Source organism: Pseudorasbora parva, chromosome 9 (genome assembly GCF_024679245.1).
Source record: "Pseudorasbora parva isolate DD20220531a chromosome 9, ASM2467924v1, whole genome shotgun sequence".
Classification (NCBI taxonomy): Eukaryota; Metazoa; Chordata; class Actinopteri; order Cypriniformes; family Gobionidae; genus Pseudorasbora; species Pseudorasbora parva.
The window spans coordinates 31,098,681-31,219,144 of NC_090180.1; the positions used below are offsets into that span (position 1 = coordinate 31,098,681).

A 120,464-nucleotide genomic window follows, 5' to 3' on the forward strand; every position below is an offset into this window, starting at 1 on the left:
CTATAATAGTGTGCAAATAATAGTAAAATAGCACTAGAATGATGTTGTTGCATTAACTATTATATATATTAAATATTCAACAACCTGTCCTTAGGAATGAGTGACAGATAATCAGTCATTGATCCCTTGATCCAGCCATCATCAGTTCTTGTTCAACTTTACATATGAAATAAAAAATAAAACTACATTGCATTGCTGCCATTTCCCCAGATGCAGCCAGTGTAGAGAACAAACTGGAGGGAAAAACAATGCATGGCTCGTAAAAATCGTTCCAAATCAAACGAAGAATGGAAAAAATAAGGTTTGAAAGGTTAAAGAGGAGCTTTTCTTTTTTATGTATAGGGCTAATCGGCTCTGCTGATGGTTCTTCTTTGTGCTAAAATTACCACCCCATTCCACTAAGTGAGGTTGATTTGCACAACAACCAGACTTGAACTCTTACTGAATTGATCCTGATTCATTAGTTTAAGATGCAGTTATGCCTTAAAGCGATGACATTTCCTTCATTCTAGACAGGAGGAGATTCCCCAGATCTGAATCCCATCACACGTATAACATTGAACTTGTAAATTGTTGTGGGTGAAGCCAAAATTTTGATACATGATGCCTGTATAACATTTAAGAACAACACAATGATTATAGTCTTATATAATATAAACCAGACTAGAGCTGACGTGTGGAACATACAGAAAAAATCTTAAAATTGATGTAAACTACAACAGATTTTACTCTTATTTAGAGAAATAAGTATTCTCAGTGGCAGCTGTTAATGTACAAATAAATGCATTTCCTCCTCCTTCCTCCTCAATGATGAAACCAAATAAATTCACAATTATAATTATACATGATTTGTCTCTGTTCTTCAAGCAGTGTCTGGTATTTTTCTGCTGAAATGCTGCTATTCTGAGACTCTTTCTGTGAAGAGACATTAACAGACATGCTAATTTCAGAGTCTAAGTTCAGCTACAGCAAGTCCAGAGTCTCCATTCCAGAGACAAAAGTGGATTGATCAAGTTCTGAGCCTGTGGCTCTGAGAGACAATTTTGCTACAAGGAGAGCAATCCTTCACTTCAAGGTACCTACATTTGTGTGTTTCAGATTTTAAGACCCTTTTGGTGCTCCAAGAGATCAGCATCCCACAGAGCTTTGTGTTTAAGGCTGTTTAAACTAATTCTGGATCCTTTCCCCACAGCGCAAGCAGTGGGAGATGGCATCGCCATCAGACCTGTGCTGCATTTCCGAAAAGCATCGTAAGCTTAAGTTGATCATAGAACAATTGTCACCAATGGTCTCTACGATCAACTTAGGCTTACGATGCTTTTGGGAAACCCAGCCATGGACTTTGGATCCTAGACTGTAAAAAATGTACTGTAGAATTTACAGGAATTTACTGGCAAAAAAGTTGCCAATACAATCCTGTAAAAATGTAATTTATTGCTGTAATATTGATTACAGTATAATACTGCAAATCAGTTTACAGATAATTAGTGTATGTGAAATACAGTAATTTTTAGTGTTTTTTACAGTAAAATTTTACAGTATTTACCTGGCAACTACAGTTGCCAATAAAATCCTGTAAATATGTTTTACAGCATTTTTTTTGTAATTTCACAAAAGTACAGTATTTACCTGGCAACTAAAGTTGCCAATAAAATCCTGTAAATACCCCCATAATCCAATATGATGTTTGTAATAGTTTAACATTAAAAAATAATGAAAATAATAATTTTGACAGTAAACTGTAAATTACTGATTTAAATGCAGAATAAACACTATCTGAATACATTTACCAATGAAAAAACAAAACAAGTCAAGGGTGTTACAAGTAAGTATTAATTAAAACTAGCAGCAAGGCAGTTTATTTATTAAAACTGGCATTGCAAGGCAACAATTTCAGTCTTCCGAAACTGTTAAAATCTTACTATAAAAATTACATAGTATTACAAAATAACCACAAAGAACTTTAAAAAAATCCATTTTAAGACATATTTTGAGTAGAATATTAACTTTCAATAAAAATGAAAGTCAACCAAAAAGTTTTTATCCTATGTAAATAGGAAATTATATTGACATTCTGTTGTTTGAGCTTATCTTCTTTTAAACTAAGAATATTTCATCAAAAGACAACTTAATATATACATACTTAAAGTTCATTAACCTTCATGAGCAACACATGAGGGTTGACTTGTTCCTCTCTGAGTCCTTTCCACTTGTTTTGCCTCTGTGCTTGTTGTCTTGCCTCCAGGCAGTGAGTGATGTGATTCCAACAAAACATCTGCACAAAAAATATCAGAAAAAACTTTCAAAATTTTTTCAAAAAAGGAATAAAACTAGCTCAATAAAATAAACGCAAAATGCCACAAATGCAATACATCAGCATTTGTTGCACTACTAATGTATGAAGTACTGTTAAATGGTTAGCCCAAAATTGAAAATGTTGTCATTTACTCACCCTCATGTCGTTCCAAAACCATAAGCCTTTTGATCATCTTCAGAACACAAATGAAGATATTTTTTGATGAAATCTGAGAGCTAATGTCCCTCCACTGACAGTCTACACAACTACCACTTTCAAGGTCCAGAAAGTTAGTTAAGACATCAGTAAAGTAATCCATAACTCCAGTGGTTTAGCCTGAATTTTATTAAGCATGCGAGTGCTTTGTTTGTGCAAAAATAAAATATTATACACAATATTATTTTCCAACGCATGTTCACGAGAGCACCTCAACGCATGCGTGTTGTGTTGACACGAGAGTGGACGTAATTTTTGTTCTGAAGATGAACAAAAGTCTTACGGGTTTGGATAGACATGAGGGAGAGTAATTAATGACAGAATCTAAATTTTTTGGGGGATCTAACTGTTTATCGTACAGCACACACATTTAAATGTACCAGTAATCAAACCAAGCAACCTTTTTTAGAAATAAAAGTAGTCAAGTAAAGCATGTTACCTTTGAAAAAGATTCAAGTGTGCAAAAGATGCCTGCTCCCGGGACACCAGACTGAAGTTGAAATAAATCCAGCCACAAAGCTGAGGAAGTCACATGTGAAGTCACAACCACCTGTAAGGCTTGAAAAACCCAGTAGATGCCGAAATGTCTAATCGCTCTGAGAAAACAAAGAAAATTAGCACCTGAACTCATTCATACAGTTAGCGTCTCTGTCCGAGACAACATGAACCATCTATGAATGACTCTAATTTACATGCCTTTCCTTTCACATGAAACTTCCCCCAGACTCCTGCTCCCCCAAACTTGAGATCACCTGAAATGCACCAGAAATCTCTTTGTTACAATGGCAATCCTCACGATAGAGTATTATATGTGTTTGATATCATTTGAAATGTCTCAGTGCGACTGGTACAAATATCTCAACTCCACAGAAGTAAACTAGAACATCATAAATGTTTTAAGAGTTTAAAGATATCTTTCCTTTGTGTATGGTGGGTGTGGCTTTCAGCCATTTGGCCTTTCTTTCATACAAGTCTATAGGACTTGATCAATGCAAATTCCTATTGTGAACTGGTGTTTCCATTTGAAAGAGTTTCAAATGGTTCTGGGTATGCATCTGGTTCTGAGTATTTAAGAAAATGTTGCAAAGAGCTCAGGGCTTGATTCTGTAGTCAGGTCAGCCTGTAATGCTGGACGTTTCAAAATAGCCAGCATTATGTAATTTTCAGAAGTCAGGTATTTCATTCTTTACTTCAGAGTATTTAATGTTATATGGATTGGGCTACAATTGAATTGGTTATGTAATTGGCATTATACATTTACCTGACTGTTAATAATTTGTTACACTTTGATTGATTCTGACTTGCTCTGGAATTATTCAGGTTATGAACGGACATAATTTCAACAAAGGGTTAAACGGAATAATTAAATGTGTACGTAAACTATTAAATATAAATGACCAAATAACCAAATGGCATTCTAACCTAAATTCTAAATTATGATTAAATGGAGTCAGATAACGAGGAATTGGAATAAAATCCCTTTTCCCCGCCGAAAAGACGAACGAGCAGCGACCTTCACCCGCCGATCGTTAGCCTCCATTGGGACGATTTGGGCGGCCTTACACACCTGACCCTTGAATAGCCATCATCTGCGGGGTTCACCTGAAATTAATAAATAAAAGCAATAATGTAACCTACAATATAACAGTAGTATTTCAATATAAAATGTAATCTAAAATACAATAGCTTATCAAATGATTTACAATAGAATTAATAATAATTTACAATTGCCTACCTTGTTTGTGTTCAGAAACTTGTAATGTCAAACTTTTCTCCACATCATCTGCTGTTCTTTGCACCTAAAACAAATAAAAAGATAGTGTGAATTTTTTAATGCATTTCTATTATGAGATTAAAATACACTCCGAAAAATGCATAATGTTTATTATTATACAGTTTAGTTACAGTGATACATAGCATAGAGTAGAAGCAGAATGTTATTGCTATGGTGCAGACACAATTTCTCATTTACATGTAGGTTTTAATTTAAGATCGATATGGGAAAGTTAACACAAGGGAACAACCAAGTAGAAATTTCACATATTTTGCTGTTCAACAGTTATTTCAAAAGAAAGATACTATGACAGTCGTTTGCATTGGGTTTTACTTTAAAATGTAGTTAAACACTACTTTAAATGTTCTCAATACGAATATTAAACTGGCGAAATGAGAAAATGCATTATTTAATCATGCTTTGATCGCATTTTCTTACGTTTTTCGTCAGCTGAAGCCTACTGCACGTCATTTTGTCTCCTCTCATTTAAAATGATATGAGAACGAATGCTCTCTCGACAGGAAGTTCACTTAACTAAATACATAGCGAAATGAAACCATAAACTGTAGCCTATTCAGCCATGTTAAATAATATTATATAATGTCTATTAATGTCGTTTTTCGTCGATGCTTTTACCTTGTTTGTGTTCATCTTCGTCTCACCATGGGGTAGGCTACCGAGTCAAAAAGCCTCGCCTGAAAGAAAAATCTTAAACTTAAGCGACGTTACGTTTCTAACCAAACGTTATGTATGGGGAAACATATTGAGGTTGACAACTTCTACATGTCGTGTTAGCACGATATTGTGATATGATATTGCTTATTCATTAAATTAAATAAATATAAAAGAGTATACTTCTAGAACTTACCAGGAATTATGAATAATGCCTCTAATCTTCAATGGTTGCGCGCTGATCCAGTCAACATGGATTTCAAATTTGAACGATGCCCGCGCTATTCCATAATGCCACAGCACAGTAAGTTATTGTGAAAACGCTTAAGCTACAGTCACAACACCTCCTTCTTGTAAATGAATTACAGTTGACATGGAAATATACAGTTAAACACTGTAAAACAATTATTTACCCATAATGCATTGCGAACTACAGCTGCATCTTGTAAAATGCTTAAACAGTAATATTCTGTAAAATTTTGCTGTAAAAACTACAGCAATGTGTATGCAAAGAATTGTATGGCACTGACAAAGGTCTGAATCCGAAATGCAGTGGTGGAATTTAACGAAGTACAAATACTTTGTTACTTTACTTAAGTACATTTTTCACGTATCTGTACTTTACTTAAGTAGAATCAATAGTGCATACTTTTTACTTTTACTTCGTTACATTTTGCAGCATATATTTTACTTTCTACTCCACTACATTTCTACAATGATTCGTAACATTTTCTTTACATTTTCTGATCAGTTTCAGGGCTCGAGATTAAGGCTTGTTCGGATAATTAATGGATTATAATAGACTAATGTATGAACTGACGGTCACACTGTTGACAATCGTGCAGCCTCTCCTGAAGAAATGGAAACAAATCAACGCCGCTCTGAACTCAGTAACAAACTGCAGTAAATATTCAAAATGTGAAGGTTTTTATATTTTATAACATGTAATACAGTTAAAAAAAACATCACATGACACGACCAAGAGTGCTGTTTTCCTGAATACCATCACGACTGAAAATGTGACACTGGTTTCACGACAGTCACATAAACAATTAATTAAAATTAGTCACTTACATTTTAGATACAATATAAACTGCTTTGGTTCTATTACAGTAGCGAAAATATTTCCAAGATCAGATCATATTCCACATCAGAACCACAATGCATCTCACAGCAATAGTGTGTTAATGAACGATTCAGCATTTGAATGAATCGGTTAAATCAAAGATTCAATGAACTGTTCGTAAACGACTGCCTCATTCATGAACGAATCAGCCGTTTGAACGAACCGACTCAATGACTCACTCATTAAGACCTGCCACATTTGTATTAAAAAATATATATTTAAAACAATCTCATAACATTATTTAATGCAGTTGTAATTTGTCAGTGTAAATTATTTGATTTAGCAACCCTATAGCGTTATTCTAATTTAATTAATGATCAAATTAAGAATATAAAAGGAAAGCTGAAGCATCCTATATTTAAGATTAATCCTCATAAATATGAAGATTTAAATACATCAAAGCTGATGAAAATGTTACTGCTGAATATTGATATTTAACTCTGCAGATCGCCCTGATATTGTGAGTCAGAATGTAAACTGGGCAACAGATGATACGCACAATGGCCCTCATTTATCAATCTTGCGTAGAAACGGGTGTATATGTTGGCGTAAGATTATGCTTACACTCCTCTCACCGCCTGATTTATGAAACTGTGCGCACCTCTGCAATTCAGGTGTACGCAATACTTGCCCTTGATAAATCCCACGACTGAAAACGATCGTCATTAGAATAACACGCCCCTATATATTCAAGTCTCCGCCTCCCGCACGCCCTCATTTTACGCCATGGACAAACAGAAGACGGCAAAGAAACGAAACTTCTCCGACGTGGAGATCGGGCGTGCTCAATCATCTCTTTAGTCCACTAGTCAGGGCACTGATTAGGACATAAGTCAATGGGCTGACTCCCTGATCAGTGCTCTGACTACTGAACTATTGAGATGATTGAGACGCGCCCATCGAGACCATCACCAGGGAAGTGGGAAAAAAAAAACCGAAATTGTTTTATTTGGGAGTTTAAAGAGTGGGATTAAAGGCGCTCACAAAAACAAAATATGGACCCAAATTACGAGTAGCTACTGTTAGTGTGGGGGTTGAGACACGCACTCCAGCAGTTTAAATAGCTGTTTGGATGATAAATTACCATCACAATGCATTATTTTACAGCACGTTTTGAAACAATTAGCATTTAATTTCGTATCACGGCACATGTATTGGGGTGTACGACAGTGATGATGTATTGTGGAGTAAGATTCATTCACATTAATAATTACATGACAATTTGTAAGATTCTTCTTATTATTATTATGATTATTATTCTTAATGACGCTTGTTATTTAGAAGAAGAATGTCGTTTTTATTGATTTTATTATTATTTAAAAGAAGAAGGCCATTTTTATTATTTTGTCAGTCAAAAGTCCCAGTCCGTGCGCAGCTGCTGAGCCAGGCGCGGGCCTGAAACGTCAGATAAAGCGCACAGGCTCGCGACTGGAGGAATACATATGCCTACAGATCAAACGCTTTGGTAAAGTCACACAAATTAAACATTGACGTTCATGTTGCACAAAAATAAACACTAAATGTTGTTGTTGTGGTTTTTAACAGTGGGTCATAATATAGCATATCTTGTCAGTGCGTTTTGTGGTGTTAGGAATTGTTTTTCTGCGCATTTTCCCACTAACTCAAACGTGCGTACACCACCTCATGAGCTGGCGTAGGATTTGAGCGTGCCGTACGCCAACGTCCATATTGATAAATCTCAAAGTCAACGTGGGTTTGGGTGTACGCAAGGTGTACGCTGGAAATTTGGTGTACGCACTTTTGATAAATGAGGGCCAATTAGCCTACATTAACCCAAAAGTAACTTAATTAAAACGCCACAGGCCATACTGTTTTCTTCTTTTTAATTATTAGAATAGAGACATTAAGAGAATAAATTGTTATACAAGTACTTTTACTACTTAAAGTACATTTAAAATCAAGTACTTTTTTTTTTACTTTTACTTAAGTAGAATTTTCATTGTAGTACTTTAACTAAAGTAAATATGGCTCTGGTTATTTTTACTTTTACTTAAGTACTGAGATTCAGTACTTCATCCACCACTGCCGAAATGTTTAGCACTTGCTATCGCGCATATTTCACACTTACAGTGTGACCACATAAGTTGTGAACTTTGGCTTTACATCGAATGCGATCTACTTCTACGCACATCCTGATTCTGCCGAGTTAGACGAGTTCCTGGGACAACAAGGGAGGTGCTTAAGGTAAAATGGATCAACCAATCAGATTACTCATGTGACGTCACATCATCTGCCAGCTTGCGCGCCACTTTTTGAATTTATCCCTTTGACATCGCCTTCATTTCACCGAGGTAAGAGCATTTTATTTACTCTGTATATGCATTATTAATTTCAATTTCATGATGGATTAATTTGCAACGTGAACATTTGCTAAACTGCTCAAATAAGGTGCAAATCACGGAACCCCTCTCCCATCGGTCAGGCACTCGGATCCGGTCACTCTGTGGTGTTTCCCCCGCGATCGCGCATCCGATCCGGTCACTCTCTGTGGTGTTTCCCCCGCGATCGCGCATCGGATCCGGTCACTCTGTGTGGTGTTTCCCCCGCGATCGCGCATCCGATCCGGTCACTCTGTGGTGTTTCCCCCGCGATCGCGCATCCGATCCGGTCACTCTGTGGTGTTTCCCCCGCGATCGCGCATCCGATCCGGTCACTCTGTGGTGTTTCCCCCGCGATCGCGCATCCGATCCGGTCACTCTGTGGTGTTTACCCCGCGATCGCGCATTGGATCTTTTCCGATTATTTATATCACCTTTTTTATGTATTCGTTTAACAGACCTTATACTGACCCTTTTGTAAAAGAGAAGCTTAACACTTTCGCGGATGGATTATTATTATATTAATAATAATAGCCTAATAATAATAATGAAATATATCGTGTGGACCCAGGGACATCATATTCTTATGTTGATCCAGGGACTTCATTCATTATAGCTCATCTAATATAAGACAAACATTAATTAATCACTGTATTTAAATAATAATAATAACCTAATAATAATACAAATAATAGCCTAATAATAATAATAATAATAATAATAATAATAATAATAATGAAATATATCGTGTGGACCCAGGGACATCATATTCTTATGTTGATCCAGGGACTTCATTCATTATAGCTCATCTAAAATAAGACAAACATTAATTAATCACTGTATTTAAATAATAATAATAATAATAGCATAATAATAATAATAACCTAATAATAATAGCATAATAATAATAATAACCTAATAATAATAATAATAATAGTAATAATAATAACCTAATAATAATAATAATAGCCTAATAATAATAATAATAACCTAATAATAATACAAATAATAGCCTAATAATAATAATAATAATATTAATAATAATAATGAAATATATCGTGTGGACCCTGGGACATCATATTCTTATGTTGATCCAGGGACTTCATTCATTATAGCTCATCTAATATAAGACAAACATTAATTAATCACTGTATTTAAATAATAATAATAACCTAATAATAATACAAATAATAGCCTAATAATAATAATAATAATAATAATGAAATATATCGTGTGGACCCAGGGACATCATATTCTTATGTTGATCCAGGGACTTCATTCATTATAGCTCATCTAAAATAAGACAAACATTAATTCATCACTGTATTTAAATAATAATAATAATAATAATAATAATAATAATAATAATAATAATAATAATAATAATAATAATAGCATAATAATAATAATAACCTAATAATAATAGCATAATAATAATAATAATAATAACCTATTAATAATAATAGTAATAATAATAACCTAATAATAATAATAATAATAGCCTAATAATAATAATAATAATAATAACCTAATAATAATACAAATAATAGCCTAATAATAATAATAATAATAATAATAATATTAATAATAATAATGAAATATATCGTGTGGACCCAGGGACATCATATTCTTATGTTGATCCAGGGACTTCATTCATTATAGCTCATCTAATATAAGACAAACATTAATTCATCACTGTATTTAAATAATAATAATAACCTAATAATAATACAAATAATAGCCTAATAATAATAATAATAATAATAACCTAATAATAATACAAATAATAGCCTAATAATAATAATAATAATGAAATATATCGTGTGGACCCAGGGACATCATAATCTTATGTTGATCCAGGGACTTCATTCATTATAGCTCATCTAATACAAGACAAACATTAATTAATCACTGTATTTAAATAATAATAATAATAATAATGAAATATATCGTGTTGACCCAGGGACATCATATTCTTATGTTGATCCAGGGACTTCATTCATTATAGCTCATCTAATATAAGACAAACATTAATTAATCACTGTATTTAAATAATAATAATAATAATAATAACCTAATAATCATAATAATAATAATAATAATAATAGCCTAATAATAATAATAATAATCATAATAATAATAATAATAATAATAATAATAATAATAATAATAATAATGAAATATATCGTGTGGACCCAGGGACATCATATTCTTATGTTGATCCAGGGACTTCATTCATTATAGCTCATCTAATATAAGACAAACATTAATTAATCACTGTATTTAAATAATAATAATAATAATAATAACCTAATAATCATAATAATAATAATAATAGCCTAATAATAATAATAACCTAATAATAATAATAACAACAACAACCTAATAATAATAATATTAATAATAATAATAATGAAATATATCGTGTGGACCCAGGGACATCATATTCTTATGTTGATCCAGGGACTTCATTCATTATAGCTCATCTAATATAAGACAAACATTAATTCATCACTGTATTTAAATAATAATAATAATAATAATAACCTAATAATCATAATAATAATAATAATAATAATAGTAATGAAATATATCGTGTGGACCCAGGGACATCATATTCTTATGTTGATCCAGGGACTTCATTCATTATAGCTCATCTAATATAAGACAAACATTAATTAATCACTGTATTTAAATAATAATAATAATAATAATACAAATAATAGCCTAATAATAATAATAATAATAATGAAATATATCGTGTGGACCCAGGGACATCATATTCTTATGTTGATCCAGGGACTTCATTCATTATAGCTCATCTAATATAAGACAAACATTAATTAATCACTGTATTTAAATAATAATAATAATAATAACCTAATAATCATAATAATAATAATAATAGCCTAATAATAATAATAATAATAATGAAATATATCGTGTTGACCCATGGGCATCATATTCTTATGTTGATCCAGGGACTTCATTCATTATAGCTCATCTAACCAGAGGTGGTAAAAGTACTCAAAAGTTATACTCGAGTGAAAGTATACATACCTAAATAAAAAAATACTCCAGTAAAAGTAGAAAGTCCTCGATTCAAACATCACTTGAGTAAAAGTACAAAAGTATCCGATTTAAAACGTACTCAAGTACCGAAAGTAAAAAGTACATATTCAAATTAACTGTAAATATCAATAAGCAGATACAATCTTTTCAGACTGATATGCAATGCTTTAATTGAACAAATGATAAGATTAGATACTGCAATTAAGAATTTGTTAGATTTGCAATTAATAGGACACAATGAAGCACCTTAAGGCAGTATAGGGGTTAAACTTAACATAGACATGTTCCATAACATTAGCTCCATAAAACAGATGAGGACCAAGATACTATTAACTAATTCAAAATTCATCCAAAAGCCATAACCACAATGACATATTACGTAACAATTAGTTAATAGTCATGTGCCTCAACAAGTAAAGTCATAATATAATTTTGCCAATTGTTATGATTAATGATTAATTAAACAGACAACTGAGAGTCGGAATGCATGCTTTGAATACATGAATTTACATTATTAGTTCATGTAATATGTTATTAGGGAATTAATGATGTCATATTTAATTAATAGCAATTCATATATTACTTAATCTATTAATCATAGAGAATGTTCATTAGTTGCTGATGCAGTAATCATTAATAAATGGTTTAGTTCTTCATTAGTAATACATTAACTGATTATCTGTGCATTAGTTAGGCATGAATTATAATAGTGCACCTGTATTGAAAAATGTTACCAATGTTTTCATAGTAAATTGTGTGCCGCAAAAAAAAAAAAGGTGGGGAAACCCTGAGCTAACGTTAGTGTGGCAAACCTGACTTGTCAGCTTTTCCAAGTCTATACCCGACTGGGTCATCCATGACCGACCTGACCGGTTTGGAAATCAAGTGTAATAAATACTTAATACTTGGAGCGGGCATGGGGAAATGTATTGGAGTAAAAAGTAAACTTTGCCTTTAATATTGTAGTGGAGTAAGAGTAAAAGTAGATGCAAATAAAATATACTCAAGTAAAGTACAGATCCCCGAAAAAAATACTTAAGTAAAGTATCAAAGTATTTTTACTTAATTACTTACCACCCCTGCATCTAATATAAGACAAACATTAATTAATCAAATTGCCAAGAAAGTTTCTTCCACATCTGGATTTTATTTTTATTTTTTACAAATTGCTTACAAATCTGTCCATTTATATTTACAGAAATACACTCTGCAGTCTCCAGACCTTACTGAGGGAAAAACTGGGGGAGGAGCCACCTTTTAGTCTGCTGACCCATACATTTGGACCACAAGTTGTAGATGTTGTCATCTAATGTTTAATCAGTCAGTTTAAGTAGATGTACACTGAGCCAGTGAGCACAATATCAAATTAATGTTAAATTGTTACAAACATTGTCATCTTAGTTAATTAAGTGATGTTACAGTTAATTGATTTAAATATACAACATATCACTGTTAGAGAACACATTCAGACAGCAGAGTAATGTTAAACGTTCAATTTACAATTAAAGATGTAATTCTTTTTTTTTTTTTTTCAGATTTGTTTTGAAACAATACATGTAAATATATACAGTAAATAAATAAATAATACAAAAATAAGACAATCTTTAGACCAGGGGTTTGTTCTGATGGAACTTCATAAAGGTATGCATGGGATATAAGATTAATGCAACCTTTTTCCACCAATCTGCAAGCTGACTTAAGTATTTCTCCTGACTTCAAAGAGGCCTTTTTCATTCTTCCAACTGCCTGCAAATCATGAATGACCAGGAAGTATCCAACTGTCTTCTTGATGAGAATGCTGATAAGATCATCTAGTCTGCGGTTCCTCATGCCACCCAAAAATTGATATTTGAGGTGATGGGAAAATCTAATTGGACAAGCAAAGAAAAACAACACAATACATGTTTAATATGATAGTGTCTAATTTTTTATATAAATACGTTCCAAATGCATTATGATTCTATTACATTAATTTTCATTAACTGAAGTTGCATAAGTTTAATTTCAAATATTACCTTTAAAGAAGATTGTTTGTATCGGAGTCAGCATGGTTATAGCACCATACAAAGTCAGACCATGTGTGTCCTATTTCCAGCCAGTGATACTTGAAGTATGAGCAAAGAGCTGGGAAATCTTCAAACCTCTTGAGGAATTGCTCAGCAGTTGATTTAAAATCTTGATGCTATTTTAACAGAAATGGAAAAATATACATATTAATATTTTATATAAAATAGTTATATAAATAGTTAAAGTACAATTAAGGAAGCAAAATTGAATAGTTAATTTTACGTCCCTGGATTAACATAAGAATGTGATGTCCCTAAAGGTCAACACAATATTTTTCATTATTATTATTATTATTAGGCAATTCATATTATTAGGCTATATTATTATAGTTATTATTTAAATGAACTATAATAAATGAAGTCCCTGGATCAGCATAAGAATATGATGTCCCTGGGTCAACACAATATATTTCATTATTATTATTAAGATTATTATTGTTATTATTAGGTTATTATTATTATTTAAATACAGTGATTAATTAATGTTTGTCTTATATTAGATGAGCTATAATGAATGAAGTCCCTGGATCAACATAAGAATATGATGTCCCTGGGTCAACACGATATATTTCATTATTATTATTATTAGGTTATTATTATTATTATTATTATTTAAATACAGTGATTAATTAATGTTTGTCTTATATTAGATGAGCTATAATGAATGAAGTCCCTGGATCAACATAAGAATATGATGTCCCTGGGTCAACACGATATATTTCATTATTATTATTATTATTAGGTTTTTATTATTATTATTATTATTATTATTATTATTATTATTATTATTATTATTTAAATACAGTGATTAATTAATGTTTGTCTTATATTAGATGATCTATAATGAATGAAGTCCCTGGATCAACATAAGATTATGATGTCCCTGGGTCAACACAATATGTTTCATTATTATTATTAATATTATTATTATTATTATTTAAATACAGTGATTAATTAATGTTTGTCTTAAATTAGATGAGCTATAATGAATGAAGTCCCTGGATCAACATAAGATTATGATGTCCCTGGGTCCACACGATATATTTCATTATTATTATTAATTAATAATAATAATGAAATATATCATTATTATTAAAATATAAAGATAATAAAATATTAATATATTAATATTATTATTATCATTATTAGATTATTATTATTATTAGGCTGTTATTTGTATTATTATTAGGTTATTATTATTATTATTAGATTATTATTATTATTATTTAAATACAGTGATTAATTAATGTTTGTCTTATTTTAGATGAGCTATAATGAATGAAGTCCCTGGATCAACATAAGAATATGATGTCCCTGGGTCCACACGATATATTTCATTATTATTATTAATATTATTATTATTAGGTTATTATTATTATTATTATTATTAGGCTATTATTATTATTATTAGGTTATTATTATTATTATTATTATTTAAATACAGTGATTAATTAATGTTTGTCTTATATTAGATGAGCTATAATGAATGAAGTCCCTGGATCAACATAAGAATATGATGTCCCTGGGTCAACACGATATATTTCATTATTATTATTAATATTATTATTATTAGGTTGTTATTATTATTATTATTATTATTATTATTATGTTATTATTATTATTATTATTATTATTATTAGGCTATTATTATTATTAAGATTATTAGGTTATTATTATTATTATTATTAGATTATTATTATTATTAGGTTATTATTATTATTATTATTATGCTATTATTATGCTATTATTAGGGGCCAAGCACCGAAGGTGCGGAGGCACCTATTGAAATCGTTAGTGTTCCTATTATTATTATTCTGCTTCTTCCGCCATAGGAGTCTCTGGCAGCCCATAGAACCGTATGGTAAAAAGTTGTGAAATTTGGCACACTCATAGAGGCCAGTCTGAGCTGTCACTATAGCAAATTTGGTGCCTCTAACTCAATCCCTCTAGCGCCACCACCTGTCCAAAGTTTCACTCATATTTATGCTTATAACTTTTGACCCCTAAGGGCTAGAAACAAAATTCTTTTTTCATCGGATTCCTTGGCTCAAGCCGATTCGATTTCACCCTATGATGTCATTTTCCGGTATGCAAATTTTCCCGCCATTTTGAATTTTCTGAAAAACCTACTTTTTCGAACTCCTCCTAGGCCGTTGCTCCGATTTTCACGAAAATTGAAACAGATCATCTTCAGAGCATGTTGACAAAAAGTTATGGAATTCAAGTTGATTCGTCCAATCGTTTTCAATAAACGCACAAACAAATTTTACGTGGAGGTTGCAAAAACACACTAAAGGCTATATCTCCACAACGCTTTATCGTATTCAAACCAAACTTGGTACATGTCATCACAAGCATGACCTGAAGCAACATGCAGCGTTTCGGCGCAGCGCCACCTACTGGTCCGGAGATACGAAAAATGCATATTTTGGCTTATAACTTCTGAACCGTTTATCCAAAAATCATAAAATTGGTCTCATTAGATTCAGGGCGTCATGCCGAGTCGACTGATATCCAATTTTACCATGTCGGCCATTTTGGATGTCGGCCATTTTGAATTATGTGCAAAAATGCTGTATTTTATGAACGCATGAACGGATTGTTACGAAACTTGGTATGGGTCATCACCACGATGCCCTGAAGTAGCCTGAGAAGTTTCGAAACAGCGCCACCTAGTGGAGAATTTTTTTTTTCAAACGCTTATAACTTTGGGTGTGGTTGACATATTTTGATGGGAGTGTGTTTTTTGGTCTCCTGAATCCTTGCCGACTCCAACGATACCAGACTTGCCAGGTTTCGGCATATGGTTTGCGCAGAGTTGTAATTTAGTGCTTAAAAAACATTTGCTGATATCTTCGAAACCGCTAGTCCGATCGAGACAAAACCAGCCTCAGAAGTTCGGAAACATAGGTCGATAGCTATACGCTAATGCCCAAATCTCAAAATATTGATAGTAAGGGGTAGTAAAATCCAATCAAAGTCAGGTGTCAGTCCTTTTTTACGTGTTTTTTCATATAAATGTCTATAACTCCAAAACAAAATGAGATATTTTCACCAAACTTGACACACATATGTATGGGCTCACTATGAGGACACATAAAAAAATTGGTGGGATTGTGCCTCTTGGTGGCGCTATAATAAAACAAAACATGAAATTCCCATTGACTTCAATGCAGTATTATGGTTTAAAATGCTAATGCTATAATTTAAGAATGCATTAGCGTATCGTTACAAAACTCGGTATGTGTCTTCCGCTCCATGTCCTGAAGATACTCAAAAAGTTTCGGGGTAGCGCCACCTTGTGGTCAAAAGTTGTAATAAAATGTACAGAAATGCGAATAACTTTTGATTAAATTAACCCATTGTAATGAAACTGGTCATAATACAGTCAATGGCTCATGCCGAGAACATGGATACCAATTGTGCCATATTTTGCAAACCTATCTGTCCTCCGTCTTGTTATTTGTTAAAAACCTACTTTTTCAAACTCATCCTAGACCGTTTGTCCGATTTTCACCAAAATTGAACCGTATCGTCTTCAGACCATGCTGACAAATAGTTATGGATTTCATGTTGATAGACAAAACAGTTTTCATATACCACTGCAACAGAGTTGAGCCATGATGCAAAAATGACTCTTGAGGCTGTATCTCTGCAATGCTTTGACATATTGACACCAAACTTTGCATGTGTCATTGTCATCTCAATCTGACTAAACCACATCAGTTTCGTAACAGTGACACCTATTGGTCGAAAGTGATAAACCATTAAACCATTATTATTGACTGTATTTAAAATTTGACTGCTATTTTGCCTAAAATCAACTTAATAGGTCCTTAATGGCTCATTGTTGCAGTTGGCTTGAGACTTCCAGCCATGCTGGCATGTCTTGTCTTCTTCTTTGCGCTTGGCCCCGATAATGGCTGCTTGCAGCTATATTTATTATTATTATTATTATTATTTAAATACAGTGATTAATTAATGTTTGTCTTATATTAGATGAGCTATAATGAATGAAGTCCCTGGATCAACATAAGAATATGATGTCCCTGGGTCCACACGATATATTTCATTATTATTAGGGGCCAAGCACCGAAGGTGCGGAGGCACCTATTGAAATCGTTAGTGTTCCTATTATTATTATTCTGCTTCTTCTTCTTCTTCTTCTTCTTCTTCTTCTTCCGCCATAGGAGTCTCTGGCAGCCCATAGAACCGTATGGTAAAAAGTTGTGAAATTTGGCACACTCATAGAGGCCAGTCTGAGCTGTCACTATAGCAAATTTGGTGCCTCTAACTCAATACCTCTAGCGCCACCACCTGTCCAAAGTTTCACTCATATTTATGCTTATAACTTTTGACCCCTAAGGGCTAGAAACAAAATTCTTTTTTCATCGGATTCCTTGGCTCAAGCCGATTCGATTTCACCCTATGATGTCATTTTCCGGTATGCAAATTTTCCCGCCATTTTGAATTTTCTGAAAAACCTACTTTTTCGAACTCCTCCTAGGCCGTTGCTCCGATTTTCACGAAAATTGAAACAGATCATCTTCAGAGCATGTTGACAAAAAGTTATGGAATTCAAGTTGATTCGTCCAATCGTTTTCAATAAACGCACAAACAAATTTTACGTGGAGGTTGCAAAAAAACACTAAAGGCTATATCTCCGCAACGCTTTATCGTATTCAAACCAACCTTGGTACATGTCATCACAAGCATGACTTGAAGCAACATGCAGCGTTTCGGCGCAGCGCCACCTACCTGTCCGGAGATACGAAAAATGCCTATTTTGGCTTATAACTTCTGAACCGTTTATCCAAAAATCATAAAATTGGTCTCATTAGATTCAGGGCGTCATGCCGAGTCGACTGATATCCAATTTTACCATGTCGGCCATTTTGGATGTCGGCCATTTTGAATTATGTGCAAAAATGCTGTATTTTATGAACGCATGAACAGATTGTTATGAAACTTGGTATGGGTCATCACCACGATGCCCTGAAGTAGCCTGAGAAGTTTCGAAACAGCGCCACCTAGTGGAGAATTTTTTTTTTCAAACGCTTATAACTTTGGGTGTGGTTGACATATTTTGATGGGAGTGTGTTTTTTGGTCTCCTGAATCCTTGCCGACTCCAACGATACCAGACTTGCCAGGTTTCGGCATATGGTTTGCGCAGAGTTGTAATTTAGTGCTTAAAAAACATTTGCTGATATCTTCGAAACCGCTAGTCCGATCGAGACGAAACCAGCCTCAGAAGTTCGGAAACATAGGTCGATAGCTATACGCTAATGCCCAAATCTCAAAATATTGATAGTAAGGGGTAGTAAAATCCAATCAAAGTCAGGTGTCAGTCATTTTTTACGTGTTTTTTCATATAAATGTCTATAACTCCAAAACAAAATGAAATATTTTCACCAAACTTGACACACATATGTATGGGCTCACTACGAGGACACATAAAAAAATTGGTGGGATTGTGCCTCTTGGTGGCGCTATAATAAAACAAAACATGAAATTCCCATTGACTTCAATAAAGTATTACGGTTTAAAATGCTAATGCTATAATTTAAGAATGCACTAGTGTATCATTACAAAACTCGGTATGTGTCTTCCGCTCTATGTCCCGAAGATATTCAAAAAGTTTCGGGGCAGCGCCACCTTGTGGTCAAAAGTTGTAATAAAATGTACAAAAATGCTAATAACTTTTGATTAAATTAGCCTATTGTAATGAGACTGGTCATAATACATTCATTGGCTCATGCCGAGAAGATAGATACCAATTTTGCCATATTTTGCAAACATATCTGTGCTCCATCTTGTTATTTGTTAAAAATCTACTTTTTCAAACTCATCCTAGACCGTTTGTCCGATTTTCACCAAAATTGATCCGTATTGTCTTCAGACCATGCTGACAAATACTTATGGATTTCGGATTGATAGACAAAACAGTTTTCATATACCACTGCAACAGAGTTGAGCCATGATGCAAAAATTACTCTTGAGGCTGTATCTCTGCAATGCTTTGACATATTGACACCAAACTTTGCATGTGTCATTGTCATCTCAATCTGACTAAACCACATCAGTTTCGTAACAGTGACACCTATTGGTCGAAAGTGATAAACCATTAAACCATTATTATTGACTGTATTTAAAATTTGACTGCTATTTTGCCTAAAATCAACTTAATAGGTCCTTAATGGCTCATTGTTGCAGTTGGCTTGAGACTTCCAGCCATGCTGGCATGTCTTGTCTTCTTCTTTGCGCTTGGCCCCGATAATGGCTGCTTGCAGCTATATTTATTAATATTATTATTATTAGGCTATTATTTGTATTATTATTAGGTTATTATTATTATTATTATTAGGCTATTATTATTATTATTATTATTATTATTATTATTATTATTATTAGGTTATTATTATTATTATTATTATTATTATGCTATTATTATTAGGTTATTATTATTATTATGCTATTATTATTATTATTATTATTTAAATACAGTGATGAATTAATGTTTGTCTTATATTAGATGAGCTATAATGAATGAAGTCCCTGGATCAACATAAGAATATGATGTCCCTGGGTCCACACGATATATTTCATTATTATTATTATTATTATTATTAGGCTATTATTTGTATTATTATTAGGTTATTATTATTATTTAAATACAGTGATTAATTAATGTTTGGCTTATATTAGATGAGCTATAATGAATGAAGTCCCTGGATCAACATAAGAATATGATGTCCCTGGGTCCACACGATATATTTCATTATTATTATTAATATTATTATTATTATTATTATGCTATTATTTGTATTATTATTAGGTTATTATTATTATTATTATTATTAGGCTATTATTATTATTATTATTATTAGGTTATTATTATTACTATTATTATTATTATTAGGTTATTATTATTATTATTATTATGCTATTATTATTATTATTATTATTATTATTATTATTATTATTATTATTTAAATACAGTGATGAATTAATGTTTGTCTTATTTTAGATGAGCTATAATGAATGAAGTCCCTGGATCAACATAAGAATATGATGTCCCTGGGTCCACACGATATATTTCATTATTATTATTATTAGGCTATTATTTGTATTATTATTAGGTTATTATTATTATTTAAATACAGTGATTAATTAATGTTTGTCTTATATTAGATGAGCTATAATGAATGAAGTCCCTGGATCAACATAAGAATATGATGTCCCTGGGTCCACACGATATATTTCATTATTATTATTAATATTATTATTATTATTATTAGGCTATTATTTGTATTATTATTAGGTTATTATTATTATTATTAGGCTATTATTATTATTATTAGGTTATTATTATTACTATTATTATTATTATTAGGTTATTATTATTATTATGCTATTATTATTAGGTTATTATTATTATTATGCTATTATTATTAGGGGCCAAGCACCGAAGGTGCGGAGGCACCTATTGAAATCGTTAGTGTTCCTATTATTATTATTCTGCTTCTTCCGCCATAGGAGTCTCTGGCAGCCCATAGAACCGTATGGTAAAAAGTTGTGAAATTTGGCACACTCATAGAGGCCAGTCTGAGCTGTCACTATAGCAAATTTGGTGCCTCTAACTCAATCCCTCTAGCGCCACCACCTGTCCAAAGTTTCACTCATATTTATGCTTATAACTTTTGACCCCTAAGGGCTAGAAACAAAATTCTTTTTTCATCGGATTCCTTGGCTCAAGCCGATTCGATTTCACCCTATGATGTCATTTTCCGGTATGCAAATTTTCCCGCCATTTTGAATTTTCTGAAAAACCTACTTTTTCGAACTCCTCCTAGGCCGTTGCTCCGATTTTCACGAAAATTGAAACAGATCATCTTCAGAGCATGTTGACAAAAAGTTATGGAATTCAAGTTGATTCGTCCAATCGTTTTCAATAAACGCACAAACAAATTTTACGTGGAGGTTGCAAAAACACACTAAAGGCTATATCTCCGCAACGCTTTATCGTATTCAAACCAACCTTGGTACATGTCATCACAAGCATGACTTGAAGCAACATGCAGCGTTTCGGCGCAGCGCCACCTACCTGTCCGGAGATACGAAAAATGCCTATTTTGGCTTATAACTTCTGAACCGTTTATCCAAAAATCATAAAATTGGTCTCATTAGATTCAGGGCGTCATGCCGAGTCGACTGATATCCAATTTTACCATGTCGGCCATTTTGGATGTCGGCCATTTTGAATTATGTGCAAAAATGCTGTATTTTATGAACGCATGAACAGATTGTTATGAAACTTGGTATGGGTCATCACCACGATGCCCTGAAGTAGCCTGAGAAGTTTCGAAACAGCGCCACCTAGTGGAGAATTTTTTTTTTCAAACGCTTATAACTTTGGGTGTGGTTGACATATTTTGATGGGAGTGTGTTTTTTGGTCTCCTGAATCCTTGCCGACTCCAACGATACCAGACTTGCCAGGTTTCGGCATATGGTTTGCGCAGAGTTGTAATTTAGTGCTTAAAAAACATTTGCTGATATCTTCGAAACCGCTAGTCCGATCGAGACGAAACCAGCCTCAGAAGTTCGGAAACATAGGTCGATAGCTATACGCTAATGCCCAAATCTCAAAATATTGATAGTAAGGGGTAGTAAAATCCAATCAAAGTCAGGTGTCAGTCATTTTTTACGTGTTTTTTCATATAAATGTCTATAACTCCAAAACAAAATGAAATATTTTCACCAAACTTGACACACATATGTATGGGCTCACTACGAGGACACATAAAAAAATTGGTGGGATTGTGCCTCTTGGTGGCGCTATAATAAAACAAAACATGAAATTCCCATTGACTTCAATGCAGTATTACGGTTTAAAATGCTAATGCTATAATTTAAGAATGCACTAGTGTATCGTTACAAAACTCGGTATGTGTCTTCCGCTCTATGTCCCGAAGATATTCAAAAAGTTTCGGGGCAGCGCCACCTTGTGTTCAAAAGTTGTAATAAAATGTACAAAAATGCTAATAACTTTTGATTAAATTAGCCTATTGTAATGAGACTGGTCATAATACATTCATTGGCTCATGCCGAGAAGATAGATACCAATTTTGCCATATTTTGCAAACATATCTGTGCTCCATCTTGTTATTTGTTAAAAATCTACTTTTTCAAACTCATCCTAGACCGTTTGTCCGATTTTCACCAAAATTGATCCGTATCGTCTTCAGACCATGCTGACAAATACTTATGGATTTCGGATTGATAGACAAAACAGTTTTCATATACCACTGCAACAGAGTTGAGCCATGATGCAAAAATTACTCTTGAGGCTGTATCTCTGCAATGCTTTGACATATTGACACCAAACTTTGCATGTGTCATTGTCATCTCAATCTGACTAAACCACATCAGTTTCGTAACAGTGACACCTATTGGTCGAAAGTGATAAACCATTAAACCATTATTATTGACTGTATTTAAAATTTGACTGCTATTTTGCCTAAAATCAACTTAATAGGTCCTTAATGGCTCATTGTTGCAGTTGGCTTGAGACTTCCAGCCATGCTGGCATGTCTTGTCTTCTTCTTTGCGCTTGGCCCCGATAATGGCTGCTTGCAGCTATATTTATTATTATTATTATTTAAATACAGTGATTAATTAATGTTTGTCTTATTTTAGATGAGCTATAATGAATGAAGTCCCTGGATCAACATAAGAATATGATGTCCCTGGGTCCACACGATATATTTCATTATTATTATTATTATTAGGGGCCAAGCACCGAAGGTGCGGAGGCACCTATTGAAATCGTTAGTGTTCCTATTATTAGGGGCCAAGCACCGAAGGTGCGGAGGCACCTATTGAAATCGTTAGTGTTCCTATTATTATTCTGCTTCTTCTTCTTCTTCTTCCGCCATAGGAGTCTCTGGCAGCCCATAGAACCGTATGGTAAAAAGTTGTGAAATTTGGCACACTCATAGAGGCCAGTCTGAGCTGTCACTATAGCAAATTTGGTGCCTCTAACTCAATCCCTCTAGCGCCACCACCTGTCCAAAGTTTCACTCATATTTATGCTTATAACTTTTGACCCCTAAGGGCTAGAAACAAAAATCTTTTTTCATCGGATTCCTTGGCTCAAGCCGATTCGATTTCACCCTATGATGTCATTTTCCGGTATGCAAATTTTCCCGCCATTTTGAATTTTCTGAAAAACCTACTTTTTCGAACTCCTCCTAGGCCGTTGCTCCGATTTTCACGAAAATTGAAACAGATCATCTTCAGAGCATGTTGACAAAAAGTTATGGAATTCAAGTTGATTCGTCCAATCGTTTTCAATAAACGCACAAACAAATTTTACGTGGAGGTTGCAAAAACACACTAAAGGCTATATCTCCGCAACGCTTTATCGTATTCAAACCAACCTTGGTACATGTCATCACAAGCATGACTTGAAGCAACATGCAGCGTTTCGGCGCAGCGCCACCTACCTGTCCGGAGATACGAAAAATGCCTATTTTGGCTTATAACTTCTGAACCGTTTATCCAAAAATCATAAAATTGGTCTCATTAGATTCAGGGCGTCATGCCGAGTCGACTGATATCCAATTTTACCATGTCGGCCATTTTGGATGTCGGCCATTTTGAATTATGTGCAAAAATGCTGTATTTTATGAACGCATGAACAGATTGTTATGAAACTTGGTATGGGTCATCACCACGATGCCCTGAAGTAGCCTGAGAAGTTTCGAAACAGCGCCACCTAGTGGAGAATTTTTTTTTTCAAACGCTTATAACTTTGGGTGTGGTTGACATATTTTGATGGGAGTGTGTTTTTTGGTCTCCTGAATCCTTGCCGACTCCAACGATACCAGACTTGCCAGGTTTCGGCATATGGTTTGCGCAGAGTTGTAATTTAGTGCTTAAAAAACATTTGCTGATATCTTCGAAACCGCTAGTCCGATCGAGACGAAACCAGCCTCAGAAGTTCGGAAACATAGGTCGATAGCTATACGCTAATGCCCAAATCTCAAAATATTGATAGTAAGGGGTAGTAAAATCCAATCAAAGTCAGGTGTCAGTCATTTTTTACGTGTTTTTTCATATAAATGTCTATAACTCCAAAACAAAATGAAATATTTTCACCAAACTTGACACACATATGTATGGGCTCACTACGAGGACACATAAAAAAATTGGTGGGATTGTGCCTCTTGGTGGCGCTATAATAAAACAAAACATGAAATTCCCATTGACTTCAATGCAGTATTACGGTTTAAAATGCTAATGCTATAATTTAAGAATGCACTAGTGTATCATTACAAAACTCGGTATGTGTCTTCCGCTCTATGTCCCGAAGATATTCAAAAAGTTTCGGGGCAGCGCCACCTTGTGGTCAAAAGTTGTAATAAAATGTACAAAAATGCTAATAACTTTTGATTAAATTAGCCTATTGTAATGAGACTGGTCATAATACATTCATTGGCTCATGCCGAGAAGATAGATACCAATTTTGCCATATTTTGCAAACATATCTGTGCTCCATCTTGTTATTTGTTAAAAATCTACTTTTTCAAACTCATCCTAGACCGTTTGTCCGATTTTCACCAAAATTGATCCGTATCGTCTTCAGACCATGCTGACAAATAGTTATGGATTTCGGATTGATAGACAAAACAGTTTTCATATACCACTGCAACAGAGTTGAGCCATGATGCAAAAATGACTCTTGAGGCTGTATCTCTGCAATGCTTTGACATATTGACACCAAACTTTGCATGTGTCATTGTCATCTCAATCTGACTAAACCACATCAGTTTCGTAACAGTGACACCTATTGGTCGAAAGTGATAAACCATTAAACCATTATTATTGACTGGATTTAAAATTTGACTGCTATTTTGCCTAAAATCAACTTAATAGGTCCTTAATGGCTCATTGTTGCAGTTGGCTTGAGACTTCCAGCCATGCTGGCATGTCTTGTCTTCTTCTTTGCGCTTGGCCCCGATAATGGCTGCTTGTTATTAGGGGCCAAGCACCGAAGGTGCGGAGGCACCTATTGAAATTGTTAGTGTTCCTATTATTATTCTGCTTCTTCTTCTTCTTCTTTTTCCGCCATAGGAGTCTCTGGCAGCCCATAGAACCGTATGGTAAAAAGTTGTGAAATTTGGCACACTCATAGAGGCCAGTCTGAGCTGTCACTATAGCAAATTTGGTGCCTCTAACTCAATCCCTCTAGCGCCACCACCTGTCCAAAGTTTCACTCATATTTATGCTTATAACTTTTGACCCCTAAGGGCTAGAAACAAAATTCTTTTTTCATCGGATTCCTTGGCTCAAGCCGATTCGATTTCACCCTATGATGTCATTTTCCGGTATGCAAATTTTCCCGCCATTTTGAATTTTCTGAAAAACCTACTTTTTCGAACTCCTCCTAGGCCGTTGCTCCGATTTTCACGAAAATTGAAACAGATCATCTTCAGAGCATGTTGACAAAAAGTTATGGAATTCAAGTTGATTCGTCCAATCGTTTTCAATAAACGCACAAACAAATTTTACGTGGAGGTTGCAAAAACACACTAAAGGCTATATCTCCGCAACGCTTTATCGTATTCAAACCAACCTTGGTACATGTCATCACAAGCATGACTTGAAGCAACATGCAGCGTTTCGGCGCAGCGCCACCTACCTGTCCGGAGATACGAAAAATGCCTATTTTGGCTTATAACTTCTGAACCGTTTATCCAAAAATCATAAAATTGGTCTCATTAGATTCAGGGCGTCATGCCGAGTCGACTGATATCCAATTTTACCATGTCGGCCATTTTGGATGTCGGCCATTTTGAATTATGTGCAAAAATGCTGTATTTTATGAACGCATGAACGGATTGTTATGAAACTTGGTATGGGTCATCACCACGATGCCCTGAAGTAGCCTGAGAAGTTTCGAAACAGCGCCACCTAGTGGAGAAATTTTTTTTTCAAACGCTTATAACTTTGGGTGTGGTTGACATATTTTGATGGGAGTGTGTTTTTTGGTCTCCTGAATCCTTGCCGACTCCAACGATACCAGACTTGCCAGGTTTCGGCATATGGTTTGCGCAGAGTTGTAATTTAGTGCTTAAAAAACATTTGCTGATATCTTCGAAACCGCTAGTCCGATCGAGACGAAACCAGCCTCAGAAGTTCGGAAACATAGGTCGATAGCTATACGCTAATGCCCAAATCTCAAAATATTGATAGTAAGGGGTAGTAAAATCCAATCAAAGTCAGGTGTCAGTCATTTTTTACGTGTTTTTTCATATAAATGTCTATAACTCCAAAACAAAATGAAATATTTTCACCAAACTTGACACACATATGTATGGGCTCACTACGAGGACACATAAAAAAATTGGTGGGATTGTGCCTCTTGGTGGCGCTATAATAAAACAAAACATGAAATTCCCATTGACTTCAATGCAGTATTACGGTTTAAAATGCTAATGCTATAATTTAAGAATGCACTAGTGTATCGTTACAAAACTCGGTATGTGTCTTCCGCTCTATGTCCCGAAGATATTCAAAAAGTTTCGGGGCAGCGCCACCTTGTGGTCAAAAGTTGTAATAAAATGTACAAAAATGCTAATAACTTTTGATTAAATTAGCCTATTGTAATGAGACTGGTCATAATACATTCATTGGCTCATGCCGAGAAGATAGATACCAATTTTGCCATATTTTGCAAACATATCTGTGCTCCATCTTGTTATTTGTTAAAAATCTACTTTTTCAAACTCATCCTAGACCGTTTGTCCGATTTTCACCAAAATTGATCCGTATCGTCTTCAGACCATGCTGACAAATACTTATGGATTTCGGATTGATAGACAAAACAGTTTTCATATACCACTGCAACAGAGTTGAGCCATGATGCAAAAATTACTCTTGAGGCTGTATCTCTGCAATGCTTTGACATATTGACACCAAACTTTGCATGTGTCATTGTCATCTCAATCTGACTAAACCACATCAGTTTCGTAACAGTGACACCTATTGGTCGAAAGTGATAAACCATTAAACCATTATTATTGACTGTATTTAAAATTTGACTGCTATTTTGCCTAAAATCAACTTAATAGGTCCTTAATGGCTCATTGTTGCAGTTGGCTTGAGACTTCCAGCCATGCTGGCATGTCTTGTCTTCTTCTTTGCGCTTGGCCCCGATAATGGCTGCTTGCAGCTATATTTCTGCTTCTTCTTCTTCTTCTTCTTCCGCCATAGGAGTCTCTGGCAGCCCATAGAACCGTATGGTAAAAAGTTGTGAAATTTGGCACACTCATAGAGGCCAGTCTGAGCTGTCACTATAGCAAATTTGGTGCCTCTAACTCAATCCCTCTAGCGCCACCACCTGTCCAAAGTTTCACTCATATTTATGCTTATAACTTTTGACCCCTAAGGGCTAGAAACAAAATTCTTTTTTCATCGGATTCCTTGGCTCAAGCCGATTCGATTTCACCCTATGATGTCATTTTCCGGTATGCAAATTTTCCCGCCATTTTGAATTTTCTGAAAAACCTACTTTTTCGAACTCCTCCTAGGCCGTTGCTCCGATTTTCACGAAAATTGAAACAGATCATCTTCAGAGCATGTTGACAAAAAGTTATGGAATTCAAGTTGATTCGTCCAATCGTTTTCAATAAACGCACAAACAAATTTTACGTGGAGGTTGCAAAAACACACTAAAGGCTATATCTCCGCAACGCTTTATCGTATTCAAACCAACCTTGGTACATGTCATCACAAGCATGACTTGAAGCAACATGCAGCGTTTCGGCGCAGCGCCACCTACCTGTCCGGAGATACGAAAAATGCCTATTTTGGCTTATAACTTCTGAACCGTTTATCCAAAAATCATAAAATTGGTCTCATTAGATTCAGGGCGTCATGCCGAGTCGACTGATATCCAATTTTACCATGTCGGCCATTTTGGATGTCGGCCATTTTGAATTATGTGCAAAAATGCTGTATTTTATGAACGCATGAACAGATTGTTATGAAACTTGGTATGGGTCATCACCACGATGCCCTGAAGTAGCCTGAGAAGTTTCGAAACAGCGCCACCTAGTGGAGAATTTTTTTTTTCAAACGCTTATAACTTTGGGTGTGGTTGACATATTTTGATGGGAGTGTGTTTTTTGGTCTCCTGAATCCTTGCCGACTCCAACGATACCAGACTTGCCAGGTTTCGGCATATGGTTTGCGCAGAGTTGTAATTTAGTGCTTAAAAAACATTTGCTGATATCTTCGAAACCGCTAGTCCGATCGAGACGAAACCAGCCTCAGAAGTTCGGAAACATAGGTCGATAGCTATACGCTAATGCCCAAATCTCAAAATATTGATAGTAAGGGGTAGTAAAATCCAATCAAAGTCAGGTGTCAGTCATTTTTTACGTGTTTTTTCATATAAATGTCTATAACTCCAAAACAAAATGAAATATTTTCACCAAACTTGACACACATATGTATGGGCTCACTACGAGGACACATAAAAAAATTGGTGGGATTGTGCCTCTTGGTGGCGCTATAATAAAACAAAACATGAAATTCCCATTGACTTCAATGCAGTATTACGGTTTAAAATGCTAATGCTATAATTTAAGAATGCACTAGTGTATCATTACAAAACTCGGTATGTGTCTTCCGCTCTATGTCCCGAAGATATTCAAAAAGTTTCGGGGCAGCGCCACCTTGTGGTCAAAAGTTGTAATAAAATGTACAAAAATGCTAATAACTTTTGATTAAATTAGCCTATTGTAATGAGACTGGTCATAATACATTCATTGGCTCATGCCGAGAAGATAGATACCAATTTTGCCATATTTTGCAAACATATCTGTGCTCCATCTTGTTATTTGTTAAAAATCTACTTTTTCAAACTCATCCTAGACCGTTTGTCCGATTTTCACCAAAATTGATCCGTATCGTCTTCAGACCATGCTGACAAATACTTATGGATTTCGGATTGATAGACAAAACAGTTTTCATATACCACTGCAACAGAGTTGAGCCATGATGCAAAAATTACTCTTGAGGCTGTATCTCTGCAATGCTTTGACATATTGACACCAAACTTTGCATGTGTCATTGTCATCTCAATCTGACTAAACCACATCAGTTTCGTAACAGTGACACCTATTGGTCGAAAGTGATAAACCATTAAACCATTATTATTGACTGTATTTAAAATTTGACTGCTATTTTGCCTAAAATCAACTTAATAGGTCCTTAATGGCTCATTGTTGCAGTTGGCTTGAGACTTCCAACCATGCTGGCATGTCTTGTCTTCTTCTTTGCGCTTGGCCCCGATAATGGCTGCTTGCAGCTATATTTATTATTATTATTATTAGGCTATTATTTGTATTATTATTAGGTTATTATTATTATTTAAATACAGTGATTAATTAATGTTTGTCTTATATTAGATGAGCTATAATGAATGAAGTCCCTGGATCAACATAAGAATATGATGTCCCTGGGTCCACACGATATATTTCATTATTATTATTAGGCTATTATTATTAATATAATAATAATCCATCCGCGAAAGTGTTAAGCTTCTCTTTTACAAAAGGGTCAGTATAAGGTCTGTTAAACGAATACATAAAAAAGGTGATATAAATAATCGGAAAAGATCCAATGCGCGATCGCGGGGTAAACACCACAGAGTGACCGGATCGGATGCGCGATCGCGGGGGAAACACCACAGAGTGACCGGATCGGATGCGCGATCGCGGGGGAAACACCACAGAGTGACCGGATCGGATGCGCGATCGCGGGGGAAACACCACAGAGAGTGACCGGATCGGATGCGCGATCGCGGGGGAAACACCACAGAGTGACCGGATCGGATGCGCGATCGCGGGGGAAACACCACAGAGTGACCGGATCGGATGCGCGATCGCGGGGGAAACACCACACAGAGTGACCGGATCCGATGCGCGATCGCGGGGGAAACACCACACAGAGTGACCGGATCGGATGCGCGATCGCGGGGGAAACACCACAGAGTGACCGGATCGGATGCGCGATCGCGGGGGAAACACCACAGAGTGACCGGATCGGATGCGCGATCGCGGGGGAAACACCACACAGAGTGACCGGATCCGATGCGCGATCGCGGGGGAAACACCACACAGAGTGACCGGATCGGATGCGCGATCGCGGGGGAAACACCACAGAGTGACCGGATCGGATGCGCGATCGCGGGGGAAACACCACACAGAGTGACCGGATCCAATGCGCGATCGCGGGGTAAACACCACAGAGTGACCGGATCGGATGCGCGATCGCGGGGGAAACATCACAGAGTGACCGGATCCGATGCGCGATCGCGGGGGAAACACCACAGAGTGACCGGATCGGATGCGCGATCGCGGGGGAAACACCACAGAGTGACCGGATCCGATGCGCGATCGCGGGGGAAACACCACAGAGAGTGACCGGATCGGATGCGCGATCGCGGGGGAAACACCACAGAGTGACCGGATCCGATGCGCGATCGCGGGGGAAACACCACAGAGAGTGACCGGATCGGATGCGCGATCGCGGGGGAAACACCACAGAGTGACCGGATCCGAGTGCCTGACCGATGGGAGAGGGGTTCCGTGATTTGCACCTTATTTGAGCAGTTTAGCAAATGTTCACGTTGCAAATTAATCCATCATGAAATTGAAATTAATAATGCATATACAGAGTAAATAAAATGCTCTTACCTCGGTGAAATGAAGGCGATGTCAAAGGGATAAATTCAAAAAGTGGCGCGCAAGCTGGCAGATGATGTGACGTCACATGAGTAATCTGATTGGTTGATCCATTTTACCTTAAGCACCTCCCTTGTTGTCCCAGGAACTCGTCTAACTCGGCAGAATCAGGATGTGCCTACTTCTACAGCGCGGGTACCGGCAACTCAGTGATTAGGCTACCGGGGCTCCGCCCTAAAAACGCCCTGATTGGCTGTGAGTGCTAAATCAACCTGATCCCAATTATTAAGAGCTTCAATAATGCTAGTAAGTATCAGTACAGATGATTGAGAGTCAAGCTGTAGATCAGTGTGAATTTGTAAAGAAGTACTGCAGTTTCTGGAAGAGACACTCAATTTCTGTCTAGACTTGGATGATTTCTCCTCATGGCTGTGAAGGAGATTTGTGTTTGGAAAGGGCTCATTTTAGCCCTTTTCCTCTTTGCTGTTGATGGGCAGATTTTACAACCGTGAGTATCATGTGCTTTAAGTGGCTCAAATAGAATTGTCTGATTTGTGACTGGTTGCACAGTGCTATTGGGGTCAGTTAACCATTTTACTGACTTGTGAACACTTTAGAAAATGCAATTTAGGGCCGTTAGCCCTTGCTGGAGTCATTAATAACATCACTATTCTGATTTGTGAATTTTCACATTGGACTTTGTGTCAGTTAACCCTTGAGTCACTAAGTTAACTATTCTGTTGATGACCAAGGTTGGATTTACTGACCCAAACTGAGCTATGAAAGTTAGAAGAGGGAAATTAGGCACCCAGGCTGTCCGTTAGCTGTTGTTGATAAAGTAAAGAGTCAAAAGCGCAACTACGCAGACCCTGATCACATACTGATTTGATGCAAAACTTTCCATAAAATCTTAACCTCTGAACTTTTGTAGAAGTATGACAAGTCAAACTGGTTAATGTCTAATGGCTTAAAGTGTTTTCTGTTCTTGGTTCCCTTTAGTGATTCTGCTTATCCGGTAACAGCACGATTAGTCAATCATCACTTAATTATCTCACTGAAATTCATTGAAACACAGGAATTCATTGAAAGCACTCTCTTTATTCTGCACTGTTATGAATGCCCTAGCAACTGTGAACATTTTACTTTAGTTTTAGGATTAGTTATTTTTAAAAGCAACTGTTGTTGATTCTGGTATTACTGGTGTAAAACCATCTCTTACATTTTTGTAAACAATTTTTAAAGAAACATTAAACATTTTTTCAATGCACTGCTTCAACTAACATTTTTGTCAGAACCTCTTAAGTTGCATGTACCCCCCCCCCCCCCCCCCATAATTGGCCATTATGAACAGACATGGCAACCCTGTGGCATCCACTTTATGTGACTGTTCCACCTACATGTTCTGACCTGAGTCCCTTTGCTCTCTGAATCTAAACTTCATGATGTTTCCACAGGTTATTCATGGTGACATTCCCTGCAGTGATTGAGTCTGGATCTGAGGCCAAATTATGCATAACCCTTCTAAAACCCCAAGAGAGCCTCACAATGACAGTTTCTCTGCTTGATGACACCAGTACGATTCAACTTCTGCAGAAGGTTTCTTCTAAGCCATTTCACAGCTGCTTTAGTTTCCAGGTCTGTTATCTTGAGACATGTGGCTTTTTCTTGTCTGGTTTGTTGTTAACTGCATTTCTCCATAGGCTCCTCGAGTAGATGGAGAATCTGTGCAGAAGCTGAAGGTGGAAGTTCAAGGAAGGATCTTCAGAGCAACCGAAGAGAGGAAAGTCATGTTCAGACGTTATCTTCCTTTGACCTTCATCCAAACAGACAAACCCATCTACAATCCAGGACAAACAGGTGAGCAGTGCATGACCCTTGGTTGAATATTAGAGTTCTGATCATCTTAAAGTGCATGACGCAATGAGCATTTGCTGCTGTCTTTTGCAGTGAATTTCAGAGTTGTCACCATGGATCCCAGATTTGTGCCTTTTGATCAGATGGTAAGACCTGAACATGAACAAATTGTGCAAATAAAAAATAACATGCAATAAATTAGCAGTTTTTCACTCTTCAATGACTGCTGCATCAATGTTTGCTTTTTAAATGCCTATTATGTCTTTGTCATTGCAGTACAATCTGGTGGTGCTGGAGGTAAGAATTTGTTCCATTGCAAGTCTTTGAATGGTGCCAGTTAAGCTTTTTGCATGTCTGCTTTTACTTGTCTTAATAGGACAATAATAATAACCAAATTGGTCAGTGGACAAACGTTTCCTCACCACAGTGGATCTTGCAGCTTTCTCATGAGTTAAATCCAGAGGCTCAGATAGGGATGTACACACTAAAGGCTTTTATTGGTGAACGGATGATCTCCCAAGTTTTTGAGGTGAAAAAATATGGTAAGTTGTGTGTGTGTGTGTATATATAAAGTGCTGCAGTTCAATTAATATAATTTCTTAATCTAAGGAGTCTTGTTTCTGGTTTAGTTTTGCCCAGGTTTGATGTGACGTTAAATACACCACAAATGTACAGCGTTGGAGATGTGGGACTGAAGGTTGAGGCTTGTGCCAAGTGAGTGAGGTCTGCATTCTCTTGTCTTGTGGTTGGTCAGTTTTTGACCTTTGTTCCCTGTGACTCATTTCCCAGATACACATATGGCCAACCTGTACCTGGTCAAGCATTTGTGGAAGTGTGCCGTGATCCATATCCATATGTTGTGGTTCCTAATGTGATCCGTCAGTGTCTGAATAAAACGTCAAAGGTGTGACTCCTGCCTTTACAGTGGAGGGTGTCTCCTGCTTGTTGTTGAACTAAATTTGACTCTTTCCAGATCAATGCCACGGGCTGTGCCTCCCTTACTGTTGATGTGTCAGAGTTTTTCAACACCAAATTTGAATTTAATATGCAAGACACATTTCTTGTAAATGTGAATGTCACTGAGGAGGGAACAGGTGAGCTATTGGCTTATCTGATCCAACAGCATGTGTATAAAGTTGATGTGGTTATGTGATGGTTCTTTTTCCCCCTAGATGTAATGATGTCAAAATCTGCAACAGTGTCCATTACATTTGAAGTTGGCAATGTCACGTTTGTTGACCTCCCAGATTATTTTGAACCTGGATTAACAATTAATGGAAAGGTAATTTTTCACCTGGTTGCAGAAGCCTTTACATTGGTTCCCTTTCCTAACCTTGATCGTTCCTAACAGATATCAGTGTCTCGTTTTGATGGTACTCCCATTATGAACAAAGCCGTGTATCTCCTGGACGGTGACAGCTGGCCCAATAAACTGCTGTTCAATCTGACCACAAACCAGAATGGACTGGCCACGTACTCCCTCAACACTGCTGATCTTCCTAAAGCTGATCTCAATCTGGTGGTAGGAGGTGCTCCTTATATTTTGTGACCTGAAGATTTATCTTGCAAGAAACTGATTCTGCTCATTGTTCCCCAGGCAAGTGTGACTCCAGAAGTTGTTTATAGTTACAAATCACCATACTTCACTACAGATAGGAGGGTTGTTCAGCTTCTCCGACCCACTTCTGACATTCCATCATCTAGTGAACTGACTATAGTGGCTCTCAAGCAGCCGCTCAAATGTGGTGCTGTGTTTCCAGTAACCGTGAAGTATTCTTTTGTTGGGGAGATTGGGGACAACAATGCGGACATTATCTATATGGTGAGTAAACCTCTGTTATTTGTTAACTGCTTTTGTCTGTCCAGTGCACTTATGCACCATTTGTCTTGTCAGGTCTTGTCCAGAGGAGTGATCATCCTCCATGGATTTCAGAGAGTAAGCATGAAGGCTTCTGATACAGTCACCAGTGGCTCTGTGTCTTTCCAACTGTTTGTCACTGCTGCTATTGCTCCAGCTGTGCAGATAATGGTCTACTGTGTTCTACCCAGTGAGACTGTAGTTAGTGCTAGTGTGTCTTTTGAGACAGAAATGTGTCTCCAAAACAAGGTATGATGTGCACTGGCTTCAAGTGGGGAATGGTGACATGCCCTACAGTGTGTTGGTCCTTGTTTCAGGTGTCTCTGCAGTTCTCTCCTGATACAGCCGTTCCTGCTGAGGGAAATGTTCTGACTGTCTCTGCTCAAGCAGGATCTCTGTGTGGCATCAGTGCTGTAGATCAGAGTGTCCGGATCATGGAGCCAGGAAGACGTCTGAGTGCTGAAACGGTATCCATGTGCTGCTGATTTTATATCTTGTTGGTTTTGATTGACGTTTAGGTCTCTTTAGAATTTGAGTATTGCTGATGGTTCAATTTGACAAGCCTATCCTTTTGTGCCTGATTGGATTATATAGCAGTTTGTTTACTTCTCTAACGGAGTTCAGCTGGTAGTTAATGTGCGAGTAAACCTCACTCTTTTGATCTCGAGTCCTCGGTGTGACTGCTAGAGATTACAGCCTTTAACCTCCTTGTTAGTGTCCGACTAATACCAGACCAAAGTTCGAGTCTCGCTTGGAGGGGGCTGTTCGAACAGGAGGGGTTACACATCATAAACGCTGTAACGAACAATACACTTGGTTACATTTTCCAGAAACAAGTGATGTATAAACAGTTTCCTTGTCCCAGGTGTTTGACTTGCTCCCGGTGCGATTGCTATCAGGTTATCCATACAGCATTGAGGATGAACCAAAACCCTGTGTTTCTCGACCCAATTGGCGTCGAGATTCTAAATATAAAGCTTACAAAACCTTTAAGGTACAAAACGACTCATGACCATTTAGCCACTAAATAATACAGCACCATTGACTTTAATAATGTTTGTCTTGTTATTCTGACAGAGCCTGGGAATAAAGGTTGCAACAAATCTTGCTTTACAAGCCCGTCCATGCCGTCGTTATCCCAGCTTCCCTGATAGTAGGTCTATGCAGACAGGCTGTTTCCATAAATTTATTCTGCATGTGGTGAACTGGCCTTGACTTAAAAGAGGAATTAGAAATGCACATTTTGTGTATGTGACCAGTCACAGAAACTAGGGGGCAAGTCAGCAGCTCTACTTTCAAGCAAAATGTCTTGGTTTTTTTTGTAGAATTTGTTGAAATTACACAGCCTCTTAATGTTTGAAATGGCAGTATTGGTATATTTAAGTTTACATTGAGGTTGAAATCACCTTTTGTCTGTGTATTTCTATACTGGCTTTTGGTATTTCCCCACCGTCCAAGGGACGCGTGGCTAAATATTCATGCAGCGCTCTGGCTGGCTGTAGAGACGATTTGAACGACAATGAAAGCGGCATAAAACTGAATATCCCTAATCTACAACTGGGCAAAGAGGAAGAATGTATCGGACTGGTGTTAGACGAGTTGCACCATAAGATATCAGAGGTTATATCGATAGTAACATTTGATGGGGATAGAAGGAGAAATGGGTCAAATCTGTAATCGTGGCTATAGTGTTAGGGGTAAGGCACATGAGAAATCAATCAGAGGTTCGAACCCACCTTTTGCCACACTCTCTACTCCCTTTTCCCATCACATTGAAAATAATTGCCTATCTGATATAAGAATTCAAAAAATATTAGAATAGTGAAAAAGCATCTAACATATTTAATGTTTCTCGTTTAGTGTGGCAAAAGGTAGATTCAACCCTATGATTGCTTTGTGTGAACTTAATTACATGCACCTTACCCCTACACTATAGCCATGGTTATGGATCTTACCCATTTCTGTCTTTATCCCATCACACAGATCCACAGTACATCCACAAAGACACCAGCAAACAGTGTGCCCAAACAACTTATTTCATACACATGAGCTCTGTATGGGGTGAGTTTCCATAAACACCCAAGTTTGTTTTGTGTTCATTCTAAGAACACATGCACGTTCTCATGTTTAGACCTCCCCTACCTATTATTATTAACTGTCGTTTTAATTGTAGTCATCTATCGTACGCATTGTATCACTAGCCAAAACCCATTACAATAATGGGCTTTTAGATGGTAATGTTAGCATCTGCTGTCCTTTATTATTAATAGTATGCAGTCCTTTTGTTGTGTATGTCATTACTAGCAACCATGCAGCTTTACAGGGGGAGCTCTAAAAGGGGTATGGCTTATCTAAAGGAGCCCTATTGTGACTCCCAGCAGGTGAGAACTTCTCAATCTTTAGCAGCTGGTTTCTCATTTAAACAATTCTAAATGCCTACATTCAAATGGCCACAACTTCTCCAAACATTATCAGGTTTTCCTTTTACACATCATTGGAAAGCTTGGAGACTACACTTTCAGAATCTGTTAAACTCAATGCCCGACTTGTGTCCTTACTTTCGTGATTGGTCACATTAGCCAGGAGGGTGATTATGAACCACATATTTATTTTGCAGACATTGACAGTTCCGTGTAAAATCGCTTCTCTTTCAGTGGAGCATTTTCCTGGTCCTGTAGACATGATGGAAGAAATGACTTTTCCAACAGAAAGAATGGCGACAACACTTCCCCGTTTAGAGGCGCCATCACTTCCTGCTCCTGAAGTGACCGTCAGGACTTACTTTCCAGAAACCTGGCTCTGGCAGCTTGCTCAAGTGGGGTAAGTAGAGCATCTTGTTTACTCCTAAAGCTATTAGTCCAGTTTTTTTAGTACTTTTTCATTTGCTGTCCTTTAGAGCCACTGGATCCACACAAGTTCCCCTCACGATTCCAGACACCATCACCACATGGGAGACTGAGGCATTCTGCCTGTCCTCCAAGGGTTTTGGTCTGGCACCTCCTGCGCTGCTGACAGTCTTCCAGCCCTTCTTCCTGGAGCTTTCTCTGCCATACTCCATCATCCGTGGGGAGTCTTTTGATCTGAAGGCCACAGTCTTCAGCTATCTGTCCAAATGCATAATGGTCGGTTTTTAGTTTTTTTTCGTTTTGTGTAAAATGTCAGGCCAAACTCAGTACTGTAGGGCTACTGTCCTGCAGAGTTTAGCTCCAACTTGCGTCAGCGCTCATTTGAACGGAGCGTAACTTTCAACTCTGCAGACATAAATATCTAAATGGTGAAAAGGGCATTTAATTGCAAGGTAGAGTGTATCAGCAGCTTAAGACATTAAATTATAAGTGTATAAAACAAGAACACTACTTAAATGCAAATGAGACTGTATGTGCCTGTCTTCAATGTTATTGAAGCATTTTAACAAATAACTTTCAAGTTAGACATGTCCTGGCTGAACCATCAGTCAGTACTAAGTTCTTATCCTTTCTTAGATGAGGTTATTCCACTTTTAACTGATGCATTGCTTGAAGTTAGGATCTAGAATTGTTTGTAGTTCATGAACTCTTTGAATGGGGTTTCTTTTCTTGAGTCTAGTGGCCCTGCTTCTGAGGTGGCTTTTGTGCCTCACCATACATTTGACCATCTGGTCTCAACCTTTAGACATGCCTGAATGAAATATCTTACACAGATTTCAATCAAGCAGTATTCTGAAATGTGAACAGATGTATACAATGAAAGTCGCTTGCTTTGTACCAATCACTCATTTGATAGTTACTTGGCCTCAGGCTGTATGTTACCCACCTCAATTATGGTCATATATTGTCAATTTGGGTCTGGAGTGAGTTTGTGTGGAATGATTTGCATGAATAGTGTTGAATGTTAATTTGTGTTGGCTTTGCCCCCAAATCCTACAAATGGATCTTTATAGAGAATGTCGGGTTTTTTTGGGCAGGTTACAGTGACTCCAGCTTTGTCCACAAACTACACTCTTAAACCATATGCTGATCCATATTCATCCTGTCTTTGTGCCAATGGGAGAAAGACCTTCAAATGGGTTCTCTCAGCTTCTGTTCTCGGTCAGTTTTGGACTGTCTGTTTCTGAATTTGAAGTGTATGTTGTGTTGCTCACTACTTGTCTGTCACCCATAGGAACTGTAAATGTGACTGTCAATGCTTCAGCTGAGCCATCCCGGACTCGATGTGGCACTGAAGCAGTGACTGTGCCGACAAGAGGGCGCGTTGATGTTGTCACTCGAAATCTACTTGTCCTGGTAAGTGTTAAAGAGCTTCTGGAGTTTTATCACAGAGCTCATTCTGCTTTACTGATGTGGTTTATTGCTTTAATAGCCTGAAGGAGTTGAAAGGACAAACACCCGGAGTTGGTTACTGTGTCCAAAGGGTTTGTTTGCACTCAATGATTCACAAACACTTTCCCTGTACAGCCAAACATAAGCCTAGTGCTCAATGCTGATCCTTTCTGTTTGGTCTCCAGGAAATGTTCTTTCTGAAGATGTGACTCTGACACTTCCAACAAATGTGGTTCAGGGATCAGCCAGGTGCTCTGTTTCAGTCCTTGGTAAAGTGTTTTTTTATTGAATAGCAACTGACAGGGGATGTTTAGTAGAATAACGTTGTTTCTGATGTGTGCTTTGTTTCTCCTATTGCAGGTGATATAATGGGTCGTGCCCTGAAGAATCTAGATGGGTTGATAAAGATGCCATATGGCTGTGGAGAACAGAATATGGTTGTTCTTGCTCCCAATATTTACATCCTGCTGTACCTGAAGGTCACGGGGCAACTCACCGCAGCCATTAGAGAGACCGCCTTGGGCTACCTTCAGAGTGGTAAATAGTCCTGCTCTTCTCATTGAAGTGTCAGACTGTCTAACTCTTGTCCTGATCAATTTACATGTGTCTTGACCTACTCAGGATACCAACGAGAACTAAACTACAGACACACTGATGGTTCATTCAGCACCTTTGGTTATGATGAATCCAATACGTGGTGAGTTTCATGCTGTTGTAATGCTGTGTATAATCTGTCCCCAGCGGTTTATAAATTCAGTTTGTGATACCACATGTGATCTCCGTGGCCAGGTTGACCGCCTTTGTCCTGAGGTCCTTTGGTCTAGCAAGGCAATTTATCTTCATAGATCCAAATGTCCTGCAGAGTGCAAAGGATTGGTTGATCAGCACGCAGGGTTCAGATGGCTGTTTCGTGCAGAAGGGAACTTTGCACAACAATCTCATGAAGGTATTGCATGTTTCTTAATATGCTCAAACTAGAACTGCACAATTATTAAAAGATTGATCTCTATTCAAAGACCCATGTGATGTCATTTGACAATTTCTGCTGTCTATGGCTGTTTCACGTCATAAACGTGAGCTTAAGCAGCGCATATATTTTCACAGCTCATGTTAATAAATGACAGTTTGGCTGTCATGCTCCTGCTGTGAATGCTCTCATTCATTGATAAGGGCAACAAAAAACAGACTGCTTGCGTTCTGGTTTAAAACCAGTTTCAATTCAGAGAAGCTGACATGTATAGATAAGCAGTTTCAGTCTTTTCAACCACAATTTATTTGACCGTGTACTGGGCTAAACAGAATCACGTTTTTTCTCTAATTCTGAATTGTGCAGCTCTAACCAATGAACTTGGTTTGAGACCATTCTTCTAAATCAAATTAGCTTTTTTTTTTTTTTTTTTTTTTTTTTTTTTTAAAGGGTGGAGTTGGTGATGGCGTGACCATGACTGCCTACATTGTTGCATCGCTGCTTGAACTAGGCGTCCCTGTCACAGTAAAACATCTCCAGTAGCTCAATGAGCTCCTTGCAAATTATCATCCTGTTGTGGTTGTTGTCTAATATCTGTTTTGCTTTCAGGATCCCGTCCTTACCAAATCTCTGTCCTGCTTGAGGCCTGTTGTTGGGAGCCTGGGAAACACTTATGCCACAGCTCTACTGGCCTACACCTTCAGTCTCGCGGGGGATGGAGAGACAACCACTCGATCACAGCTTTTAACTGCCTTGAACAACCGTGCCATTTCTGAAGGTGAAATGTACCAGCTTGTTTGAGTGGTTTAGTTTCTTTTGTCATCAACTTTTTTCCCTTCTCTTCCTAAGGCACTAAGCTCCACTGGTCTCAGACCACATCTGGTGATACTCTGGCAGTGGAGATCAGTGCGTATGTGCTGCTAGCGGTTCTCACTGAACGGCCTCTTACGACGGCTACTCTGGGCTATGCTAACCGCATTGTCAACTGGCTGGTGACCCAGCAGAATCCTTATGGAGGCTTCTCCTCCACCCAGGTGCCTCTGACTACCAAACATGAGTGCAATATTTGAGTGTAGTTTTTAATCTGGTGCTTGTTTTCAGGACACAGTGGTTGCTCTTCATGCCTTGTCTGTGTACGCTGCTCAAGTGTTCAGCGTGGATGGCTCCAGCACTGTTACCGTACAGTCATCAGTGGTAAGCGGAGACTCTTCTAGCTTCACCGTGAATCGGGACAACAGGCTGCTGTATCAGGAGAAGCCGCTGAAGAATGTTCCTGGCAAATATAGTGTCAAAGCATCAGGATCCACTTGTGTGTCTGTACAGGTCTGTATCTTCAGCTTTTACGGTTTCTGTTGCACCTCAATCTTAATCTGCTTTACTTGTACTATAGGTTGCATGTTTCTACAACATCCCAACACCCATTAAAGATACCAAAACACTGAGTGTTGAAGTGACTGTGACTGGAGACTGCCAACCATTTGGGGCCAATCTCATGTTGAACTTCACCGTAAAGTAAGAACAGCTTTGACTTTGTCCTGAAACCAGCTCTTGGTTTTTCCTCTTTGAAAAGGATACTGTTCTTGATCTTGTTGACTAAACCTCTTTTTCTCACATCACACTCAGATACAATGGTGTAAAAGCAAGCACTAACATGGTTATCGTGGACATTAAGCTCCTGTCAGGCTTCACAGCAGATGTGTCACCGGTTCGTGTATTTAAGGTTTAGTCCCAAGATGCTTGAAGTGCCTTCAGATGTAATGGTGTCTGTAAATCATGGTCTCTTCCCCTCAGCTTGGTTCTCCACCCCAATCGTTTGCCCCGCTAGTGGAGCGAGTTGATGCTGATGATGATCATGTCCTAGTGTATCTGAAAGGGGTGAGACTGTACACTGGGTATCTTCACTAGCTGCAAGCTTGTTTGTGTTGCTGTTTATCACTTCTGTCTCGCAGGTTCCGAAAGGAGTCCCCATGAGTTACACTCTTCAGCTGAAACGGGTCCTTCCAGTGAATAATCTCAAGCCAGCTGTCATCAATGTTTATGACTACTATCAGACGAGTACGCGTTCATCCCTAATCATGCTTTGCTCTGAATTCACTGACCATGATAGAGCTCATTTGATGTTCCTCTTTCAGGTGATGCTTTTGAGACGACCTACACGTCTCCCTGTCCATGATTTCAGTACTGACTGCAAGAAATATGACTTGAATAAAACTATACTTTTATACAGTCAGGCCTATTTCTGTTTTGTCTTTTTAGGTTCTTTTTTTATGCCTTTGAAACTGGGATCTGATTTGCTTGCAGGTGACACTAATGATTTTCAAATTTAAAAAGGTTTCCAACAGTGCTGTTTTATGAAGGCATTCAGTTCTATGCACAATCCAGTGTAGCCACTTGTTTTAACAAGGTGATAAATATGGGAATGTCTCAAGTAAGGGATAATGTACAACCAGCTGGTTGTTGCAGAATAAATCCAGGCAGCTAGTGCCAGTTCATAGCTGGTTTGACTTGAGAGCTTTCTAAGAACCATTTGCTTTTCCACATTCTAAGAGCCACAACAGAGCCAGGTCTTATGTCATACCAGAGTACTGCACGGGTTCATTCCAGACCCAGTAATATTTGGCCTGTTACCTTATCCATGCCGGCAATAAATCATATACTAAAATTATTCAATATTTTTATTTATTTAATCTTGCACCTTTTTAACATCACAACAGCATTATGAATGGGCTAAATAAACTGGCTAAAGGGCTTTTTATAGACTTGTTGTCAACAAAATTATACACTTTACTTCATCCATTGCTGCTCCTGCAACGCTTACTCCATCTGGGCTACAAGAGGCATCAACAAAAGTCGCCCTGGTGCAGTGGTTACATGATGGGTCAAATGGCATATCGTTGTTGCGAGTCTGTGTAATGGTAATTAGGACACAGAAATTGTAATACAGTATGTTCAGTGGGAAGAAAGAGGACCGACCTTTTTTTTTTTTTTTTTTTTTTTTTTTTCTGAGAAACTGAACATTTAAACAACTAACCAATCAAAACAACAGTAACACGGGCAGCCCCTCATGGACAACTGCCACGTAGGCCTACACACATACAACACAGCTCAACGTCAAATCCAGGTCTGGTGATCTCTTCCTTTATTGGTGTCGCTTGTTCTTCTATGCGTCTGAGCTCCCTCATGAGAGGACTTGAAATTGGTGTGGCTTGCGCTGCCGTGCAAAAGCAAAAGGCCGTAACTTCGTTTTTGGTCGAAAATGAGTTATTGACATTTTTGGGACATTCAAGACCTCCTTTATCATTTGGATATATATTGTTAGTCAATTGTTGTTTTTTCGAGAAAATTATGGATTGTCTTAACAGTAACTTCCAAAAGCCCAGGAGAAACCAAGGCAGAACACCGTAATAGCAGTTTCCGCTCTTTGCCTTTGCTTTAGAACACTCAAACTGAGTTACGGTACTCTGCCTTTGTTTAGCCATGCGTCTAAATTAAGTTATGGTACCGACATGCATTTATGGTGTCCCGCCTTTGTTTTACTGTCTATTAAAGTTTGCCGCGTTTAATTTACAGTGTAGCCTGTGTACTGTCATACATGTTTTCATAATGCAGAATATTCACTCAGCGCGCCTGTCAGGCAGTTTGGGGCTGCCCACTGCAGGAGTGTGTGCACTCGAATGCTGTGACAGCGTGCGATCACGCATACAATCAGTAGTAACAGTTCGCAATCAATAACCTACCTTTTCTTGTAAACCCGATAAAATCCATGGCAATGAACGTCATCGGAGATGTTTAATCCACATGCATTCTCAGAATTATTCCTACTTGTCGTTCACATCAATCTAAAAGTTGTCCTTTTAGGCTAGGCGATTTTCATTCAAAGATGTAAAAGTACAGTATTGTTCAAAATAATAGCAGTACAATGTGACTAACCAGAATAATCAAGGTTTTTAGTATATTTTTTATTGCTACGTGGCAAACAAGTTACCAGTAGGTTCAGTAGATTGTCAGAAAACAAACAAGACCCAGCATTCATGATATGCACGCTCTTAAGGCTGTGCAATTGGGCAATTAGTTGAAAGGGGTGTGTTCAAAAAAATAGCAGTGTCTACCTTTGACTGTACAAACTCAAAACTATTTTGTACAAACATTTTTTTTTCTGGGATTTAGCAATCCTGTGAATCACTAAACTAATATTTAGTTGTATGACCACAGTTTTTTAAAACTGCTTGACATCTGTGTGGCATGGAGTCAACCAACTTGTGGCACCTCTCAGCTGTTATTCCACTCCATGATTCTTTAACAACATTCCACAATTCATTCACATTTCTTGGTTTTGCTTCAGAAACAGCATTTTTGATATCACCCCACAAGTTCTCAATTGGATTAAGGTCTGGAGATTGGGCTGGCCACTCCATAACATTAATTTTGTTGGTTTGGAACCAAGACTTTGCCCGTTTACTAGTGTGTTTTGGGTCATTGTCTTGTTGAAACAACCGTTTCAAGGGCATGTCCTCTTTAGCATAGGGCAACGTGACCTCTTGAAGTATTTTAACATATGCAAACTGATCCATGATCCCTGGTATGCGATAAATAGGCCCAACACCATAGTAGGAGAAACATGCCCATATCATGATGCTTGCACCTCGATGCTTCACTGTCTTCACTGTGTACTGTGGCTTGAATTCAGAGTTTGGGGGTCGTCTCACAAACTGCCTGTGGCCCTTGGACCCAAAAAGAACAATTTTACTCTCATCAGTCCACAAAATGTTCCTCCATTTCTCTTTAGGCCAGTTGATGTGTTCTTTGGCAAATTGTAACCTCTTCTGCACATGCCTTTTTTTTAACAGAGGGACTTTGCGGGGATTCTTGAAAATAGATTAGCTTCACACAGACGTCTTCTAACTGTCACAGTACTTACAGGTAACTCCAGACTGTCTTTGATCATCCTGGAGGTGATCATTGGCTGAGCCTTTGCCATTCTGGTTATTCTTCTATCCATTTTGATGGTTGTCTTCCGTTTTCTTCCACGTCTCTCTGGTTTTGCTCTCCATTTTAAGGCATTGGAGATCATTTTAGCTGAACAGCCTATCATTTTTTGCACCTCTTTATAGGTTTTCCCCTCTCTAATCAACTTTTTAATCAAAGTACGCTGTTCTTCTGAACAATGTCTTGAACGACCCATTTTCCTCAGCTTTCAAATGCATGTTCAACAAGTGTTGGCTTCATCCTTAAATAGGGGCCACCTGATTCACACCAGTTTCTTCACAAAATTGATGACCTCAGTGATTGAATCCCACACTGCTATTTTTTTGAACACACCCCTTTCAACTAATTCAACCAGGGGCGTAGCCATCTTTTCAGAAGTGAGGGGGACAGAAATGTCGTAATACCTTTTTTTTTTTTTTTTTTTTTTTGGACCAATATAATTTATCGCATCTCTTGCTTTTATTTGGGCAAGATATCAAATACACTGCTGAACAATAACCAATAATTAATATCTATAATATTATTCTCCTATTCTCCTATTTTTTTGTGCCAATTTTATGATTGGTTTATATACTACAAACACTTCTGCATTAAGACTCCATAGATTTTATGCAATGTAAAAAGATATATATATATATATATATATATATATATATATATATATATTCTGATGTAACTCAGCTGTTCTCTATGTGAATATATAGTAAAATGTAATTTATTCCTGTGATCAAAGCTGAATTTATCCTCATTACTCCAGTCTTCAGTGATCCTTCACTAATCATTCCCATATGAGGATCTGATGATCACCATGAGGAGAGCATCCTAAATGTGTGTTGATGCTTAATTTTCTAAACATTTGTGGTAAAATTAAAAAAGAGAGAAATTAATACTTTTATTGATCAGGCATGCATTAAATTGATCACAAGTGATATTTTTAATATTACAAATTTATTTAATAAATGCAAATAAATGCTGTCCATTAAACTTTCTATTCATTAAAGAATCCTGAAAAATAACATGTAGGCTATCATGGTTTCCACAACATTTTGGGAACTGTTTTCAACACAGATAATAATCATAAATTTTTCTTGATTATGAAATCCTCATCTGAGAATGATTAGTGAAGGATCTGAAGACTGGAGTAATGATGATAAATTCAGCTTTGATCACAGGAATAAATTACTATATATTCACATAGGAAAAAAAAAGTGGTTTTAATTTGTAATAATGTTCAAAATATTACTGTTTTAACTATTTTCGATTACATAAATGCAGCCGTGGTGAGCAGAATACTAAACATTAAAGGGGGTGTGAAATGCTGTTTCATGCATACTGATCTTTTTACACTGTTAAAGACTTGGAATCCCATACTAAACATGGACAAAGTTTCAAAAGTTAAGGTGGACGTTTGATGGGAGTATTTCTTTGTCAAAAATACTACTTCCGGTTAGTCATAAGTTTCGGCAATTTTTTGCGATCATGCGTCCACTTGACGTTAATGGGGGCGGAATTTCCTTGTATGGGCCGTACGGACAATTCTACCGGAAGAGCGTGAGAGAGAGAAAGGGAGAGAGAGGGAGAGAGCGAAAGTAACAGGCTACGCCCATCAAAGCGCTGGCTTGTAGGCTGCGCCGCACAGGTGATGTGCACAATTAACAATGACATCAAAAAAGTGCGTTTTTGGTTGCCAGACCAAGACAGTCCTGCACAGATTCCCCAAAAACCCCACGGTAAGGCAACAGTGGATGGAATTTGCTTTTCCAGATCAGCAACTGAGTTGCGCGAATGTTTATGTCTGTTCGCTGCATTTCGGTGCCGACTGTTTCATAAACAAGGCCCAGTTCGATGCCGGATTTTCCGATCGCCTAATGCTGAAGGATGGAGCAGTCCCAACGATAAAGGTCCCAATGTTAGAACCGCAGGCTGTGAGTAAGACTGATTCAAATGTCTGTGTTTTTGCCTATGCTCATCAAGTAGCCCAAACATGATCACGTATAGTTAATTGATCAATGGAGCATGCGATGTGTAGTGCGTGTACATTTGTTTAGCTGGCCACTATATGTGTAACTTTATGTTTGTGTATTGTAAAAGCACTCCAAACAACAATACACAAAGAGTGGGGAAATATGTTGAACTAAATAAGCGCGCTTCTTCATTCAAATGCGCTACTATTCCGTGTCTTTCTATGTAAACACTAACTTAGCCTGCCGTGCAAAACCAGTCCGCTTACTAACGTTACAATTGTCTACACAAACCACGCGTAAACACACACACACACGTGCACAACTGCACTTCCCACATGTACACCTTCAAAGACAAAAATACGACGATATAATTCAAGTATAAATATGTAAATAACACAAGTCGCTAAGCATATTATATAGTTAGTGTATAACTTGTACCACATAGAGATGTCCTGCTCTAGTCGTTTTTTGCTGCTGCTCCTGTTCAACTGCAGCCTCTGGGTCTGATTCCGGATCATAGATGTATGGCTGTATCTGATTAAAAGCCATATTTTTATGTTGAATAAAGTTTTTTTCCCGCTGTAAGGGATGACACAGCTTTACGACGCACTCAACCCAATAAAAGCGACGCGCACACGTCATTATTTAGCTCCGCTCACGCGATACGCCCCCACCCGCTCGGCTTTTTTCGGAAAGACTCGGAACAGCGCATCTTTCTTATATAATTATTAAAAAAATAAAGACTTTTCGGAGATATGCAGGATGCAATGCTACTCTATAGGTACTCAAGATTGACATGACACTGACTGAAACTGAGTGTTTCACCCCCCCTTTAAAAAAGCTGCATTATCCATATGATACTTTATTGTCAATAAATAGCCTACATTGAGATGACTTAAAAAACACACATAAAGCATATATTGTCGCAATCGTCTGATTGTCGTCGTCACGTTTCATCACTCATAACGATTGTTTTCCTTCAGCTGCAGCTCCAGCTTGACAGGGTATTACGAATCCACTTTTGGACTTTCTGTGAGAGCGCCCTCCTCATATTAAGATTCGGAAAAAATGACAGGTCATGCATAGATAATTTTTTGTCTCTGAATTTAAATCTTGATGTATTCACATTGGTTTCTATGTAAATACACTTGCCCCTGACCTCAAGAAGCGCGCTATCAACCGAGTTTAGAGAAGGCTGTCGTTAGCGTCCCTGTTAACTTGTCCGCCCCCGCACAGGGTAACACCGGTTCGAATCCCGCTCGGAACGGGTCGACTAGGATCGGTGAGACCCAGTAAAAGTGCGGGGGACGAAAATACATTTTATTAAAAGTGAGGGGGACACGTCCCCCACGTCCCCCGCGTAATCTACGCCCATGAATTCAACTAATTGCCCAATTGCAGAACCTTAAGAGCGTGCATATCATGAATGCTGGGTCTCATTTGTTTTCTGAGAATCTACTGAACCTACTGGTAACTTGTTTGCCACGTAGCAATAAAAAAATATACGAAAAACCTTGATTATTCTGGTTTGTCACATTGTACTGCTATTATTTTGAACAATACTGTAATTAAGCTATGTAGCCTGTTGTATCATTTTTTTTACTAGATACAAACATTAAAAACATATTGCAATAAATAATTACTCTGTTTAGCCTATGAATGGGCAATCCGATCCAGTCAGTGCTGTCATTAGAGTGTGATAGCCAGCCAAAGTTAACCCTTGATTACCCTTGATTTGCTATTTATCTTATTCCAATCCTATGCATTTTTACAAGATTTTTTATTTGTTCTATTTTTTATATCTTTGCATTATATATGAAAATGTTTACTCATTAGAAATAAGCTTATCTTGTTCATATAATTCAGTGTCACCTATCAACCTGTATGTTTTGCTGCACACCAATGAAGATACTCTTTACTAGAGGTATTGTGTCCTTAATAATGGCATCAGAATGCAACCAAAGCACATGATGGTAATAAGAAGATGGCTATAATTAATTGTAAATCATCCAAAATAAATGCCATGATCATTAGATTTTATAAAGGTGTTACTATATTGATTTTGTAAATGGTGATCAGCATCCAAATATTGATCATATGGAAGTTACTGCCTTTTGCCTTGGCATGACTCCACATTTTTTGCAGACAATGCAAAGGCAGAGTGCAGTAACTTCAAAATAGGGGTCAAAAGTCAAGTTTGAGTAAAAAAAAAGTGTATGTAGATAATTGTCATTACTAAAACATCTAAATGCCAGATTTCCAGTGTCCTACCTATAACTAATTTGGCTGGACAACAAAAAATCTTTAAAGTAATTTTTCTCAGTTCCACACTCCAGTGAGTTAAGGTCTTTTGCCTTTGTAGGGCAGTGCAGGTGACACTCATTCACCATCACGCCCCGGTCTTACTCGCTCGTCCACCTCACCACAGAAATACTGCACATTTTCACCCGTGTTTCTACCCGCCAGCACAGACTTAATCCACCTGCATATTTTAATAAATGTCACAATCCACCCGTTTTAGACACTTATTTCATGCCCGCGGGTACCCTACCCATTGCAGGTCTCTACTGCTAGTGAGGCAGCAGGAAACACACACCAGGCATGTTCTATCTAATGCATAGACACTGCGCAGACCAACCCGCATATATCAAAATACCACGTGAGAAAAATAAAAGCATGAGTTTTTATGCATGTTTATGAAGTGTCGTTCGCTCCATTGTCATTTTGAATGCAAGGATGACATTATGTGAGATGTCCCCTTACAGAAAAACCACATGAATTTCACATGTGATCACATGTGACCATCTATGATCACATGTGAACAACATTTCACCACATGTGAACAACATTTACCACATGTGAATAACATTCACCACATGTGAACAACATTGCACCACATGTGAATAACATTCACCACATGTGAACAACATTGCACCACATGTGAACATCATGTGGATGTCACCATGTGATTTTAACACGTGAATGTCAGCACATGTAAAGATTTTAACACGTGAATGTCACCATATGTGTTTTTAACACATGTGAATGTCAGCACGTGAAGATTTTAGCACATGTGAAGATTTTAACACGTGAATGTCACCATGTGAACTTGTCAGCACATGTGAAGATTAACACGTGAATGTCACCACGTGAAGATTGACACATGTGAACATGTCACCACATGTGAACATGTCACCACATGTGAAAATTAACACGTGAAAATTAACATATGTGAACGTCATCACGTGAACGTCAATGTTGGGATATATTTGCACATGCTGTAATAGGTTAACATGTAAATCATGTTACCATGTCACAAATAAGGTACATTTTCAACTTCACAATGGGAATTTCAGATCATTTTACTAGATCTTTGAATCTTGTTTATAATTAAAATCTTACATCATAATAGCTAAATTCCTCAACACATTAAAAAGTTACGTTATGGGCAAATCCCCAAACACCAAAACTTATGCAATGTTGATATTTTGTTCAACCCGTGTTCTTCCCCATAAGCTAAACTATGCAGCAGTTACAAAAGCGATAACCAAGCGGTAAGTACAAACACAAAATTTGTGCAAAATTGATTAGTGATATAAACTCATATTAAGTATGTATAAAGGGAATACATACACCACACATAGACTTTTTAAAATATTTATTTTGACAGAATGAGCTATTGAAAAAAGTAAAATTGACCAGATGCAGATTCTTTTAAGTTGTACAAAATATACTCAAAAAACAATAACAGGATTGCACAATCCACATCAAAATCAAGTCATTCAATGGCATTAATATGGAGTTAGATAAAAATGGATGTGAAATTCATATTTATATTATATATATATATACACACACACACACACACGTATATTATATATATGCATACACACGTATGTATGTATGTATGTATGTATGTATGTATGTATGTGTATATATATATATATATATATATATATATATATATATATATATATATATATATTAGGGGTGTAACGGTTCACAAAATTCACGGTTCGGTTCGATACGATACACTGGTGTCACGGTTCGGTTCGGTACGGTTCGGTATGTTTTAGATACAGCAAAAAGAAAAAATTGGCAGATAAATTACCTTTTTTATTATTATTTTTTGTGCCGTGCGTGTTGCGTTGCGTGTGCGTTGCAGGAGCCCCACACGCTGTAGTGCTTTCACATAGGCCTATGCTGCGTTTGCAGTCCGCAACTGATCCTGTTGCATACCACAAACACAGCATTAATTCATTATTTTTTTATTTAAAATCCAAAAGTTTTTACTGAACATGCCTCGTCAGAATTCCAATTCTCTTTGTTTACTCTTTAATACAAGTCAGGTTATGTAGCCTACTACATTTAAACAACATTTTATTAAGTTCATTTATTCATATTTATATACTTTAGATTTAGCTCACACAAGTGGCAAAACATTTAAACATAGGTTTTAGCCCTAAATCACAAACATTTTAAATTAGAAACTTACAATAGTATATTCAAAAACAGCCGACTCTCGTCTTTTCTTTCGTTTTTTACACCCTTTTAAAAGAAATCCTGCAGGTCAAAAAGAACTTTGCTTTTCACCTCCAAGAAAGTACGAGTGCTATCCATTATGGCACTTTTTTTTACCTAAATGCCAGGTAAGGTGTCGTTTTGTTGCTTTACTTGAGAAAAAAAGCCATGTTGACTTTGAAACAAGAGTATATTTTAAATTATATGCATCTGTGGCGAAATTACTAGATTTTCGCGTCAGTACATGTTTATTTTAATGCGAACAATGTTCTACCACTTTAATGCAGCAACGCAGCGCAGCAAAAAATAGACTCGGTACGAAAACGATCCGTGCACTGCTGCAGACGCAACGCACCTGGAACGGACTGACGGACAGCATCCGCGTGCAGTGTAGCTGTCATCCGTTAACATGGGTACTGAAAAAAATACGCACCGCACACTGCAGACGGAGTATGTGTGAAACGGGCGTTAGGTCTCATATCCGCGGCTATAAATGGACCACTCGCCGCGGTGATGTCTTTTGCCATTTGAATAAGTTTGAAATGTCTGTCTAAATGCTGCGGGGATAGTTTGTGGGATAGTTTGTGGCTGTTTCTCCTTTTTATCGTCTTGTTGTCGGCGTAAATGAGTTGATTGACATGACATGAATTATTCGCTGCTGTACCATCAGCAAATGCGACATACCGTTGTTTTTTTAATCCATCACTCTTGCCAACACCATCATAGCTTACAAAGAATCCAAAGTTCACCCAAACACCAGACCTGTTGGTTATTGGAGGATCTTCTATTTCTGGTTTGTTAAACGCAATAGCCATTTTGCCACGAGCATTCAGCGCGTAGCCTACTGAGTAAGCGATCACCTGACTGAGCAGCCTAAAACATATTTGGTTTTTTTTCTTTCTTTCTTTCACTTCGGCGGTGTCAGGGGCATTGGCTGTTATGTCGTTTTGGTTATTGGGCTACCTTGTTGAACGCATATTATTATATTTCACACACTTTTTTAATTTCCAAATCTAATTAATTAGTCAAAGAACCGTTCGGTACACAATGCGTACCGCGTACCGAACCGAAAGCCTCCCAGCAAACACAAAACGTTTTTACAACGTTCCACAACGTTGTATTCTGGTTGCAATTAGGTAATGTTGTAGTACAACGTTTTAAAGACGTTTTAAAAACGTTTTTTAAAATAGAAAAATAATGTAACCAAAATAAAACGTTTTAAAAACGTGAAAATACCAACCTGGGACGTTTTCTTTAAGTAGTCAAAAAAACGTAAATATCACGTTTGTTTACTACGGAAACAAAACTAGACCAAACTACAACTTTTGGGAGACGTTTTATTCAGGTGTTAAAATAACGTTATCTGCACGTTGGAAAAAAAACGTTTTAAAAACGTTGTGAAAATACCAACCTGGGACGTTTTCTTTAAGTAGTCAAAAAAACGTAAATATCACGTTTGTCTACTACGAAAACTAAACTAGACCAAACTACAACCTTTGGTAGACGTTTTATCCAGGTGTTAAAATAACGTGATCTGAACGTTGGAATAAAACGTTTTAAAAACGTCATGGTAGTACCAAAATACAACCATATGCCAAACCTCCAACGGTAGGCTACGTTCTGTTTGTGGAAAATATACACAGAATATAAACAGAACGTGACAGTAACATTTTAACATCAACGATTCAGTGACTGATCGAGTAACAGATGAGGCTGATGCAGAGCTGAGCATTCTATATCAATGTTGTGAATATACTTTAAGATGCTCATTTAACTGATAGAATAGCTATATTAGAGTATTATATTATATATTATATTATATTATATTATATTATATTATACAAGCTTTCATTCTCATTCCATTTAAAGTTTTACGTAGGCATAGGCTGCAGTTTCCACTTAAACGGTGGCCTACTTAACTATCGGGATATTATACTTCAGTATAAAAATATGTATTCATGTAAACGCAACACTGCACAAATTACACATGACGTGTTTAACGTGTGTGCGTGTTGAACATTCGAGTCGCTTTTAAACTGGAGCGGATGGAATTACCATGGAAACGGGGCAGCTCGTCTGACAACAAGCAGCAAGGCTCCGTCTGCCACTGTTGTTTTCACTAATTTCAGGTAAGTTTAGTCCCTAATATTACACATATAATACATACAACTGTTCTTGACACTTTCTAACACGCTTCTGTTGAATATTTACTGTAAAGAAATGGTTTAGTGTCTTCGGAAAAAGTCCGTTAGCGTCTTAACCGTTAGGCTAATTAAGAGGTAACGTTAGGCTAACTATAGCCCTGAGCTCTTATTTATGAAAGTTGGGCTTTTAATTCCATATTATGTGTAGATAAGAGGTTTTGTTAATGTTTTGCCGGCTATTTGTCAATGGTTGAATGAAAGGAACGTTAATTTAAGTATTTAACCAAACAGTTTGCACTTTACGTGACTCGGTGACGTCACTCACATGCGCTATTTCAAACATGTTTGATCTTTCATAGTAAACAAGTATTGACCACGACACGTATATAACCATGCATCTGTAAAACCTAAACGTAAATTCTGGTATCTTACGATATTATATATTGTATATATCCTGTATATTAATCTTTTTTTTTTTTTTTGCTGCATTTTCACCTATGCACTAGTTTATTTATTTCTAATAAACCTACCTGAGTGACATTGTATAGTTTACCACTTATTGTTGGCTCTGTGACAAATTGTTTATGTTCCTAGATTGTGATGGCTGTCCAGCACTATGAACCATCTGACTTGTAAGTAAAACATACATACATCCATCCATACATACATACATACATACATACATACATACATACATACAACCATACATACATTCCTGTGTGTATATGTTGATCATTCTATCAAATTAAATGGTTAAATGTTCATTAATTAACTCTGAGATCAACTTTGCAGATGCAGTTCATGTGTGCGTATAGGGAGACAGTAGATACTGAAATCATCACGAGTGTCTGGCGTGCTTCGGTTTAAGTAGTAGTAGTTATTTACATACTATAGACATGGCAGAACAAAGACTTCAGATTTCAGTTCCAGTCTTTTTGAGCTTTAATATTCAGACACTAGTCTGTATCAATATCTGATTCATTGTAGAGCCCTTATTTTGATTTATACATAAAGAATATTTCCAAATTCTGTAACGTTCTGCTTAATACAGTAAATTCCATTTGTGACTGGATTCTGTGATTTCATCCATGTTTGGCTCTACAAGGTATTTGCAGTATTAAAGAGAGGTAGTTTTGAGAGTGAATTATTGTTGTGTTATAAATTTGTTACCATTAGTATAAGAAGGGTAAGACTAAAAGACTAAATTTCAGTCCGGCAGAATTTTCTGCACACTTCACCACCGAGGCCAGATGAGCATTGTGAATGTATGAACCTCACATTATATTTATAACAATCCTTGTTGATGTTTGAATTGTATTTCAGGGCAGTTTGTGAAGACGGATAAACAAGAGATGTTGTGAAAACCAGGACAGAAGTCGGTTCCAGATCCACCTTCCAGACCAGACTTCTCTCTCATATGGATTGCTGTCTAATGGTGTATTATATGTTCTCTGCAGAATTAGGTGCATGCAGATATTACTCAGGAACACGACTAAACTTTGTTTGCTATAATACATCTATTAATGTACCAATGTGAAACAGACTAAAACACTTGACTGTTTCTCAAAATCAGGTATGCCAATATTATAAAATATTATTTATTGAACAATAATAGAGACAGAGTGTATTTAGGCCACGCCCACACCGGGGAGGAAACATTCCAACGCTCTCCATTGATTTTGTGTTGCGTGAAGCGGTCACCTCGTCTTTTTTTACTTATAACAAAAACGGCAATGTCTAAAAGCTCATATGTGACGAGGTGTGCAGCACACAAGGTAAAAAACACATAACTAAGTTTTTATAAGCTGTCGACCCCAAAAAACAAGCGTTTAAGGACAAAAGTGGATACAGGCAATAAGACGTGAAGCTTCAGCAAGAAGAATGGGTCAATTTTGGGATCCTGACACTCCATATGCCTACGTGTGCAGTAAACCTTTTGTTAAATATCCAAATGTCAGTTTTATATATTATATATTATATTTCCTGTCGCTGATTACTTTCCCCTCCAATGTGTGTAGTTCTCAGTGTAATATAGCATGACGCGCTCTGTCTCAAGTGCCTGTATCCACTTTAGTCTTTAAACACTCGTTGTTTTTTTGGGGTCAACAGCTTATAAAAACTTCTGGGTTTTGTTCCTGGGGTTTTTAGCTTGTTTAATGTACACCAGGTACAATAGAAAAAATAGATTGCAGTAAAATAACATATGCAATAACATAATCTGTAATTAGTTAAAATGAGAATTTACATTTTATAGATTAATCTCTTTTGTTCTAACATCTGTGCACTGAATTTTTATGGATTTTTCTCTACATTTTTTTGTTCATGTTCTTATTTAAATTCCCAGTCATTGCATAATTTGCATGTGCTGTACTTTATTTGTACCATTTTGTTTTATTGGCATACCGGTATTTTTATTTATCTGTTTAGAATTTTTTTCTTATTATTAATGAGAGCTTTAATTGTAGTCTTCTACAATTATCTCAAGGATTTCAATTTACATTATCTCTACTAAAAATGAAAAAGCTGTTATCATGTAACTTTTCTGTTGTTGTTCCAAACTTGTATGACTTTGTTAGACATTCGAGTTAATGTTTCTTATTCACCATTCACTTTCTTTTGTTCAAAAAAGTGAATAGTGTATAAGGAACATTATGCTTAATATCTCCTGACTTAAGGTTAACATTAACACCTCCCTTTGTGTTTAACAAAGGAAAGTCATACAGATTTAGATTGGAATAATGCAAGGATGAGTAAATGACAGATTTTTCTTTTTTTGTGAACTTACCTCTATCATATTGCTTTTTATATTGTGTGAATAAATACAATGACTGACAAATGTTGTGTGTAGTATAAATTATTAGTACTACATATGTTTATGTAGTTTAATAAAATGGGAAACAAACAGAGGTAAGGCCTAAGGTAAGGTGAAATGTAAAAAGCGCTATTAATAAGCTGAATATTAAGATTGACATAAATATTATAACGTGTGATTAGCCTTGACAAATTATACAGAGATCTAAAAAGACCACAATATATTTTTCTTACTGTAGTTATAATATTGTTTTTATATTAAAGATAACAGTAAAAACAAAAAAACATTTTGATCACAGCATGTGTGAAGTGAAGAACCAGTTTGAATGTGGTACGTTTCTACAACGTTAGAAGGAGATGGACGTGGTAGGTGACAAAAACGTTATAAACACATTTTTGCAATGTTGGAAGGAGAGGATATGGTAAGGTGATAAAAAAACGTTATAAATATAATTCTGCAACGTTGTAAGTAGACGCGGTAACGTGATAAAGACGTTTCTGCAACGTTACAAGGAGACGTGGCAACGTGATAAAGACGTTATAAGAACGTTTCTGCAACGTTGTGAAAAAACGTATTTATAACGTGAAAAAAACCCGACATCTGTCGTATTAAATACGTCGGATAAAAACGTTATCGCGACCTTTTCACAACATGAAAAAAACGTTTTTACAACGTTGCTGTGTTTGCTGGGCTCGTACCGAACGGTTCAATACGAATACGCGTATCGTTACACCCCTAATATATATATATATATATATATATATATATATATATATATATATATATATATATATATATATATATATATATATAAACACACTGTAACCAGGCACGCTAATCTCGCTCAAAAGTGTTTGGCATTAAGCAAAAAACAACACAACCACTTTCTTTTCTATACACTATGCATTTTTCTGAAAGTTGGCATATATCTAGAGCAATCAAATCACCAAATTCAGATGGTATTGACATTACATGCTTAATCTGGCACCTAGATTCACCATAGTAGACTTGAAGGAACAATCTTGGTTTTGACACACATTTTCTCAAAAGACATAATGCATGTTCACAGCCAGTGAGACTCACAACATTGGCAAATGAGACTATCTGGCAAACACTGCCATCAGATATCCTGACCAGGGCTGCATTTCCCGATAACGTTGTCTCTTAGCGCTCTACGAAGACTCTAAAGGTTTAACTTAACTGAAGGTATACCATTTCTAGGTGTGTTCCCCGAACTATACCTTAGGAGGTCGCTTAAGGTATACCTTCTTAAGTGCGACGTAAGCGGGTGCTGTTCGTGGCGGTGGTGCTGAATTGGCTTCTATCGATGGCTCAAGAATCGATTATTTACTCTATTCAGGGGCTGTTTCACTGCGTTATGCGAAACAAATTATGTTCTTTATAAAAGAAACACTTCAGAAATAGTTGAACTTTCATTTATCATACAAAATTGCACCTAAATTTTACATAATTCTGAAATGAGTGCACGAACAGCAATCTCATGCTCAACCGCACCATCAGCATCACGCGTCATTTAAATTATTACAATATATTTTCCACAGTGTCTTGATTTAATCCACAACCAGGGATGATTGACCATGCAGCAGCTGCATCATATTATTGTGTAAAAAACTAATTTATATTATTAGATGGCCAACTCAATAAAAACGCAACACGCAAAACATATAATCAGCTGCTACTATATGGCGGAGAAAAAAGAAAGAAAGAGAGGAGCCGCCAGCAGCTGATTTTAGTAGCTGAGCTCCGTCCAGTTTGTCTCGACAAAGCTGGTCCAACAAGATCTAAAAGCTGTTTAATTTGCTGTCGTGGTAGGCGAATTTTTTTTTATAGCAGCCTTCTGACATGGTAGCCAGGAACTAAAGTTTTCACGTATGAAATAGTGCACATACACTAAATGGCTCCGCGGATGGCGCCGTCTTTGATTTAGCACAATTCTATTCACTGCCTCGCTGCCAAAGTTTGACTAAACTCCCCTCCACAATCATTCCCTTTAAATAGGCTCCTAAGCTTTTCCTGTCTAATGGTTTGCCAGCTGATGTACCTTTGGATAATATCATTAAAAAGCTAACAACCATTGGTGTTTGTAATGAAATTTTATGACAAGGAAATTTATGAAATTTCTTATGACAATTTTAATCCTTGCATTAAAAAACAAAAAAACAAAAAACAAAACAAAAAAAATATTCAACTAGCCTAATTGAACACTGGGTGTATATTACAACTTCGGAATTATATTCGGATAGACTGACATATAAAGAAGCTTTTTTCACAGTGGTGGCCACTAGTGGAATGAACTTTTAATAGTGATAAGGTATAGCTAAGAGTGGTCCAGACCAACCTTACGAAAGTATGACTTAAAGAAGGTATTCTTAACTAAGTTCGTTTCGGGAAACACATATTAACGTTAAGGGATACCTTAAGGTATAACTTAAGAATGACGTAGAGTTAAGAAGGTTTCGGGAAATGCAGCCCAGAGTGTTATCTCTTTTAAGTTTTCTTCTGTAATTAATGCTCAGAAACATTTGAGAGTTAACTACAGCTTTGTGGTAAAACATAGCTTGATCTCTGACAGGGTATCCGAGATGTTGCTCAATAGCATCCCTTTCATATAAATCAAGAGCTCTAAAGCAACCATACCCAAAAAGCACAGTGCCATCCACTCTTCTTGCATGTTTAGTTGTACTATAGCCATCGAGCACTGTGTCAAACAGCTGTTTCACTCTAGGGTGAGCGTTTACCATCACAATCTTGCCAATGCACTCTACTTGTTTTAGTAAGAGAAAAGATGTTACTATCTGTAAGGGGACGGATTGTGTACCATTGTAGAGTTTCAGCAGAAATCCATTGCACCCTTCAAAACTGTATGCACTATAACACCATAAAGGCCCCCAGTTTCTGACACTGTCACTAAGATGAAGAAGAATGTGAACATTGTATGTCATATGTGATTTACCATACAAGGTCTCAAAATTCCGCACAAACTCATTCAGGTGTTGAGATGCATAAAAGAGCTCCAGCTGCGTAATGGTGGTTGTTTGCAAGACAAAAACTGCTTGGCACAAAAGGAGGAAGTGCTCAAAAAATCTACATGGAAGAACAGATTTCAAAACAATGGGAGCATAAAACAAGAGAAAAGCTCGCCATTCTGAGGCTTTCCAGTAAGCTCTGGTTATAATAGATCTAGGCATTCTTGTGATGTTAGATGAAGGTTGAAAATGTTCCATCTTCCCATCTATCTCATTGATTCGCGTTCCTATATACCATGGTTCTCTATGGTAAGAACTATCAAACCACAGGGTAGACAGCTGTCTCATTACACCTAAATCAATGCAATGCATGGAGTCAACAATGAATCCAGAGACAATGTCAAAAAAAGGCAGCGACATCAAAGGTGTGGTTCCTTTCACACCAAAGGTTTCACCAACCACTACATTTCTTCCACATTCAACCGTATCTTTGTGAGAGCGTTCAGTCACTTCTTCCATATAAGGATATACTTGAACATATCCTTTACCTTTCTCGACTCTTTCCCCTGGATGAAGACACCAGTTGCAACCAAATTTCCCATTAAATTGCTTGATATTTTGTATCATAGCCCGAGCTACACTATCACACGAACAAATTATAGCATATACATAAGACTTTATAATCTTTCCCTTTAAACACCACTCAAAACCTGCTGAACCAAGAGTTTTCATTTCGCTGATAAATGGTCTAAAAAATGTGGAGATGGTTGGTTTTTTCACACCAAACCATAGTCCTGTTAAAAACATGTTCTTTTTCCTTATATTAGGTGGGAACTCATTTATGTAACACAGAAGTGGCCAGATCGAGAAAGAGGAGGATTTGAAGATAGGTACACCATCAGAATTAAAAGTGAAGCTAAAAGAGTAATCTTTTTTTAAATTTGAGTTTTTGCACATTTGTTCATGCAATTTCCCATCCATAACGTCTGAAATTGTGTCAGAGTTCCTTGGCCTGGTCTTTCTGTAGTTTAATGACTCTCCGAGATTCAAAGTTTCTAGGACATGTTTTAGTTGGCCAATAAGTGGAAGTGTAAAAAAGAAGTTACCATTTTTTATTAGTTTGGTTTTGTCAAAGAACTGATTGCACGTTTTGCATTCATTACTTTCCAAAACACAACAGCAGTTGGGGCAATAACCATGAAAATCATAATTCCCTGTTTTGAACAGTTTTTTTAAGAGGTATTTGGTGGCTGGCAAGTGGCAATCTTGTGGTAATATAAGAATCAACATTTGTAGAAGTTTTTGCAGACCATCTTGCGTCAATCCCACAGTTCCAGCAAAGGCCATCAGAAGTAGAATGGTCTGTCCAAGAGTAACCAATGCTCCTTTGTACAGTGGGGACCTCATGATGTCATCATTAACCTGAAACAAAAAAACAGGATCCCAATAAGTTATAGTACTTGTGGTTGAAATATAGATATGTTCAGAACCATTTGGCATTTTGACAGCAAGAGCAGGCCCACTCCCATCGTCTTTCTTGGGCTACATGAAGTGTTCTTTTAAACCCATTTCAGTCTATTCTGTCAGTCCATGCATGAAAACATTTGTAGTGTATTTGTATAATAATCTCAATTATTACTTTTGTTACTTTTAGTATGATACAAAGCAGTGTTTCCCACACAGACTAATTTGTGGTGGTCCGCCACAGAATCAACATCGGCCGCCACATTCGACCGCGTCGCGTCATTCTTTTTACACTATTTAAAAAATAAATTTAAGTGACTTCTTGTTCTGAATAAACAAATCAGTAATGATGTCATAAATCACAAGCATAACACTTGTAAATTAAATACTTTTATATACAGTGTATTAATCTGTAATAAAATTTTACGAAATGGATGATGAAAAATAATCCAAGGAGCTCTACAATAATTGTAGAATTAAAAGACAGCATCAATGGATGTCATGCCACCCCCACTTCATGTGCACAAACGTTAAATCCAAAAATACAATATTTAGGTTACAGCTGCATCTGGGGTGAAAAATTCCTGACTTTATTATTGTTATTTTCAGAGCTTTTAATATACTCTTATCATAAAAAGAACTTTATTAACATTTATTTATCTTCAACAATAATCCTTTTAGTAAGGATACCTCAGAAATCTGAAACCAGAATGAAAAAAAATTCATTCTGAATTCATTCATTTTGTTTTTGCTCAAAATGGTGTTGTTTCCAAACAAAGGGAAAAAATAAACATATATCGGCATCGGCCAAAATGAGCTGAAAAATATCGGCATATCGGATCCAAAAAAAAATCCAATATCATGCATCCCTAATTGTAATGTTATGTTCATCTTGTATTTAGCCCTGAGATATTCCTTACCATCATAAGACTACTTGACATAAACCAATACATCATAACCTGTCAGTGTCTTTGTCATAAACATGTCAAAGCAGATAACATTTAAGAAACTACTTAGCTGCAGAGGTGTCAAGTAACGAAGTACAAATACTTTGTTACCTTACTTAAGTAGAAATTTTGGGTATCTATACTTTACTGGAGTAATAATTTTTCAGCCTACTTTTTACTTCTTCTCCTTACATTTTCACGCAATTATCTGTACTTTCTACTCCTTACATTTAAAAAATAGCCTCGTTACTATGCTATTTTGGCTTGTTTTCGTTTGGGTTGTTATCGATGGTTCAAAAAAAAAAAAAAAACCTATCCAGATAAATCGCGCCATCCAGATAGAATGAAGTTGATTGTGGTTGGATGAGAAGTATAAACATACAACATTCCGACACCCTATTGGTTTGTACGCGATCCATCGCACCTGCACATGACATATGACATCTCACTCCAGCAAAGACGTGTGTAGCCAAGTATGAAGATGTCTGTGGAAGAGACTCAAGAAGAGAATTTGAGCGAAATGTCCCAACGAAGCACCAGCGATGAGGGTGGTAGACAGGGAGACCAGCCAACCCTTATACATCCCTGGCCATACCTGGAAGAATTTTTCGAAATGGGTGGATGCAAAAACAACTCATTTCGAATGCGCTGCAAGCTCTGCGCACCCAAGTACCACGAGCTAATGGCTTTCAAAAACTCACCGTCTAATTTGAAAAAGCATATTGAGGTAAGCTGAAAGTTTATTAACAGTCGATTATTGACAACATTATAATAACCTTAACCTATAGGAACATACTAATGTTACATTTTCAATGTTTTCTGGTGCTAGGGCTGCACGATTAATTTAAATTGAATCGCAATGGAGATTTGGGTTATGTGCGATTTTATTTAAATAAATATATGCCCAGCGTGTCAGTAAAGAGCTCGCTCTGTGATCAGTAAATGCTGCTTGGTCTGAAAGAGAGTCGTTCATAACGTGTTTTCAGGAAAAAAAAGAAAAAAAACACACATTCCAAACGTCTTCACAAACTAGTAACGTTAGGCCTACTAATGTGAAGTGTTCATAAACCTGATGTCCAACAAAATACAACATTTAATAACACGTTTTAACTCACTTCATATCGTCAGTCGAGTCACTACCTCTGGCTCCAGTAGGCCTATGAATGAAACTTTTGGTTGAAAAATAAGAAATAATACTTCTCTCTATCTAAATTAATAACAATTCATATGTTTTTCTTCAGTGTACATGAGTTTTTTCCTCCACGATGCATAAGAGGCTCATATTTTATATTAAAGACATAGACTTTAAGAAATTGACATCACGGATAAAAAGCACATATATATATATATATATATATATATATATATATATATATATATATATATATATATATATATATATATATATATATATATATATATATATATATATATATATATATATATATATATATATATGAAATCCTGACCTTTGTAATGAATTTAGTCTGCATGTAACCTAGCTTTTTTTTGTAAAATAAGTTTTCTGTAAAATATTATTGTATTATATTTTTAATTTGTTTTTAATATTGAAAATGTTATTGTCATAATAGTATTTATTTTGTTAAATATTTTTATATTATTAATTATTATTAATAATAATAAAAGCATTTTAAATTGCAATTTTAACCAGAATAATCACAATAGTTTCCCCAAATCGTGCAGCCCTGCTAGGAAAATGCCAAGACATGCCATGGTTTGCTTGCTAGCAGTAGGCTATGATTCAACGTTGCTAACTCCTTTGGTAGGCTCTGTGTGAGATTTGAAATTCTACTTTAGTCAAATGTTATCTGAGCTCTCATCAATAATGCTACTTTTCAGTCATGCCAGCAGCTACTTGTGGTCCTAAAACAGCTTTAAGCAATATTCTGGTCTACTCAACATAATTGCATAGACCAGTGAAACTGCTCCCTGACTTGTAATCTGACTTTCATTCATTAACTTCAAGCATGACTTTATACAGTGTGGAAGTCCTAGATAGTCTGAGCTTGTGGTTTGAGATAAATAATATGAATCTCAATCTGTGCATGTGCATTCATTTTCTCCACAGAAGAAACACCCCATTAGTCTAGAGAGGTACACACAACTTACTTCAGCAGCCCTCAAAAGGAAGTCATCCACTGAAGGTTCTTTGGCCCCACCCTTCAAACAAACCAAGCTTTGGGAGACTCGACGAGTGTCCCAGGCAAGTGTGGATAAATTTGTCCTCACATTTGTTGTCCACGGCTTGCACCCACCACACATTGTTCAGCAACAGAGCTTTATTGATCTTGTGAAACATCTTCAGCCAAATACAAATGTCATGACAAGCAATACTGTGGTGAACAAAGTCACAAAGGCCTCTGTTGAAATGAAAAGAGAACTGAAAGCTGCCCTTAGTGAAATTGAGTTTATAGCAACAACAACAGACTGCTGGACGGCACATCGTCGTGGTTTTATCGGAGTCACTGCGCACTGGTTTAACCCCCAGACCATGCAGAGATCCTGTGCTGCCCTGGCATGCAAGCAACTTTAAGGGTCCCATACATTTTCTGCCCTGGCTGCTGCTCTAAATGATATTCACACAGAATTTAATATCAGAGAGAAGATTGTTTGTACTACAACTGACAACGGATCAAACTTCCTAAAAGCCTTCAGAGTCTTTGGGCAGACTGACGCGAACAACAATCCTGAACCTGAAGGAGAGAATGATGGAGAAGAGGATGATGGTCAAAATGATGATTACAATGAGGAAGAGGACAGCGCTGAAGGTGTTGAATTTGTTGATGCCGGAGCACTGTTGGACGAAGATGACTACTTGGAATACCAGCTACCCAAGCACCATCGCTGTGCCTGCCACCTCCTCAATTTAGTGTCCACAGTTGATGCTACAAAAGCAGAGGCCAACCCACTGTACAAACGTGTGTCAAGGTCCAAATTTGCCAAATGCTCTAGCCTGTGGAACAAAAGTTCAAGATCAACAACCGCATCTGAAGTAATCGAAGACCACTGCAAACTCCAACTCGTAAGGCCTGTTGCTACCAGGTGGAATTCACTCTTCTCAGCCGTAGAAAGAATAGTGAGGATCACAAGAGAACAAGGTGAAGCAGCCCTTGCAGCTGTCTACAGTGAACTAGATACACCAAAGTAAGTGCTTGTTTTTTCTGCCTTTCAGTTAAGTGATTAACAATAGATTAAATCATAGTTTTATACTTTGAAAAATTTAGAACACATGTATGCACTATACCAATATGCAGTCCCCATATTTACTATGGATGTGATTTGTAGCAACACAACTACATTTTTAAAAGTATCAGATGACACTATTTTTCCTTTTGAATGATTAGTTCCTCCAGTTGAAGGTGCTACATCAAGTAGGCTAAATATTCCGTGTTGTTTTTCTTTTCTTTGTACAGGTTTACTCCAGCAGAACTTGCATTTCTTGCAGAATATGCAAAGACGATGAGCCCAGTTGCAATGGCCCTGTATGTTCTTCAGGGAGAATCCAGTGTGCAGATGGGATGGTTGGTCCCCACCATAACTCTACTAAATACCAAGCTCCAGCACCTTCACGTCACCTCCAAGTTCTGTGACCCTTTGATTGCTGCACTACTTTCAGGCCTTGAGAAACGCTTCGGCGAGATGCTTGCAGATCCAGAGCTGATAGCCGCAGCCATTCTAGTTCCCAAATTTAAGACCTGCTGGACAAGTGACGAAAATATCCTCAAACTTGGCAAGTGTCTCACTTCTCAACTTCCCCTTAATGCATGCAATTTTTTTTTTTTACCACAGCCCTTGACTATATCAGAAGTCATTTGGAAGGTCAGGCTGAGAATCACATCAGTGAGGAGGGCTCCCAATCATCTGAGGAAGAGGACTTCTTTTCCTCCTTGAAGAAGACTGGCCCTCCTGAAACAACACAGTAGTTGGATGCATACCTGGGATGCCCAGGAGACACAGTAGAGGTACTGAAGTCCTTCCCAGCTGTGTGCAAGCTATCACTTAAGCTTAATACAGCACTCCCTGCCTCAGCAGCCTGTGAAAGACTGTTTAGTGTTGCAGGGATGATCTTTAGGCCAAGAAGAGCATGCATTGGTTCAAAGAATTTTGAGAACCAGCTGCTTTTGTGATTGAACCAAGCCTATTGGTAAATCTTTTTCATGTTCTGTGCTTAACTGATGAAGATCCTGATGTAGATTACCTTTTTGTTGAAATACAGGATCAAGTCCAAAGTGTTTTACATCGTTTAGTTAAATGTAACATTGTTAAATGTGACAAATGACACAGATTTTCTTGTCTGTTGCCTACACAGATTTCTGCAGCTAAGCTGATGTACCTTTTTATATTCCAATAAAGATTATTGATAACAAGCCTCTGAACTTTGACTTTTTGCACCATTACAATACTTCGGCAACTAGTCATCAAATCTTCTGCTCCATGAAACAAATGAATGCTCAGTATCACACATATATGGTTCTGAAACCACTGGGCTACCTGTTATCAGCTGAAACAGGTAGCCCAGTGCATCACATTAACATTTTAATATCATTACAGTCATTGTGGCCTTTAGAAATACATTTTGGGGAGGTGGGGTAGCGCACTATAGGCCCCTGTGGCACGGCCTGACCCCTTGTCCTTCATGTAAAAAAAAGTTTTTTTTTCCTTCATTACTTTTACTTTTATACTTTTAAGTAGTTTTGAAACCAGTACTTTTACACTTTTACTTAAGTATAAAGCTTTAGTTGATACTTCAACTTCTACAGAAGTATTTTTAAACCCTAGTATCTATACTTCTACTTGAGTAATGAAGGTGAATACTTTTGACACCTCTGCTTAGCTTATAGGGTTAACCTTAAACTGTCATGTGGTTGGTTTTGATGTTGACTGAGGTCATTATAATGTGATAAAAAATAATTCAGTGGCACAAGTTTAATTTGTCATTAAAATGTAATTAGGTGTTAATACGCTGTCAAATTATTTTTTAATAACAGCATCATTAATATTTTCAGTTCATAATGTTTTTTATTTGTATTTAATTTTTTTTTTTTTCTCCACCAGCTTCAACAGAAGTTTAGATAATAGACAATTTTTAAATGTCTTAAAAATATGAAAAATAGTTAGAGAAATAAAATCAATCATTTAATTTTTAAGACCTGCCCTCTCACAGAACACCACTGACTCTTAAAAACACACAAGGCATGAATTTATACACCGGTGACTAGCACCAGTTAACGCAAAAAGGGTAAAACACGTACACAAATAATGGCCATTACACAAAATAAACATATGTATATCAACATCATATACACACATTAACAAAGACCGAACATTATGCTTTGTCAAATGACTTCACTTTATAAATTATCTTCCGATGTATAAAAATAAGAGGAATAGTCTTTGGAGCCCCACCCCGGACTGAACAAGGAATGGCTGTGACTAGATCCTAGACCGGAACAGTATATATCCACAACTTTCCTGTTGTGGAAATAATGGCGTCACCATTACACTCGATACTTCCGGTTGACGGTATCTCACTTCCGGTTTAGCACACAGCGATAACTATAGATACATTCGTATACATATCTATGGAGATAACAGTTACTCGCGGCGGTACAAAATAGTGAAATGGCTCCTTGTGGCTCAACGTGTGCAGTTGTTGGGTGTACAAACAACACATGCAAACTTAAGGATTTCATGAATGGGACCTGCTTCCAACATAAACGGACCCGTCTGACATGTTGCCTAGCACCTTACACACTCCATTCAATACCGAAGAACGAGACAACAACAAGAGAATGGTTAGCAGCCCTTAAGCTAAAAAATCCACTGAAGAGAGTATATGTATGTTCCTACCATTTTATTGACCACAAGCCAACGGAGCACCACCCGAATCCGGAGATATTCCTTGGTTACGAACGACAACCAGATAAGAAAAGGCGAAAACTTAACAGGTCACAAGCTAACGAGAGTCAGACATCAGCTTCGACCAGCAACACTGAGCAGAACGAACTGGAAAAGGCTCGTAAGTATTTAATTTATGCGACTTTATTTCGCATGATGGCATGCATTAACAATGAACTGTTACAGAAAATACATGATTTATCCTTTAGCATTAAAAAAAAAGCCTAAATGTAGCATAATGCAACGCACTGTCGCAGGGCTCTCAAGTCTCGAGACACATGCATTTTAACCATAGACTGTAAAAAAATATGGACGTAGTGTCTGTGACGTCACCCATAGGATTCCGATAAGCCGTTCTGAAGCTTAAAGTATGGCCGAGCTGGGCGTTGCCATCTTGTGAGCGAGTCATCGCGTGTCACTCCCGGATAACAGAAAATGGGCAAAACGGCGGGATGTGCGCGGAGCTGAGGTGACGCAATAACTACAGACGGCGGATAAATGGCTATCCACTTGTAACCACGCCCTTAATTATGCAGAACCTTAAGGCTTTATATAACGTAAACGAATGAGTTATAAAAAAATTCACCCCCCTCAGAGTTGTCATGAAGATCAAAATTAGCCTTATAAGCCAAAACCACAATTTGTTCCAGGCTGTAAACATGTTTTTTTCTGCTTTAAAGTTGAGAATTTTAACATGGGGCTCAATGAGATTCTGCTCCCTTCTGGAGCCTGTCCCTAGTGGCCAGTTGAGGAATTGCAGTTTACATTACTTCCGTATTGGCTTCAAGAGAGATCGCGGGAGGTTGCCGCTTGATTTTAACCCGTTCACACGCTCACACGCCACACCATGTATTTCTCACGCAGAGAAATCGCCAGGGTAACACACACTAAAGTTGCACGCTATTAGAGGAATCAAGCGAGTTCCCTGACGGCCCTGCCACGCACCAGTTAATCTAATAAAAATAGAGACCGAACAGCCAATCATAAAATAGATTTGCTGTATCTGGGTAAGATATAGATATTCCCTCCATCTAAGAACGTTTATGTTCTGATTCCAACGTCACATTCTGTGATTCACGCCATGGCCTCGCTCATTGAATCAAATGCTCGCTGAAGTACCATTAGTTGGCAACTAGAAGCAATGATGACAGACACAGAGACACAAAGATAACGGTGTTAAGTTTCTGACAGCACTTTGTGTTTTCTGTTCTTAATCCCTCAACAAAACTTAAAGGACGCTCAATCATGATTTGCATGAATTGTATGTTTTTGCGCTCTCACTCAGTGAACATCTGTGCTCTTCTGCACTCGTGGATGCGGTGATGGACAGCTGTCCTCATCGACTGGTGTTTGGGTGGGATTTTTTTAACTCCATTTTGTAAGATCATTTTCATCTAGTAATGCCAAACATCAGGAGGCAGATGACATTCATCAAATACTGTCGCGTTATTAACACGCTCCACAGCACCACCCAGTGGATTTACTTATAACTGCGAGATTTAGAGGGATTTATAATGGATTCACTGCATTTACGGCCAGCGAAGCAATAGCCTATAGTAAAATTTCAATTTTATTTTTCTTTTTCGAATATTTATTACAAATCGAATATATTCGTGCTCACCCCTATTTTTGGAAGCTGAAGTGTAGCGATATAACATTTGCATTTGCAATGCAATATGCAAAATGGCAATGCATTTCAGTATTTAAATTTACATTTTCCATACCATGTGTGCAACATTTGGAACAAAATGATAATTCAAATTGAATAATATAATTTACATTTGCTATTTCCTACACTAGTTTTAACATATAATTTAAACATAAATTGTGTATTGTAATACTTTATATTAGTTGCAAAATTTAAATTAAAACTTCTTAATCCGCACCGGATCGTGGGCGGGGCGTTTGACGCAAGTGGGCGTGTCTCTACTTATAATTACTTTTGTTTTATACAAACTGTTCAATCAACTATCACAAACTATGCATCATTTGAAAGCTAAAACACTCAAGATTCATGTTCTGAACTCGTTTTTGCAATAAATACACCAGAGAGGAAAGGGTTAAATTTAATGCTAAAGCAGTGGCTATTTAAACATTAGCATAATGAACGCGGTACTCATCTTTCATCTGCTGACGTTCAGATCAGACCGGACGAATCCACAAAACAACAGCATACATGTCTGTGTAAGAGTCCACTCTTCAAAATGCATCCCACTTTTAATCCAAAACAACGAAAAAATAAGGGGAAAAAACTAAAAATCCTCCGTTGTTTGCATAAGCGTTTTGCGTTAAGAGTAATCAATCATGTCCATTTTCAATGAAATAGCGATTGTAAGCCTTATTTTGACAATCTCCCCTGTACTGTGGACTGTTCCGGTCATATTAAACCCTCCCAGGTCTCTTTCCTTCAATCACAAGCTGACTAGGACACATAAATAGAAAGGGAGCTCGTCACTGGGTGATACATCTGTCAGTCAAACTCGCCGGCCCTTTTAGTTGGATAAGCCAGTCAATCCCTAAGCCAATGCATAGCCAATGCATAGCCAGCATAGATTTGATTGATGGATGTAGTAACGAATCAAAAGACAATATTTTGCGTAGTGTTTGAAAGAGATGTCGTAAGAAGCATTGGTGAATACAGCTGTTCTAGCGTCTCAAGGGATCCACCGCCTGCCAGTGTAAGCCAAGGGGGTAATCTAGCGCTCGGAAAGTGTTCCACCCCTAGGGGCTGCCATTGCTAACCAAGCCATCACCTGCTGTTAGCATCCCATTGACTCCCATTCATTTTTGAGTCACTTTGACAGTGAATAACTTTACATCAGAGGCGTTTAAAGACTCCATTTGTCCATTGTTTATTTCTAAAGAAACACGACAATGCATAAAAGGCTCCGTTACCTTGTATCTTACACTATCGCCCCATAGAAGCTGTTTTTGTAAAAATAGGCTAACTATTTCGTCATAACCAACGCGACTCTGTCGCACAGTTGAGAAATTACCGTATAGACCTGAGGAGACGCTCGCAGGCAATCTTCTACTGTCTATGAGACAGTCGGGGGGACGTGGAGACAAAGTCTGATAAAGTCAAGGGGGAACAATGGGGAGAAGCCCGTAGTGAGCCAAAAGCAACGGGAGAAAATATTTAAACAACGTGATTCAGCTTTCACTTTTCACATCTACTAGAAGACCTACAGCTGTCAGGCAGGAGGCTCACGTCACATCTACGTCGTCAAGCTCAGTCTGAGCCTGCGCAGTTCGCTCAGCCATCAGGAAGTGAGTGCTCCTATACTGACATCACTTAACGCCGTAGAAGGCAATGGGATCCCTCCGTCCATTTCTTTTACTGTCTATAGTGTAAGCGCCGCACACACAACGCGCAGACTAAATTAGAGACTGTTTTTATCAACTAAATGAGTTTTTTTACACTTGTAAATTCTGTAAATAGTTGTTTTAGTAATCAGGGACTGCAAATGGATTATAATTAGCAGTTTATTGCTAATTAAAGTGAAGCTTTATTGCAGATTTATTTGAATAAAAACTACTCTTTACTATTACACAAATGTTCTAATATAATTGGACTTTATTGAAAGGACGCCTAGTCTTTTTTGACATAAAAGCTTACAGAAGCTACATTTTTGAGAGAATCGTCCTCAAATTTTAATCAAAGCATGATCAGACATTCAGTTTTATATTTAGGTTATTTTCAGGGCATTAAAATTAAAATCTAATTTTTTTTCCCATAAGGGAATAATAAAAAAATAAAAACGTGAGTCACTTACATGCATATTTCCCCTTGTTTTAATCTGTCCCTATACTAATTTGAGTTATTATGACTTTTGGGTAACATAATTTAAAGTGTCTAGTTTAAAATAAGACCACATTTATGAATATAGACCATAGGGTTTAAGAGCTGCAGACATTTTTATTTGGGGTATGTCATTTTTTTATTTATTTCTCAGCGCAGGGCGAGGGTTAAGAGGAAAATACCCTGCCATCTGCTACTGAAGTAGTAGAGCACAATATTAAGCCTGAAGCCTGATTTCATTTTCATTGTCAACTTAGATTGTAACGGGGACTCCTCTTCTGACAAGACAGCAAGCCAGTGGGAAGACCCTGCCTTACCGCATCATGATTATGCGAAGCTGGCCACCAACACTAAAAGGGTTACTTCAGCGATTAGCATATGGCTTTGTATCAGTAGAAACCCTGGAGAATATTCAAATTATTGTGCTTTCCCCCCTCATATCTCCCTGAGACGAGAGATATATGCATTTTATTTCTGGAAAAATTCCTCCTATGATGCAAAATGTGTCACATGCCTGTCCTGTCTTGTGTGCACTTGTGGGTTTTGTTATGTTGAGCATGTGCTCGTGTCCCTGTCAGTTCCCTCCCCCTTGTTATCTGATTATTGGTTAATTTGCCCCACCTGTTCTCCCTCATTATCTGCCTTGTTTGTTCCCTTTATAATCTCCTTGTGTTTGTCAGTCTGTGTTGGATCCTTGTGTAATGTCTGCGTCTTCCGTCCTCCCCGTGATTCTGTTGGTTTGTTTAAGTTTGTATTTATATTATTCTATTATGTGTTTTTCCCCCTCGTGGGTTTTGTTTTGAGTTTATGTTTTGTTTTTGTAAATAAATCATCTTTTTCTGCACTTGAGTCCTCGCACCCTTTTCCCTTGTCTGTGACGTGACAGAAGGATCCAACCATCTGAGGACTCAGCAGGACTTGTTCTTTGTTATTTGTTTTCCTTTTTTTTCTCCCTTGATGGAGTTTGGGAAGAGACTGCGGGTGATGCGACACCTCAACTCGAAGTACATCCGGCAACAGGGGTCGGATGTACAAGAGTTTGCAGGACTGTTCCTCAAGGAGGTGGAACATCTTGGGCTCAACGAGGCAGAGTGGAAGGAGACTTTTAACCTCTGCCTCGACATGCCCCTCTCTCCAGGGGTGATGGACAGGATGGGGAATCTGGGGTTCTGGGAGTTCGTCTACTGCCTGGGCCCCAGTCCTTCCATGGTGCGTATTCCGGTGGTCCCAATGCCGGCGGATCGTATTCTGGTGGTCCCAGTACCGGCAGATCGTGTTCCGGTGGTCCCTGCTCCGGTGGTCCCGAAACGGAGGAGGAGGAGAAAAGCCCCCTCCGTGCCTGCTCCGGTGGTCCCGATTCCAGGGGTTCCAGTACCGGTGGATCGTATTCCGGTGGTCTCTTTGCTGGCAGATCGTATTCCGGTGGTCCCAGTACCGGCGGATCGTGTTCCAGTGGTCCTGAAACGGAGGAGGAGAAGGAAGTCTCCCTCCGTGCCCGTGCCGGTGGATCGTGTTCCGGTGGTCCCTGTGCCGGTGGATCGTGTGCCGGTGGTCCCTGTGCCGGTGGTCCGTGTGCCGGTGGATCGTGTTCCGGTGGTCCCAGTTCCGGTTGTCCCTATGCCGGTGGACTCTGTTCCGGTGAACGCCGCTGGGCAGGAGATGCCTCCTAGGTGCCCTGCTCTCACCGCGCCTCCCAGGCGTCCGGCTCTCACCGCGCCTCCCAGGCGTCCGGCCCTCACCTCGCCTCCCAGGCGTCCTGCTCTCACCGCGCCTCCCAGGCGTCCAGCTCTCACCGCGCCTCCCAGGCGTCCAGCTCTCCGTGCGCCCCTGAGGCGTCCTGCTCTCCGTGCGCCGCTGAGGCGTCCTGCTCTCCGTGCGCCGCTGAGGCGTCCTGCTCTCCGTGCGCCGCTGAGGCGTCCTGCTCTCCGTGCGCCGCTGAGGCGTCCTGCTCTCACCGCGCCGCTGAGGCGTCCTGCTCTCACCGCGCAGCTGAGGCGTGCTGCTCTCACCGCGCAGCTGAGGCGTCCTGCTCTCACCGCGCCTCTCTGGCGCCCTGCTCTCACCGCGCCTCCCTGGCGCCCTGCTCTACCCGCACTGCCCTGGCTGCCTGAACTCTATGGGCCGCCCCGGCCGCTTGAACTTGGTGGGCCTCCCTGGCCATTCGAACTTTGTGGGCCACCATGGCCTCCTGAACTTTTTGTTTTCCTCGTTCCTCCCTTGTTTACCCCTCCCTTGTCTGTACCTTCTTTGTCTGTCCCTCCCGTGCCCCCCTGGTCTGTCCCTCCCGTGCCCCCCTGGTCTGTCCCTCCCGTGCCCCCCTGGTCTGTCCCTCCCGTCCCTCCCTGGTCTGTCCCTCCCGTCCCTCCCTGGTCTGTCCCTCCCGTCCCTCCCTGGTCTGTCCCTCCCGTCCCTCCCTGGTCTGTCCCTCCCGTCCCGCCCGGGTCTGTCCCTCCCGTCCCTAGTGGAGCGTCTGGTAGCCGCTCCTTAAGGAGGGGGTAATGTCACATGCCTGTCCTGTCTTGTGTGCACTTGTGGGTTTTGTTATGTTGAGCATGTGCTCGTGTCCCTGTCAGTTCCCTCCCCCTTGTTATCTGATTATTGGTTAATTTGCCCCACCTGTTCTCCCTCATTATCTGCCTTGTTTGTTCCCTTTATAATCTCCTTGTGTTTGTCAGTCTGTGTTGGATCCTTGTGTAATGTCTGCGTCTTCCGTCCTCCCCGTGATTCTGTTGGTTTGTTTAAGTTTGTATTTATATTATTCTATTATGTGTTTTTCCCCCTCGTGGGTTTTGTTTTGAGTTTATGTTTTGTTTTTGTAAATAAATCATCTTTTTTCTGCACTTGAGTCCTCGCACCCTTTTCCCTTGTCTGTGACGTGACAAATGACGATTTTTGCATCATAGGAGGAATGTTTGCCCAGAGGCTAAAGACTACAGCCAGCAGAGGGAGCTATTTCCGCATGTTTTAAATCTGCGCATGGGGGATGGGAGATTACACTCAGCTGGCAGGGAGAGCTCAGCTTGCAGACAGGATCATTTAAACGGAGCTATGGTGAGCAATGTAAGTCTTTTAACTTCTCAAATTCATTTCTATGAAAGTTAAGCTTGCAAAGGCATTAACTGAAACGCGTGCCAGACTGAACTTGCGTTGTGAATGTATGCCGCGAATGTAGTCGCGATTACCTCAGCTCTCATCACTCGTGCAGTTAGTGCTCAGGGCTGTGACACTCGGTGACTCGTTCAGTTTTTAATTGTAGAGTCTCCTCTAACTGACTCACTGTAATCAAGTTGGTGGTGTTGGTAATGGCCTCACAGGGCAGCAAAGCATTCTGGGAATTGTAGTCTTTCATCCCCATGGGACAAAAATACATTTTCTGTCTTTTCTCAGTCTAGAAGACACCAAATTCAAAAATAATTTCACATTTCTACTGCATTGTTGACCCAGATTCATTAAATACAGATTCATCTTCCCAGTGCTGAAGTACCCCTTAAAGAAGTCCGGCATCAAGCGACGCAGTGCAGTGTGGCACATAATATTCTTCTGAGTGATTCAGACTCATTACTGTACACTGGCATTCCACTTCAAACATTTAATTCTCTTGTTTCTGTGCTTAGACAGTTTGCTGGATCTTTTAAAATGTCTTTAAGAGACCAAGTACTTCTATCATTAATGAAATTAAGATTGAACCTCATGATTGGTGATCTGAGCAGACGGTTCTTCATATCAGAGAGTTTGTCGAGTAAGATTATATCTTACTGGATTGACAAATTGGAGGAAGTTACGAGAAACCTCATCCTTTGGCTTCCTAGGGAAACAATTCAGGTGACTGTGCCACTAGCTTTTAAAACTAATTACCCCCAGACAACTTGTATTTTGGATTGTAGCGAAAGCCTGTTACAAAAACCCAAAAACCTAGACTCACGAGGAGAGTCGTATAGCCATTATTACTCCCATAATACAGTTAAGTACCTTGTAAGTATTGCTCCGTGTGGATTAATAATGTTTGTCTCTGCAGCTTATGGTGGACGCTGTAGTGACAAGTTTATTACTATGGACTCTGGGATTCTGGAGTACTTACAACTTGGTGATAAGGTCATGGCAGACCGTGGATTCACAATTAGAGACATACTCTTTGAAAGGAAAGTTAACCTAGTCATACCGTCATTCACAAAAAAAGGTGCACAACTTACTGAAGAACAGGTCACTTCCACTAGAAGAATTGCAAATGTTAGAATACATGTGGAAAGGGCCATCAGGTGCCTAAATGTGTTTAAAATCTTATCACAAGTAGTGCCTATTTCCCTGGTCCCAAAAGTAGACAAAATTCTACGTATATGTTCTGTCCTTGTGAATTTGCGATGTGATCTCATTCGGGATGTCGAGCAGTAGGTCACTTCATGCGTGTTTAAAGGGATAGTTCAATTTAAAATGAAAATCCTGTCATCCTTTACTCACCCTTAAGTTGTTTCAAACCTGTATGAATTTCTTTCTTCAGCTGAACACAAGGGAAGATATTTTGAAGAATGTCAGTAACCAAACAGTTAACTGGAGCCATTGACTTCCATAGTATTTTTTTTCCTACTATTGAAGTCATTGGCTCCAGTTTACTGTTTGGTTACTGACATTCTTCAAAATATCTTTCCTTGTGTTCAGCTGAAGAAAGAAATTCATACAGGTTTTAAACAACTTGAGGGTGAGTACTTTTCATTTTAAAGTGAACTATCCCTTTAAAACCAAGCAGGGAGAGAGTTCAGGGGAACCAATGGGAAATGTGAAATTCAGTGCAGCTTCAAATAAACTCAGTAATTGTAATGTAGAAGTTATATTTGTATTTTAATATTTGTAATTGTTGAAATGTAGTCCATGTCAGACATTGTCAGTAGATATATATATATATATATATATATATATATATATATATATATATATATATATATATATATATATATATATATATATATATATATATATATATATATATATATATATATATATATATATTAATCAACATGAAAATAGATGCACGAACTTCAATGAATTTAAGTGCATTGTAATAAACATAAATTAACATTTCATTGCTGTAAATTGAATTATTTTCAACAATGGGCAAAAACAATTGCCCATGCTCACATTTGTCTTTCCTTACTCTTGCTTTACACTTTCCTCATAATTTCAGTGTATCTCCCATCAAACTTAAGCCTCCCTGCTGCAAATTCGTCAACAATTTGAGGCAGCATGGATGAGAAGTAGAAAGTTCTCAACCGCTTCACCTGTTCTGCGACAAACAGCTCATCAAATGGTACACTAAATACCACACTCTCATCTGGTGTCCAGATCATCAGTCTGGCTGTCTTGAGACCTGTGCAAAACATTCCTAGTTGGACTTGCATGTAATATCCTCGGCTACCAGTTTTCTGAACCTCAAGTTTTCCATCCACTATCTTGAAATCACTGAATCTCTGAGATAACAGTTCACTGAGTGTCTGATGATTTTTATTGGGGACAGGGCATTTAATCTCTAGGAACTCACAGGAGTTGATGATTCTATCCGGACTTGCTGATAACCATGGCTCTGCACCACACAACTGTGCCTGTGTGTGTTATGTTTATTCCCTGTTCTTTCATTTGGTTGCAATCTGTTTCTTCCTTTTCTTTCCCATAATTAGTGGCATAGTTACCACGAAAACTTGGGTAAAAGTGCTCACATAAAAACTTTTCACTATTTCTGCCTGCACGTACAGGCACCTTCTTTGCTGAACTGGCTGTAATTCTAAGTTTCCTAGAGCTGTGCCACAGATCAGATGCACTCTGCCCCCTCGTCTCAAGTTCCAGTGTATCGGCTTGTTTGCCATCCATATTAACATAAGCCTGGTAGAATTTCTGGCATTTCACACAACTCAGATCACTGTCATGATTTTGTGACAGAAATGTTAAATCATTGATGGTTCCCTGTTCTTTCGAACTGCCCTGTTGTTCTGCTGATGGAGTGGCATTGTAACACTTTTCTAGTAGCGTGTTCTTGAGAAGGAATAGAGGTTTTATTTGAGATGTGTCTACTCTATCTCTAAAGTCTTTGTGGGACTGATACTGTGGTGTGTTTGGGAGTTGACTGCCAACTGCCCTAGTCTCTCCCTCATACTTATCCTCTGCCTTGTGGTGCCTAAAATCTATCTGGCTCAGACGCTTGGGCTGAAGGTTTTTGGATGTCCCTTCATTCCATCTACGCTGCGTGTCAGTACATGCAAGCCCTGTCTTTCCACTAACCACTGCATTCTGGACCTGAATCAGACATAATTATATATTGTTGATGATTACAGTTGAAATTTGAAAATTGTGCAAAGTTAATTCATTTCAGTAATTCAAAAGGTTAAACTAATATATTATATATATATTTTATACTCCTTACATGCAAAGTTATATATTTCAAGCCTTTATTTGTTAACATTTTTATTTGCATGTAATGTATATAATATATTAGTTTAACCTATTTAAAATACTGCAGAACAACTATTTATTTTTGCAAGGGGTATGTTTATTGTTTTCAATAATTTACAGATTTAATGTGTAGTATGACCGCTCTAACAGCCTAACGGTACCTTCCAAATGACACCTGCTGCATGGCTACAAGATTTCCCTAGCCCTGCAATGCATGAACAGCCGACTGTTTCGATGATACCAATGGGCCTCGTCATTAGTTGTTTGGGCTTGTTGAGGCTCTGACTAGGCTCGACCTCAGCCTTAAGGAAAATAAACTTGTCGTATTTTTTACACAGTATTTTTCCGATTTTGTTGCTGTGTAGATAGTTGTAAGCCTCTGTGCTCTTATAATTTTTTAATATCTCACCATCAACACCCTCATTAAGGACGAAATAATTAATTATATCCACATAGCTAACGTCTGGCCACAATTTCATATCATCTACCCATTCCGTTAAGGTAGACGGATGGGGCACTTTAACTGTACTATCACCAGTTTTTGTAAGATAGTCAGATCCATGCGACCATCTGCGAGATGTGATCATTTTGTCAGAAGCGTTGTTGTAAAAGTCCCGATGATACAACCAAGCGTTTAGCTAAACAGTATCTACAGACTAATGTAAACCGGAAGTTCGCGGCGTGTTCTATATTGCCATAGCGATCATAGGAAAGGTCAGAGTTCGGGAAAGTTGTGGATAGGTCCGATGTTTCAACCCCGAAACCCCTTTAGACGGTGCACTGGCTCACGGCACTCCGCCATAGCAAACAGACAAACAAAGAAATGGTAAGAATAAACTCGAACTATTTGTTAAAGAGTGAGTGAAAGTTTAAATAAAGTATATTAAACCCAAAATAATGTTGTTGTGAATTTTGTTGTACTTAGTGCAAACTAAATTGACATTAAACACCTAAACAAACTAACCTGACTGAGGCTCTGCCAACATCTGTTAACTTACAGCGTACACATAACCTATGTCTATGCCACTCTATCATTTTGGGTTATATTAATAGTTTTTAATGACTCTGCACGATTTTCCTCTATGATGCCATATTTCAGGTTAAGCAAAATATTCATGACACTGTTTTAAATTAATTTGACCGAGTATTGACACGTAATGACATAGGTGCAACTGCAGTGGATCTTAAGTAACACATTTATCTAATGCTTAAATAATTTTGAGGGTCAAACATGACCCATTTTTAAAAACATATTGGACAACAGTAAAAACATCCTTAACAATTCACTTTATGTCTGTATCTTAATGACTTCTGAAGTGACCCAGAATATAGAAACATGGGAATATTTTAACTTTTTTTTTATCAACAGATGCAAGCAATAACTTGCTCTGTTATGACTAACACAATATTTGACACATTAAACATAAATTGATCTTCATGTAGACCATTCCTATATATTATAAATTAAATAATGTTTGAACTTAAATTAAGTACATATTTTTATTGAACTACTTAAATCATAGTGTTGTTACTTGGCATGTATCAGTTATCATGACAATATAACAAAGCACTGACATATCAGTCTGATGATATAAACATTAATAAAACTCTGTAACCTGTCACACAAGCTAATCTGCCAGACTAAAGGCCACAGATCATTGAGGTTGAAGTTAGTATTAATGAAATATGCACCTTGAGACAGGTCTCTGCTGTACATCACATGTCTGACATGTCAGTTGTAGTACTGTAATGTGAAAATTTAGGTGACTTCACTTGAACTAAAACTGTAATGTTACTTCTCCACATAGATCGTCAAGGAATTCCCCAGGCTCATGAGGGTCTGGACAGCCATCTGCATAAACTCCGGTGAAGCGCTTCGAGGAAGTTCAAGAAATGACATCTTTAATGGAGAGTCTCGACAAGCATGTAAGTTCATATTTGTTTCAGTGTTAGTTGTGGTCCACATTAATTGTGCAACCCCACTGAGGAGAGGGACCAGAATGTAGATTATGACAGACAGTAAACCTCCTTTAGTTAATGTGCTTGGATAGACACTTTTATACAGACGGAAGCAATAAGAAAATGGCAATGTAAATGGGGATGGAGATAAACTTTTTTGTTTGCTTGTTAAATAAAACCTGCCAATGAGACAGTCAGAGTTTAATTTGCCTCTTTGAACTGAAAGTTCAGTTTCCATCATTTGAGGATTGACAAAAATAAGAGTTCTAATATCTTCACATGTCGTGTTTTTGCAGGCAACAAACCAAAGGAAGAGAGCAGCAGCTTTGCCGGGACTGCCATGGTACATTAAGGAAAATCCTTCTACATTGTTGAAAAGATGTGAGGTAAACAGCAAAACGTTGTTCAATACAAAATAGGGCTGCACGATTTGGGGAAAATATATAATTGTGATTATTCTACGTTAAATTGTGATTGCGATTTTAAATGCGATTATTGTTATTATAATTTTTTTTATCACATAAACGTCGCACACCTGTGTGTGATAGGTGCGTAGGAGAGCAGGACAAAAAAGTCCAATTATCAAATGAAAAGGAGAAGTCCCGCACACTATCAACTCCCAATTAGAAAAGATTTATTATTTCATTGCAACGTTTCGATCTTTCTCAGGCAATTTATAATTTTTTACAAATGAAAAGTGTGTGTATATAACATTTTGTGTTTTTATATTAATGTGACTAATAATAATAATAATAATTATGATTATTATTACTGCAAAACATATTTTTAAAAATATTACCATTACAATAACATTTTCATAATTACAAATAAAAAAAGGGTACATCAGAATAAATATAACAATATAATACTAATACTAATTATTATTATTATTTTTGTAATATTTTACAGAAAACTTATTTTACAAAAAAAAAAAAACTGCTGGGTTACCTATTAATATGCAGACAGCCTATGACTAAAAACATTAGAAAGGTCTAAGCCTAACGCCGCATTCACACGGGGCGTAGGCGTTAACGCTTCCCATTTACTTTGAATGGGTGACATCATCCGTTGCCGAACTGAATTGTGGGTTCCGTCGCGGCGCTTCACTCGCGTTGCAAGCGGCAGAAGTTGAAGAATTCTCAACTTTTCAAGCGCCAGCGCAGGCGTCATCCAATCAGATCGCCGTATGCAAATATCCTACAGCAGACAATAGCCAATTGCGTTCATTACTGCTCCGTGAACCATCCAGACCATAGACCGTTAAAAATCCAGACGCAGCTCCTGGACCACTACGTGATATTCTTCCCGCTGTCTGCGCTTTTTCGGGATTTAATGTACTTAACAGCTTCGTGCACCTGTGCAGTGCGCTGACAACAACTACACGGGCAATCGCACTCGCACATACAACCAAAAAAGGCGCTTTTTTGTGTTGTGTTTTGGTCCAAGCGGCAAGTTAATGTGATTGGCTGTTGTCACTATGACGATCGCGTCAGCACCCAGCTTCAGCCCCGCCCTCCGTCAAGCGTTAACGCCTACGCCCCGTGTGAATGCGGCGTAAGGAGTTATTCTTAAAGTCTCTCTTTAATATGAAATAAGAACCTCTTGTGCATCCACTGTAGGGGAAAAAACTCCTTGTACATTGAAGAAAAACATGGATTGTCCAACAAATTTATAATTTTTTAAGTTTATTAAGTTTTAAAATGTATTAAGCATTCATTTCTTATTATTCATTACCCAAAAGTTTTTAATTCACACTGAAGGCCAGAGGGCGCCCTCGAGCGGAAAATGCCACATTAGCCTCAGAGAAGTAATTGACATTAGTTTTCAGGAAATCCATGATGTGAAGCTAAAGCGGTGTAAACAGAAGATAGAGACACTTTGATTGAAACATGACGACAATAAACACGACTGCAGCAAAATATGGTGTATTTGAGTTCTTCAAGCCGTCAAGGGTATTTTCATAATAATAAAGTGTATTATAATGCAGTGCTGATTGACATAGAATACTATAAAATAACGCATCGTCTTCCTCACTCTGATGAGAAGCCACATCAGCTCACACACACTCGACTGACGATATAAAGTGAGGTAAAACATGTTATTAAACGTTGTCTTTCGTTGAACAGGTTTATGAACGCTTCACTAGTTTGTGAAGATGTTTGTTGCTTTTTCAAACGCACGTTTATAAGCGATTTAAACGCGCAGTCTTTCAGACGGAGCAGCGTTTATCACAGAGCCGATCTTCGCTAACACACTGGGCATTTATTTATTTAATTAAAATCGCAGCCTTCGTGCTTTCATAATCGCACACAAGCCAAATCGCGATTGCGGTTCGATTTCGATTAATCGTGCAGCCCTAATACAAAAACTAGTTTACAATGGGCATAGTTAAACACAATTTCAGGCATCCTCTGTGTGGATACAATATATAGCAAAACATGTCTAAACCACAGGCATCTTTTTGTTTTTTCTTTGTTTTTGCATGAAGCCAACAGATCCTGAGGAGGATGTCTTCAGTGGAGTGGTGATTGGGATCCTTTTGGTGGTTGAAGATATGAAGAAGCCCCTTCCAGTTTCCTACAACGATGTTGCCATTGTCATCAAGGAAAAGATTGTCATGCGTCATCTTGGGGATGTGCCCAATGCTTTTGTGAACCTGATGGACCTGCTGTGCATGCTGAACCTTGACTATCCAAAAGACATGAAATATACTTTTGAGGTGATTCAGCGCATGTTCATGGGAATCGGTCTGAGATGTGCACTCCCAGGGTCCACTATCTAAAGAATAAGCTGCTCAGGTAGAGGGATGGCTCAGGAGGGTCTTTCTGCATTTGGCAACGAGGAAGTGTTCTATTTTTATTTTTTATTTTGTGTGTCATTTGTCCACAATGTAGTAAGAGGAAAAGAAATGAAAGCACTTCTGTGGGTCACTACAGTTTATGTTTTCATGTTGTAACGTATCTCTATTGCTCTCTGTGGAGGAAATGTATCTTGCAGACACTAATTTGTATTTTATGTTGTCTAACAAACATGAACAGAGTGGGAAGGATGCTCTTTTTCTTCTTCTTTTTTTCTTCTTCTTACAAGCAGTTTTTGACCAGCCCTGAAAGAGTTGGAAGAGCATGGATGTTTAAGAGCGTGTGGAAGCTATTTTTGTCTGCATGTCCCAGAGGAAGAATTCTCATTTTTACTCTATTTAGTAAGAGAAGATATAATGTGTGGGCATTCTGTGGGTCACCCCACCTTGTTTTCATGTACGTCACATATTTCAAAGGTATTAACATTAATCTGTGTGATGTTACTGATAAATTTTCAAGAGAGTGGACATTTCAGCAATGTTTGAATGTTTTAATTTTCAACATTTTTTTCAAGTTTCTCAAAGATAGATTTTTGTTTTGTTTTTATGAATCTTTCTGCAATTTACTGAAAGTTGTTGGGGTTTTAATAAAGGCCCTTTTTTCTATTGGCGTTTTGATTGGCCAATTCTCATGTAGATTCTTTGTACATATTTGTTTGTGTTTAAATAGCCATTTCTGTACAGTCAAGTAACTTTGCAATAGAGCATGAGAAAAAATTATGTTGCCATAACTTAATAAGTTTGTAAGGGTGGATCGCCTACAGTGGTTCTGACTGCAGGGTTGCCGAACGACTAAAGAAACGTTATCAGAAAGATGCTAGAAAACTGTACATTTCTTGTCTATAACCACCCACTGCAACTTATACCAACGACGAAAATAAGCGCAGTTACAACAGCAAAATATGTGGGAGAGCGTTGCTTTAATATGACTATATTGTATTGCAATAGGTAACACTTCAAAGTCAATACCAAACCAAAACTAGTTAGCAAATAATTTATAATTGAAAGAATTTAATGACAAAATCTGGTTATGGTTACACTTAAAATGGTTACAAAATAGATGAATGAGATGATCAAACTTATACCATTAATCGTACCCAGCATGTATAGAATGTTACCTGAAAGATAGAGATAGAAAGAGAGAGCAAAGAGAAGAGCCAAAGAAGGCCCCTAGAAGAGACAGCCAGAGAAAAAGAGAGCGTCAGAGAAAAAGAGAGACCGAGCAACAGTTGCAATCTTCTTTTATCCATCCCTTGACCATGTGATTGAAACCCTGAGACATTCAAACTGACCAATCAGACCAAACTTCCCCCACTGTACTACAGGTGTGGCACCATTTGGCCTACAGGCCCTCAACATCTCTTTGTCTTTAGGAATCCCAAACGGCCCCACTGATAAGAGAGAGGGGGGTGGAACACAGTAAAACAAATGTCTTTGATTATTTTGGATTCTTACTGTCCTCCCTTGGTACCTTTGGCCACGTTCATAAAGTGTCCAGAGGTGACACAGAACACAAAGACATTCTTCCAGTGGTGTGTAGATGTCATCTTCAGACTTGTCGTCCAGAAATTTTGCGAAAGCAGTTTGGCAGTTCAGTCTTTGTTCTCATTGCAGTTCTGCATGGGAAGTCTCCATCAAATGGTGTTGCATCATTCCTTGATATGCAAAACGTCCACTGAATACTTCACACCTCGAGAGAACAGTCATTGAAGGTTAGAGCAAACGCTTGTCCCTCTTTCTGAGGACACAGGATGTGAACTTGTCCAGCAGGGATCCTGTGATTAAAAGAACATATAGCACCACAAAAAGCAAAAGCATACATGGCATTTGTCATTGGTCAGAAGTTTGATATGGTCAGATTAAAATGGTCTCTGGCAATAAACAATTAAATCGATATACTTAATAAAGTGCTCAAGGTTGAGAATAAAAGAAGATCTCACAAGCTCTTACATTGTTTCTGGCAACATTAAAAATAAATTGCATTATAACAAAACAACAATCATTGCTGGTTTTAAACCCTTTTTTCATGAAGAGTATCAACAAAATATTCAGTGTAACCAAATACAGAGGTTCAATTGTTCCAAGTCAAATGGCCAAAATTCAAATAATCAAAGACGTTTAAGAAATGTTTCAAATCAAATGCATTGTAACAATACAATGATAAAATAAATGTTTGCACTTAGGTAAGAATGAGAAATACTAACGCAAATTTTGATATTTAACTTGGTGAGACAAATAATAACTAACTGAATTAGTAAATCAAAGAAAAACAATAACTGGAAGAAATTCAGTACAATACAGCCTAGATGTAAAGAATTTTTGCAGATATAGATTTGACTTTGTGTGTGAAGATCAAATCTATGTGAATGCATTTAGCTGTGGCTATGTGTAAATCATGACCAAACATGGCGAGGAGGGTTTACAATTGTGATGCAAATTTGGTCCTGTTGAACAGGCAGCCAGCATGAGAATGTGAGAGAGGTGTGGTTGGCTCAACATCTCCCCCACCAATGTTTGTGTTAAGGAGCATGATAAAGTGCAAAAGTCAGAGTGAATGAATCCTGCTGTGATGAAAGCATTTTCATGGTTAATGCAATTGTAAATTACATTGTAGCCAAAATGGCAATTCTATGCTCCTGTACATGGTTTTACTTCAGCTATATAGAAAATAGCAGAGTTTTCCATAGGAGGCAAACTAATTCAACATAGAAACACGTGAAACTTGAAATTGCTATGCAATTCCTGTATTAAAGTTACTCCAATTTTCACAAGATGCCTAGAATGCATAGCATCTACAACCTTTATCCTAAGTGTTTCATACAACACTTACAGTAAAGCAATCATGTGTTTTAAAGAATAAACTTAACTAATCTATGTGTATTTATTAACACTGTAGTGATTTTTACTTTTGTCCACCCGCAAGGACACTAAGTAAGGTAGTGATTGGTACTCACGTCACCGCTGATGTTGTGATTTTTGGATCACACGTCACTTAAGGTGTGGTTATGAGTACATCAGATGACCACCTTCCCCCCTCTTAGTTTGGGACACTAGTCAAGGTCTTTTACCTTGGCTGCAGAACACTCCGAACAGGAGGCTGTCCAGTCATTTATAATAAATGTAAAGGGGGAAGAGTTGGTCAGCTGATTTATCTGAAAGATTGGTGAGATTTCTAACTTGTAGAGCCTTTTCTGCTTTATCAGCACAAGGAAGACACAATTGTAATAAAATAGATTTTATTAACAAAAGATAAACAGAACAATTAACACAACTACTAAATGAATACAACGAATGATAAAGGAATACAGTGCGTAAAATGCATAAAATACATGTGAGTAAGTTAAGTGTGGCTATAGAAGAGTCACGTTATCTTATGGAAAGATAAACTGTTGTTTCTCTGAAACTAAGGTGAAGAACCTTATTATGCATTAGACAAATAAACAAAAGATTATTTGTTATGAACTAGGATCAGTTATATTTCCTCTAATGTAAATTAGAAAATCATACACTGATAATATACAACAATGCCAATGTCTCTAGAAAGAGGTTTGGTTAAGTGATATTTACGTTCCACGTGGTTGAGTAAGCAGTCCGATGGTGATGACTTCTTCCACTGGTTTTGCTGGGAGACAGTGCAGTGAAGAAAGGAGCTGGAATCTGTTTCAACAGCCTTGAACACGAAGATCTGTGGGATGCTGATCTCCTGGGGCACCTAAAGGTCCTAAAATCTGGAACCTGCAGATTAGGCCCTGAAGTAGGTGCAGAAGGTCCTTAACCTGGAACACGCAGACGAAGGAAGGTTTGCTCTCCTGAGCTTAACCTTGTTGCAAATGTCTTTGTGTGTCTTCTGCCTCTTTGGACCAGACACTCAGAAGTTGGTCAATCTGCTCTGGTCTCTTTAGCATGGAGACTCGGGACGTGCTGTAGTCGAGACGCTGGACTAAAACTCTGAAAGTAGTGTTGGTTAATGTCTCTTTCCTCACAGGCTGGAGGCTCAGAACGTTGTCGTATCTGTTGCTGCCTCACAAGCTGTAGATTCCTCGGATCTTGTGTTGTCTCTCTGGTTAAACCATAGGCTCAGAACTTGGTTGCTCTGTCACAATCTAATCCTCGGCGGACAGACTCAGAACTTGGTGAACTTGTTTGTCTCTCACGTGGAGGAGACTCAGAACAAGGAGTGTCTATTGAAAGGGTACCTTTATCCTTTTCCGAATAGGAGGAGATTGCAATTTGGTGCTTCTCCATTCCAGTGTTGCTATTGGCTGCTGGCATCAGAGAGGGCAAACAGTGTGGCCCACCCTTCTTTCCCCTGTGGAACTCATTTGCATACTGTACACAGTTAGAAGTCTTTAAAGGGTCTTTAAAGTTCATTAATGCATTTCTCACTTTCCAAACCACCATCAGAATACCCTTGGCAATATACTGAGCAAATAGACACCCAACATGATGGAAAAAGATTGAACTGTCATGTGTTCATTAATTTGTTCATTAACAGCTGAATTTGTGGAAGATGTTGCATTACAAATAGCTGTCACTGAGAATACTTATTTCTCTGAATAAGTATGAGATGGATATGTGTAGTTTACATCAGTATTAAGGTTTCCAAAGATAGTTGTGAATGGATTTGGATGGATCAGTTTTGGTCTTTCTTTGTTTCACCCACTACTGCTGAGGTCCCGAGGAATGTTTATGGCCGTCACAAATCAGGACATTAGGGATCCGTCTCTAGATGGGTGAAGGGCAGAACTGCATGTGGACCAATGAGAAGTCCTGTCCTTCTGGGCTTGGTACTAGAGGTCTTCTTCTTGCCCTCAAAGAGGTATCTGGATGTTGTCCAAGCATCTTTATCTGATGGCGTTGGACATCTTGTTTGTGCTAGTCCAACAAGATCCAATCAAAATGGAGCAAACCTTTGTCCACTGTTTTGGGCAAAGAGGGGCCCGGCCATAAACTGGGCCCTGGAGTTCTGCTGTCCACTACAACACAAACAACTATAATGTGTGTTCAATGCGCACAATGTGTTTAGTACAATTACAACTTTGAAAATACAAACAGGATCATTGCAATTTGGATGTTTAATGATTCAACTCACTGCTATTAGTCTGCTAGCCCACTAGCCAGTGAGGTTAATAGCTGAAGGCCTTGCATGAACAATGCAGTTAACTCACTGAGAGTTGTACCTGCAAATGAGCGATAATCTTTGCCCTTAGAAAGAAATTTCCTATTTTTTTGAAAATAAGGTGGAGGTCGACATCTGCCCAGTGACCAGCATGTTACCTCTGAATGGCCTATTTTCTGACAGGAACTGCAAAACCTGTTCTCTTTGCCATAGGTTTGTCTGCTATGTTCTCCTGGATTTTGAGGATTTTTATGACACTCTAATGCCTGAACACCATGCGTACTGGTACATGACTCTGCGCTATTGCGGTGCTGCATCACCTTAAGAACTGAAATAGGCACACTTCCTCGAGTTGCACATGCATTTTCTGAATTAACCGTTTCAGATTCATTAGAGCGAGTCACCTCATCTAAGAAGTGAACATGCGTTTTAGTCCCATCGCTGTTAAGCGTTTTGGGGGTGAACTTTGTAGCTATTAGCTTAGCCTTGAGATCTGCAATGGTCTCCTTGTGATTTTTACACGTTTCATTCAGGGCTAACAGCTCAGTTAGTAATTTATTTAGCTGTGCTTGAAGATCTTAAATCTTTGCCTCAGACTTTTCTACTTCAGCATTTTTAGAATGCACTTCTTCACATTTAGCCTCTAGGCTTAATAATAGAAATGGTGTCACATCATCATGTAGCCATGTAAAATTAATGAAGTTTAAAGCTTCAATTATTTCACCATGTATACTCTTATACTCTTTCTTAAGTTTGAACAAGGTAGGCTCAAATTTTTCGCTCCATAAAGCAAACAATATGTCACTTTTATCAGAAATTTTCCCTTCCGTCCCGAGGTGATATTCGGAATATTCTTGGATTGTACAGTAATGGGACTATTGAAGCTGATTAAAACCTTCTTCTTGGAGGAATGCAATTCATAAACAATCAAAACAGACTTACCCATTCCTTAGTCAGAAGGCCAGCTTTAATCCTGAAGGGGGGATTCTGAAATCCACTGCCGCTTCAATATACCTGTATATATTTATATCCTATAACTTCATAATCAAAACCTTAATTAATATTCATCTTCCTATATTACCTATAATATCATAATGATTCTATCCAGTTATGATTTTGTTTTAGTTTCTTGTTTTCTAAAGTGTGTATTTGGTCTCTGAGGAGTGACTGAGGGTCTGGCCTAGAGATGTGTGATGTGTCACTAAACACTGGCAACAAGGTCATGTGTTTGGATTTGAGGTATCACACACCCCTAACATGTCAGGAGTGTAGTAACAGCGTTTGCTCACTTAGCCCGGCTTCCAGATATGAAATATGGATTTCTCTTTCATTTAATTTATTATGTTTTATTTCTTTTATATTTCCTTTTACTGCAACACTAAAGACTCAAGATGAATATTGCCTGTACTATTGTGTGTACCTCTCACTGAAAGAAAGCACATGTTATCAGTATGTTTTGGTAAGAACTGGTTAGAACTGGAGCTTAATCAGCTCCGACCTTGGAGAGACTGTGTATCTGTGTATGTGCGCAATATTCTGTGTTACAGATCAGAATGGTGTACAGTGGGCACCCTAAGAGATGGGTGGACTTGTTGTTCTGGGCAAGCTGGCGCCTACTCCAGATCTGGAAGGTCACCACGGGCCTAATTCTGGGTGAAAGCATCAACAAGTGACACGTCAGTGGAAACGTGCATCAGATTAACTGACTCGAGTGGAAATTTACCATGACTGTGCATTGTCTCTGAGCCAATCAGAACCATCCACATCGCAGTAATGACGTGGATAAGACCTTGAAAACGGTATAACTGTTGGGACAATTGTATGTACGAGAGGGCGAGGCAACGAGACGGTGAGAGAGGGAGCGCGGCCTACGAACTCCTTGTGAGACTTGAAGCTGGCTTCTGCTTTTGAAACTGCAAACTATTCTTAAGTAAATTTTTCTTTTATTTAATTGCAATCCTGACTCTGTCTTCATTTCTTCACTACTGGTCCTGGGTCATAAGCTGTTAACCCCTAACAATCCATACACAAGAGATCAACTGTGAAAAAATGTCCTCATTCTGATGAATTTCAGAAAATTTACTGCAGGGGATCCCGGTTTTCGGCACCATCTGTCTGCTATGGTCTCCTTGTGATATTTACACTTCTCAGTCATTCTCATCTTCCTGTTTGATTATGATTTCTCATTTCTCGCTGGGCATTTTTGGATTTAGCTCGTCTGGAATGGTAAGGAGGGCTACTTGCCAAACATCTCTGACCTCTAATTTGTACACCGATGCCTGTAACATTAAGTTGTTCCAGTAGAGTTGGAAAGGACCTTTTCGTGGCACAACTTCTTTGTGTTTAGTGCATTCTTCGCAAGTTAAAGGGCGGCTAATGGTAGTGACTTCATCATCTGCATTTTCACTGGTTTTCGGGGAGAACCGAGCCTGAATTAAATTGAGTTATTATGGGATTGCGTTGTTTTGGATCATCGGGTATTTTTTGCTCATTCGCAGGTCCTGGAGAAAGCTCACGCTCTCTCAGGTCCAGATGGCCTTGCAAACTGCTTGACAGAACTGCAACATCATCTTCGTTGCTATCGCTATTTCGCCCGCTACCAATTTTACTGCTTATCGCCGCGACTACCGCAGATACAGGAAATCCTGCTGATTTGCAAAAATCCTCAAGCGCAGATGTATAATCTTTGTCTAATTTAAGCTTCTTTTCAAGCTTTTTCATTTGTGATTCCATCGCGCTGCCCTGTCTTGCCCATGTTTGTTCATCATGCACAGATGCTTCGACCTGCGCTCTTAGCTTTTTTACCACATCTGATCGTTGCGTTTCTAGCTCTTTTATATTGGCTATTACACGTTTGTTTTCTGCAATAGTTGCCAAATCATTTAGCAGATAAACGATCGCGACCAGAACAAAGGAGTCTTTGTTTCCAATTTTCGGCCCTCAGTCTGGAACCAAGCTAGAATGTTATCATTGTTCCACTCAAAATCTACACCTTTGTTATGCAAGCTAAGGAGGAGATCTTTAATGTTCACTCCAAGAGTTTTCATTATCTCCTTATCTACACTCAAACTGCCGCTTCCCTGATAAGCCATGTTGTTTTCTAATAACCTTAAACACCACCGGATTTCTCCGGTCTCAGGTCCATTGTGGGTATACCGACCCGTTCAACAAATGTGTCTATATTGGGTGCGTCTAGGCTTTCCCTCAACACTTTCTAGAAGGTAAACCAAAATGGACCTGTTTGGCCCAATGTAGGAATCCAACAGCTGGTCGAAGGACTTCTGCGTGTATGTCTTTTTTAGGCGCTTCTATAAAGAACACTGCAATTTATTAAAATGTGAAGAACCAATTTTAAAAGCGATTAAAAGCACAAAAATGTGCGCAAGAGATTGTTCCCAAGTCGGCGCGCGCTCTGAAACAGCCACAATTGCGAGACGAGCAAATCACACTTTCGGTTTCACACTTGCGTCTTAACGACCAAATGTACTCAAACATCTATGTCAAAATGACCGGCTTGGAGAGTCTCTTAAACACAATTTGTGTCTAAAATGGACGTAGTTATTATGGATATAGTCGGGAGAAAATGCAGTGCATCTGCCTATTATCAGTCGCCTATAGATCTGCACATCTGTCTTAAAGAGGCAGCGGTGTAAATAAACATGTTGACGAATTATTGCGAATTAAACAACCAAATGCAAAGAGAAAATCACTCACAGCTCTTGTATGAATAACTTCAGCTTTAATAAGCATTAATGTGCTATCTATGATAAACTTTGCAGTGTTATATTACATTTGATTACTAGAATTCTTCCTGAAATTAAAGCACCGTGTAGGCCTATATAGTGTGTATCTTTGTTAATCGTGTGTGTGTGTGACTTGATTAATGCAAATTCCCATTGTGAACATACGTGTCCATTTGAAAGAGTTTGTGAGTTTGTTTGCCTCAGGGCACTGACTAGGACATAAGTCAATGGGCTGACTCCCTGATCAGTGCCCTGACTACTGAACTAGTGAGATGATTGAGACAATCATCAAGATTGCCCATCAAGACCATCACCAGGGAAGTGGAAAAAAACCCTAAAATTGTTTTATTTGGGAGTTTAAAGAGTGGGATTAAAGGCACCTACAAAAACAAAATATGGACCCAAATTACGATGTGATGTGGAGTAGCCTACCATTCATTCACATTAATAATTACATGACAATTTGTAAGATTCTTCTTCTTATTATTATGATTATTATACTTAATGACGCTTGTTATTTAGAAGAAGAATGTCGTTTTTATTGATTTTATTATTATTTAAAAGAAGAAGGTCATTTTTATTATTTTGTCAGTCTGAATTATTTTAGTCCCAGTCCGTGCGCAGCTGCCGGGCCAGGCGGGCCTGAAACGTCAGATAAAGCGCACAGGATCGCGACTGGAGGAATACATAAGCCTACAAATCAAACGCTTTGGTAAAGTCACACAAATTAAACATTGACGTTCATGTTGCACAAAAATAAACACTGAATGTTGTTGTTGTGGTATTTAACAGTGGGTCATATAGCTTATCTTGTCAGTGAGTTTTGTGGTGTTAGGAATTGTTTTTCTGCGCATTTTCCCTCTAACTCAAACGTGCGTACACCACCTCCTGAGCTGGTGTAGGATTTGAGCGTGCCGTACGCCAACGTCCATATTGATAAATCTCAAAGTCAGCGTGCGTTTGGGTGTACGCAAGGTGTACGCTGGAAATTTGGTGTACGCACTTTTGATAAATGAGGGCCAATGGCCCTCATTTATCAATCTTGCATAGAAACTGGTGTATATGTTGGCGTAAGATTATGCTTACACTCCTCTCACCGCCTGATTTATGAAGCTGTGCGTACTTCTGCAATCCAGGTGTACGCAATACTTGCCCTTAATAAATGTGGCGGCTGAAAACGATCGTCATTAGAATAACACGCCCCTATATATTCAAGTCTCTGCCTCTCCCATGCCCTCATTTTACGTCATGGACAAACAGAAGACGGCAAAGAAGCGAAACTTCTTCGACGTGGAGATCGGGCGCGCTCAATCATCTCACTACTCCACTAGTCAGGGCACTGACTAGGACATAAGTCAATGGGCTGACTCCCTGATCAGTGCTCTGACTACTGAACTATTGAGATGATTGAGACGCGCCCATCGAGACCATCACAAGGGAAGTGAAAAAAGAAACGAAATTGTTTTATTTGGGAGTTTAAAGAGTGGGATTAAAGGCACCTACAAAAACAAAATATGGACCCAAATTACGAGTACTGTTAATAGTGTGGAGGTTGAGAAGCGCACTCCAGCAGTTTAAATAGCTGTTTGGATGATAAATTACCATCACAATGCATTATTTTACAGCACGTTTTGAAACAATTAGCATTTAATTTCGTATCACGGCACATGTATTGGGGTGTACAATAGTGATGATGATGTGATGTGGAGTACTACCATTCATTCACATTAATAATTACATGACAATTTGTAAGATTCTTATTATTATTATGATTTTTATTCTTAATGACGCTTGTTGTTCAGAAGAAGAATGTCGTTTTTATTGATTTTATTATTATTTAAAAGAAGAAGGTCATTTTTTTATTTTGTCAGTCTGAATTATTTTAGTCCCAGTCCGTGCGCAGCTGCCGTACAGGCGGGCCTGTAACGTCAAATAAAGCGCACAGGCTCGCGACTGGAGGAATACATATGCCTACAAATCAAACGCTTTGGTAAAGTCACACAAATTAAACATTGACGTTCATGTTGCACAAAAATAAACACTGAATGTTGTTTTTGTGGTTTTTAACAGTGGGTCATAATATAGCATATCTTTGTCAGTGCGTTTTGTGGTGTTAGGAATTGTTTTTCTGCGCATTTTCACACTAACTCAAACGTGCGTACACCACCTCCTGAGCTGGCGTAGGATTTGAGCGTGCCGTACGCCAACGTCCATATTGATAAATCTCAAAGTCACCGTGGGTTTGGGTGTACGCAAGGTGTACGCTGGAAATTTGGTGTACGCACTTTTGATAAATGAGGGCCAGTGTGACCACGTAAGTCGTGAACTTTGGCTTTACATCGAATGCGATCTACTTCTACAGCGTGGGTAGGTACCAGCAACTCAGTGATTAGACTACCGGGACTCCGCCCTAAAAACGCCCTGATTGGCTGTGAGTGCTCAATCAACCTGATCCCAATTATTAAGAGCGGTTCAATAACGCTAGTAAGTATCAGTACAGATGATTGAGAGTCAAGCTGTAGATCAGTGTGAATTTGTAAAGAAGTACTGCAGTTTCTGGAAGAGACGCTCAATTTCTGTCTAGACTTGGATGATTTCTCCTCATGGCTGTGAAGGAGATTTGTGTTTGGAAAGGGCTCATTTTAGCCCTTTTCCTCTTTGCTGTTGATGGGCAGACTTTAGGACCGTGAGTATCATGTGCTTTAAGTGGCTCAAATAGAATTGTCTGATTTGTGACTGGTTGCACAGTGCTATTGGGGTCAGTTAACCATTTTACTGACTTGTGAACACTTTAGAAAATGCAATTTAGGGCTGTTAGCCCTTGCTGGAGTCATTAATAACATCACTATTCTGATTTGTGAATTTTCACATTGGACTTTGTGTCAGTTAACCCTTAAGTTAACTATTCTGTTGATGACCAAGGTTGGATTTATTGACCCAAACTGAGCTATGAAAGTTAGAAGAGGGCAATTAGGCACCCGGGGTGTCAGTTAGCTGTTGTTGATAAATTAAAGGGTCAAAAGCGCAACTAAGCAGACACTGATCACATACTGATTTGATATGTAACTTTCCATAAAATCTTAACCTCTAAACTTTTGTAGAAGTATGACAAGTCAAACTGGTTAATGTGTAATGGCTTAGTGTTTTCTGTTCTTGGTTCCCTTTAGTGATTCTGCTTATCTGGTAACACCACGATTAGTCAATCATCACTTAATTATCTCACTGAAATTCATTGAAACACAGGAATTCATTGAAAGCACTCTCTTTACTCTGCACTGTTATGAATGCCCAAGCAACTGTTGGTGATTCTGGTGTAATAACATCTCTTACATTTTTTTTATAAACAATTTTTAAAGAAACATAGAAACATGAAACATTTTTCAATGCACTGCTGCAACTAACATTTTTGTCAGAACCTCTTAAGTTGCGTGTTATCTGTTCAAGATCATGATCTCGATCAGAAACGATTTTTTTTTCTCAGTTCATCTAAAATCATGCAGCTCTACCCCCCCCCCCCTCTGTCTATGAACAGACATGGCAACCCTGTGGCATCCACTTTATGTGACTGTTCAACCTACATGTTCTGACCTGAGTCCCTTTGCTCTATGAATCTAAACTTCATGATGTTTCTACAGGTTATTCATGGTGACATTCCCTGCAGTGATTGAGTCTGGATCTGAGGCCAAATTATGCATAACCCTTCTAAAACCCCAAGAGAGTCTCACAATGACAATTTCTCTGCTTGATGACACCAGTACGATTCAACTTGTGCAGAAGGTTTCTGCTAAGTCGTTTCACAGCTGCTTTAGTTTCCAGGTCTGTTATCATGAGACATGTGGCTTTTTCTTGTCTGGTTTGTTGTTAACTGGATTTCTCCATAGGCTCCTCGAGTAGATGGAGAATCTGTGCAGAAGCTGAAGGTGGAAGTTCAAGGGAAGACCTTCAGAGCAACCGAAAAGAGGATTGTCATGTTCAGACGTTATCTGCCTTTGACCTTCATCCAAACAGACAAACCCATCTACAATCCAGGACAAACAGGTGAGCAGTGCATGACCCTTGGTTGAGTATTAGAGTTCTGATCATATTCAAGTGCATGATGCAATGAGCATTTGCTGCTGTCTTTTGCAGTGAATTTCAGAGTTGTCACCATGGATCCCAGATTTGTGCCTTTTGATCAGATGGTAAGACCTGAACATGAACAAATTGTGCAAATAAAAAATAACATGCAATAAATTAGCAGTTTTGCACTCTTCAATGGCTGCTGCATCAATGTTTGCTTTTTAAATGCCTATTATGTCTTTGTCCTTACAGTACAATCTGGTGGTGCTGGAGGTAAGAATTTGTTCCATTGCAAGTCTTTGAATGGTGCCAGTTAAGCTTTTTGCATGTCTGCTGTTACTTGTCTTAATAGGACAATAATAATAACCGAATTGGTCAGTGGACAAACGTTTCCTCAACACAGTGGATCTTGCAGCTTTCTCATGAGTTAAATCCAGAGGCTCAGATAGGGATGTACACACTAAAGGCTTTTATTGGTGAACGGATGATCTCCCAAGTTTTTGAGGTGAAAAAATATGGTAAGTGGTCTGTGTATATAATGTGCAGCAGTTCAATGAATATCTGAGTTCTTAACCTAAGGAGTCTTGTTTCTGGTTTAGTTTTGCCCAAGTTTGATGTGACGTTAAATACACCACAAATGTACAGCGTTGGAGATGTGGGACTGAAGGTTGAGGCTTGTGCCAAGTGAGTGAGGCTTGCATTCTCTTGTCTTGTGCTTGGTCAGTTTTTGATCTTGTTCCCTGTGACTAATTTCCCAGATACACATATGGCCAACCTGTATCTGGTCAAGCATTTGTGGAAGTGTGCCGTGATCCATATCCATATGCTGTGGTTCCTAATGTGATCCGTCAGTGTCTGAATAAAACGTCAAAGGTGTGACTCCTGCCTTTACAGTGGAGGGTGTCTCCTGCTTGTTGTTGAACTAAATTTGACTCTTCCAGATCAATGCCACGGGCTGTGCCTCCCTTACTGTTGATGTGTCAGAGTTTTTCAACACCAAATTTGAATATATGCAAGACACATTTCTTGTAAATGTGAATGTCACTGAGGAGGGAACAGGTGAGCTATTGGCTTATCTGATCCAACAGCATGTGTATAAAGTTGATGTGCTTATGTGGTGGTTCTTTTTTCCCCCCTAGATGTAATGATGTCAAAATCTGCAACAGTGTCCATTACATTTGAAGTTGGCAAGGTCACATTTGTGGACCTCCCAGATTATTTTGAACCTGGATTAACAATTAATGGAAAGGTAACTTTTTTTTTTTTTTTTTTTTTTTTTTTACCTGGTTGCAGAAGCCTTTACATTGGTTCCCTTTCCTTACCTTGATCATTCCTAACAGATATCAGTGTCTCGTTTTGATGGTACTCCCATTATGAACAAAGCAGTGCATCTCCTGGACGGTAACAGCTGGCCCAATAAACTGCTGTTGAATCTGACTACAAACCAGAATGGACTGGCCATGTACTCCCTCAACACTGCTGATCTTCCTAAAGCTGATCTCAATCTGGTGGTAGGAGGTGCTTTTTATATTTTATGACCTGAAGATTTCTCTTGCAAGAAACTGATTCTGCTCATTGTTCCCCAGGCAAGTGTGACTCCAGAAGTTGTTTATAGTTACAAATCACCATACTTCACTACAGATAGGAGGGTTGTTCAGCTTCTCCGACCCACTTCTGGCATTCCATCATCTAGTGAACTGACTATAGTGGCGCTCGAGCAGCCGCTTAAATGTGGTGCTGTTTTTCCAATAACCGTGAAGTTTTCTTTTGTTGGGGAGACTGGGGACTACAATGCTGACATTATCTATATGGTGAGTAAACCTCTGTTATTTATGTATTAACTGCTTTTGTCTGTCCAGTGCACTTATGCACCATTTGTCTTGTCAGGTCTTGTCCAGAGGAGTGATCGTCCTCCATGGATTTCAGAGAGTAAGCGTGAAGGCTTCTAATACAGTCACAAGTGGCTCTGTGTCTTTCCAACTGTTTGTCACTGCTGGTATCGCTCCAGCTGTGCAGATACTGGTCTACTGTGTTCTGCCCAGTGAGACTGTAGTTGCTGCTAGTGTGTCTTTTGAGACAGAAATGTGTCTCCAACCCCAGGTATGATGTGCACTGGCTTCAAGTGGGGAATGGTGACATGCCCTACAGTGTGTTGGTCCTTGTTTCAGGTGTCTCTGCAGTTCTCTCCTGATACAGCTGTTCCTGCTGAGGGAAATGTTCTGACTGTCTCTGCTCAAGCAGGATCTCTGTGTGGCATCAGTGCTGTAGATCAGAGTGTCCGGATCATGGAGCCAGGAAGACGTCTGAGTGCTGAAAGGGTATCCACGTGCTGCTGATTTTATATCTTGTTGGTTTTGATTGACGTTTAGGTGTCTTTAGAATTTGAGTATTGCTGATGGTTCAATTTGACAAGCCTATCCTTTTGTGCCTGATTGGATTATATAGCAGTTTGTTTACATCTCTAACGGAGTTCAGCTGGTAGTTAATGTGCGAGTAAACGTCACTCTTTTGATCTCAAGAGACCCTCTCTTCTGATTTCAAGAGAGTCCTCGGTGTGACTGCTAGAGATTACAGCCTTTAGCCTCCTTGTTAGTGTCCGACTAATACCAGACCAGAGCTCGAGTCTCGCTTGGAGGGGGCTGTTCGAACAGGAGGGGGTTACATCATAAATGCTGTAACGAACAATACACTTGGTTACATTTTCCAGAAACAAGTGATGTATAAACAGTTTCCTTGTCCCAGGTGTTTGACTTGCTTCCGGTGCGATCGCTATCAGGTTATCCATACAGCATTGATGATGAACCAAAACACTGTGTTTCTCTACCCAATTGGCGTCGAGATTCTAAATATAAAGCTTACAAAACATTCAAGGTACAAAACAACTCATGACCATTTAGTCACTGAATAATACAGCACCATTGACTTTAATAATGTTTGTCTTGTTACTCTGACAGAGCCTGGGAATAAAGGTTGCAACAAATCTTGCTTTACAAGCCCGTCCATGCCGTCGTTATCCCAGCTTCCCTGATAGTAGGTCTATGCAGACAGGCTGTTTCCATAAATTTGTGGTGAACTGGCCTTGACTTAAAAGAGGAATTAGAAATGCACATTTTGTGTATGTGACCAGTCACAGAAACTAGGGGGCAAGTCAGCAGCTCTACTTTCAAGCAAAATGTTTTGCTTTTTTTGTAGAATTTGTTGAAATTACACAGCCTCTTAATGTTTGAGATGGCAGTATTGATATATTTAGGTGTACATTTTGAGGTTGAAATCACCTTTTGTCTGTGTATTTCTATACTGGCTTTTGTTATTTCCCCACCCTCCAAGGGACGCGTGGCTAAATATTCATGCAGCGCTCTGGCTGGCTGTAGAGACTATTCGAACGACAATGAAAGCGGCATAAAACTGAATATCCCTAAACTACAATTGAGCAAAGAGGAAGAATGTATCGGACTGGTGTTAGACGAGTTGCACCATAAGATATCAGAGGCTATATCGATAGTAACATTTGATGGGGATAGATGGAGAAATGGGTCAAATCTGTAATCGTGGCTAGTGTTAGGGGTAAGGCACATGAGAAATCAGAGGTTCGAACCATAGGCGCCGATACTGTGGGTGCTCCGGGGCTCGAGCACCCACGGAAAATATCGAGCACCCACGTGTGCCAGACTGCCAGTCAGGGACGGATTGGCAATCTGTGCGTTCTGGAAAAGTCCAGAACGGCCGTCCAACCGAGGGCCATCGGCCAAAAAACCCCAAAAAGTATAATAACTGTCGCGATAGTCAATGATAATAAAATAATGAGCTCGATAATTTTTCCGGCCGCGATAATTTCCATTTGCATGCTTGTTTGTTTTCGATGTTTCTCTCGCTGACGGAGCGCGCGCCTCGTCCGTTTGGGGAGATGTTTAAACTCGACGCGCAGACTGGGTGTGTGCCGTGATGAGACGTCAGGCTCGGCCAGATTCGTCTGGATCTCGTGCTTCTTCGGTTGCGGAGCCGCAGGCAAAGTTAAAAGATTTGACGGACACACCGCCAAGCGAAACGGGGTCTCGTGCACTCCGCGTTTTTGCAGCGTGCGCGCTCGTGCGGACGCGTATAACAGGACGAGAGTATAACAAGGCAAACCTACACTGATGTTGGCAGTTTGATAAATGCAAGTTAATTCTTCAGTTCAATGTTTGTGTGCTAAAAAGGGCAATAAGTTCCTGTAGATATACGTATTCTCCTTTTTTGACAAATAAAGGCATGTCATCAATGTCTTCTCTCTAGCTGTATCAAAATCTCACCTAGCTTTCCTCAGAGATGGTCAAGTTTTGTGCATGATTACATGATATATTTGTCTGTATTTGTGAGAATTGGCACTGTCCTGATTTGAAAGAGATGCTACTTTACGGCTTTATTATCAATTAAATAGGTGTGTGTGTTCGTGTCGGCCGCTGTCCATTTCCTAAGGTTCTGAAATGTAAAAAAATTGGTCAAACATTTTTTTGCATCTTTTTTTAAAGGCCGTGTGTGCCAATGAGTACCCACGGAGGAAAACATAAATCGGCGCCTATGGTTCGAACCCACCTTTTGCCACACTCTCTACTCCCTTTTCCCATCACATTGAAAATAAATGCCTATCTGATATAAGAATTCAAAAAATATTAGAAAAGTGAAAAAGCATCTAACATATTTAATGTTTCTCGTTTAGTGTGGCAAAAGGCAGATTCAACCCTATGATTGCTTTGTGTGAACTTAATTACATGCACCTTACCCCTACACTATAGCCATGGTTATGGATCTTACCTCACACAGATGCACAGTACATCCACAAAGACACCAGGAAACAGTGTGCCCAAACAACTTATTTCATACACATGAGCTCTGTATGGGGTGAGTTTCCATAAACACCCAAGTTTGTTTTGTTCATTCTAAGAACACATGCACGTTCTCATGTTTATACCTCCCCTACCTATTGTTATTAACTATCGTTTTAATTGTAGTCATCTATCGTACGCATTGTATCACTAGCCAAAACCATTACAATAATGGGCTTTTAGATGGTAATGTTAGCATCTGCTGTCCTTTATTATTAATCGTATGCAGTCCTTTTGTTGTGTATGTCATTACTAGCAACCATGCAGCTTTACAGGGGGAGCTCTAAAAGGGGTATGGCTTATCTAAAGGAGCCCTATTGTGACTCCCAGCAGGTGAGAACTTCTCAATCTTTAGCAGCTGGTTTCTCTCATTTAAACAATTCTAAATGCCTACATTCAAATGGCCACAACTTCTCCAAACATTATCAGGTTTTCCTTTTACACATCATTGGAAAGCTTGGAGACTACACTTTCAGAATTTATGAAACTCAATGCCCGACTTATGTCCTTACTTTCGTGATTGGTCACATTAGCCAGGAGGGTGATTTATGAACCCCATGTTTATTTTGCAGACATTGACAGTTCCGTGTAAAATCGCTTCTCTTTCAGTGGACTATTTTCCTGTTCCTGTAGACATGATGGACGAAATGACTTTTCCAACAGAAAGAATGGCGACAACATTTCCCCTTTTAGAGGCGCCATCACTTCCTGCTCCTGAAGTGACCGTCAGGACTTACTTTCCAGAAACCTGGCTCTGGCAGCTTGCTCAAGTGGGGTAAGTAGAGCATCTTGTTTACTCCTTCTAAAGCTATTAGCCCAGTTTTTTTGACTACTTTACCCTTTCTTTCATTTGCTGTCCTTCAGAGCCACTGGATCCACACAAGTTCCCCTCACGGTTCCAGACACCATCACCACATGGGAGACTGAGGCATTCTGCCTGTCCTCCAAGGGTTTTGGTCTGGCACCTCCTGCTCTGCTGACAGTCTTCCAGCCCTTCTTCCTGGAGCTCTCTCTGCCATACTCCATCATCCGTGGGGAGTCTTTTGATCTGAAGGCCACAGTCTTCAGCTATCTGTCCAAATGCATAATGGTCTGTCATAACTCCCCCCCCCAACCTGTGTAAAATGTCAGGCCAAACTCAGTACTGTAGGGCTACTGTCCTGCAGAGTTTAGCTCCAACTTGCATCAGTGCTCATTTGAATGGAGCGTAACTTTCAACTCTGCAGACATAAATATCTAAATAGTGAAAAGGGCATTTAATTGCAAGGTAGAGTGTATCAGCAGCTTAAGACATTAAATTGTAAGTGTATAACACAAGAACACTACTTTTAAATGCAAATGAGATTATTTGTTAAAATGCTTCAATAATATCAAAGACCGGCACATACACTTGCAGGTTAGACATGTCCTGGCTGAACCATCAGTCAGTACTAAGTTATTATCCTTTCTTAGATGAGGTTATTCCACTTTTAACTGATGCATTGATTGAAGTTAGAATCTAGAGTTATTGTGTTTGTAGTTCATGATATATGGCCCTACTTCTGCTTATGAGGTGACTTTTGTGCCACCACCATACACCATCTGGTCTCAACTTTTAGACATGCCTGAATAATGATATATCTTACACAGATTTCAATCAAGCAGTATTCTGAAATGTGTACAGATGCATACAATGAAAGTCCCTTGCTTTGTACCAATCACTCATTTGATAGTTACTTGAGGTACCCACCTCAATTATGGTCATGTATTGTCAATTTGGATCTGGAGTGAGTTTGTGTGGAATGATTTTAATGAATAGCGTTGAATGTTAATTTGTGTTGGCTTTGCCCCCAAATCCTACAAATGGATCTTTATAGCGAGTGTCGGGGTTTCTTTTGGGCAGGTTAAAGTGACTCCAGCTTTGGCCACAAACTACACTCTTAAACCATATGCTGAGCCATATTCATCCTGTCTTTGTGCCAATGGGAGAAAGACCTTCAAATGGGTTCTCTCAGCTTTTGTTCTCGGTCAGTTTTTGACTGTCTTTCTGAATTTGAAGTGTTTGTGGTGTTGCTCACTACTTGTCTGTCACCCACAGGAACTGTCAATGTGACTGTCAATGCTTCAGCTGAGCCATCCCAGACTCTCTGTGGCACTGAAGCCGTGACTGTGCCGACAAGAGGGCGCGTTGATGTTGTCACTCGAAGTCTACTTGTCCTGGTAAGTGTTAAAGAGCTTCTGGAGTTTTATCATGGCGCTCATTCTGCTTTACTGATGCGGTTTTTTGCTTTAATAGCCTGAAGGTGTTGAAAGGACAAACACCCAGAGTTGGTTACTGTGTCCAAAGGGTTTGTTTGCACTCAGTGATTCACAAACATGTTCACTGTACAGCCAAACATTTGCCTAGTGCTCAATGCTGATCCTTTCTGTTTGGTCTCCAGGAAATGTTCTTTCTGAAGATGTGACTCTGACACTTCCAACAAATGTGGTTCAGGGATCAGCCAGATGCTCTGTTTCAGTCCTTGGTAAAGTGTTTTATTGAATAGCAACTGACAGGGGATGTTTAGTAGAATAACGTTGTTTCTGTGTGCTTTGTTTCTCCTCTTGCAGGGGATATAATGGGTCGTGCCCTGAAGAATCTAGATGGGTTGATAAAGATGCCATATGGCTGTGGAGAACAGAATATGGTTATTCTTGCTCCCAATATTTACATCCTGCTGTACCTGAAGGTCACAGGGCAACTCACCGCAGCCATTAGAGAGACCGCCTTGGGCTACCTTCAGAGTGGTAAATAGTCCTGCTCTTCTGGATTGTCACACTGTCTAACTCTTGTCCTGATCAATTTTCATGTGTCTTGACCTACTCAGGATACCAACGAGAACTAAACTACAGACACAATGATGGTTCATTCAGCACCTTTGGTTACGATAAATCCAATACGTGGTGAGTTTCATGCTGTTCTACTGCTGAGTATAATCTGTCCCCAGCAGTTTGTAAGTTCATTTTGTGATGCCACATGTGATCTCTGTGGCCAGGTTGACCGCCTTTGTCCTGAGGTCTTTTGGTCTAGCAAGGCAATTTATCTTCATAGATCCAAATGTCCTGCAGAGTGCAAAGGATTGGTTGATCAGCACGCAGGGTTCAGATGGCTGTTTCGTGCAGCAGGGAGCTTTGCACAACAATCTCATGAAGGTACATTACCTGTCTCTTAATATGCTCAAGCTAGAACTGCACAATTATTAAAAGATTGTGATCTCTATTCAGAGACCCATGTGATCTCATTTGACAATGATTCTACTATCAATGGCTGTTTCACGTCATAAACATGAGCTTGAGCAGCGCGTATATTTTCGCAGCTCATGTTAATAAATGACAGTTTGGCTGTCATGATCCTGCTGTGAATGCTCTCATTCATTGATAAGGTTTAAAACCTCTGGTTTAAAACCAGTTTCATGTCACGTGTCAAAGACTTTAGGGACTTTATAGTACTAGCTTCACTTCTGAGTTCTTGCTGCTGCTAATTCAAAGAAGCTGACATGTCTAGATAAGCAGTTTCAGTCTTTTCAACCACAACTTATTTGACCGTGTACTGGGCTAAACAGAGAATCACGGTTTTTCTCTAATTCTGAATTGTGCAGCTCTAACCAATGAACTTGGTTTGAGACCATTCTTGTAAATCAATTTTTTTTTTTTTTAAAGGGTGGAGTTGGTGATGGCGTGACCATGACTGCCTACATTGTTGCATCGCTGCTTGAACTAGGCGTCCCTGGCACAGTAAAACATCTCCAGTAGCTCAATGAGCTCCTTGCAAATTATCATCCTGTTCTGGCTGTTGTCTGATATCTGTTTTGCTTTCAGGATCCCGTCCTTACCAAATCTCTGTCCTGCTTGAGGACTGTTGTTGGGAGCCTGGGCAACACTTATGCCACAGCTCTACTGGCCTACACCTTCAGTCTGGCAGGGGATGGAGAGACAACCACTCGATCACAGCTTTTAACTGCCTTGAACAACCGTGCCATTTCTGAAGGTGAAATGTACCAGCTTGTTTGAGTGGTTTAGTTTCTTTTATCATCAACTTTTTTTTTCCCTTCTCTTCCTAAGGCACGAAGCTTCACTGGTCTCAGACCACATCTGGTGATACTCTGGCAGTGGAGATCAGTGCGTATGTGCTGCTAGCGGTTCTCACTGAACGGCCTCTTACGACGGCTACTCTGGGCTATGCTAACCGCATTGTCAACTGGCTGGTGACCCAGCAGAATCCTTATGGAGGCTTCTCCTCCACCCAGGTGCCTCTGACTACCAAACATGAGTGCAATATTTGAGTGTAGTTTTTAATCTGGTGCTTGTTTTCAGGACACAGTGGTGGCTCTTCATGCCTTGTCTGTGTACGCTGCTCAAGTGTTCAGCTTGGATGGCTCCAGCACTGTTACTGTACAGTCATCAGTGGTAAGGGGAGACTCTTCTAGCTTCACTGTGAATCGGGATAACCGGCTGCTGTATCAGGAGAAGCCGCTGAAGAATGTTCCTGGCAAATATAGTGTCAAAGCATCAGGATCCACTTGTGTGTCTGTACAGGTCTGTATCTTCAGCTTTTACGGTTTCTGTTGCACCTCAATCTTTATCTGCTTTACTTGTACTATAGGTTGCATGTTTCTACAACATCCCAACACCCATTAAAGATACCAAAACACTGAGTGTTGAAGCGACGGTGACTGGAGACTGCCAACCACTTGGGGCCAATCTCATGTTGAACTTCACCGTAAAGTAAGAACACCTTTGACTTTGTCCTAAAACCAGCTCTTGTTTTTCCTCTTAGAAAAGGAAACCGTTCTTGATCTTGTTGACTAAACCTCTTTTTCCCACATCACACTCAGATACAACGGCGTAAAAGCAAGCACTAACATGGTTATCGTGGACATTAAGCTCCTGTCAGGCTTCACCGCAGATGTGTCACCGGTTCGTGTGTTTAAGGTTTAGTCCCGAGATGCTTGAAGTGCCTTCAGATGTAATGGTGTCTGTAAATCATGGTCTCTTTCCTCCTCAGCTTGGTTCTCCACCCCAATCATTTGCCCCGCTAGTGGAGCGAGTTGATGCTGATGATGATCATGTCCTAGTGTATCTGAAAGGGGTGAGACTGTACACTGGGTATATTCACTAGCTGCAAGCTTGTTTGTGTTGCTGTTTATCACTTCTGTCTCGCAGGTTCCCAAAGGCGTCCCAATGAGTTACACTCTTCAGCTGAAACGGGTCCTTCCAGTGAATAATCTCAAGCCAGCGGTCATCAATGTTTATGACTACTATCAGACGAGTACGTTTTCATCCCTAATCATGCTTTGCTCTGAATTCACTGACCATGATAGAGCTCATTTGATGTTCCTCTTTCAGGTGACGCTTTTGAGACGACCTACACATCTCCCTGTCCATGATTTAATTCAGTACTGACTGCAAGAAACAGGACTTGAATAAAACTACTTTTATACAGTCAGGCCTATTTCTGTTTTGTCTTCTGACACCTTGCAACATGACTTGCTTGATAACAGACACTGAACGTTTCAAAGTAAAAGCTGAACTTCAGACTGCAACTAATCTCTGGCAACATTTGAGATCCACTAGAGTTGCACATTGTTTTGGACCAGTATCTTCTGGTATACTTAACAGCTCTTTCAGAGACTACAGGGCCTTCTCAAAAAATTAGCATATTGTGATAAAGTTCATTATTTTCCATAATGTAGTAATTTAACTTTCATATATTTTAGATTCATTTGACACCAACTGAAATTTCAGGTCTTTTATTGTTTTAATGGGATTTGGTCCTCCTTCGTTTTTTGAGAACCGGCGACCATTTAAAAGACCAATCAAAACGAAAGTAACGCGGGCAGCCCCTCACGGACAAATGCCACGTAGGCCTACACACATAAAACAAACACAGCTCAACGTCAAATCCAGGTCTGGTAACTTCCTTTATTGGTGTCACTCCTCCTTATATGCCTCCGAGTTCCTTAATGAGAGGACTTGAGACCGGTGTGGCTCACAGGTGACACTCATTCACCATCACTCCCCGGTCTTGCTCGCTCATCCACCTTGCCACAGAAATATTGCAAATATTTTTCATCCACGCTTCTACCCACCCACACGGACTTAATTATCCACCCACATATTTTATAAATGTCACAATCCACCTGTTTTAGACACTTATGCCCACGGGTACCCGACCCATTGCAGGACTCTACTGCTAGCAGAGCAGCAGGAAACACACACACCAGGCATGTTCTATCTAATGCATTGACGCTGCGCACACTAACCCGCATATTATATTAAAATACCACGTGAGTGAAATAAAAGCATGAGTCGTTTGCTCTCCCTGTACTTTTGATGTCACGGCGATCAGGCTGCACAGTGCCGATGCATCTCGAGCAAGTCTTCCATCAACAATGCCGAACGCTTGCATTACTATTGATTCACATGGCTTTATACGACATTGTAACTGGTTCGGGGCTGGTGCTTTGGCTGTGGAAATGCAAAGAACCGATTTGAAACTAGGCTCTGGCTCCGATTTAGCACCAGCACTGCCTTGGTGGAAAAGGGTTATGAAGGGGTTTCTGTGCAAATCGGCTGGGTGTACGTTATCCCACTTATTACACATGTCAAGTAAATTAGACATTGCATAAGATCTAGTAAAATATTTAAACTCATGACACAGCTTTCGTGAAGAAAAAATGCTCCAAACTGCTTTAAGCCTTTGTCTATTGCTGGAAACATTTGTTCTTACCATATGTTGAAATTAAGGCTGTAAGGCATAGTTCACCCAAAAATGAATTATGATTTACTCACCCTCAAGTCATAGGTGTATCACATTTATTCTTTCAGAGTTGTATTTAAAGGGATCCCATGGTGTTGAGACTTGTATGGCTTAATATAACAAATGATGTCTCTTACTGAATTATGTGGTAGAAAACCCATGAAAGATCTACGTTATTTAAAAAATCGATTTTATATTTGGACCATGGGCGGCGCCATTTTGTTTGCGTTCTAGGTTGATGACGTAGAGTGGTTGAACTCCTCAATCAGCTGGCGTTACCCGTTGCTATTTTTACCACAACGCAACTCGAAAATTGTTTCAGAGTTAAACAAAACAAATGAATTGCTTTGTAATTGTACTTAAAACACACTCAAACATACATGTGCACACAAACTCACCTACACAAGTCAGATCGGCGGGCGCGCACACACACACACCTAGGTCAGCGACAGACTGCTGTCTCAATCGCATGCATCATCACCAAAACATCCTGCCTCTCTTCCTCACGTTACTTTATCCCATCGTCCTACCTAAATATTTCCCTCTGCTGGTCACATTAGGCATTATAGTTAATCTACTATCAACAGTCTATCTCAACACAGGGAATAGATTGAGGGTTATGTATGCGCGCACGCAGTGCGTGCGTGTGTGTGTGTGTGTGTGTGTTCGCGCCGATCTGTTGGGGTGTGTGTGTGTTCGCGCCGATCTGTTGGGGTGTGTGTGTGTGTGTGTGTTCGCGCCGATCTGTTGGGGTGTGTGTGAGTCTGTGTGAGAGAGAGAGTTTGTGTGCACATGTATGTTTGAGTCCGTGAAGTCGGACAGCTGTTTGTAAATCGGCTGTACACTCGTTATTGCGGTGGAACGTGAGACTGAATGACTGCACTCGAACATGTCCACTATGGTGTCGGACAACACTACAAATGGCCGTCCCTTCAAATAATGCCCTATTTAAGGGTATAGGGTCGATTTCAGATTCAGCCCCTGTCGTGGAGACTGAGCAGCCCAACATCTCGATTGAAACAGAGCCTGTCGTGTGCGCGCCCGCCGATCTGTTTGTGACTTGTGTAGGTTTAATAGTTGCGTTTGTGTGCACATGTATGTTTGAGTGTGTTTTAAGTATAATTACAAAGGACTTCATTGGTTTTGTTTAACTCTGAAACAATTTTCGAGTTGCGTTGTGGTAAAAATAGCTACGGGTAATGCCAGCTGATTGAGGAGTTCAACCACTCTACGTCATCAACCTAGAACGCAAACAAAATGGCGCCGCCCATGGTCCAAATATAAAATCGATTTTTAAAATAACGTAGATCTTTCATGGGTTTTCTACTACATAATTCAGTAAGAGACATCATTTATGTTACATTAAGCCATACAAGTCTCAACACCAGGGGATCCCTTTAAAGCGGTGATTAATTGAGAAATCAACTTTCCCTTGAGCTTTTGATATATAAAAGGTCATGGTAATATAAAAATATCCTGTAAGTTTCAGAGCTAAACTTCCTTGTTAGGCAAAGGGTAACACTTTACTTGAAGGGGTGTGCATAAGACTGACATGACACCTTCATAATCATGACATGTGTCATGAATATGAAGGAGTTTTTATGCCTGTTTATGACAACTGTCATTAAGTGTCATTCGCTTAATTATGTCATTTTTAATGCAATGATGACATTTCGGAGTTGTCTTTGTTATGACAACTTGACCTAAACCAATACATCATAACCTGTCAGTGTCTTTGTCATGACAACTTGACATTACCAAGACAACATAACCTGTCATAAACATGACATAACAGATTATCAAATTTAAGAAACTTAGAAACTTATAGGGTTAACCTTAAACTGTTATGTGGTTGGTTTTGATGTTGATTGAGGCCATTATAATGTCATACATTTTTTTCAGTGGCAAAAGTTTAATTTGTCATTAAAATGTAATTAGGTGTTAATACGCTGTCAAATTATTTTTTAATAACAGCATCATTAATATTTTTCAGTTCACAATGTTTTATTTTATTTTTTAAGTTTCCTCCACCAGCTTCAACAGAAGGTTAGATAATAGACAATTTCAAATGTCTTAAAAATATGAAAAGGAGTTTGAGAAATAAAATCAATCACTTAATTTTTAAGACCTGCCCTCTCACAGAACTGACTCTTAAAAACACAAGGCATGAATTTATACATAGGTGACCAGCACCAATTAACGCAAAAAGGGGAAAACACGTACACAAATAATGGCCATTACACAAAATAAACATACATATACATTATACATATATATATATATATATATATCAACATCATATACACACATAAACAAACACAGAAAAATAACACTTTGTCAAATTACTTCACTTTATAAATTATCTTCCGATGTATAAAAATAAGAGAAATAGTCTTTAGAGCCCCACCCCGGGCTGAACAAGGAATGGTTGCGGCTAGAGCCTAGGCCGGAACATTATATATAGGGCCAACGTTTCCGCCCGAAACCCCTTTAGACGGTGCACCAGCGCACGGGACTCCACCATAACAAACGGAATGGTAAGAATAAACTCAAACTATTCGTTAAAGAGTGAGCGAAAGTTTAAATAAAGTATATTAAACCCGAAATAACGTTGTTGTGAATTGTTTTTACTTACTGCAAACTAAATTGACATTAAACACCTAAACAAACTAACCTGACTGAGGCTCTGCCAACAACTGTTACAGCGTACACATTACCAGTGGTGCCACCATAGACATCATAGGTGTATATGTCTATGCCACTCTATCATTTTGAGTTATATTAATAGTTTTTAATGACTCTGTACGATTTCCTCTATGATGCCATATTTCAGGTCAAGCTAAATATTCATGACACTGTTATAAAATAATTTGACAGAGTATTGACACTTAATGACAAATTCAACTTGTACCACTGTAGTTTAGGTCAAGAAATATATATTTATGACAATGTTATGAAATAATTTGACACAGTATTGACACTTAATGACATGTTAATGACAAATTCAACTTGTACCACTGTAGTTTAGGTCAAGAAATATATTCATGACAATGTTATAAAATATTTTGACAGAGTATTGACACTTAATTACATGTAAATGACAAATTAAATTTATAAAAAAATCATGACATTATAATAGCCTAATGACAGCCAACGTCAAAACCAACCACATGACAGTTTAATAATAATAATAATAATAATAGATATTATTTATAACGCACTTTTCATTCCAAAGAATCTCAAAGTGCAACAAAGGGAAAAAATAAAAATACATGAATAACAAGTAAAAATTAAAGCTGCGAGCAGCGATGACGGGCCCAAGCCGGTGGCACCGCCACCCCGGTGGCATCAGCTTAACTGTGCACAGCAGGCCAATAGGCATTTAATATGGGAAAAAATAAATAAAGGGACTATGTCAAAGTCATTTGAATTCACCTCATTGACTGCAGCAACTCGTGCTGCTATGACCAGGAACCACAACAGTCACATCTATGAGATCTATTACATTTTTCTCATTAATTTTATGTTAGATGATGTCAAATGTCAATTTCAAAATGAGTGCAGAATACTTTCCAAATGCTGAAGTTGTATTATCCTTAAACTTCTCTTTATGTGTTTTTGACCTTCCTGTAGCTTGTGATTGCTCACCAATTTTATGCAGCAAAAAGCATGCATGTTTTTATTTCAATATGTGTGGCATTCAATATTTTTTTAAATACAAATAAATAAATAAAGCTAAATCACAGAAACCACAACAATGATTTTAATATCAGTGTCAGGTAAGAGTAATATACATGCACAATTTTGTAAGTCCAGAAGGCCTGTATATTTTTTAAAGATATGTTATATTTTGTGTTGGTTTTTTTTAAACTTATTTTTCACACTAAAGTGATAGCTATTTAATATTTGTGATAGCCTATGATATAAAAGTGTTAAATTATGACAATCAAGAGACAAGGTGACACACACACACACACACACAAAGTGAGAGAGACCCCCCCACCACCACCACACACGCACACACTCACGCACACACTCACGCACACACTCACGCACACACACACACACAAACACACACACACCGAGTGAGCCTGAGAGAGTGAGGGGGGGGAGGGTTAGGACAGACAGAAAGAGAGAGGCATAGTCTGATTCCGATTGAACAAGATTTAAAACAAAAAAATTAAATGTAAATTCTCAAAAGAACTCATTCTGTCTGATTTATAAGCTTTTGTACCCATTGGGTCCTCAATTTAGGTCCCTACAGTGACACGAGTCCCCATGAGTCTGTGTGCATTCAGGTTGAAGTCCCCACCAGGCTAGAAAAACATGAACATTGAACAAGATTTTAAACAAAAAATAATAATAAAATCTAAATGGTCGGAGAAAATTATTTGAAAAAGAAACTCAAATGTGTTTTTTTTATGTTAGTATTTTAGTTTTAAGAATTAATCTTCAAATACAAAATGTTAAAGAAAACCAATATATTGATAAAAAAAATACAAAAAGTACATTCATTTTACATTTTTATTCATTCTGAGTTTGGTGACTATAGATAAAACTAGCCAAGTGTTTTATTTTTATATATATTTCTCAAAGACTTATCCAGCCGTGTTCATAAATAAGGCTATACTCCCACTTTCTTTGTATTTTCACAATGATGAAACTAATTATATAAAACTATATTGTCAACGCTCTACAAATTAACTGGTTCCATACTTTTTCCATTTTTTTATTCAAACCCAGAAATATATATATTTTTTATCCTTTAATGCTGGCCAAAGCACACAGCAATGAAAGAGCTAATCTTTTCACCATCAAAATGCAACTGGCCCCCATCCCCCATCAGACACACACACACACACACACACACACACACACACACACACACACACACACACACACACACACACACACACACACACACACACACACACACACACACACACACACACACACACACACACACACACACACACACACACACACACACACACACACACACACTCACATGTCTGGTGTGCTATCTTTCTGGGGACTCACCATAGACTTAATGGCTTTTATACTGTACCAACTATATATTCTGTCCTCCTACACTGCCCCTACCCCTAAACCAACCCATCACACAAAACTTTCTGCATTTTTACATTTTCAAAAGAACTCATTCTGTCTGATTTATAAGCTTTTGTACCCATTGGGACCTCAGTTTAGGTCCCTACAGTGACACGAGTCCCCATGAGTCTGTGTGCATTCAGGTTGAAGTCCCCACCAGACTAGAAAACCACTCACACACACACACACACTCACACAGGCAAGTTTATTTTGCTTCAAAACTTATACAATACAGACACACTGTAGTAAGCTGAAGGTAGAAATCAGCCCCCCCACCTCTTCACACACACACACACACGCACACGCACACGCACACGCACACACACACACACACACACACACACAGTAGTAAGCTGCAGGTAGAAATCAGCCCCCCTCCCTCTCTCTCCACACACACACACACACACACACACACACACACACACACACACACACACACACACACACACACACACACACACACACACACACACACACACACACACACACACACACACACACACACACTGTAGTAAGCTGAAGGTAGAAATCAGCCCCCCTCCCTCTCTCTCTCTCCACACACACACACACACACACACACACACACACACAGTAGTAAGCTGCAGGTAGAAATCAGCCCCCCTCCCTCTCTCTCCACACACACACACACACACACACACACACACACTGTAGTAAGCTGAAGGTAGAAATCAGCCCCCCTCCCTCTCTCTCTCTCCACACACACACACACACACACACACACACACACACACACACACACACACACACACACACACACACACACACACACACACACACACACACACACACACACACACACACACACACACACACACACACCTGGTTCACTATCTTTTTGGGGACTCAGCATAGATGTAATGGTTTTTATGCTGTAACAACCATATATTCTGTCCTCCTACACTGCTCCTACCCCTAAACCTACCCATCACACAACTTTCTGCATTTTCACATTTTCAATAGAACTCATTCTGTTTGATTTATAAGCTTTTGTACCCATTGGGAAGTCCCCATGAGTCTGTGTGCATTCAGGTTTAAGTCTCCACCAGCCTAGAAAACCATTGTCACACACACACAGAGGCAAGGTTTTTTGCTTGAAAACTTATACAATATTGCCCTCTACTGGTCATTTAAGTGAGAGCATAAGTGTTGAAAAAAAACAAAAAAACAACAGTGTGATATATAGAATAACCAGCAGGTGGGAGTATAGCCTTATTTATGAACCAGGCACGTGTGTCCCTATTTTGTGTTTTTTAGGCTTTTGCTAAGGGAACACCGTTTGAGATATCCAATAACCGTTCGCATTTTAGCATCTTCTGTATATTTACTTCATGTTGTCCGAGTTTGGAGGAGATTGAATGAATCGCTTTTGAGGAGAAGGTAAAAACTCAGAGCTCGCTTTCGACTTCTTGTTATCTTCCAACCAAATTATCTGACTTCCTGTTGGTCAGAGCTAATGACTGTAAATTAGAAAGTTGTCCGGCTCGAAATGTACAATATATATACCGAGTTTGGTGAATGTAGACAAAACTAACCCCCCGCTTTGGACAAAAGATGGCGCTACTGAGCCCCTCTACCACGCCCGTTTCTGAATCTTTGCTTGCATCTTCTGGACAGCATGTCTGATGTGTGTGTTGAGTTTCATGCAATTTCAAGCATTTGAAGAGTCTCAAAAACACCAAAAAAGATTATTAGACTTTGACACGTTGCCATGACAACAGTTTTTCTAGAATCAGGAATCCATTCATATGTCTATATCTGCCATGTTTTGACATTATACTGATGAAGTTTGAAGTAAATCGGGTGAAAATAAGATGGGGATTTAAAGCAATTTTGAAAGTGACACACTTCCTGCTGCCAGTTGGTGGCGCTATAACTTTGTCTCACAAAAGTCATATCCATGTGATCGGCCTCTTACAACGAACACACAGCTGAAGTTTCATCAAAATGAATTAATGTATGCAAAAGTTATTACACACTTCCTGTTTCCTTTTTCTCGCCATAAATTCATCTCTTCGCCACGGCCAAACCGTTTGAGAAATCAGAAAGTTGCTCGCAATTTGGCATCCTCAGTGTCTTGACTTCATGCTGACCGAGTTTGGTGCTGATCGGGTGAATCGTCTAGGAGGAGTATCGCAAATTTCAGAGCATGCGTTTTCCGAACAACCCATAATAGCTCACTTCCTGTTGGGCTGACACATAACTTAGAGCACAAAAGTTGTTCGGCCCGATGAGCTCTATATGTGTACCGAGTTTCATATATGTACGTGGAAGTGTGTTTGATTTATAGACCCCGTTTTCAGACCCCACTTTAGGGGGCGCTGTCGAGCCCCCCTGCCACGCCCGGGTCCCAGCCTCAGCCCGGCCCTGATGGCCGCGCATTCTGATGCGTGTGCAAAGTTTCAAGAGTTTTCGAGCATGGGAAAGGCCCCAAAAATGCCCAAATAGTCGCGTAAAAAAATAATAATAAATTAAAGCTGCGAGCAGCGATGACGGGCCCAAGCCGGGGGCACCGCCACCCCGGTGGCATCAGCTTAACTGTGCACAGCAGGCAATAGGCATTTAATATGGAAAAAAATAAATAATGGGACTATGTCAAAGTCATTTGAATTCACCTCATTAACTGCAGCAACTGGTGCTGCTATGACCAGGAACCACAACACTCACATCTCTGAGATCAATTACATTTTATTCTTTAATATTATGTCAGGTGATGTCAAATGTCAATTTCAAAATGAATGCAGAATACTGTCCAAATGCTGAAGTTGTATTATCCTTACACTTCTCTTAAAAATAAATTAAGCCAAATCACAGAGACTGCAACAATGATTTTAATATCAGTGTCAGGTAAGAGTAATATGCGTGCATAAAATTTATAGAAGTTTATTATAAACAGCCACTTTTATAAGATCATGTGAAATTATATTTTTTTTATCCATTTGAATTTTATCAATAAATAGTGTCATACGTGATCTTTGCAAACACAGCACATGACCTTCTTTAAAGCCCATGTTATAGAAAACAATTAAAAGTATTAGGATATCACTTTCAATTATGTGCAAATGTATTTTTTGCAGCTCAAAATATTGTAAGTTCAGAAGACCAGTGTTATATATATGTATAATACATTTTTTAAAACTTATTTTTCACAATAAAGTGATAGATATTGCTGATAGCTTTTGATATGAAAGGGTTAAATTATGAAAAACAAGAAACAAGGCGACATACACAGAGTGAGAGAGACCCCCTCCACACACACACACACACACACAGAGTGATCCTGAGAGAGGGAGAGTGAGGGGGGGGGGGGGGGGTAAGGACAGACACAAAATCTAAACAGTGAGAGAACATTGTTTTTATTTCACTGTCTGAAAACACTGTTTTGCAATAACAACAATAGTTTTATCTTCAAAACAGTGTTCCCTAGGACATATCCAACCTGGTTACTAAATAAGGCTACACTCCCACCTTCTGGTTATTCTATATGCCGGTAGCTCATTGGTTCTCATTTTTGTCCTTAAACAAAAGGCATTAATCTTCTCATTTTTTTAAGTTACACACACTACTTTTTTTTTCCTTTTCTTTTTAAAGACAATTAAATGTGTTTTTTCTTTTGTTAGTAATGTTTTTTTAAATATTTATATATTTTTATTAATAATTATTTGTATTAACACAATTATTTAACTAATTATATAAAACAATATTGTCAATGCCCTACAAATAAACTGGTTTTATACATGAATTTTTTTATTCAAACCCAGAATAATATGTTTGATCCTTTAATGCAGGCCAAAGCACAGCATTGAGAGGTAATCTTTTTAGACAGAAGAGTGGCTCTCTCTCACACACACACACACACACACACACACACACACACACACACACACACACACACACACACACACACACACTGTAGAAATCAGTGACACGTGTCCCAATGAGTCTGTGTGCATTCAGGTTGAAGTCCCCACCAGGCTAGAAAAAAGAACACGCACACACAGTAGTAATGCTGAAGTATGCTGCAGGCAACTCTTATCAGTTAAGCCCATCCACCATCCCCCATCCACAACAACCCCCCCCCCCCCCCCCCCACACACACACACACACACTGTAGAAATCAATGACACATGTCCCCATGAGTCTGTGTGCATTCAGGTTGAAGTCCCCTCCAGGCTAGAAAAAAGAACACACACACACACACACACACACACACACACACACACACACACACACACACACACACACACACACACACACACACACACACACACACACTCATGTCTGGTTCACTATCTATTTGGGGACTCACCATAGGCATAATGATTTTTATGCTGTACAAACCATATTCTGTCCTCCTACACTGCTCCTACCCCAAAACCTACCCATCACACAAAACTTTCTGCATTTTCACCTTTTCAAAAGAACTCATTCTGTCTGATTTATAAGCTTTTGTACCCATTGGGAAGTCCCATGAGTCTGTGTGCATTCAGGTTTAAGTCCCCACCAGGCTAGAAAACCATTCTCACACACACACAGAGGCAAGTTTTTTTGCTTGAAAACTTATACAATATTGCCCTCTACTGGACATTTAAGGGAGAGCATAAGTGTTGAAAAAAAACACAAAAAAAACAGTGTGATATAAAGAATAACCAGCAGGTGGGAGTATAGCCTTATTTATGAACCAGGCACTTGTGTGCTTATTTTGTGTTTTTTAGGCTTTTGCTACGGGAACACCGTTTGAGATATCCAATAACCGTTCACATTTTAGCATCTTCTGTATATTTACTTTATGTTGTCCGAGTTTGGAGGAGATTGAATGAATCACTTTTGAGGAGAAGGTAAAAACTCAGAGCTCGCTTTCGACTTCTTGTTATCTTCCAACCAAATTATCTGACTTCCTGTTGGTCAGAGCTAATGACTTTAAATTAGAAAGTTGTCCGGCTCAAAATGTACAATATATATACCGAGTTTGGTGAATGTAGATAAAACTAACCCCCCACTTTGGACAAAAGATGGCGCTACTGAGCCCCTCTACCACGCCCGTTTCTGAATCTTTGCTTGCATCTTTTGGACAGCATGTCTGATGTGTGTGTTGAGTTTCATGCAATTTCAAGCATGTGAAGAGTCTCAAAAACACCAAAAAAGATTATTAGACTTTGACACGTTGCCATGACAACAGTTTTTCTAGAATCAGGAATCCATTCATATGTCTATATCTGCCATGTTTTGACATAATACTGATGAAGTTTGAAGTAAATCGGGTGAAAATAAGATGGGGATTTAAAGCAATTTTGAAAGTGACACACTTCCTGCTGCCAGTTGGTGGCGCTATAACTTTGTCTCACAAAAGTCATATCCATGTGATCAGCCTCTTACAACGAACACACAGCTGAAGTTTCATCAAAATGAATTAATGTATGCAAAAGTTATGACACACTTCCTGTTTCCTTTTTCTCGCCATAAATTCATCTCTTCGCCACAGCCAAACCGTTTGAGAAATCAGAAAGTTGCTCGCAATTTAGCATCCTCAGTGTCTTGACTTCATGCTGACCGAGTTTGGTGCTGATCGGGTCAATCGTCTAGGAGGAGTATCGCAAATTTCAGAGCATGCGTTTTCCGAACAACCCATAATAGCTCACTTCCTGTTGGGCTGACGCATAACTTAGAGCACGAAAGTTGTTCGGCCCGATGAGCTCTATATGTGTACCGAGTTTCATATATATACGTGGAAGTTGGTTTGATTTATAGACCACGTTTTCAGAGCCCACTTTAGGGGGCGCTGTCGAGCCCCCCTGCCACGCCCGGGTCCCAGCCTCAGCCCGGCCCTGATGGCCGCGCATTCTGATGCGTGTGCAAAGTTTCAAGAGTTTTCGAGCATGGGAAGGGCCCCAAAAATGCCCAAATAGTCGCGTAAAAAAATTATAATAAATTAAAGCTGCGAGCAGCGATGACGGGCCCAAGCCGGGGGCACCGCCACCCCGGTGGCAACAGCTTAACTGTGCACAGCAGGCAATAGGCATTTAATATGGGAAAAAATAAATAATGGGACTATGTCAAATTCATTTGAATTCACCTCATTAACTGCAGCAACTGGTGCTGCTATGACCAGGAACAGCAACACTCACATCTCTGAGATCAATTACATTTTATTCTTTAATTTTATGTCAGGTGATGTCAAATGTCAATTTCAAATGAGTGCAGAATACTGTCCAAATGCTGAAGTTGTATTATCCTTACACTTCTCTTAAAAATAAATTAAGCCAAATCACAGAGACCGCAACAATGATTTTAATGTCAGTGTCAGGTAAGAGTAATATGCGTGCATAAAATTTATGGAAGTTTATTATAAACAGCCACTTTTATAAGATCACGTGAATTTTTATTTTTTATCCATTTGAATTTTATCAATAAATAATTAGTTTAAAGAGGTGTCATAAGTGATCTTTGCAAACACAGCGCATGACCTTCTTTAAAGCCCATGTTATAGAAAACAATTAAAAGTATTAGGACATCACTTTCAATTATGTGCAAATGTATTTTTTGCAGCTCAATATATATATAATACATTTTTAAAACTTATTTTTCACAATAAAGTGATAGATATTGCTGATAGCCTATGATATGAAATGGTTAAATTATGAAAAACAAGAAACAAGGCGACACACAGAGTGAGAGAGACCCCCTCCACACACACACACACACACACACACACACATAGAGTGATCCTGAGAGAGGGAGAGTGAGGGGGAAGGGGAATGACAGACACAAAATCTAAACAGTGAGAGATCATTGTTTTTATTTCACTGTTTTGCAATAACAACAATAGTTTTATCTTCAAAACAGTGTTCCTAGGACATATCCAACCTGGTAACTGAATAAGGCTACACTCTCACCTTCTGGTTATTCTATATGCCGGTAGCTCATTGGTTCTCATTTTTGTCCTTAAACAAAAGGCATTATTCTTCTCATTTTTAAGTTACACACACTACTTATTTTTTCCTTTTCTTTTTAAAGACAATTAAATGTGTTTTTTCTTTTGTTAGTAATGTTTTTTTATATTTATATATTTTTATTAATAATTATTGGTATTAACACAATTATTTAACTAATTATATAAAACAATTTTGTCAATGCCCTACAAATAAACTGGTTTTATACATGATTTTTTTTATTCAAACCCAGAATAATATGTTTAATCCTTTAATGCAGGCCAAAGCACAGCATTGAGAGGTAATCTTTTTAGACAGAAGAGTGGCTCTCTCTCTCTCTCACACACACACACACACACACACACACACACACTGTAGAAATCAGTGACACGTGTCCCCATGAGTCTGTGTGCATTCAGGTTGAAGTCCCCACCAGGCTAGAAAAAAGAACACACACACACACACACACACACACACACACACACACACACACACACACACACACACACACACACACACACACACACACACACACACACACACACACACACACACACACACACACACACACACACACACACACACTAGTAATGCTAAAGTATGCTGCAGGCAACTCTTATCAGTTCAGCCCATCCCCCCCCCCACCCCACCCCACACACACACACACACACACACACACACACACACACACACACACACACACTCACTCATGTTTGGTTCACTATCTGTTTGGGGACTCACCATAGACATAATG

The 120,464-nt window shown here is 38.5% G+C and overlaps 2 protein-coding genes, 1 long non-coding RNA gene and 1 pseudogene across 4 annotated transcripts; all 4 read left to right on the top strand.

Moving 5' to 3' along the window:
- The first annotated feature begins 31,647 nt into the window (after positions 1 to 31,647).
- On the top strand, positions 31,648 to 106,336 carry LOC137088868 (alpha-2-macroglobulin-like protein 1). The gene is made up of 35 exons (XM_067452228.1): positions 31,648 to 31,827; positions 32,774 to 32,954; positions 33,020 to 33,176; positions 33,267 to 33,319; positions 33,450 to 33,470; positions 33,550 to 33,715; positions 33,803 to 33,887; positions 33,963 to 34,077; positions 34,147 to 34,267; positions 34,346 to 34,455; positions 34,525 to 34,695; positions 34,771 to 34,995; positions 35,068 to 35,280; positions 35,349 to 35,498; positions 35,897 to 36,025; positions 36,109 to 36,184; positions 37,686 to 37,851; positions 37,928 to 38,153; positions 38,975 to 39,098; positions 39,172 to 39,293; positions 39,370 to 39,421; positions 39,515 to 39,598; positions 39,690 to 39,866; positions 39,951 to 40,026; positions 40,119 to 40,275; positions 40,747 to 40,821; positions 40,906 to 41,074; positions 41,146 to 41,330; positions 41,398 to 41,619; positions 41,687 to 41,808; positions 41,920 to 42,001; positions 42,088 to 42,171; positions 42,246 to 42,351; positions 42,429 to 42,494; positions 106,311 to 106,336. Exons 1-34 carry the CDS (start codon positions 31,745 to 31,747, stop codon positions 42,467 to 42,469), a joined length of 4,326 nt encoding a protein of 1,441 aa, XP_067308329.1. The 5' UTR covers positions 31,648 to 31,744; the 3' UTR covers positions 42,470 to 42,494; positions 106,311 to 106,336.
- LOC137089645 (uncharacterized) lies at positions 53,831 to 56,931 on the top strand. Its single transcript, XR_010907752.1, has 3 exons — positions 53,831 to 53,896; positions 54,506 to 54,543; positions 55,235 to 56,931. It is a non-coding gene; the product is annotated as an uncharacterized lncRNA (long non-coding RNA).
- Positions 62,603 to 66,269, top strand: LOC137089853 (zinc finger BED domain-containing protein 4-like; annotated as a pseudogene).
- LOC137088870 (alpha-2-macroglobulin-like protein 1) lies at positions 94,453 to 106,336 on the top strand. Of its 2 annotated transcripts, none has more exons than XM_067452229.1 (34): positions 94,453 to 94,641; positions 95,591 to 95,771; positions 95,837 to 95,993; positions 96,084 to 96,136; positions 96,267 to 96,287; positions 96,367 to 96,532; positions 96,614 to 96,698; positions 96,773 to 96,887; positions 96,956 to 97,073; positions 97,154 to 97,263; positions 97,355 to 97,525; positions 97,601 to 97,825; positions 97,902 to 98,114; positions 98,183 to 98,332; positions 98,757 to 98,885; positions 98,969 to 99,044; positions 101,486 to 101,651; positions 101,741 to 101,966; positions 102,759 to 102,882; positions 102,954 to 103,075; positions 103,152 to 103,203; positions 103,297 to 103,380; positions 103,466 to 103,642; positions 103,723 to 103,798; positions 103,891 to 104,047; positions 104,555 to 104,629; positions 104,714 to 104,882; positions 104,957 to 105,141; positions 105,209 to 105,430; positions 105,498 to 105,619; positions 105,730 to 105,811; positions 105,900 to 105,983; positions 106,058 to 106,163; positions 106,241 to 106,336. In XM_067452229.1, exons 1-34 carry the CDS (start codon positions 94,559 to 94,561, stop codon positions 106,279 to 106,281), a joined length of 4,323 nt encoding a protein of 1,440 aa, XP_067308330.1. In that variant the 5' UTR covers positions 94,453 to 94,558; the 3' UTR covers positions 106,282 to 106,336. The 2 variants fall into 2 exon arrangements, with proteins under 2 accessions (XP_067308330.1, XP_067308331.1); XM_067452230.1 differs by having other exon boundaries at positions 101,510 to 101,651.
- Positions 106,337 to 120,464: the final 14,128 nt, after the last annotated feature.

What these genes read in the sequence shown, in the direction of transcription:
- LOC137088868 (XM_067452228.1), top strand. Translation starts at nt 31,745, where the DNA reads ATGGCTGTGAAGGAGATTTGTGTTTGGAAAGGGCTCATTTTAGCCCTT. An exon ending in GATGGGCAGATTTTACAACC is followed by an intron (nt 31,828 to 32,773) that starts GTGAGTATCATG and finishes ATGTTTCCACAG; the next exon opens with GTTATTCATGGTGACATTCC. An exon ending in AACTAGGCGTCCCTGTCACA is followed by an intron (nt 40,822 to 40,905) that starts GTAAAACATCTC and finishes TTTTGCTTTCAG; the next exon opens with GATCCCGTCCTTACCAAATC.
- LOC137088870 (XM_067452229.1), top strand. Translation starts at nt 94,559, where the DNA reads ATGGCTGTGAAGGAGATTTGTGTTTGGAAAGGGCTCATTTTAGCCCTT. An exon ending in GATGGGCAGACTTTAGGACC is followed by an intron (nt 94,642 to 95,590) that starts GTGAGTATCATG and finishes ATGTTTCTACAG; the next exon opens with GTTATTCATGGTGACATTCC. An exon ending in GATTAACAATTAATGGAAAG is followed by an intron (nt 97,264 to 97,354) that starts GTAACTTTTTTT and finishes CATTCCTAACAG; the next exon opens with ATATCAGTGTCTCGTTTTGA.